General features: G+C 39.9%; 1 protein-coding gene across 2 annotated transcripts; it reads left to right on the top strand.

Annotated features, from left to right (window-relative positions):
- Positions 1 to 42,516: 42,516 nt before the first annotated feature.
- On the top strand, positions 42,517 to 137,076 carry BMP7 (bone morphogenetic protein 7). Of its 2 annotated transcripts, none has more exons than XM_060772060.2 (7): positions 42,517 to 43,344; positions 104,342 to 104,534; positions 113,241 to 113,389; positions 123,587 to 123,799; positions 126,165 to 126,241; positions 128,812 to 128,922; positions 131,142 to 137,076. In XM_060772060.2, exons 1-7 carry the CDS (start codon positions 42,885 to 42,887, stop codon positions 131,289 to 131,291), a joined length of 1,353 nt encoding a protein of 450 aa, XP_060628043.2. In that variant the 5' UTR covers positions 42,517 to 42,884; the 3' UTR covers positions 131,292 to 137,076. The 2 variants fall into 2 exon arrangements, with proteins under 2 accessions (XP_060628043.2, XP_060628044.2); XM_060772061.2 differs by having other exon boundaries at positions 42,519 to 43,344; positions 123,587 to 123,784.
- Positions 137,077 to 144,179: the final 7,103 nt, after the last annotated feature.

Genomic DNA, 144,179 nt, shown 5'->3' with positions numbered 1-144,179 from the left:
ATATATAAATCTCACTATCTTCATTTCCAACTGACCTCACAACCTCTGAGGATGCCTTCTGTAGATGAGGACAAAACATCAGGAGAGAATGTTTCCGGGACATGGCCATACATCCCGGAAAACTCACAGCAACCCAGTGAGTCTGACCATGGAAACCTTCGACAATACACTCAATTTAGATAAGAACAGGTCAAAAGAAACAGGTAAGTTGTTCTATAAAATATACAAAGCCATACTGTCAAACCCAACAATTGCTTGTAAGGTGGGAAGTTTGATAGCTGGTGAAACAAAACAAGTCATTTTTGTAAGTGCTGTATATTTTCTTAAAAAGTAATAGGAAGAGAACCATTGGGGTTGAGTTAAACCACAATTTGATGTTGTTACGTGCCTTTAACTTGGTTCTGACTTATGACAACGCTGCACTAACTCTTATCATGGGATTTTAAGGCAGTATTTACTCGGGGGGGGGGGGTTGTCTTTGCTTTCCTTTGAGGCTGAGAGAGTGTGACTTGCCCAGTGTTACCCAGTGAGATTCCATGCCTGAGTGGGGATTCAAAACCTGGTTTCCAGAGGCATAGTTCAATCCTGCACTATTGCAAATGACTATGCCATACAGTTGACATGTTTTTTACATTCCCTAGAATTAGGTTTCTGTCCCTAACACTGGCAGATCATCTTAGCATTGTGCTAGACTTCATGGCAAGTTACAGCAGAATTATGAGTTGTTGACTGATTTCCAGAAACATACAAAAGCAATTAATGGGAGTTGTAAGAGTGGCAATAATGAACCCCTTTAAGCTCGAAATGGCTCATCAATGCACGAGAAATTAATGACTTTATCATCTTGAAGTGTCACGCTTTGTGACTGGATTCTATGGTATTCTTTTATTTCCCCAAAGTAATCTCTATGAAGTTTTCACAAACAGGTTTCCAATTATGATTTTAAATCCCTAAAATACTTGTATATATTTTTGTAGATTTTTCTTTACTCTTCTTACCCCGCATTGCATATAGGTATGTTCCTGTTTACACAATATTCTCATTAGATCTTCAGGAGGAAAAAAAAGTGGAGGGTATTTAAACATATGATGTCTGTCTCTGAGAATGCGGCTCACTTAATCTGATAGTTCTAGCTCTTTGAAGCAGATATGGGAATACTAAACTCCAGACAAAAATTATGTTGATGACAGTTTCCAGCTGTAGGATGCTGTCTTTGGTCCAGTATGGGAACAAATTACCAGGTTGCCTCCTAGGTTTGATGTTGTGAGAAGTGATTCATTTGGTTCCCACAGCAGAACTTTCAGAGGGTCTTTCTAACTACTAAATTTCAGAGCAAGAGTGACTTTGGATCTTAGTAATGGACAATGCTCATAGGGATAGCCATAACAGAGCTGTGTAAAGAATGTCCTACTTTTGATATCTATCACTGTGTCTCTCTCCCCAACCACATGCTTACCCCCCTTTTTGGGAAACCATTTTGATATAGGCAGGGAAACATGACCTTTGAAGAGTAATTGATTTATTTATTTAGTTGTGTGTTCATGGCAGGGGATTGGACAGGGTAGCCATTGTTGTTCCCCCCTCCCCCCAAATTCTATGATCATATAGATCTAATTAGCTTACTAGCATGGTGTGAGCGCCTTGTAAGAAAGAAGAATCCTAGAGGTTGTAGTTTTAGAAGGTCTTGAGTTGTCTTTGCCAAAGAATGCTGGTGCCTCACTAAACTACAAATGCTAGGATTTCATGACATTGAGCTATGGCAGTAAAAGTGATATTAAACTTCATTAATTATGCCATATAGATACACTCTATGTCAGGATTCAGTACTTTGAATTTCATATGTCTTTCCTCCATCCTCCTCTGAACCTTCAGCCAAAATGTAGATACCTCAAGACATGCTCTTCACATAAAAACATGTGTCTTCAAGTCATTTCTGAGTTATGGCAATTGCAATGTGAACCTGTCATGAGGTTTTCTTGGCAATATTTGTTCAAAGCTTTTGCTTTCCTCTGAAGCTGAGAGAGTGTGACTTGCCCAAGATTACCCACTGGAATTCCATGGCTGAACAGAAAAGTGAACCCTGGTCTCCAGAGTCCCAGTCCAGTGCTCAAACCAGTACACCATATTAGCTAGCTGTAACAGAATACCATTTATAAAACAACCTTTTTGCGTTTTACCTTATATGTGCCAAAACCGATGCACTGGTTTCATTTACCAGATTGACATCTATTAATTTTTGAGTGAGCTAAATTTGATTTCCATTCATTTTTGAACTTAGCGTAGCGAACTTTGCAGTAGCTGAAAGTCATTTAAAATGTTTGTTGTACTTCCTTTGGAACATGTTCTATAATTATTAATGGCTTGAAGTAAGAGGGTGTATGGTATGTCTTGTTGCTTCCACATTATTAAGGAAGTGTATAATTTTGTAAATTTATAACATGGTCCTGGGGCATCTGGCAGTTTAGTTTTTATTTGCTTCCCTGTTAACCAAGTGCCTTGGGAATAAAACTCCTGTAGCCTATAAAGTTCTACCTCTTTGCAACTCACAAAGTGAGCAGACAGACTTATGAGGGTGGTAGAAAACAAAGGTGCCAGAAAACAGATATAAAGTGGGAAAGTAGGAAATCAAATTATTGAAACATTTGCCATAACAAAAGGGTTGTTTTGAAAAAAAAGGATTGCTACATTTTCTGAATTTTGTATACATGTGAGAAGAAAAACAGTCCAATAGACGATTGTAATTTATTTCTACAGCAAACCAGCTTTGCTTTCTACTGTCAGCCCTCTGTATTCACAAATTCTGTATCCACAGATCCAATCATCCACAGCTTAAAATGTTCCCCTCCACATGAAAAAAATTCCAAAATTCAAAACTTAATTACTCCATGTTATATAAGGGACACTATTTTACTAAGCCATTGTACATAATGGGGTGAGTATCCATGGATTTTGGTATCCACGAGGGGTCCTGGAACTAAATCCTAGCAGATACAAGAGTCCACTACAGGCAGTCTCCAAGTTATGAACAAGATAGGTTCTGTAGGCTGGTTCTTAAGTTGAATTTGTATGTAATTCAGAACAGGTACATTTTAAAGTGTAAGTTCATATTCTTTAATTTCCTGTTTACGCTTTGACATGAAAGAAAATGCAGCAGTTCACAAAGAAACCACAGAAAAGAGGAAATTTTTGAATTAATACATCAGGTTTTTTGGCCTTTGGGTAACTTCAGATCACACAGAAAATATTTATGCAAAATCCTTAAAGCCCCATTTCAGTGCTTCATATCAAACACCAGTGTTCCAAGGCTGCTTTGATACAGAGATTGACAAATGTAAGTCAGGACCTTAAGTAACATCAGCTAAAATTAAATTTCACATCATAAGAAGATGCTTTAACAGTTCTTTTATTTCAATGCATCACCAAGTATCAGTTACAATTAGGCATGACTACAGAAGTTAATAATTTCCTGCATACTCCTGTTGAAAGAAACAGTGATCATTACGATACACAGGCATACAACATACTGTCCACTATAAATGTGTGCACATGCACACGCTGGATCTCTATTGTATAATTAAATTTTCAAATCAGTACAGCAAGTTCATTATATCAAATAAATCACATAAATTTAAATTGTATATCCAGCTTGCTTTCTTTTGATATCTCCTGGTTTTCTTCTTCATTTGAATTGTTGGCAATTGTGCCTCCAATATAATGTATGTAGTCTTTAATAGTATAGAAACTTGCTTCTTTACCATTTCTAAATTGTTGAATTTTGTTCTCAGGAGTGAACTCTGGATAGCTGGGATGGAAGCATTTTATCCACAGCATGCAGATGTGAATAGTAGTTTTAAAAAAGAAAATCCTAATTTTATTTATTTGTGTCTCCATAGTTGTTGAAATAGTCAAACATAATGGGGTTCATATTTAAATTCCACTATTGAACTCTAAAAACTGAAAACAAAATGAATAAATTATAGATTGTGCATGCCAAAAAGCAAGTCCAGAATAGTCAGTAAAACGATCACAATTAGATATTTTCTAAATGTCAGTCATGTAAATAAATTACTTTCACCCAACAGTGCTATCTGCTTGTCTTATAACAAATGAAAAATTAGTCCTTCTGTGTACAGTTCTATCATCTTACTAATCTACTCTACTAATTATATAATTATTTTTAAAAGAGGTATTTACTGCTTCTAATCACATTTATTTATTTATTTATTTATTTGCTATACTTGTATACCGCCGTTTCTCAGCCTAGCCGGCGACTCAACGCGGTTTACAACAACTTATAACAAACAACAGTATACAGTTTAAAAGCATAAAAACATAATCCACAATACATATATCAATAAACAATCCAATTCATCTCTTGACATTAACTTTGCAATGTTGTTCACTCACATAGGAAGCTTTGTTCATAAGAAGTTTCTGTTTTTAAATTTGCCTAAAATTGTTTCACATTTCACAAAATATTTTGATTTTCATTATGGAATATTACACTGTCCAACACATACTTTTGGTAACCTGGACTGAAACCATTGCAAATTGATTGCAATGTAAATCATTTGATAGCATTGGTATACTTCCACTAACAAAATAGATGTCTTCCTAGACATTACTTCTTTTACAGAACATTTGATATCAGAGGTAGAAATAACATGGAAAAATCAGGGATACATTCTCGCACCACAAAAATGAACAGTTCAACAAGTTTCATCAAAGTCCACTTATGTGAAACCAGGTCAAGTAAGCTTTGCACATAAACTGGAGAAAGCAAGGGGAAAAAGGCTGATATAGAAAACTATATTCATTTCAGAACTTTCAGGGCCTCAGATAATGATGGCATCAATGTGACTTCTGCCCATTATTCTCTGCACATCTAGATACAGATTAAAGTTACTCAAATTTACTTAAGTCAGTCCCTTGTATCCTTGGGTATTTCACGGTGCAAAGACCCTAAAACGCTTGATTATACAGTAGAGTCTCACTTATCTGACATTTGCTTCTCCAACATTCTGTCTTATTCGACACTTTTAACCCCAACCCCCCCTTTCCTCCAGCATTTCCCCTTCAATTAAAGGAGTACTTCCCAACACTCTATCCATTCCCAATAAGTCAAAAAGGCAAGAGGAGGAGGAGGAGGGAGGAAAGGGAGAAACAAGGCAGTATCAGAAGTGGAAGTGTCCTCCCTCCTTCTCTCTGTGATTTCCATGCTCCTCATCTGCATTTGGGCACTTCCTGCTGGGCCACTCTAGACCCGAGGCATTGCCTTGCCTTAACCCTTGGAGACCCTGTTGTTAGTATTCTACGTGTCTGGTGCCTCATTGGAAGGGTAACAGTAGGAGACTCCGTATTATCGGACATGTTTGTTTATCCAACGTTCTGTCAGCCCATTTATGGCAGATAAGCAAGACTCTACTGTAGTTTATTTTAGCTTCATTAAACTTATCCTATTAAACATACTCTACACATTTCTCAGTTTAATGGAAATAAACAACTAGGACAAATATTTTGGCAAATATCCTTTAGTTTGTTACCTTTTAATAAAAGAACTCAAGTTCTCTTTCTACTGTCTTGGTTAGTAAACAGTGTTTCCTTGACACTCTCCACACCCTCAAATCTAAGCAAAACATTTACTTTTCCTATGTTCTTTGTACATTAGTCCTCTTACTGCTGTATGTGTAATCTCTTCTTTTCTCCATGCTCAGAAAAGGTCCAGATGATTGCAATTGATGTCATCATTATAAATCATATGCTATATTTGGACATACAGAAAAGCATGACCTATTCCTTTGTGGTTGTCAGTGGGAAATGTGAGTGACTGAGACGAATTGGCTACAAAAATTTGCTTCCAGATAGCATTTCAGTTTTTGAATTATTAAGTGTTCTGTCAGTGAAAATGCAATAAGTATGTGGTGACACAATACTGAAATACCGGCTGCTCACATTGCATGCCATAGTTTCAACACACTTTCATAAAGTATAACCTATTTCCAGGGTATAGGATTGCCAGTTTATGTTGGACACAATGGTTAAGGCAATTACCAGGAGCATTAAGTTGCTTCTTTTCTAAGATTTTGTAATATAATATAACAATGGAACATATAAGGAATAATACCATTTTTAGATGCAGAGAAGGTGTTAACTCTAAAGACAAAAGTACTGGTTTTTGTGTTGGATTATGAGCATGGGGAGATTAGGGCTCAAACCTTTAGCCATAGAAACCTACTGGGAGACCTTGGGCAAGTCATAATTTCTTCACCTCAGAGACAGAAGGTGTCACAACCAGACGAGTTTTGAAAAAAAGGAGAGAAGGGTACAGTTGGAAAGGTGAGAAGATACTTGGAGGAGATCACTCCAAGCATTTCCAAAATATCAGGAGCATTTGACCTTGACTTAGTTCCAAGGAGTCAAATTCTTAATTCATCTGTACACTTATTCTAACACCCCTCCATGTCGCTTTTGAACTTAGACACCTACACTACCTTAGTCAAGTTATTAAAAAGACTAATGATTCCATTTTGTTTAAATATTAATAAATGAATATGATCATAATGAGAAGTATCATATTTGCAACTTTTAATAAAGTATCATTTACAGTAACATTATCTTATCCATTTATAATCATAAATGTAATGTTACATTCTATTTAGCATTGTTTTCTTTATCACAATTTAATTCTTGTTCATTTCAGCACATGGATTCACTGTTTTCAAATATGTTTCAAATATAAGTATGGTGAACCATGCAAAATTGTAAGAAATAAATCCTATTACTCAGCTTTTCTTAAATTAAGCACAAATGTAAAAATGGTTTGCTGGCACCAGCCCTATATTATACATAAGGTATTCTGAGTGCTTAAGATGCTGGTTCTAAATACTTTTCATTGAAACAAACAAATGTTTCTTTTTGACAATAAGTATGAATCATTCGCACAACAGAAGGGAAAGTATCAGTTACTAAGTCTGTTAGGAATCCATCATCCTTCTTAGAGAGTCTCCAAATAAAATGTGCCACATCTGGCTTGAAAAATACCATTTGCAGATGTAGTCTTTTCACATCTAACCCAAAAAATGGAAGTGCCTCTTGAGATGTTAATGTTTGCAGTAAGTTATTAATGTGTTACAAATGATAATTTTAGTGGAAATAGCTGCTGTAACTCTTGTACAATTCAGTCTTAGGCAACATGTCTACTCGGACATGAGCACCACTGAATTCAGTCTTCCCAGATCAATATCCATAGTTTGAATCATAATGCTGGTAGAATGGTTATCTTTCCTAAAATACGTATGTCAAACCAATTCCTGAAATCATTCTAGTCCAAAAGTGGGTATTTTAAATGCTGAAGTCATATTAAAGACTAGTTGAAGACAACTTTCAGCATGATAAAACTTGCTCATTCTCTTTTTCACTCAGCCCTTGTGCTCCCCCAAAACTGGCTTGGGAGGATTTCTAGAAAGGATTTGTGGGGAATCATAAGATGAGGAGCCCCTGGCTGTACTTCCATTGAATAAATGGCTTTTTCATGTATAATGGCACTGTTGGAGCCGGATCATAAATAGTTTTCAGATACCTGTAGATAATTTTTTATCTTGATTTATTATGTAAAATAAATAAAAAACAAATTGTGCACTTGATGAGTTTTAATATTTTATATTCAGATCATAATAAGATTACAATCTATATTTTTGTTTATTTATTCACTTAATCGGTGATAGCTAGCTTGATATAGTGGTTGAAGCATTGGACTATGACTCTGGAGATCTTGGTTTGAATCTCTACTCAGCCATGAAAATTCACTGAGTGACCTTGGGAAAGTCTCACTTTCTCAGCCTCAGATTAAGGCAAAGAAAAACCCCATTTGAATTACTTTTGCCAAGAAACAAGGGAAAGTATAATATACAAAAGACTGATAGATCCAACTTACTATAAAAACCTAATATTATTAATAATTGATAGTATGTGTATTGTAAAGTGTTTTGACAAAGTTGACAACATTTATTTGAAACAGACAATTACATTAGTATAGGCATAGCAAACAATAAACAAACATAATTATTTTTAAATGGAACAGGTAATCCTTGTAATAGAGTTCTATATTGTTGTTTCTCTAAACTTTGGTAAAATATTTTACGATACCCTTTTGTGGTCCCATTGGTTCAGGACTAGCTACAGTGGCCCTCCAAATATTTTTGGACAGCATCTCCCATAATTGACAATGCTGGCTACAGCAGAAGGAGATAGTAGGCCAACAAAGTCTGGAGGACATCAGCTGCCCACCTCAGCATTACTTCATACCAAATTTTATACTTCACAGGTAGCAGGAAAGTGTTCTAGTACATTATCTTATCTTTTGATTTAGTTAGCATTGCAATAGGGGGGGGGGGGTCATGCACTCAGTCTAAGTTTGACAATCAATTAGATGTGAAAGATAAGAGAAATTATGGAAAATTTGATCTGCGTATAAATTTTTCCCAGCACTAAAATTTGCTGGGAAGCTGTTGAGCAGGTTCCTCTAACAGTGGTTCTCAACCTAGGGTCCCCAGATGCTTTTGGCCTACAATTCCCAGAAATCCTAACAGCTGGTAAACTGGCTGGGATTTCTGGGAGTTGTAGGCCAAAAACATCTGGGAACCCAAGGTTGAGAAGCACTGCCGGTATCATGTTGGCAAGAAAAAAATTGGGAGTGAAATTTATTTTAAGAAAAGAAAGGTTGGATTTCCTCCTGGGATGCTGCGACAATGCCAAAAATTGCTAGCATTATATTTACACAGAATAGTATTTGCTGATGCACAAGAAAATGGTCTGAAATACCCATATCTCCCAATGCAATGATGGACTCATCACTGGCATCTTATTAGTCACATACAGGCATGAATTTATTTTACATCTCCATGTTTTATTTTGCTTTTGACAGAAGTTTGTATTCCCTTACTCCCTTCTCAATGAATAAAACCTCCTGTGGACATTGTGAAGCAATCTGAAGACACACAAAACAAAGGTAAAACGCCAGATTTGGTAACTGATGAAAAATACAGATTTGACTCAATAATCTGACAAATACTTTAAAATGGTGCATTTCTAACATTAGGATGTGCTGATTGTAGGGGGATTAGAATGGGATAAAAGATGAATTGCATGTGTCCTATCTATGCCAATTTTCTTCTGAAATCGAGATTGGCCAGCAGAGGGCTCTGCTGGCACAACTGCTCTACCAGCTGAGATCAATTGGCAGAAGTATCATTGGAGCGAAGTGAGGAAGAAACATTAGTCATGTCACAGCAGAAGGCCAGGGAAACAATAATCATACTAGTATAAAGCTTAGCTGTAATAACAACAATAATAATAGTAACAACAATAATAATGGTAATAATAACAATACACCACCTTTTCAGCAGTGCAAACCTCAAAGGAGGTTACAAAACAAAAACCAAAACCAGATGTAGCTTTAAAATTCAACATACAATAACATTTTGGTAAAAGAATTAATAAAATTAAAGCCTTTAATAATAAACAACAAATAAACACTACTAAATACTCTGAAAAGTGTCCTTTTTCTGTCTGGAAAATTGGCTATCAAAGGCCTGCAAAGTCTCCATCTGCCAAAAAAGAAAAAAGAAAAAAAAAGATAGCCATACAGGTGCCAATGTACCCTCTCTTTCAAGGGAGTTTCAGAGGCTTGAAAAATCATCTGAGAAGACCTTCTCTTATAATCCCATAAGATGCCCTGTGACAATGTTGGGACAGACAGAAAGCTCTCCCACAGAAGATCTAAAAACAGAGGCCTCTGTGAGAGGAAAACAGATAAATTTGTATCTGAGATATACAAGGACTTTCAGGTTATAACCAGCACAGTTTTGGCCCCAAACAGTGGATCTGTTGCAATGAGAGATGTGTATTCCGTATAAAACTGTTCCAAGTCTTACTGAAACTCTGGATATCCTGAAGTTTTTAAATACGCTTTAAAGGCAATCCCACATACAACATGTTCCAAAAATCTAAATGACATGTAATGAAGGCATGGTTTATTGTGGCCAGATCTGACTTACCTCTGGTTGTCGTAATTTCCACCTACCCTAAACTGAGGGAATGCCTCTCTTTGAGATAGCAGCACATCTGCAGCTCAGTTGGATCTGTCCCAGCTGTTTTAGCTGAATAATTAACTTCTATAGACAAACAGTAAATGTGTTTTTTGTTCTGGAAGTCCATCATTCCTTATGGAAAAGTTAGAACACAAAACTTGGAACTGGATCTCAATAACTCTTCGGTCTGTTCCTCTGTTGTGGCTCAGTTTCCTCACCTTTGGATTGACGTTTTGGCCCTTTCAGCTATCTTCAAGATGTAGGCATATGCTCAAAGAAAACCTTCCTCCTCCCAGACATTTAGCCTGTTGTTACCAAAAATCACAGAAACATCTAAACATCCACCTCACATCAAATTGAGAATATTTTCCCCCTTGAAAATCATCCGAGAGGTTGTTCTAGCGGGGAATTTCAAGCAGTGTCTTCATCATAATTTGTGGGCACTGTGATGTAGACAAGAATCTTTATTCTTGTTATTTATTGTCAAGTCATCTTTGAATAGTCGTGTTCCTACAAATGAGTTATATATAATTGAATACCAAAGTCAGGATTGCCCATGACATCGTAATGTGTAGTTGTGAAAACTGAATGGTGAAGAAAGCTGATAGTAAGAGAAACAACCTCATTTGAAATGTGTTTAAGAAGAAGTCTGTGTATATTAGAGCCTGCAAAAAGAGACAAATGAATTGCTCTGAAAGCAATTCAAGTCTGAACTCTCCCTAGAACTCAAAATGACTAAGCTGAAACTGTAATACTTTGGGCATATCAGGAGAAGGCCTGACTCATTAGAAAAGCTAATGATACTTGGTAAGGCAGAGTACAATGGAAAAAGATGAAGATCGCATTGCAGATAGACTCAGTCAAAGAAACAACAGTCCTGAATCCTGTGCAGGTCTCCTGACTCTCATTTATAAGTCAATGCCAACTTAATGGTAGTTAACAATAACAAACAATGAACAAGATCCCTAGTCATCTACACTTCTATTGAGATATTGCAAACCAATGCCTCTGTAATGTGGTATTCTTATTTTCCTACTACCTTCTGCTTTACCAAGCATTTTTTTCTTTTTTATGTACATACTGTGGCTTTAATAGAAATCCCTATCAATGAAGACATAAGAGAGAAGAAGGCAGTCCTGTACTGCAAGTGTTTTAGGAAGTATATGAGGAAGAGCTCCATTCATTTGGCTGACAGGACAGTTATAATGGAAGTTTCTTGTGTTTTAGCATCTATGGTGATACATTGATTTATGGAACTGGAGCATAATTTCTGAATATAATTTTTCAGAGTGTTTTTCATTAAACAAAACATAAACAAGACTAGGAATTATTTCACAGTCTTTACTCTTGATTAATCTGTTATTATAATTTAAATGTTAATTTAAAAGGTTGAGATTCCTACACATAGTCAGCAATTCCAATGAGGCACTTTGTCTCCTGGATACAATAGAAACAAAATTATAAACCAGAAAGGCAAGAAGCAATTTCCCCATTTCCATTTAATGTGATTCAAGGTTATATTGCTATCTTTATGCCAAAAGAAATAATATTTTTTTTCCTTACTATGTGCATTCTGGCTGTTCAGTACTGTAATTTGAGTTTCCTTAAATGTGGTAGTGGAGGAGAATACTATGGATACCATGGACCACCAAACAATAAGTAAACGAGTCCTTAAGAAAATCAAGCCAGAATGCTTCCTAGAAACCATAATGACTAAGTAGAGGCTTTTGTACTTTGGACACATCATTAGTCAACATGATTTGCTTTAAAATAATATAATGCTTAGTAAACTGAAGGTAGTGTAAAAAGAGGAAGATGGCATTGCAGACAGACTGATTCATGGACTCAAGTTTCTAAGACCTGAGCAGGACTATTGATGACTTGTTGTTGTCGTGTCAGGAGCAACCGCTCCTGTTGTGAGAGAATTGGCTGTCTGCAAGGACGTTGCCCAGGGGACGCCTGGATTATTTTTGATGTTTTATCATCCTTGTGGGAGGCTTCTCTCATGTCCCCGCATGAGGAGCTGGAGCTAATAGAGGGAGCTCATCCGCCTCTCCCCGGATTCGAATCTGCGACCTGTTGGTCTTCAGTCCTGCCGGCACAGTGCTTTAACCCACTGTGCCACCGGGGGCTCCATTATTGATGACTGAGATCCATGGATGTCTCACTTTCATAGGATCACCATGAATTAAAGACAACATGGTGACTACACCAACAATATCATAAGAGAATACTATTGTTTGTATTGACAATTCTACAACACCATTGTAAATTGCTAAACCTCTCTCCAACCCACCTAGATATATCTCTACTTACTTCATCCTGAATGGGACAACTTTGTAAGATATTTTAAAGTTATCTACAAAGATCTGAAACATATTCAAGACTAAGTTTGCTAGATTAAAAACTGGAGAGGGCTCCTGTACCATTAATGGCCATGGTAGTCCATGCCTTGGACACATCTTTCTATGTGGGGCTGCCTTTGAAGAAAGATTGGAAGCTGCAACTGGTTCAGCGATCACTGGAGTGCTGTACAGGGAGTAGACAACTCCCATGTTGTGGCAGCTCCACTGGCTGCCAGTCTGCTTCAGGGCTAAGTACAAAGTGCTGGTCATTATCTATAAAGCCCTAAAAGGTTCAGGGCCAGACTATTTAAAAGACTGCATCTCCATATATAAACTAACATGAGTGCTGCGATCGTCTGAGGGGGCCCTTATCTCGATCCCACCCTTGTCTCAAGAGCAGCTGGTGGGAACGAGAGAGAGGGCCTTCTCCGTGATTGCCCCCATCTCTGGAACTCCCTCCCTAAAGAATCAAGAATGGCCTCTTCCTTCCTCTCCTTTAGAAAGCTATTTAAAACTCATCTATGCAATTTAACGTAGAGAGGAGGACTATATGCACTCTCACCTAGCTGCTAACATCTGCTCTGTTAACCTGCAGTTCACCATCCCCTCTTCCAACAATTTTAGCCCAATTTTAGAGCCTTTTAATGAAATTTTAAGGATTTAATATGTTTGCATTTATGTGTATTGTGTCACACATGGTTTTAAAAGTTGTTTTATAATGTATTCAGTTGTTTTTTATTTGTTTGTATATTATTGATGGTATTGAATGTTTGCCACTGTGTATTTGTTGTGAGCCTCCCTGAGTCCCTTTGGGAGATAGAACAGGTTATAAATAAAGCTTCATTCATTCATTCATTCATTCATGGTGGTATAGAAGAGAGAATTCAATCAGGTGTCACTTGTTGTAATTGTGAAATTCCCTCTCTTACACAACTGTTAAAGGTATAGTAACACCTTCCAGTCTTCACTCTATTTACCCCATGCAAGACTCTGAACACATCAAAATGGTTAACTATTGCCTCAGGTAGCCTTTCTCAGAAGTGCAACTTCATCTGACTAAAGAACCTTCCAGACTTGTACTGACTGTATTTATAAAAACTGGCAATTGAGCAAGGAAAGATATAGAAAGCTTCCTGTTGCACTGATGCTTGCTTAAACAACAAGAGACAGGTGCTTCTCCGAGGATTTCCCTCCCTTATGAGATTAGATCTGCCCCATCCCTCCTGATCTTCCGGAAAAAATTCAAATCCTGGCTGTGGGTTCAAGCGTTTGCAGAATATAATGAGTTACTAGTGAAGTTAAGGTTTTAATGGACTGCAATGGACTGATTTGGATGATGATATGAACTACTACTATTTTAATGTATATTTATGATCGTTTTTAATGTATGTTAATTGTATTTTATATTATGTTGCTATTATATTGTGTTGGCATTTGGAAGCCATCCTGAGTCCCTCTTTGGAGGTTGAGAAGGATGGGGTATAAATGTTCTAAATAAATAAATAAGATCTTTGTGAGAATGTATGGGTTCGGATGTTAATTTATACAGGCAGTCCCCCAGTTGCGAACAAGATAGGTTCTGTTGGTTTGTTCTTAAGTTGAATCAGTGTGTTAAGTCAGAGTAGGTACATTTTTAAGTGTATAACTCTGGCCAAAAATATTATCTTTGGCTAGCATAGGGAAGGGTTTGTTTTGCTGTCTGTGCCCCTGTTCAGAAGATTTCACTTCATTTTCTGTCTCTGTAATAATTGAATTTTGAAAAAAATTGGCTTGTTGTGGAAACAAGGATTGGTGAGAAAGCTTTAGTTGAGGCACCTTTCCGGCATGTTAACTCTTTCAGGAGTGAATTTCTCTTTTGAGGGAAATTCACTTCTTGTTGGGTCACCCCCATTCTTAATATGAGTCGTTTGTAAGTTGGATGTTTGTCACTCATGGACTGCCTGTATGTACATCGATGCCTGCTTTCTCTTCTATGTCATCTACCTAGCCCTACAATTGTTATTTTTCTTTATTTAAGGTTGTTGTTTAGATCTGCACTATGTATTTATTTTGTGTCAAAATCATTGCATAAATAAATTTGTATAAAACTGATAAAATAGAGGGAACACAAGCGGCTAAATGTTTTTAGACAACACTACTTCTGAGTCTGTTCAGGGATTTCCATGTTGCTCATTCTTGGTTTGCCTCCAGAGGATCTGTATTATAATATAATGTATGTGTGTATTCTCACCTATAAGTGCATTTCTGTCAACACTGATAGAGACATACTCTACACGCATGAATACAATATAGTAAAAATTCTTATCCAATGTATAATCAGATTATTCAAACATTCCCTCCAAAAATGTGACAGATGCTGTAAATAACAAGGGTGTATGCTAAAAATACACTTCTGACAGTATGTTTTGAATAATAAGTGTGATAGTAATTCTCAATCCTTAATTTTTTAAAAATATATATTTTTATTGATTCTATATAGCAAGTTTTACATTCAGGTAAAAAAAGACATAAGTATAAATAAACATTCAGAAAGAAGAAAAGTAGCCCAAAAGGGAAGAAAAGAAAGGAGGGAAGAAAAGAGAAAGAGAAAAAGAAAAAAAGGGGCTGCCTGAAGGAAAAAAAAAAAAAGAAAATCCATATTAAAAATATGTAGTTTGACTTCCATCTACTCCTTGGTGGTTGATTCCGTCTTCTTTGTATATTTATGTTCTAGGAATTTAACGCATCTTTATTCTAACTCTTCTACTTCCTCTTTCTTACAATACTTATCTTGCAAACTTATTTTTTTTATTTTCTACTCTCTCTTTCTTCCTTTAGATTATAAGCTCTATTTTTAATTTTCTAAAATAGTATTTGACTTAATTCTCAATCCTTAAACTAATTCCTCTCGTGTGCCTTCAAATTCTTTGTAATTTTGAGACATTTATTTTTGCAAGGTTAACACTATAATTCCGAAACCCTAAAAAAACACTTTAAAAAGAAAAAGCAGAGAAAATTAGTCCTTCAAACCATAGAACTGCTTCATCAATTCATTGTTTCAAAGAATCTTTGGAAAAGCTTTTGTCTAGATCTGTTTGTACAACGTTTCCCAGAAGAATGAAATGGTACATGCACATCAAATGCACATCAAATCCAAAGAAATTATACAGTGTGGATACATGCTTCTTTAGACCAATCTGAAAGAGCCTTATGTGAGGCCACACCACTTTTATTCTTCATTTTCAGAACAAAATTGTTTGACAATATTATATGCACAAGCATTTGAAGAACTCAACTGCCACAGGGATTGGGAAGAAGGTACTTTACACAGTATACTGATTACTTACTTGCCTGTGAAAATGGTGCCAAGTGATAACCTTTCTCCCAACCTTTCCAGATAGAAATCACTGAGATTAATGCTTTTCACATAGACCCTTTCCATTACCTTGAACATGAGTGCCCTTTTTCAAGGCTATCCCATGACGAAATCCCAGAGGATTGTTCATTAAACAGGACAATGATAATATACCCCATGATTTATAGTTATAGATTACTAGGCCACAGGGGTTGGTTTGATAGGCATTTATTGCTTATTTAACAGTTTAAGTATTTTAAAAAATCATTGTGGCACAGAAGGTGATGGATGTTGTTTCTACTAAAACAGTCCATTAAGATGATTCATTAACCTTGCAAATTGCTCTGTAGAGCTTCCTTGGTATAGGCAAAAGTCTGGGAAAGTGTGAGAGGCATGGTCATAGGAAATTCTTTATACCAGACTTTAACTGATAGAATTTAAAATCTGCTTTCCACTGACATGTGTGTTTGTGCTTTCAAGTTGACTAATGGTGACTCCATTAATTTTGTGGAGTTTTCTTAGGCAAGGAATACTCAGAGGTGATTTGCCTGTTCTTTATTCTCCAGTTTGACACCACTTTAAGCACTTCACTGCTATGGAATCATGGGAGTTGTGAACTTAAACTCCCTTATTCAATAACATTGAGCCATGGTAGTTTAAGAGGTGTCAAACCAGATTAATTCTAATGTGCAGATGTACTCCCTTTTTTTGATATGTTACTCAAGCAGGCTTACACAGGATACATCTACACTAAGGAATAATACAGTATGATACCACTTTTAACTGCCATGGCTCAATGCTATGGCATTATGGGAGCTGTAGTTTGGTGAGTCACCAGCAAATGAAAGACCTTATAAAACCACAGCTCTCAGAGTTCCATAGCAATGAAGCAACTGGCCTGATTTCTCAAACCACTAGTGTTGCACCAGTACATAGCTTTGCTTTTAGCTTTGAAAAGATATGTGTAAGACGTCTCAGTTCAAAGCAAGTGGAAATATGGTTCCCAAACAATACCACTTTAATTCGACCCGTAGCACTTACATCAATTCGATCTTTGATGCTGATGTGGAATAACTACTTTTTCTTTTACCAAACATCAGTTTCTTGTGGGGGGTTTTTTGGGAGTCAAATGAATTTGTGTTTTTAAACATGGGGGATAGGGCATTGCTAGCTCATCGGCTTCCTCCTTTTTCTGTTTTCTTTTCCTCAGATGCTCAGGCTGGATCTACATTACCATTTAATCCAATTTATTAATCTAGATTATCTCCTTTGAACTGGATTATATGAGTCTATTGCCATATAATCCAGTTCAAAGCAAATAATCTGGATTCAGAAACTGGATTATATGGCAGTGCAGACGAGGTCTCAGATTCTGGAGATAGCTGCTGTTTTTCATGCCAGTTGTAGGCAGATACACATGGCTACAGTAGGAGTCCAGTTCTTTCCCAGTTCAGTTTTTATTTACACTATTGGCTGAAGACAGAATATACAACTAAAAACTACCAGCTAGGGAGAAAAGGAGGAAGAGGGAGACTGGGCAGGAATAAAAAGACTTTTTTTAAAAAAAGGGCTTATTTATCAGAGGTCTTGCTAACTGAAGGATGCCTGCAGTCTTTTGCCTCACCTTTTATTGTGGGTTGAAGAGATGTTATAGTTCAGTTACTCATAGAAAAAAAGACTTTCCATGTTAAATTCTTAAAGTAAGTTTCAACGTCTCCAGATAGCTGGAGAAAAGCACTCCCAGTCAGACCAAACAATAGTGAGCTAAATGGGCTGATATAATGAACTGATATGGTGTAAAACAGCCCTTTGCGTTCCTGTTTACTCTATTGTGTTGCTGTACTGGTCTTACTGGTCAGAATAAGATCTTTATTTAATGTACAACTCTCACTGTCTGTCCACCAGATGCCAGTAGTCATGTATAAGAGCCAGACAATTGCTTGTCTGGTTTTTAGCATTTGTCTGGTTTTAGAGCTATTTTTAAAAGAGGAGTCTGGAATGTTTTAATTGGCTTTTAATTATCTGTTTAGTGTTTCTAAAGTGTTTTACCCATTGTCCATCAACTTTGGTGCTCTGGTGGGTCAAGAGGCCATAAATAAATGCCATAAATGTCATAAATCTCTATCTCTATCTATCGATATAATAAAGGTCAATGTTTGTATGTATGTTTGTATGTGTGTATGTGACAGTTTTCTCATTGGCTCCCACTTCCATAGGCAGTTACAACCTGCACGAGTGTCGGACCTGGACCAAACTTCGCACACTAACCCCCATGACCCACTTTATGTCCTGGTGCAGTTTGGGGGAGGATGGACCACAGATGATGGGATTTGCAGTACTTTCAATTGCTTCGGCTCCCACAAACCACTATGACCCCTCACCAATGATGGATCAGCACCAAACAAGGCACACAGACCCGCCATGACCCACTTTACATCCTGGTGCCACTTGGGGGAGGATGGACCATGGATTATGGGACTTGCAGTACCTTCACTAATTTCAAGAGATCGCTGCAACCCACAGCAATGTTTAATAAAGACCAAACTTGGCACACAACCCCCCCCCCCCCCCAATGACCCACCTCACTCACTGGTGAAGTTTGGGGGAGGATGGACTACAGATGATGGGATTTGCAGTGCCTTCACCTGATTCACTTTCCATAGAACACTGCGGCAACCACAATCACAGACCTGGACCAAACTTGGCACACAGACTCCCCATGACCTACTTTACATCCTGGTGTGGTTTAGGGACAGATGGACAACGAATGATGGGTCTTGCAGTACCTTCATTCACTTCCTGAGACTACTGCAACCCCCACCAATGACAGATGACGACTAAACTTGGTACACAGAGCCCCCATGACCCACTCTACATGCTGGTGTGGTTTGGAGGAGGCTGGACCATGGATGATGGGACTTGCAGTACCTTCACTCTCTTACTGAGACCACTGTGACCCTCACCAATGACTGTTCAAGACCAAACTTGGCACACAGAGCCCCCTTGACCCACTCTACATCCTGGTGCGGTTTGGAGGAGGATGGACCATGGATGATGGGGCTTGCAGCACCTTTACTAACATTCTGAGACCACTGCAACCCAAACAAATCACGGATCAGAACCAAACTTGACACAAAGAGCCCCCATGACCCAATTTATGTTCTGGTGCAGTTTGGGGGACTATGGACCATGGGTGATGGGATATGCAGTACCTTCACTAACTTCCAGAGACCATTGCAACCCACACCAATGGCTGATCAAGACCAAACTTGGCACACAGAGCCTCCATGACCAACTCTACATCCTGGGTGGTGTGGAGGAGGTGGACCATGGATAATGGGACTTGCAGTACCTTCACTCACTTCCTGAGGCCACTGCAACCACCACCAATGATGGATCAAGAGCAAGCTTGGCACATAAAGCCACCATGGACACACTACATCCTGTTGCAGTTTGGCGTTTCAACCATGGATGATAGGGCTTGAAGTCATCACTCACTTCCTGAGACCACTGAAACCCACACCAATGACTGATCAGTACCAAACTTGGCACCCAGAGCCCACATGACCCATTCTACATCTTGGTGCAATTTGTAGGAGGATGGACCATGGACGATGGTACTTGCATATGGGAGCTATAGTTCACCTGCACCCACTGAACCCAGTCAACATTGGATCTAGACTAAACTTGGAGCACAATGCCTTTCTCAAATAACCCAGGCACTGCCGGGTCCCCAAGCTAGTAAATAAATAAAAGAAATCTACAAAAAGAAAGAATCATAGCCTCAAAACAAGAAAATAAATCATAAAATAAAAATAAAGCCATTTAAATGCAAATAAAAAACATTAAAAATATTTAAAATCTGATACAATGAATAATGTTTATTGCCTTTCTAAACCAAAACAATGAAAGTAAACATGATCTTCCGGGGAGGCCCTGCTCTCGATCCCGCCTGCTTCACAAGCACGGCTGGCGGGGACGAGAGATAGGGCCTTCTCGGTGGTGGCTCCTCGGCTGTGGAACACCCTTCCCGTGGACATTAGACTGGCACCTTCCCTGATGATATTCCGCAGGAAATTAAAGACTTGATTGTTCAAGAAGGCGTTCGAATAAGAAGTGCAATGATTGGTAATGACTACAGGAACGGAACAATGGAAAATGATATTGGATTGTGGGTTGGACGATGAGACGACGCTGAATGGTTTTCGTAGTAATTATTATGTTTTTGTATAATGCTGGATTGTGAATTGTTTTTATATTGTGTCTTGAATTTTGCTGTTCCTATGTTGTACACCGCGGTGAGTCGCCCCCGGGCTGAGAACAGCGGTATATAAGTAAAGTAAATAAACAAACAAATAAATAAATAAATCTCCTTCGGGAAATAAGTTTCAGAGCTATGGGGTTCTTACAGCAAAAGACTTTGAATGAATGAATGAATTTTATTATACGGTCACAGGCCAGGAGTAAAAAGGCTTTATCTTATATATCCTTTGACCTAGCATCTCCTGAATTGATACACTAATATAGCTTATCAAGACCTGAGCAGGTTATTTAATGACCTGGGATGTATTTAATAAATTCAGCTTGATACCACTTTAATCATAGGAGTTGTAGTTTTACAAGGTCTTGCCAGTGCAGCATAAGATGTGACTTTGAATTGTGATTTTAGAATACCCAGATGTTCAAATGGAATGTGGGATGGGGGCTTTGGATATCCTGGTCTCATGCTTTTTTGGGCTTCATTTCTCCAAACCAGCACCTTGATCTGTGTCATGAAAGAGACTGAAAGACACCTAAATTGTTCCAAGGCCATTGCTGGTTGTTGATGTTTATTGAATTGTGTGGTAGGACTTGATTATAAATGGTGATTTGTTCCTATTTTAAAGAAATAAGTGTGTGCTGCTGAGTGCTCACAATCTACTGTATTCGTGTGCATGAAATCAATTAGACCTCCCACTATTTTAGTTAAGTCTGGCAGGCTCTTGCTTCAGGACTTTTGCTTTATCTCCCTACAAGAAGGGGAGCAGCAAAGAGAAACACAAATCATAAGCATCAAATATAGAAGATATATTGGATCAAGTTAATATAATCCATAATACCCAACAGGCAAGTGACTAAAGAGTTTCTTTATGTGTGTGGCTGACACCTCTTTTAAAAACAGATTAAAGGGAGGGAGGAGGGGGCAAAGTAAAGAAAACTATGACAGTCAAAAGGCCAACAAGCCCAATTTCTCATTTTGTACAGGATGAATTAAACATTCCAGTGAGCTTTTCTGGGTGGCTTTCAGAGAAGAAGGTAAGGTGTTTTTCAACGATTTTTTATCTGTCTGGAATTTCCAAGCCTTGAGGTCTTTGAAGCTGCAGCCAACAGACTGCCATCAGGTTAGTCAGCCATGTATCTGGAGGCCTCAGAAGTAAACAGCTGCCTTTCTGAGCCGACGTTTGAAGTAGCAGAGACAACATGTGGGATGGCTTAATGGTATAAAAAAGCTGAAAGACATGATACATTTGTTGGAACGCTTTGTCCTGAGAGGAAGACCCCAAATGCCTTGTAAAAGTGTGCAGCTGAGTGCCTGCAAGCCTTATATGCCTCCCCCCACTCAACTTTTTATCAAAGGGAGTAAGTTGAGGATGCATCACTAGTAGCCTAGGGTGCATCTACACCGCAGAATGAATTCAGTTTGGCCCCACTTAAACTGCCATATCTCAGTGCTCTGGAAATCTGCAATTTGTCATTTGTTGTGGCACAGTGTATGAAGCACTAGGAACAGAGATTGCAAGTGGCTTCCATTTCAGCGGGGTGCTCAACCTCCTTAGGTTTTAGTCTGAATTTAAAGGAATTCCCTTAGGTGCTGATCCTACTCTCTAAAAGAGGTCTAGCACCTTGGATAGATCTTTTAAAGTTTGGTTGAAAGTCTGGAGCGGATTCATTGCCTAATGAACTGTGTGATTTGGACTGTGATTTTAAGTAATTATTTAAGTGATATGTTTAATTATGTAATTTTGAAGTTTGTGTTGTTTATTTTTATATGTATTCAAGGCATTGAATTGTTCTTCTGCTGTGAGCTGCCCTGAGTCCCCTTCGGGGTGAGAAGGGCAGGATATAAATGTGACAAATAAATAAATAAAGTCATAGAAGCCGCTATTTCCCCCCGACTAGAGTATAATCTGATCCCTAAATTTTCCATCCAGTCACCTCATATTCCCTTTGCTTTCTTTTAAACTTTATTATGAAAGTCAGCCAACTACTCCCTGAGATAGGATTAATTAGATTCTCTTCTCATCTAACCTAGTATGTTGTGCCATGGAAGCATTTACTTATTAATTAAAATATTCCTACCCACCTTATAGCAGAAGGATCTTAGGCAGCTTACAAATATCATTAAAACAATAGGATAAACAACTTTTATTGTTGTTTCTGATTTATGACAACCCTAAAGTGAACATAGCACAGGTTTTCTGGGGTTTAGAATGTGTGACTCATCCAAGGTCACCCAGTGGGTTTCCATGGTGTCTGGTTTCCAGAGTCATAGTACAATGTTCAAACCAAAACAATAAACATACTCAAATAAACATAAACATAGGCCAAATATAAACAAAAAGGTTTTGTCAAACTATGTACATCAGTATTTGAGATGAATTAATGAGGCCCAAAGACCTTGATGAACAACCATGTTTTTGTCGAAGGCTTTCATGGCTGGAATCACTAAGTTCTTGTGGGTTTTTTCAGGCTATATGGCCATGTTCTAGAGGCATTTCTCCTGACATAGATGCAGGCGAAACGTCAGGAGAAATGCCTCTAGAACATGGCCATATAGCCCAAAAAAACCCACAAGAACTTAACCATGTTTTTACTGGAAATCTAAATGAAAATGAAGACTGTTAAAGCTCTTGCACGCAAATCTCATGCGCTTTGCTAAGGGGTTGTCCTATGTTGTCTAGAACCATGTTGCTTAGAGTTGTTGTCTATGGGGCTGTGGTGATCTGTGAGCCCTAACTGCTGGCCTTCCAGGAAATACAGTTGTAGCATGCCTCATACTTTAAGCATGCTAGTTTAGAAAATATATGTTACACTTACTGGTTACCATAAGTTTGGAAATGTTTTTATGGCCTACAACAGTGCTACATATACTATGTAAATCTGATGCAAAGGAATGAGTGAGGTCCCCTCTTCAGTGTTCCAGGAACTAGTACCATATTTGTGTCCATTGGCTGCGACAATCCTCATAGAATCATAGAGTTGGAAATGTTTACAAGGTCAATTCAGTCCAACTTCCTGCCATGCAGAAACACAGAATCAAAGCACCCCTGCCAGATGTCTATTCAGCCTCTCCAGAGAAAGCACTCTACCACTCTCTGAGGCAGCATATTCCACTGATGGACAGCTTTTACAACCAGGAAGATGTTCTTAAGTGGCATCCTTTAAACATGGCTTTCATCTTTCCCCTCAACCTTATCCTTTCCAAACTAATACCTAGCTCCCTAAGCTGCTTCTCAGAGGGCTTCATATTTTCCAGACCTTTGGTCATTTTGATCACTTTTCTCTTGTTCCCACTTATCCATATCTTTTTTGATTCATGGTGCCCAGAACTGGACACAGGATTCAGGGCAGGTCTGACCACAGCAGAACAGAGTGATACTATTAGAGTGGTCCCAGAAACTTGTGGTGTACTGGCAACCAATAACCCATGGACTGGGCTGAACACCTTCAATATTGGAACTCTCTTCAATCATGCAATTCTGCTGAATCGTCAGTTTGTGATTCCACAGTTCTCTCTCTGTGTACCCCTGTCACCTCCACCTTCCCACAATAGCACTGTTCTATAGTTTAATATTTTTCAATTTCAGCTGTGAAACCCCCTTCCCCCAAATATAACTGTAAACCATAAAATAAATGGAAAATGAACAGCTTGAGAAGGGAGAGTAGGAGAATCTCACCCTTTTGAGATCACAAAAGCAGGAAGGACCCATCGCACCAAGATAAGGGAACATTGTGGAACTGGGAGTTTTTTACATCAGTAGCTATGGACAGAATCATGGTAGGAGACAGCCCATTAGTAGGATGCAAAGAAGTCCTATGATAGCAATATAAAATCAATGCACCCAAAGAGGCCAAATTTCAGTCCAATGGAGTCTCCAACTAATAGAGGTTTTCAGACTCTTCTACCTGAAGTGCCATACCCTCAGATGGAAAGTAGAACAGGATTTCCATCACTTCTGGGAAGAGAAGATGATGGGGAAACAAAAGGTACTTGAGGTCAGGACCTAGTTATTTCTTAAATGGATCAAAGGGCTTGTCTAAGTCAATGGTGCATGTCATGGCAGTCCAAGAGAAATTGGAGGAAGTACTGGAACAACAATATGGTCTTCTTGTGTTTGAGAAGGTTTGCCTCCCCCCCCACCTTTTTTTTCTTCCCTACACACTGTTGGAAACTTTTACAAGCCTTCACTTGCAAACTCTCTTCTTTGAAATTGAAAAAAAAAAGAGAAGGCCTTGGAGCAAAATTCAAGCATGTCTTGTTATTTGTCAGATAAGCCAAGCTTCTATCTCTTATGCTCTTTCCCCCCTCTGACCCATTTTTTCCTCCCAGTTAGTCAGACCACCAAGGTGGCGTGAGGAGCAAGCAACTCTTTGTGAGTTTCTCCTTCACGTTCTGCTCTGCTTGGCCTTTTGAAAGGAGTCTCAATACAGGGCCTTGTTGATACCTCCGCTGGTGCCACTGTTGATACAGGGAATCATTAGGAACAGTTCAGTCTGAACAAAAGGGGTTTTGTTGCCTTTGTTCAATGTGCAATTTGATGTCTTAACTGGAAAAAATAATATTAATTGCCCAACAATATATATTTGCCTATGGAGTTCAGAAAGCCATTAAGGGAAAGAAAAGCTACAACTAACTGCTGAAAAGAGGGACAAATTATAACTGAGAGCTCCGTCATGTAGTTGAAACAACAATTAGTTTGTTTCATTACAAAAAAGCATGGAGAAAAGTCAACATTTTTTTCCTGCTGGCAACATTATAAATGATATTGGCTACATATTAGACTGGAGGGGAAAGGATGTGTTGTTGTTTGTTATTGTTGTTGTTGTTTCCTGCAGAATGGGGCATTTTAATCCTATGGTTATGTATTAAATCAGAATATGTACAGAATTAGATGTTCAGAATATAATGTAAGCATCTTGCAGCACTGCCACTTGAACACTTATAAGTAGTATTCCAAAGTTTCAGTTAATTGCCATGCAGTGTTCTTTATGTTAGTTTACACACACAAAATGTACAATCCCATTTTATTTTGCTACTGAGGTACTTTTTCAGGCAAGGAAATGTAACTCATTAGGATGAAAAAGTCTAATCCTTTTTTGGAAATGCTGAGGAATAGAAGTTACATAATTTTGGCTTTCAATAGGTTGAAAATTGAAATTTTCAGTGGACTTAGGAAACACAAGTGTACATTATATTTTCTGCTAACCCTAACTACAGCACTAAAGTTATTGGTAATTCTTCAATAATTCCTCAATATATTGGAATTTTCAGTGGGATATAGAGGCTCAATGTTTGTTGTGTACCTTCAAGTTGTTTCTAACTTATGGTGACCCTAAGGCAGCCCTATCATAGGGTGTTGTGGGGTAATGATTGTGTGAGGTGATTGAGGGCATGATTATATCACCTTGATATAGCCAATGTGGAACAGTGTTGTTAAAGGAAAATTGGGAAAATTCAGGTATAGAGGCACTATGAATCAATTTTCACTGGGAGGACAGAAAGAACAGAAAGAAAAATTTCATGGAAGGAGAAATTGGGTATCAATCATTATAAAACAGTTTCTGAAGAAAACAATAAATAACCTCCAATTGATTCATTTTAATTAGTAAATATTCCATGAAGCTTCTAAAAATCCCAAACAAAATGATTTAAAATACAACATATTGCATATGCAAAATAGTATAATTAACTAGTGAACAATAACTAGAAAATAAAGTCCTGTTGTTCAAGTCATCCTGTTAATAAAGTTTAATGATGATTTGTCTGCAAACTTCTAAATTATCACTTGACATTCTTACAAAAAAGTTACATTCAAAAGCCAAAATTAGTACATCTGCTTTTCTCTGTGCTGAATGCTTGCATGGTATCAACACACGTCAAATGTGAATTCTGTTTGTTGTTGTGTTCACATTAAGGTCACTATAAGTAAAAAATGAATTGAAGGCACAGAACAACAACAAACTCCATTGTTGAGTTGTTTGATTGCTGGACTACCACTTCAGGAAATCAGGGTTCAACTAGCATGGAAAACTACCTTGTGGCCTTTGAGAAGTTCCACTCACTCAGCTACAGAGACAGAAAATGAAAAATAACGCCTCTGATCAATTCTTACAATAGTAGGGGTGCTTTAGGGTAATCAGAAGTCAGAAATTGCTTGAAAGCACACAAGAGTATATTAGAGCAAAGCTAGGAAAGAACTGTGAGGAACAAACATGGAAATAATTTGGATAACTGGTTGTTCTTTGTGCTGAACTAAAGAACTGGAAATGTGAGAAAAAACATCAGTATCCAAAATTGTGAATATTTATGGTTTTCAGAAAAAGTAGAACACACTTGAAGGCCATGGGGATGAGCTCAGGATGGGAAAGAACAAAAATACTGCTGGGAAGTGAAGAAAAGCTCAAAGACGATTTTGGCTACTTGCTGTGCCTTCAAATCAACTTTATGTAGCAAAGGCAATGCAGAGCAATGATCTGCTAAGATTTGGAGCAGAATGTCTAAACCAGTTAACCTGCTTAGTGCATGGGAAAATGTTAGGATCATGCAGCATTTTCTGCAGGCCTTCAGATTGACCTCTTGAATGGCGCCCACATGGAATTGTTGGCTGTTTGGCCACGAGGCAGATATTTCCATGTTTCCATAGCTACAGGGAAAGATCTTGATCTTACCTTTAGTGCAAACAAGTGGAGGAAGTACTTAACTGTTCGGCCCCACAGCAACCATCCAGAGCACACTCCTTGTTCCTTACAGCTCTTCTTGTTGCTTTTCCCAAAACAAAATTAATTCTTCAGCCAATGTAGCAGGGCAGCAGGAATGAAAAAAATACAAGGGCAATTGCAAAGAGCCAGCAGATCCGAGTTCCTATGTAACAAATGGAACAGTTGGCTGTACAGTGGGTCCTTGGTATTCACTGGGTTTTGGTTCAAGGATCCCTTGTGGATACCAAAATCTGTGAATGCTCAGATCCCATAATAATCAATAGCATAGTAAAATGGTATAAGGGATGGGAAAATCAACGTTTGTTTGGGGGGGGGGAATCAAGCCATGGAATCAGTGAATAAAGAATCTGTGTGTATGAGGGGGGCAACTGTACTTCCTCATGTTCCTCCTGGTTGGGTATTAACAGTTTGGATTGCACCCACCAACAAAATAAGCGATACATTTACTGTTATTTGCTATCATGCTGGCTTTGACTTATGATGACCCCATGATTGAGAGATCCCTGTGAACCTTGGCTACCAAAAGCACAATTTTACAAATTGAGAGACATGGCCTTCTTGACTGAATCAGTTCATCCCACTTTACCAAGAATTATCATGTTTTCTAATAAGTCATGTTGGCTTATGACATATCGAACTATAGTAGTCTCAGTTTAGTAATCTTTGCTTCTAATGAGAGTTTAATCCTAATTTGCTATCAGATTTGGATCTTAACTCTTCTAATGAAAGTTAAATCCTAATTCACCCACAGATTCACTTTTTGGTTTGGTCCATGATAGTTATAGAATTATCTGCCAAATGAGTTGATTCTGTAAGTAGATGTCAAGAATAAACGGTCTCCACTAATTCTTTGTTTGCTGTGCTAGGTATGTTTCCCTCCTTTTGATGAGAATTAAAAGAAAAAGAACTCCTCAACCTTGAAATCTGTAGTGATCAATTCCATGGCCTCATTCAGAGTGATCAGCCACCATATTTTGTCATGTATCCGTATCCTATTCTCCCTGAAGTGTTTATTATCTATATACTGGTAACTGTTTTATGTGACAAAGAGTTCAGAATCTATTGTTTCAGTCTGGATAATTTAGCTAGACCTTGCCTTTGCCTGTGTGGCCTTGAGGAAGTTACCCTTTCTTAGTTTCAGTTCCCATTGGCATGGGGCAGATATGTGTCCTTCACTGTGCCGAGGATGCTCCTCATCATTGTACTTTTCAATATACACTTTTAAGTAATCTGTCTTTTTCTGTTTTGCATCAAAATGAAGTTCATCTTAGGACATGCTTCATCTACAAATCCAACTAAACCCTGTAGAGATATGGGGGAAAATATTTGCTGCCAATTAGTATTTCCATTTGTAGCAGGAGGATGACTCATAGAGATTTAGCATCTTTCCACTGGCTGTTTTTTTTTAACTACCTCGCAAGAAAAGTTTCAGTTATGATTGTCTTTTATCTTGACATGGAAACCTTCTTAGCTGACCTTGGGCAAGTCACACTCTCCCAGCCTCAGAGGAAGACAAGAACAAACCTAGCTCTGATCAAATCTTGTCAGGAAAACCCTTTTATAGATTCACCTTAGGGGTGCTATAAACTGGAAATGACTTGAAGGCACACAACATCAAAATTGTTCTTAGGTTGAAGAGCTGACTAAAGTAACTTTTGTCCATTGTTGGTTGACAACCTTGTGTACAGCACATTTTCTCACAGCATTGTGAACTGCAAGGTGATACCTTCCTGTGATAATTATCAGGGTTAGCCATAAACCTATTAACATACTTGTGTCGTTCCCACAGATCTTTTAGATGTTAGAGAAGATAGAAGAATCTTGAGCCACAGAGGTAATTTCCTAAACTAGGATGCTTCCAGGAACACCTTACTGTCTAATAACTCAAATGCAGCATTTATCCCAAGGACAAAAATGAAGCTTGAGTTTCATTTGGAAAAATTGAAGTAATCAAAAGAGTCAGGCCTCATATCCAAACAAAAAATGAGGATTGAAGAATTCCTTCCAATAACCAATTAGGGCTTTTAGTAGGGGCGTGCTTTGTTACCCCTCAAGTATATTCCAGATATCTTATAAGAGAAGTCAGATTTTCGTATGGTAACAGAGAAATGAGGAAGATGTGGAGCTAGTTTTTATGTTTGGAAACTGGAACTAAATGGGATTACACAAAAAATGTTTTAGGAATACTTGTAGTGATGGCTTCTACTTTGTACTTCAAAAATAACAGTTGGGAGACTTCATTAGGTTTCCACAAAAAATGAAATCAGAACTCTGATTTCTATTGATAGTAAGTTAAAAATCTATTGATTAAGTTAAAAATAAAGGTATATAATTTTCAACTTTTCAAAGATGAAAACAGAGATACGTGTGGCCAAGGAACACCATATTATGCTCAAAATGGCAAACATTCCTAATGAGACATAACAGTGAAGCCAGGAGGGATTTCAGCAGTTTGCTTTTGCCTAAGCTTATAAGGAAAGGCTAGATTCTGCTGTTTTCTCTCCCAATTACGATGAAAACTACTTCTGAACTTTGAATTCACTTTACATTGATAGGAATCAACTGAGGACAAAGGCAGAAAGTGAGAGGGAGAGAGATTAAAATCAGTTGAAAAAGTGGGACAAGGAATTAATGAGAGATGTGCCTGCTAAATTGAGACACTTTGAGGATATGAGTATGTGTGAGTTTTTATGTCAACAGAAAGATTTTTAGTGCAAAAGCAGATATCAACAGGCTTGCCTAAAGATTTTGCTTTTTAAAAAACAAAGACAAACCAAAATATATTGCCCTGGGTCCTAAGGAGAACTGCTGTACTGTCTGTGCTTTATTTATTTTAAGGATATATTTTTCCACTATGGGGTTGTCGTAAGTCAAAAGATAACATGAAGGCACATGATAATTTAACACACACAATGTAACTTAAATGTATTGTAGTATGTGTATCTTCATTTTTGCCACTTCACACCAATTTTTCCTGTCCTCTTTTGGGTGCCATTTTACATCACCTTCTGAACATTTGGCACTTAGAATCATAGAATCATAGAATTGGAAGAGATCACATGGGCCATCTAGTTCAAACCGACCTTTTCCTACATTTCACAAAACAAATGTTTATGTTAGCCATTGAAAGCAAGCTTTTTCTGGAAATCAAGTAAAGGAAACCAGGTTAGAAACTTCTGAACAATTTGTGACCTGCTTTGCAATTCTGTTTGCCCTACCCACCAAGTTTACCTAATCTCTAGGTCTCTTTGTTGCCTCTGGAGTTAATTTTGCATGCAGATGGCCCTAATGAGCACTTGGCATATTCTTACCCAATGTTCATGCAAGAGGAGGGCATGGAAGATGAGCAAATAATTACTTTACTAACACAAACCTTCCTTTTCCTAAAGGATTCAGCTTCACTTACTCTGGGTAGCAAGTGAAAAATGGCCCAGCCAATAGCTGAATAATAGATTTTTGAAAAGAAGCTGCAGACTTCACAGAGTCAAGGTATGAAGAAAACAAAACATGAGACTCTCAAAGACGCCAAAGCAAAAGTTGCTGATCTGGTCATATGCCCTGAGTGCCTCTCTACAGGGAAGAGGCACTGGGCTGGGTGTTTGTAATCTCTGGAAAGGATCTGAAACAACAGCTGCCAGCTCACAGGTTGCTTCATCCTGGAAGAGAGCAAGAGAGGGCCAAAAGAGAGGCAGAAAAACTGGTTTCCCTCTGTTTTTCTGGAGATGAGATCATGGGTTTGTAATATTCTCAGCAAACTGTTTTATTGCATGGAAGCTTATGACCTAGCATCATTTCCCACTTTAGTTTTAACAACAAAGAGGCATTGCTTGCTTTGAATTATACTTCCTTGAATTTTCCTGCTAATATAGCCAGTTGGCATAAAGCTGGGGGTGCTGGGAACTGTATCTAAAGAAATATTGTTTTTTTCATTAAGCTCTGATAATAAAGTGGTAAAGCTGTTTTGGGTCAAATATATGTTTTCTTGCCATTTCGAAAGTATCATGGTATAGATAAGAAGGAAGTTAAATAAACCAGTTTAGGTGTAAACAAAAATTATGGTCACAGATGCTGTAATAGTTAATGATTTTCCATGACTCAATGCAGTCTTAAACCAGAATGGGGGATTGTAGTCAAGACTACTAGGACATGGAGGAGGAGCTATGAAAGAAGTAGACAAGATCCTCAAGTGTAAAGATGGTTCAATGAAAACTAAAGTTAGGATTGTCCATGCCATTGTATTTCAGATTTGATGATGATGATGATGATGATGATGATGATGATGCTGATGCTGATGATGCTGATGATGATAAACTTCATTTGTATTCCCCCCTATCTCCCCGAAGGGACTCAGGGTGGATTCCAACATAACAATAACAAACATTCAATGCCTGCATAAAACACACAATACTAACATAAAATCCCAGAAAAAACCCACATATAAAAGAAAAATTAAAACCTAATATCAGTAAATTAAACCTGACATCAATAAATTTAACTACACATAATCACACAAAATGCTATAATAACATAAATCTAATCAAAACATCCACATTAGTATACAACAGCCAGCAAGGGTTTCTTTTTATGATTGTGAAATCTGCAAAGTGAAGAAAGCTGATAAGATGAAAGTCAGTTCATATGAAATGTTGCGCCTGAGGTGCGTTTCATGGATACGATAGTTTACCAAATTGTGAATGGGTTAAGAAAAAATCAAGCCTAAACTCTCCTTAGAAGCAAGGATGATGAGACTGAGATGGTCACACTTTGGACATATCATGAGAAGATATGACTCATTAGAAAAGATGAAAATATTTCTTAAAGTGGAAGGCAGTAGGAAGACGAAAACCACATTATAGGAAAGCCACAGCAGTTGATAACAGGATGAGTTCAAAATTTCTTTTTCATAGCGTTTCCATAAACAGAAGTCATTTTGGTGCCAATCACCAGCAACAACAAGCAATAAACACAGGTCTGGAGGAAAGAGAAACATCTTCATTCAGTATATACAGACCTTACAAGCATGGTTGCTACATTTCCCCTTGCTGCTGTTTCTATAACTTAACCTCAAACCAGGATGGGATCAAGCAATTTCCTTCAATTTTGGTAGGAACCTCACCTTTCCTCCCAAACTTGCATGACAATCTACGAATGGATCATTGTCTAAGCAGGACCATGCACTCACATTACAGACTCATCCTACACTGATATTCATGGGTGTGCCCCCACTCCATCACAAATTTTATTCTAATTTGGCACTACAGCTAATATTTCCATTCACTTTAAACATACTGTTCTCTGATCTCGTGCCTCTGGGTCTTTCCTTGTCCTCAGAGGTGAAGCAGGTAGGAAAACAAGTACAAATAATGTTGCCTTCATTTGGCCACTGGTCAGTCCGGCTCACACAGTCAACTGACAAGTTTTAGCTATCCAAGATTTCAAGCGGGGTTTCCCCAGACTAACTTGGAAATGCCAGGCACTGAACTGACTTGGAACTTTTTGCTTGAGAATACATTCTAGCACTGAGCTATGTCCTCTCCCTTACTTGGACTTATATTGAGAAATAAACAATTATCTCTCACTCTCTTTTGTTGGCCACATGTTGCTACATTAGCTACCTATAGTCACAAGATTTGACCTCTCAACTTGCAAGAAACATATTCTAGCACAAATCTTTAGCAATAATATTTCTGAGGCATGTGTCAGGACGCTCAACTCAAATACTCACATTCAGGGATGGAAAATGGGCTGTAAAATGTTGTGTAAAACTCACTTATTACTGTTTTGTGTATGGTGTAGATGCCTAAAATGTGGAGCTAATGGGTCGTGGAACAGGCCACCATGAGCCAAGATCAAACTAACAAAATCCTAGAGGCAAATTTGTGGATATGAATGTGTTTAAATTGAAATGGTATAGTTGCGGCTTCACCAGCCCTTGCAGTGCTTTTACACCCAGGTTTTGCACTCAACACAACCTTCCCATATATGTGATTCATTTCATTTTGGATTATTTACTTCATGAGTAGAGCACATGAATTGAGTGAAGTCCTTGTTAGGCTTAGCCTGTATAGTCAATGATAAGAAATGATAGTCCAACAACCCCTAGAACGGTGGTTCTCAACGTGTGTGTCCTCGGATGTTTTGGCCTTCAACTCCCAGAAAGCCTAACAACTGGTAAACTGACTGGGATTTCTGGGAGTTGTAGGCCAAAACACCTGGGACTCACAGTTCGAGAACCACTGCCCTAAAAAGTCACTCCGATCTACTTCAATGAGGTGAGAGAACATCTTCCCCATTCTCTACAGCTCCACTGATACTGGAGAGATGAGGACTCAAATTGGGATTTTTCCCCCACTCACACCACTGAGCTATTGTTTTACCCCCTGAGGCATAACATCCAGGTCAGCAGCACTGAGATTCCCTTTTACAACCTCTTCGGATGTGGAAAAAAACATGTCTGAGCACCCCAAGTTTGGTTCCTGTATAAACCAATTTTATTTTGGCAATTCACGTTATGTTTGTAATATCCTAGAACTAGCTAAGATGGCTCCTGTCAAGAAACACAGCTACTGTTTATAGGATCCAGATTCAACAGAGATCAAACAGGAAAGAGGATAGTTTGCATCAAAACAAAATTATAATTGTGTATAATGAATGCAACTTTGCTAAAGCACTTGAACATTTTGACTATAACTCTTGAAAAATAATAAAGAAAGCTCAATAGTAACTGATGAGAATCTGAAATGTTTCTTGAGTCTAGATATGACACATGATCAATGGGAGAGAAGGAGGAAGAGCACAAGGAAGAAGAGAGAGAGAAACTTGGGATATAACAAGAAGCAGGTTGGAGGCAAACCTAAGAATATGCAGGTTTGTTCTAGAGACTTTTTTTCTCTTTTGGATGAATCCATTGTATCATGTAGGTTTCCCCCACCAATTTACGGCTAAGGGTAATAACAGGGCCCTAACAAAAGCAAAAGCAGGAATAAAAAGCAAATATTTCAGTGGGAATGCCATCATTGGAAAAAGAAAACAGAGAACTACCAGATGAGAACCTGGATTGTGGCCACTAATTTGTCAGCACCCATAATCAGTAGAAAGTTGTTAGCAAATAAATCAGCATTCACCAAGACTGTTGACAAGACCTTTAATTGCATTGGGAGCGAAAGTTACGTTTGTACTCCTGTTTGATAGAGATCCAGAGCTTGGGAACTTATATTTTAAAGTAATATATTATTACACTGTTTAAATAAATAGCTAATTGCATGAGTTTCTTTTTTTTTTTGGGGGGGGGGGGATAACATAATAGCATAGAACTTCAACAATTAAATTCAAAATATTTTTGCAAAGTAACTAGAAAATAATGGTCATTACTAGGGTTACCTGGTGAAATTAGTGAAAAGGGCTCTTGTATATTTAATGGTTTTTTAGATGCAGGAAGTTCATTCTTAAAGAGACAGGAGCCCTGTGGCTTATTTCATCTAACCCTAATTATTTTACACAGAGAAAAACAGAGATTGATGTGGTTCTCATTAACTTTGTTGTGTTCTCCACTCCTCAAAGGCAATTTGTTTAAGGCTGCAACTGTTCATGTTACTTGTCACTTGTGAGCTCTGTTGAGATCTCATGTCTGCCAGCTTTTCAGTCAATTTTTAGCAAGAAGCTTGGCCAATGCACCTGCAAATCAAAAGTTTTGGGAACAAATTGGTATAAAAGTAGCTAAAGACAATAACAAGCAACATTTGAGGATAGAAAAATGAGGTCCACCCATGCTTCCAATAATCCACTTTCATAACAAGCTTGTTATGCCGGATGAATTCTTGAGCTTCTGCCACCTGTGACCTGATTTGAATAGTAGTTTAAAACCTGAAGACTCATGAAAACTTGCAGTCAGAGATACAATGTTTTCAAATACATGCTAAATGTTTGTCAGAAAAATATAGGCTACATCTAATTAATTCAAATGAGAGGCATTCAGGAAGAACAAATACATAGTATGACGGTAAAATCCCCTTATATAAAAAGCAGCCCTGCGTAAACACAATTAGGATCAGACTGTTAAAGCCATTTCGGTCTGAAAAGTTAATCAGTAAACAGGCTGAGTTTGTTTGTTTGGAAGTTCCACTGTGTTCTGTATAGCTTATCCCTGTCCAAATGTGCATAGTATTCCAGCTTAAAGGCTGCGTCACAGATTACAAAATTCCAATGAAAACACTTGGTTTTGTCAATAACATGTAATATTCTGAGGCTGGAAACCCTGAGATAAAGACCTACAAAGATGGAGAACCTATCCTCTAAGGCAGTCAAATTGATCTTACAGTGAAGAAGTTCTGTTGTTGTGTACCTTCAAGTGGTTTCCAATGTATGGCAACCTTAACTCAAACCTATCATTGCTTTCGCCACTATTATATACCCTCTACTCAAAGTTGCAATTTTCCCTTACAGTTTGGGAAAATAATGGACTCTGTGAAGAGGGTAGCCAGAACCTGGTAATGTTTGGTAGGATAGCCTGCTTTTCTAGAATATGTTGCTGCTCAAAGTTCTTAGAGGAATAATTAAACACTATCTCTTTAGGTCAGGGGTAGCAAACTTTTATTCTCTTAAGAACTGAGTTTGGGAGTGACAGCATGCAAGAAAGAAAACAATGATGTAGATCAGTGGTTCTCAACCTGGGTCCCCAGATGTTTGTGGCCTTCAACTCCCAGAAATCCTAACAGCTGGTAAACTGGCTGGGATTTCTGGGAGTTGTAGGCCAAAAACATCTGGGGACCCCAGGTTGAGAACCACTGGTGTAGATGGAGCCATACCGGAACAGGTCTGGTCATTCCTTCTTTCTCTCCCATCTGCGCAAAACACCACCTTTTATTTACTTCTGTGTCACTCAGATATCACCTTCTCTCCTCCTCTTTGCTCAACAAACTTCAGGCTCTAAAACAGACACATCCTTGGATTTCTTGGGAATATTGGTTCAGATGGTGTTTGCTTTGCCTTCCTCGAGGTTGAGAGTGTATGAACAGGATAAGTCCCAAGAGACTGGAGGAAGGAAAAAATAGGCTAAACCGGTCTCTTTTCCCCCCTCTGTGTTCCTGTTCATGAGTGTGCAATAAAAAATTCTGGCAGCTACTGTTTACCTTGTTGGTTGCAAGCAGGCACAGGAACTACAGCTAGTGCAGAATCCCATTCATTCTCAGCTCAAGCTTTATTGCACTGTTTACTACAACCAATCTGTTGCAACCCAACATTGAAAATCTATGTCTCTTCAGATGCCCTTGAACGTATTCCCAAACTTCCCAGCAAACCAGAACAATAGAAGAGAAGGGGGAGGCTGGATGGGCATAAAAAGATTTTAAGAAAAGTGGTTCCTTTCTCAGAAGCTTTGTAAACTGAGGTATGTGCATTGTGACAGTTTCTAAAGCCCAACTCACAATAGATCCTCTCTCTGTGAGGCAAGATTACAGAAATACAGCATACAGTTATATACATGGAGTGTCAGTTTTGTCTATACCAGAATTCAAGGCAAGATACAACAAGCAGATGTGGGTGGGGAGGATCAAGAACTGTTAAGATCATGCTGTGACATAAACTAACAATGTTGGTATCAAGCTATTTCACTATCTTGATTAATTTAAATTACTCCCTATCAAACCACAAGCTGGCTCAGCTTCAGCATTTCCATGTCACCCTTTATTTTCCACCAGGGAGGAAAATGATTTTTCAGCAATGATATGTTTATTATTGCTGAAGAAATCTTCTTACTGAGTTTTATGGTTCTTAGCTGTTAGTTGAATCAGGCCTATTTGGGAGGAGAGAAATCTGTGATTTGGTTGCAATACTTAGTGATTCTCATCCTGTGGGTCCCCAGATGTTTTGGCCTTCAACTCCCAGAAATTCTTACAGCTGGTAAACTGGCTGGGATTTTTGGGAGTTGTAGGCCAAAACACTTGGGGACCTACGGATTGAGAACCACTATGTGAGTTATCCCTCATTATCCCTGATACCTTTTCAATTTTCATCATGACTTTCTGAGCAGAGCTTGGAAAAGTTACCTTTTTTGGACTACGTGAATTGTATGCTGGCAGGAAATATTTTGGGAATCAGAGTCCCAAAAATAATGTTTTCAAGCTCTAGTCTTGGGCAAGTGAAGCTTTTTCTATAGGGTTGTTGATATATTTATCATGATCTTACTAGAACTTGCTGTAAGGTTGTTTCTGCTCAGCTCCTTTATTCAGAGTCACAGTTATTCAAATGTTTCAAAACAAATACTAATGGCTCAAGAAAAACTAAAGTTGGGGTGAGGAAGTTTAAAAGGAATTGTTGGGCATTTTCATTTGGGAGGAGGAGGAGGAAGAGATGAAGGAGAAGGGGGCAGGTTTTATCTGAGACCTTAACAGGAGAACAGCTCCTCATTCTTTCTTTACAATGGGAGTGAGACGGTATTGGGGTATTTGGTACTTCCAGGAGTTGCATCACTCCTTGCAAATGAAAGAGAAATACCTGAAGGTTACTTTTTAATATAGGCATGTTTTTGTTTTTGTTTTTTGTGAAATAATGTGTGCATGGATGGGTGTGGCGTACCTTGTTTTAGAGAATTACAGCCTTCAGCTAATGGGTTTTTAGGGTTTTGTTTTTTTTAAGAAAATGACTTCTTGTTTGGATATAATTTTATTTCATAAATAGCCTTTAGTGCTGGAAAAATGTCTGCATAATTCCTTCCTCTAACAGATACCAGGGCTCAGGTTTTTCTTCTCCTGAATCTTTGCAGAGCAACCAGCAGGATGGAGCTCCACAGTGTAATGATCTGGCTCTTGAAAAAATGTTTGGTGACAGATTGTAGAGGAGCCAGTGCTGGCTCCCTCAGAAGAGAAGGCTGTGAGGAGACATTATAGCTATGTGTAAATATGTGTGGAGAAGTCATAGGGAGGAGGGAGCAAGCTTGTTTTCTACTGCCCTGGAGACTAGGATGCGGAGCAATGGCTTCAAACTACAGGAAAGGAGATTCCACCTGAACATGAAGAACTTCCTGACTGTGAGAGCTGTTCAGCAGTGCAACTGTCTACCCCGGAGTGTGGTGTAGACTCCTTCTTTGGAGGCTTTTAAACAAAAGTTGGATGGTCATCTGTCGGGTGCTTTGAATGTGATTTTCCTGCTTCTTGGCTGGGGGTTGGACTGGATGGCCCACGAGATCTCTTCCAACTCTATGATTCTTGGCCACAGTGAGGCACCCACTTCAGGCAGTAGATATTGGAAAACAATAGAAGCCATCTCCATCACTTCTTTCACCCTTCTTATTTCCTAATAGGATGTCCAGTATGCAGATTCCCCTCCCCTACCTGCAAAAATCCAGTGCCTTTTATAACTGGCAAGTTACCAGCCTTTCTTGGCAAAGAAGACCAAAGACCTTGTAAAACTACAACTCCTGTGGCTCAAAGCTATGGGTTCCTAGGCATTATACTTTGGTTAGACACCAGTATTCTGTCAGGGAAAGCTTGTAAAATTAAAACTCCCATGAATCCATGGCATGGAGTCATGGCAGTTACAATGGTGTCAAGCTGCATTAGTTCTACAGTGTAGATGCACCCCCAAAACTCTGGAGAGCAGAGTTTGAATCTCTACTCAGCCATAGAAACTCACTGGGTGACCTTGAGATGAAGGTTCATACAACCCCCCCTCTCTAAAAAAAAAAATCAGCTTTCAAAGCCCAGCAACAAGTTGAGGGTGGACAACAAATCCAAAGAAAATGAGCAGAGCTAGTGACCAGGAAATAGGAACCCACAAAATAGAAGAGTTCTGATGGGTAGAAAGGATTTTTAGGGTTGTAGGTTTTTTGGGCTGTATGGCCATGTTCTAGAAGCATTCTCTCCTGATGTCTCTCCTGATGTTTCACCTGCATCTATGGCAGGCATTGTCAGAGGTTGTGAGGATGCCTGCAAAATGTGAGATGCAGGCAAAACGTCAGGAGAGAATGCTTCTGGCCATGAAAGCCTTTGACAGTAAATTTCCAGGGTCTCGAATTCTGGTCTCCAAACAGGCTTTTTTTGGAGGGGGGTCTCTAAAATGTAAAACTAATGTAGTTTGGCATCACTTTAACTGCAATGGCTCAATGCCATGGAATCATGGGTGTGATCTTCAGTCTTCTCTGCCAAACAGTGCTGGTACCTCACCAAACTACAACCCTAAAGAGCATTGAGTTCTGGCAGTTAGAGTGGTATCAAACTGCAGGAATTCCACAATGTAAATGTGCTCTTTGACAAGTAAAGACGTGTCTATCCATTCTGACCATCAAGTGTCCATCTTCCCCCATGTACTGGATATTAAAAAATCACCATCCTAGGGGAGGCATGAGCAAACTTGGGCTCTCCAGGTGTTTTGGGGTTGGTCTCTCACAATTCCTAACCACCCTGGGTCCTTTCCTTTCCCTCCTCAGTTGCTTAAAGGCCTGAGGCTGTTAGGAATGGTGGGAGAGAAGGCTGAGAGGGGATATGATAGCCATGTATAAATATGTGAGAGGAAGCCACAGGGAGGAGGGAGCAAGCTTGTTTTCTGCTTCCCTGGAGACTAGGACGCAGTGGAGGAATGGCTTCAAACTACAAGAGAGGAGATTCCATCTGAACATGAGGAAGAACTTCCTGACTGTGAGAGCCGTTCAGCAGTGGAACTCTCTGCCCCGGAGTGTGGTGGAGGCTCCTTCTTTGGAAGCTTTTAAACAGAGGCTGGATGGCCACCTGTCAGGGGTGATTTGAATACAATATTCCTGCTTCTTGGCAGGGGGTTGGACTGGATGGCCCATGAGGTCTCTTCCAACTCTTTGATTCTATGAGTTCAACTCCAAAACATCTGGAGGGCCCAAGTTTGCCCATGCCTGTCCTAGAGGAACACCATTGAGGCAGATCTCCAGACCTTTGAGGCAAGAGCTTCTGTCTCTTCTCTCCCCCCCCCCCCCTTTGGATTTTCTAAGGATACTTTTGGAGATCAGAAAAGAAAGACAGAGGAGAAGAGGAGGAGGAGGTGGAAACCTCCTTTGCCAGGGAATGTCGAAGCTGTCTGAATTCTTTCCACTCCAGGAACGAGTCAAGGGGTCCTCCTCCTTTGGGTTTCCTTTAGACACGTTGGGAAACCGAAATTAGTAACAACAGGAGCAGCAAAAGACTGTCCTCTTCCAGGAGTGTGTTGGGCCATCCTCCTTTGAATCCTCTTCCCGCCAGGAAGGAGTGGAGGGGTCGTGGGAGATTTCCCAGGCAAGAACTTGTGTGTGTGTGTGTCCATCTCCTTTTGGATTCCCTTGGAGACGTTTGGAAAACGAGGAGGAAAAGCAACAAAAAGAACAGGAGCAATCCTTCCCCTGCTACGAACAAGTTGGTGATCCCCCAATCTCCCAGGCAAGAACTTGTGCGTAACTCTTTGGGTTTCCTTGGGACGTTTCTGGAGACCAAAGAGAATAATAATACCACAATAATAGGAGGAGGAGGAAGAGGAGGAGGAGGAAGAGGAAGAAGAAAAGGAGGACGAGGGGGAAGAGAAGGAAGAAGAGGAGGAGGAGGAACAGCCACCACCTCTTTTTTCAGGGCTGTGTTGAGACTGTTTGAACTCTGTGTTGTCAAAGGCCTTCATGCCCAGAATCACTGGGTTGCTGTGAGTTTTCTGGGTAGTATGGCCACGTTCCAGAAGCATTCTCTTCTGAAGTTTTGCCCACATCTATGGCAGGCATCCTCAAAGTTTGTGAGGTATATTGGAAACTAAGCAAGTGAGGTTTATATATCTGTGGAAGGTGGGAGAAAGAACTCTTGTCTGTTGGAGGCAAGTGTGAATGTTGCAATTAATCACCTTGATTAGCATTGCAAAGTCTGGCAACTTCAAGGCCTGGCTGGTTCCTGCCTGGGGGAATCTTAGCAGGCTCTGTTACTGAGTATTCTTTTTTTACTATCCTAACTTTAGAGTTTTTGTTAATACTGGTAACCAGATTTTGTTCATTTTCATGGCTTCCTCCTTTCTGTTGAAATTGTCCATGTGCTTGTGGATTTCAGTGGCTTCCCTGTGTAGTCTGACATGGTGTTTGTTAGAGTGGTCCAGCATTTCCATGTTCTCAAATGATATGCTGTGTCCAGGTTGGTTCATCAAGTGCTCTGCTATGGCTGACTTCTCTGGTTGAGTTAGCCTGCAGTGCATTTCATGTTCCTTGATTCCTGTTTGGGCAATGCTGCCTTTGGTGGTCTCTATGTAGCATTCTGAACTCCACCAATGATGGAATTGAACCAAACTTGGCACACAGAACTCTTATGACCAAAATAAAATATTGAAAGGGTTTGGTGGGCATTGACCTTGAATTTTGGACTCAAACGGTGATGGATCTGGACCAAACTTGGCACGAATACTCAATATGACCAAACGTGAAAACTGGTGGAGTCTGGGGGAGATAGAGCTTGACATTTAGGAGTTGTAGTTGCTGGGATTTATAGCTCACCTACAATCAAAGAGCATTCTGAACCCCACCAACGATAGAATCATAGAATCATAGAGTTGGAAGAGACCTCATGGGACATCCAATCCAGCCCACTGCCAAGAAGCAGGAAAATTCCATTCAAAGCACCCCCGACAGATGGCCATCCAGCCTCTGTATAAAAACCTCCAAAGAAGGAGACTTCACCACATTCCGGGGCAGAGAGTTCCACTGCAGCAGAAAACAAGCTTGTTCCCTCCTCCTCTCACATATTTATACATGGCTATCATGTCTCCTCTCAGCCTTCTCTTCTTCAGGCTAAACATGCCCAGATCTTTTAGCTCCTCCTCCTCATAGGGCTTGTTCTCCAGACCCTTGATCGTTTTAGTCCTCCTCCTCCTCTGGACACATTGCAGCTTGTCAACATCCCCCTTCAATGGTGGCGCCCAGAACTAGACACAGTATCCCACACAAAACCCCCATGACCAACAGAAAATATTGTGTTTTCTGCTGGTCTTTGGGGACCCCCCTGACAGACTCCTCGCGACCCCCCCCCCCCCCCAGGTTGAGAAACGCTTCTCTAGTGCGACAAGGTCCTTTGTGGGCCTGCAGATAGTTTGTATGTTGTGTTTCTTCATCAGATTCCCTATGCAGTCAGTGGTTCCCTTGATGTAGGGCAAGCAGGCATGTGGGGGGGGGGGGGAGGGGGGGGGGGCTTGAGGGGCTTCAATCCCCCCCCCCCCCAAATTCTCATGGTGGTTCGCGAAAAGGCCTTACTGGTGCATTATTTAAACTGTTATGTTTATCCATATCATGATCTGATCACCATACTCAATATATCCCATATGCATGGGGGTATTGGGGTAACGATACAAAAGGTTTGCTAGGCTAGACCCACTTTCACTCAGACTCAGCCCCCCAAATCGAAATCCTGGCTACGGGCATGAGGGCAGGCATCCTCAGAGGTAGTGAGGTGGGGTGTAAGTTGTGTTTCTTCATCAGCTTCCCTATGCAGTCAGTGGTTCCCTTGATGTAGGGCAGGCATCCTCCAACTGCGGCCTTCCAACTGTTTGGGGCTCCAACTTGTTCAATTGTCAGGAATTCTGGGAGTGGAAGGGCCAAACAGCTGGAGGGCCGCAGTTTGAGAAAGCCTGATGTAGGGTAAGAGGATCCCGCCTTGCCCTTCTTGTTTGAATTCTTCTCCGTGGAGGAATCGCGGAACATCCCCAGATCTCCGCGGCGAGAGTTTGTGTGTGTTGTGCGTGTTTGTGTCTCCTCCTCCTCCTCCCTTTCCTTCGGAGTTCCTTGGGACACTTTTGGAGAGAGAGAGAGAGAAAAGGAGAAGGAGAGGGACCCGCCTGGCTCCGCCCTTGTCCCGCCTCGCCTGCTTTGGCGGAGAGCGGCGTCCTCCTCCTCCTGCTGCTGCTCTCCTTCCTCCTCTCCTCTCGCTCTGCACCGGCTCCAGAGCCCTTCTTCGGACTCACTCGGCGGCATCCTTCCTCTCCGAGGGACTGACTCCCTCTCGCCTCCTCCGTTGCTCTGGATGGCTCCCGCGGACTGAGCCCGCTCCTCCTCCGGATCATGCGCGACCGGGGCGAGTGAATCCTTTGGCGGCGGCGGAGGCGGCGGGCGCTGCTCCTCGGATCCGCGGCTCCTTCGGCTCCCGTCCGCGCCCGGCAGGGTGGGCTTTCGGCGGGGCTCCGGCGATGCTGCTGGGGCTGCTGGTGCTGTGGGCGGCCCTGGAGCTGCGCGCCTCCTCCTCCTCTTCCTCGCTGGCCGACTTCACCTTGGAGCACGAGGTCCACTCCAGCTTCATCCACCGGCGGCTGCGGAGCCAGGAGCGACGCGAGATGCAGCGGGAGATCCTCTCCATCCTGGGCCTGCCCCACCGGCCCCGGCCCCACCTGCACGGCAAGCACAACGCCGCCCCGCTCTTCATGCTGGACCTCTACAACGCCATGGCCGGCGGAGGCGGCGGCGGCGGAGGGGCCGAGGAGGAGGCGGCGCTGGGCATGGGGGGCGAAGCGGGCGCCGAGGCCGCCGGGCTGGAGGGCTACTCCTACCCCTACAAGCCCCTCTTCAGCACCCAGGCACCCCCCCTGGCCAGCCTCCAGGACAGCAACTTCCTCACCGAGGCAGACATGGTCATGAGCTTCGTCAACATGGGTGAGTGCGTGGCTCCCCTCCTCCGCTCAGGCTGATACCCCACTCGTGGCTCATTGCGCTTCTCTGTATGCCAGGGGGCATCCACTCACTACACTGTAGAGCAGGCACAGGCAAACTTCGTCCCTCCCTCCAGGTGTTTTGGATTTCAACTCCAAATGGTGGGAGTTGAAGTCCAAAACACCTGGAGAGAGGGCTGAAGTTTGCCCATGCCTGGTCTACCGGCTGTTAGGAATTGTGGGAGTCGAAGTCCAAAACACCTGGAGGGAGGGCTGAAGTTTGCCCATGCCTGGTCTACCGGCTGTTAGGAATTGTGGGAGTTGAACTTCAAAATGCCAGGAGGGAAGGTCGAAGTTTGCCCATGCCTGTCCTCGAGGAACACAGTTGAGGCAGATCTCCAAATCTCCGAGGCAAGAGCTTCTGTTTCTCCTCTTCCCCCTTTGGATTTCCTTAGGAGACTTTTGGAGACCGGAGAAGAAAGACTGAAGAGAAGAAGGAGAAAGCCTCCTTTGCTAGGGATGTCAAAGCTGTTTGAATTCTTTCTCCGCCTGCTGTAGAGTGAATAGGCTGAAGGCCTCCTTCTCTGCCAAAGAGTGCAGGTGCCTCACCAGATCCCAAAACTCAAAAGCATAGTTTGACACCACTTGTATTTTAATGTGGCACTGGAACTATTTCACAGAGGAAGTTAAAGACCACAGCTTCCCTGGTTCCCAAGTATTCCGCCATGGCACTTCAGATGCACCTTCCATGCAAAGTTAGAAGGATCTGGATGCCCTTGCCAATACCTGATTCTATGATAGCATCATAGAAGCATAGAATCATTGAGTTGGAAGAGATCTTCTGGGCCATCTAGTCCAACCTCATTCTGCCAAGAAGCAGGAAAATCACATTCAAAGCACCCCCGACAGATGGGCATTCAGCCTCTGCTTAAAAGGCTCTGAAGAAGGAGCCTCCACCACACTCCGGGGCAGAGAGTTCCACTGCTGAACAGCTCCCACAGTTAGGAAGTTCTTCCTAATGTTCAGGTGGAATCTCCTTTCATGTACTTTGAAGTCAATGTTCTGCATCCTAGTCTCCAGGGCAGCAGAAAACAAGCCTCTTCCCTCCTCCCTATGACTTCCCCGCACATATTTATATGTGGCCCTCATCATGTTTCCTCATCCTTCTCTTCTGCAGACTAAACATGCCCAACTCTTTAAAGCCGCTCCTCATAGGGCTTGTTCTTCATACCCTTGATAATTTTAGTCACCCTCCTCTGGACATATTCCAGCTTGTCAACATCTCCAATCAATGCTTCTGGAACATGGTCATACAGCCCAGAAAACCTACCGCAACCCAGAAGTTAAAGACCATGTAAAAGTATAGCTTTGCATGCTCTCATGATAGTTAGGTGCACCTTCCATGCAAAGTTAGAAGGATCTGGATGCCAGTGCCAGTTCTGATGCTTGTCACCCTTAGGTGCCCATTATTCTAGTAATTCTCACTGGGGTGGAAATCTGCCATGGACTCTTAGTAGGCAGTATTACCTATGCATTCTGATGGTGGCTAGCAGTCCTTTTCAAAGTTCTTATTTCATGTCAAAACAATTGCATAAATAGATAAGTTTAAAATTGATAAAATAAAGGGATAACAAGCTGCTAAATAGATTTAGACCAAAAATGGGCAACAGCAACTGCATTGTCTGTAGCTTTAAACAGTTCTTCCTCTGTGCATGAGGCAATGCATAATGGACAAGTATACAGATACTGAGTTGTTTGTTCTGCTCTACAGTTACACAAGGTGGAGGATTATTTTAAGGTAGTGGATCTCAACCTGAGTCCCCAGGTGTTTTTGCCAACAACTCCCAGAAATCCTAATTTACCAGTGTTAGGATTTCTGGGAGTTGAAGGCCAAAACATCTGGGGACTCACAGGTTGAGATCCACTGTTTGTTCTAAGCAGTGCCATTTTGCTAGGTTGTCTTTTAATCTGCCAATTCACTTCTGAGTCTGTTCAAGGACTTTCAAATTGCTCATTCTTGGTTTGCCTCTGGAGGAAGACCCTCGTAGGGGACCATCTAGTTGGAATTGCCTGATTTTGCTGCCCACAGAGATATTCTTGCTGTTGCTGGAGAAACATGATGAGGAGTGGTGGTTCTCGTGAAACAGTTCCTTGATTTAAGTTTACTAGGAGGAGGCTGGTAGCCATACAGTGGGTGGCTCTCATAGTGTGAAACCTTATTTCTCTCACAATTGGCAGCAACTTCCCATCACACATAGGGGAGGGGGGGATGCCAGCTAGCTTGCTTATTTATTTATTTATTTATTTATTTATCATGTCAGGGGCAACCAGACCATCTACAAGCTAACATAGAGTCTATCAACAGGTGTAGATTAAAGATATCTTGTGATTATTCTATGAATGCCCCCAATGCAATGCTGCTCTGGGGCACTGTAGAACATTAAAATGGTCCAGAAGAATAGGATTTGCCGGAGGATGATTTGCTTTGGAACCTGGAGCTGAATCTGCTTCAGCTTTGCTTTTTGTACTGGTGGTTACCAATCGACCTGATGGCACGAATTATGTGATTGCTGTATTATGCCTCTGCTTCTGTGCTATTGCTTGAGCTCCACCACTTCACCAAGAAGTAGTATACAGTGCTTTAAAAACAACCACCAGATTTAAAACACTTTTGGGAGTCTCTCCTTGTGGGTGTGGCACAACCTGGTGCAGAAAGGTTTGATGCAAATCTCTTCAAATGATATCTCTCCCCTTTCTAAAATTGTTTTACTTTTTGAACTCACCTATCCTGCTACCAATCACTTAGATAGTAGAATAATTGCCCAGGTTCATAGTACACTCATTTGTGTGCTGTATGTTGGTGTTTTGCTCAAATATCTGTGGATCTAGATCCTTATCGAGACTGGATGGAGATACAACTTTTCTCTATACTGTGGAAATCTCCATTAAAATCAAATAGTGAATCTTCCTAGTGGTGATGGGACAAGTCAAGGGGGAAGGGGGAGGGGGAGTGTTGCCTTTGTAAATCTAATGTGAACCATTCAGGGATGTTCTGGGATAACTCAGCCTGTCCATATGATCTCGGATGGTTTTCCCTGGTTCTGGGTCTTGTCCTTTTCAGTATCTTTGTGTCTTCCCTTGTGAGTATCCCATATTCCCCATAATTGAGTATTTTCTTCAGTGTGAGAATAATTAATTTAGCAACAACTCAGTCAAATTAAGCCTATATAATGAAGCCCCCGGTGGTGCAGTGGGTTAAAGCACTGAGCTGCTGAGTTTGTTGATCAAAAGGTTGCAGGTTCGAATCCGGGGAGTGGCGTGAGCTTCCGCTGTCAGCCCCAGCTTCTGCCAACCTAGCAGTTCGAAAACATGCAAATGTGAGTAGATCAATAGGTGCTGCTCTGGCAGGAAGGTAATGGCACTCCATGCAGCCATGCTGGCCACAAGACCTTGGAGGTGTCTACGGACAATGCCGGCTCTTCAGCTTAGAAATAGAGATGGGCACCACACCTCAGAGTTGGACACGGCTGGACTTCATGTCAGGGGAAAACCTTTACCTTTACCTAAGTATATAACTTTCCTTAGGAGCAGTTACTGGACAGCCACCTTCAATACTTTTCAAGAGCCAATGGTCTTCACCGCAACTGTCCCTAACCTGTCTTCAGGACCCTGTAGAAGAGACATTAATATGCTCAGTTTAAAGCTTTCAGTTCTGCGTATGCTAATGCCAAAATCTGTGCTGTTTTCTTTGGCATATCAACACACAGGAGTAGGATGTATCATAAGTTGCCTTGTTAAAAAAACCAAAACAAAGCAGTTAAACTTCAGCAACTTCGGACCATTGGGGACCATATTTGTAGTGAGCATCATATGTGCTTGAACCCTTCTTCAGTGGTTAGGAATTACAAGACGTGGACAATTTATTATTTTTCTGCAAGTGATAAAACCTAGATTGTGTGTTGATTATCAAATGATTACAGTTGGAAATGGTGACTCAAAACCAGCAGGCGTCTTCTAAAAAGTTCAATGTGTGCAAAAATAGCACATTTCTTAGAGAGAGGAGTATATTGACTGATTTCATCGAGAAGAGAGTCTTACACATACAGTGAAAGTGACAGAACACCAGCTCTGTCTCAAGAGTTTTTAAGCATGAGAGAAAGTTCTGTTTGCAGCTGTGGTGATGAGCCATGCGGTATTGTTTATCATAACTTTAATGAATCCAAATTAGTGTGATCGTATGGAAATGCCCAGGACTTGTTCAGATATGTTTGTTATGTGATGAAACTGTTTCTCATCCCAATCCATTTCATTCTCTCTGTACTGCCCTATGAATAAGAATGCCTCAATGTGCATCTTTGTTGTAGCAGTTATATGCCTTAAGTATATTCCAATCTGTCATGACTCCCCATGTAAGTTTTTTTTTGGGGGGGGGGCAAGATTTGTTCAGATGAGGTTTATTCAGTTTCTATGAATGAATGGTCATTTGAACCCTGGTTTCTCTGGGAAAAGACTCCTATAGTGAAGAAATTGTGTTTGGACTTCCCATTTTTCTTCTCCCTGTGTGTTTGGTACAAAACTAGTTCAAACCTGGCTATGGGAATGGCAATAGCCTGCAGCCTACGGCATGTAACTCATGAAGTGGCTTAGAAATCCTTTGAATAATTGCAATGTTGATGCAGCAGGTGGTGAAAGGCATCCTAGTTGGTTCCAAAGGCGTTTTAGCTGGATCAGTGGGGAAGCTCCCTAATAAGTAGGTTGTGGGATTGTGTTCTTAATGACCCCCAAAAGGCCCTCCGAATAAATCCTCATTTGCTGCCCTTTTCTAATGAGCTGAGTCTGGGTTGCCAGTTTGTGCTCTCTTGGTGAGCACATGTGGATGGGTTTATGCAAATGAGATGGAACTTGTCACTTTTCAGCTTGCGGTTGGCTGAGCTTTTTTAATGGGATGCCGTCTTCCAGTGGGGATTGCTCTTTGTTTGCTATGGGTCGGCATAAACTTGGCTGCATGCGAGGAGAACACTCTCAGGGGCAAACATTCTATTTTAAATATATAATTATAGGTGCTAGTTTTTCTGTATCTGTTTTTAGCCTGCATCACGTGTGCTGCTGAAAACCACCATATGTACAGATTGGGTGTCTGTGAATCCAGGCCAAATCCGAACAGAAGTTCAGGGAAAGAAAAAGTGAGAGCTTGAAAACCAGTCCCCTTTCCCCCAGTGTAATTCGGTCTAAACCAGAAGGGTTTCTTAAGGAGCCTGAAGAGACACACCCTTTGAATATGAAGTGGTACAAATGATAGCCTGACTCATGTTCACTACTGCAATATGAACTGGGTGTCACGAGTGTCCTAATGGGGAGCAAGGAATGTTAATTACCCAAATGGTGGTTTTGGACGGCTCGAAGGGATAGTTGCTAAACTGTGGAAAGGTTTAAGGACAAAAGTCCATCACGTCTATAAGACAATTTAAAAACTGGTATTAGATGAGGACTTGTATGCATTGATGTGTGGTTGAGGGACAAGAGGACAGGTGTGGGGTAATATTCTTCCAAAACTCCATATTGAACCCAGAATTGGCACAAAGATTATTGGCACAAAGATGTGTGTACAGGCGTTCTGGTTAGCTATTATATAGGCATAACAGCTTGCCACTCTAGATGTGACATGATCTATGCATCAGACGGGTTTGTAGACTAATCCTTCAATTTCCTTTATGAGATGGAAAGTGTCATTGGTGGCATGTGCACTGGTCTCGCATTTCGATGAGGCTAAATTTTACACCAGGAAAAGTGCATCCTACAACTTCTTTTTACTACTCTACAATTCCTCCACAACATTTCTAAAGCCCCTAGATAATCTAAATTTATATTATGGAGAGTGAAAATCAAGCTGCAATAAAATTGCTGGAAAATAGAGGATTGCTTTTTTCCTGTTTAAAAAATTACCCTCCCCAAGGAACAATACATACACACCTGAGTTTGGATTCCATGCCTCCTTTTCTCCTTTACTTCACAAGGATCATTGCAGGTGTTCATTGTAAAAAAAATTCCCATAAAGTCTTTTCACTCCTAAAACAGTGGAATCAGAACAATATTGCCTCTCAGAACCTTCTCTTGAAAAGATTCTGATACAGAGAGTCCTGGTAGTTGCAGAAAGAAAAATGTTAAATCTTGAAATAAAATACCAAGATAGTACGTAATACTATTACAAAGAATTTGCCCACCCATTCCCACCTGTGTGCATTGGCTGGGATCCCGTTAGTGACATGCATACACTTAAGTGCACTTTATGCTTGGGTATGTCTCGTGTGTGTGTGGTTTTGGGGGAGGCTGATATTCTCTTTCTCCCTCTGTAATGACCAGCCTCCCAGGAATCATCATTGTGTTATGGTGTCCTAAAACCAGAGACAGATGGATGATATCATTTGTTAAGATCAGGGCACAAGGTGCTCTCAGTTGATGTCTAGCTATTGGATTTAAACAGGTGTGTTTCAGATTCTTTTCCTGTTTTCCATCAGCCATGAGATGGCCACTCAGGGGCTGTTGCAGAAAAACCTTGAGTCCTGTGGGTAGTGAGTGGGGAACTATATCCAAGATCCATCTGCAAATCTCTTATGCTGTTCTGGGCATTGTCAGATCTTAGCCATTAACCCTTCGTGAAACAAAAATGAAGCAACATCCATTCGTTGACAGCACCTTTGCTAAACACTAGTCTGGATAAAAATGTCTTTGCCTACCAGAAACAGGACAGGAAAGCACCCCTTCTCTGAGCCTTTCTTAGTAGTGAGTTCCACAGTCTAGTAGCAAACACTGAAAAGGCCATTTCTTGAATCCATGCTGATCATGCCTCCTGATGTGGCAGGACTAAGACAGGTCTGGACAGGTCTCTAAAATATCTGTCCTCCAGGGGTTTTGTAGGCCATAACCAGTTTTTTGATCTGCCCTGGAAACAAACTGGAAATGGATTGAGATCATGTTCAATACAGTACTATTGCAGCCTCTTCTCAGATGTTTTCTACTCAATATGGGAAGGTGGTGATGGTTTCTAAAGGCTTGAAGAAAGCTCAGAACAGTAGCAGAAGTAATAAAACCCAATCTACACTCTTAAAGCTCTATCCAAAACATTGTTTGTGTTAATTGCCATCAAGTTGGTTTGACTTATGGGGACACCACAAATAAGAGACCTCCAAGACACCTTGTCATTAAAGTAATGGCTCAGGTCCTACAGACTCAGGTCTGTGGATTCTTAGAGTCAATCCACCTATGATGCAGTCTTCCTACTCCTTCAGTAAGCTTTACATTGTAGTCTTTTCTAATCGCCTCATGCTGTGAGCAAGTACAATGCCACAGGTTGGTATTTTTTTTTACTTCTGAGGGGATTTTCAGTCCTAATAGGATACATTTATTGGCTGTGTTTATTGTCAATTAAATCCTAGGGTGTTTGATAGCTAATATAGAGAGGATTGCAGCCTTTGAGATGGTTCACATATATATGTTTCCAGCTTGGTGACTGCTGCATCAAGTGGTGAGGATTTGTATGAGTAAGCAATCACAGAATTAGTAACAAAACCCCGCAACAATTTGCGGGGTTTAGGAGCACAGGAGCCTTGTGAAAGTGAAAAATGCTTTTTTAAAACCTGAGAGAACAAATCTCTAGGTCCTCCAGCATAACTCTGCCACTGGTTTACCATAGAATTATACTGGAGCACCTAGAGATTTGTAGAGAGAACATTTTCATCAGGTCTGTGAATAATCAAACCTGCCAATGTAGAGGGCTGACTGTAGAATGCTCTCATCTTAGTAAATACATTGCTCTTGCAAAGAGACTTATCTGCATCAAAAGGAGAGCAATCAATACAAGCATGTGTGCTCATTTTCATTTGTTAAATGGAATATTTTAATATTGCGTATTCCTTTGCTAACATACTGGCTAGATACCCAATGACACTATTAATATGATTACAGAGAGTTCTTATGGATTACTCTTAAGATGGTTGCAAATTGCTATTGCATCTGGTAACAGTCATGAATGCTGTTACCAATCCCCTTCTTTGCAGGGGGTTGGACTGAATAGCCCACAAGGTCTCTTCCAACTCTATGATTACGTATGGCCAGTGTATTCAATGATTTGGTCAGATTTTTGCTGGTCTGAACATATTTGGACTCTAGGAAGAGTTGTGTGTTTGAATCTTCCACCTGACTGAAAAGAGTTCCTTGAATATAGAAAAATAATATGTTGGAGACGTTTCTCCTGATGTGCTTTTGAAGTGCAGGAAGGTTTTTTTTTTCCATGGGAGAGTATTCAAACCTCCCCCCTCCTTGGCTTCTCTCAGGAAAAGCTATTACATTTGATTGTATGCTTTAAGAAATCATGCTTCTATTGTACTTGCCTGCTGTTAGCATGGGCAGTCATTAGTAAGTTGATAGGCAAGATCCAATAGTTTTAACATAGACAGGTGGAACTATTAGCAACAAGGCACTTCTGAGAGTTTTGTCTGTATGGTTTTGTTCCCTTGTCAACAGTGCATGCCAGGACGAGTTTAAGAAACGACATAGATCCATAATAGCTTTCTTCATCCTTGTGCACACCTTTCATCCCATTATAGCCGCCGTTCTTTCATCTTCGTGGCACAAAGGCTGGCTTGTTTATAGACTTCTTAATGAATTAGACTGGTTGCTAGCCAGCCTCTATAGTCAAGTACAGCACCTGCTTTTGGACATATGGATTTCAATTGATGGTGAAAATGGGAAGATCTATTGTGGGGCAAATGTTCCTCCTCTCATCTTTAAAAATGAAGGCTTTCTATAGTGAACTTTTAAAATTACAGCCTGTATTAAATTGTGTGCTTTGGATCTGTAAGAGATACCCTTGTGGGCATTGTGTTTCACAGGTCGGATTTTGTTACATAAGTCAAACAAATGCAGCAAGGAAGTGTTATTAGCGCTAGAAAATGCACTGCAGTGAGGAAGTGTCATTGTGCCAAGAAGGACGTTTGTTGTGGCATATTTGTTTGCTTTTAAAAAAAACTGAATTAACAAACTACAGAAAATAATTAAAAATGCAAACCTCAAGAATTGCAACAGATGAGTAAAAATTAATTGATTGGAAGGCAGTTTTCTGCCAGGTGTTGTTCTCCCTTTTATCTGCGTGGCTGTTGGGAACAAGCGAATGAGGTTTTTTTTCAGGGAGGTGCTAGTTGGGTGTGTTCTGAAGGAATGGGGGGAAAGATCTAAAAGATTTTGCATTTGAAACAAATGATCCTTTATGAAAAGGAACAGAGTAGCATTGTAAGTTGCAAGAATGCAATGAAGGGCAAAGAACAAGTGCATGATACTTTAAATAAAGTTTCACGCTTATGCAGAAACATGTGAAGGGAGACTTTCTGAGGACATGAAGAACTCTGCACCAAACCTTGGACCCTTTCACACCAGACAGCTATACCACTATGATTCCACTTTACCTGCCATAGGAACCCCCCATGGAATTCTGGTACTTGTAGTTTAGGGAGGTATATTTAGAAATCTTAGCCAGAGAATGCTAACTGACTATAAGGATTCAGTAGGATGTTGCCGTGGCAGTTAAAGTGAAATCATAGTGGTCTAGTTATCTAGTGTGAAAGGGCTCCAAGGCTAGCTGCAGAAGAGAAACATGAATGCTTCCTTCCTAGGCAGCCTTTAAGTAAGCACAACATGTATGTACTTCCTTATAATGAGGAAGGCCATATCAAGTACTTAGTCACACTGCGAGCCTCTGCTGTTTTTCTTTTGTCAGTTCAACTATCATTACTTCCTCCAAAGAATCCTGGGAATTTAATTTAATCAAGGTGCCAGGTCTTCACCGTTGAGAGATCCTGTCCTCTCACAACACAAAACAGGTCCCAGCATGTGCAGTTCTTCTGCCATCATATGGGAAAAGAAAACAATCAAATGTAGTACATATTGCTTTCTCATGTTGAGTTTATCAAGATGGTTGTGACTCTATTGCTTGGCTGATAGGGAAAAGGGGCACCAATAGCAATGTACAGGGTGTATGAATTCATAGGTTTGCCATACGTTAACAAAAGACTTGAACTCAAACACACACGCATGCACACATTTTCTCTTCTACCGAGTCAGTGCCAATAGAGTGCTTTGCATAAGCCTGTAAACTTTAAAGGGGGGGGGGGAATAAATGTAGTAGGTTGCCTCTAAATGGCCAGCAGTCTGTGGCTTGGAGCCCTGGTGGCGCAGTGGGTTAAACCGCTAAGCTGCCGAGCTTGTTGAGAGAAAGGTTGCAGGTTCGAAGCCAGGGAACGGTGTGAGTTTCCGCTGTCAGCCTTGGCTTCTGCTAACCTAGCAGTTCAAAAACATGCAAATGTGAGTAGATCAATAGGTACCATTCCGGTGGGATGGTAATGGTACTCCATGTAGTCATGCCAGCCACATGACCTTGGAGGTGTCTATGGACAACACCGGCTCTTCAGCTTAGAAATGGAGATGAGCCCCAATCCCCAGAGTCGGACACGACTGGACTTAATGTTAGGGAAAACCTTTACCTTTACCTACCATGGCTTGTACCAAAGTGTTTAAGTTTCCAGCGGGTTCTTGAAGTGAAGGAAACAGGGGGAGAGTTAGTGATATGGAACTGAAGACAAGATATGGGTAGTCTGGGAGGTTGCTTGGATATAAGAAACATATTTTATTATTTTGCTCCAAGGTGAGAGGAACATAGGTAGACAGATAGTTGGGGAAAGAAATATGTTCTAGGTAGGACTTGAATGTTTTCTGGAAGGAGGGTACATTTACTGGACAAATACCATAGTTTCACTGAAAGACCACTAAAATACCTAGAGAGGATATCTTTTGTTAGATGTGGATAAATGAAACCACGGATCCCAAAATGCGGGTTATACTGGACTCATTACAGTTTTTAGTTCCTGTTAATCTCTGGATGCTTGGAAATGTGTTTCATTGTTGGTCCTTTTCTATTACTTTCTGTTACTTTTTGAGGGGAAAATAAAATTAGGATCAGTAAGAGTGTCATATAACTTGCAAAATGCCTGCCAAAATGCTTCCAAAAATGTCATTTTATAAAAGGTTGAACACTACTAGTGATTAAATGTGTATGTCCTGTTATGCTACTGCACATTACATCAGTAACATGTGGTAGTCCTGTAACACTATTGTGGTTTTGTAACATTCCTGTTACTCACAAACCAATAACTAGTTACAGGTAATTGCAACAACTGGTCTCTCACCTAAATGGTTTGCCTGCCAATCTGGAATTCTTTTCTGTAAACAAAATGGTAGCAGAGTTACAATCTGTTCTTTGCTTCAGATAACAAGAAGTTTTGGGCAGTCTTCTGAATTGCGGCTAGTCAGATGTCTTTAGGCATTTTACAGGGAAGGTATGAGTGCATTAACCTTCCCAATGAATGTTCCCAAAAGAGATGGATGAAAATTTTAGAAAATATCCAAAAATGCAGTACAGCCAAGCTCTTCACCTCTATAGGACTTTTTATGGCCCTATCTACATTACCATATCATCTAGCTCCTGAATCCACATTATCTGTGGCACTGTAGACTCATATAATTCAATTCAAAGGAGATAATCTGGATTCAGAAACTGAATGATATGACAGTGTAGATCTAGTCTAGATCATCCAGCACAATTCTATAATCAGCTTCTGCTGGAAGGTAAACATGGAATTGCATTGCAGGACTTCGAGATTCCTAGAGATAACATTTTAAATAGAATTGGTAAATAATCAAATCCACAAAAGTCAAAACTGCAAATGTGGTGCGACAGCTATATTAACACCTTTCCAGATTGTAATTTTAGTAACCTAAAATCCATGTATTATATGTTACTGAGTTTGACATCAAGCTATAATGACGAAAATACTTAGAATTTTAATTTGTTACATGTTCCTTGAACTGTAAGGAACTCATTTGGATTTGTTATTTTTGAAAAGCAGGCAAACCCCTTCCCCAAATAAAAACAGAAGAAACCATCGACATTCGTTTTTCTTAAAACAATCTCCACTGGTTCTTCATAGTGTCAAAGACACATTGCATGCTCATCCTCATAAAGAACTTGGAACAGGAAACCAGGACCAGAATTTGTAATGAACTGAGTGAAGTTATATGAAGTGAAAAGTGAAGTTAAATGACATTTTTTCTCTTACATAATTTTAGAACATGCTTTTGGGGCAGTAAATATAGAAACACCTTGTCTTAAACATTTCCATCATTGTAAAAGACAATATTCTCTTACCTGTTTTTGAAACCATCATCAGAAAAAGCTTTCTGAAAGAAAGAAAAAGTGAAAAAAAAATCTGACTTTTTTGCTCTCTCCCCCCCCCCCCCCCAGACTAGGGGACGGCTGGAGCAAGTAGAGTAGAACTTAGTGGATCTTGAGAATAATAGATTAATATAATGTGTTAATTTATTGATCTGGTTCTTTTTAAACAACGGGAGTGAACAACTTTGCATTTTGCTTTTAATTTAACAAAGCCCATACTCATAATTTCTTGGCATAACATGTAATGAGTTTTGACTCAAAATGTCCTTATTTTCCTGGCCTTATCTTCAGTGTGTAATTGGAGATTGTAGATAAGTAGTTGTTTATATCCTGGGAACATTTTGCAGTGAAAGGAGCTCTGGATTTGCAACTTTGGGAGATTTTGCAGGGAACAGGAGCTCTGCTGCATAGATTGGGAAGGGTTTTCCTGGATGTGGACTTCTGGTGTTCACATCCTTAAAATGTTTTCATGAAAAATGTAGCCTAGTTTGAGGTCTTCCCATTTTTTTAATTTTACAAGTCACTGTTTATGAAACCCATTAGTGATTTCTTACTACTAATGTTAACAACAGTTTGGAGCTCAGTTGTCATTCAGGAAACCAATTATTTTTGGATAAATTTCCAAACTCTTGGTGGATAAGTAGGATATGGAAGACTTGGCAGAGAGGAGACATCATAGTATTTCTCCTACTCCTCACCTGTCATTGATTTCCTGCCAAGGATAAATTGTTGCTAAACCACATTAAGTCTGTGATGTAATAGCTCTTAAAGTGCAGACCTGCTCATTGTGTCTTTATGAAACACTGAATTCGTAACACAGTTGAACATGAAGACACCTCACACTTCCAGAAACACTGTTGACCCTCTGTATTTGCGTCATTAACTTTTACAGATTTGATTAAAATGTTCTTTGGAGAAATCTCTAGGTCTTCCAGTGCGACTCTATGGTTAACTCCTGCTAGGTGCTGATCATTGTTCTGTAGGATCTAGAGTTTCCTAGAGAAAACACTTCCTTAGGCATTTGTAGGTCCTCTGGTGAAAGGTGACCACAGAGTCATAGAATCCTTGAGTTTGAAGAGACCTCGTGGGCCATCCAGTCCAACCCCCTGCCAAGAAGCAGGAAAATTTGAATGGAATTTCAAGCTCTCCTTACAGTGAGGAAGTTGTTCCTAAAGTTCAGGTGGAATCACCTTTCCTGTAGTTTGAAGCCAAGAAGTCATGATGGAAGACCTAGAGATTTCTGGAGAGGTGTTCTCCTGGCTATAAAAAAATAGCAGTTAAAAAAATAGTTTTCCAATTTCTGTGGAGGTTTTGCATCCTGAACCCCAGTGAATATGGAAGGCTAACTGTATACATTTTTTCATACGTGACACTTTGCCTTACCTCTAAATGACCTGTGTGGTTCTCTGGTCCCACTCTTGTTGCATCCTCACAACACATTTGTTGTTATATGGGAAATGCATATAATGCACTCATTTGCTAAATCACTGGAGCACACTTATATAATCTTGTGGGCTTAAATTCTGTCTGGTGTATACTGAAGTCTGAATTCATTATTTAGAGTAGGTTTTCCAGAGTTAGTTGCATGAAAACTCCCAACTGGATTGGCTGACAAAGCTAATAAGAAAGGATGCTTGGAGTTGCGGTTTGACAAGATAGGGATAGCTATAGGGTTGCCAACTCTGTTTTATGTGCTTTTATGTTGTTTCTCACTTATGGCAACCCTAAGGTGAATATAACACAGGGTTTTGTAGTCAAGATTTCTTTGGAGGGAATGTATTTTTGTCTTCTTCTGAGGCTGGAAGAGTATGACTTGTCTAAGGACACCCAGTGGATTTCCATGGCCAAGCGAGGATTTAAACCTTATTCTCCGGAGTTGCAGTTCTACATTCAAACTACTACACCACACTGGTTGATGCTATTTATTCAAACTTGGGTCATTAATTAGACTCTGGGATAACATGTAGGTCAAGAATAGTGCTCCACAGTCACCTATGTACCCACCGCCAGGACACCGCACTTGAAGGACAGTCTTACTCAGACAATGAGGGATCGCCTAAGTAAGTAAGCATTATTTATTTATTTAGCAGTTTTGTATATCGGTCTTCTCACCTCCGTTCGAGGGACTCAGGCCGGTTTCCAACATCAATATTACAGACAGTCATTAAAACATCATATTCTAAATCACACTAAAACATTAAAATAGCAAAATACACTCATATAATTACAGTGGTCAGTCGTCATCAAAAATCATTATTCATCGTCATCCATTCATATCACAGGATCATGGCTCATTCGTCAAATGCCAATCCCCAAAGCCAGTTAGACTCAAGGCACTAGAGAAGATATTTATGCTTACACTATATTAATCAATGGAGCCTGTTCCTGCACTGAGCCATTTCCCTAATTTCAGTGACTGTGCATTTTTTGATGACAACAAGGTAGGGTTATTTGGATATTTCTCTACCTGATTGTCTCTCCATCTGCTCTTAAATGGCCATAATGGGGGCAGATAGGACAACCACAAGCTGGGTTTGTGAGCTGGGTGAGGGAGAAGAGATTTTGTAGTTCTGTATAGCAGAACATTGCATCTTCCTTCTCCAAGATCTGTTTAATGCTGAAGATCATCGGAGCCTTGCAACCCTAGTGTCATGCAGTGTAAGAGTGATCTACAGTACTGCTTCTTAAACTGTGGGTCCTGACCTCAAGTGGGGTCCTGTTATCTTAATGATGGGGTCACAAAAATTTGAGAAGGGATTTTTGAGAAGGGAAAGTCTTATCCAGTGAAGTCAACATGCTCTCCAGCTGAACAAACCTATGGTCCTATCATTAATACAAGCCTTTTCAAAGTCAAATTACAGTTGGCAAAAGGTTGTGGGTGCTATTTGAGGATGGTGACTGGTATATTAGTGGGATGCTAGCCCCTTCTATGGTTTTAATCAGAAATTTGAAGGTGCTAGCCAAGGTGATGTACTTTCTGCCCAAAATTAGTTTAATAACTTTAATGTTCACAGCAAACCACAGAATAGATTCACCGCTCCATAGACATGGAAGCCACTGGTTATCCTCTATGCATGTGTGTATGGGCACAACAGAGCTTGGTTAATCATCCCAGGTCTGCCTATCAATGGTAGCATGCCCTTTTTTGGTGCTCGATGCCCAGTTCAGCCTTTAGCCTGAAAAAAAAAAGATTCATCACCCCAGCAGTATAGGATTCTGTGGGATGTTTGGGATCCCTTCTTGGATTTCAGTTCTGGAATTATTTATCTTTTAGGCATCTATCTGGTGTTTCTGCAACAGAACCGGAAGTATTCGCTTGTAACATTTTAGAAATAAATATATGTAAATTACAGCCCCCTAACTAAAATCCTTGAATGCTCACGTTCCATTATGTACAATGGCATAGTAAAATGGTGCCCCTTATGTAAAATAGCAAAATCAAGGTTTGCTTTTTAATGTGTGTGTGTGTGTGTATTTTTAAGCTGTGGCCAGTAAAATCCATGGATGGCAAACTCTGTGGATAGAGAGGGCCCACCTTACAGCTTCCCATCGGAGCCTGCTTGCATCAAGCAATTTTATTGTTTTGTTTGAGCAAATTCAGATCCATATGGATTGAAAATGGCCCAAAATGGAAACAAGTCCACACTCCCCCATGATCCCCCCCTCCCTGATCCAGGTAGCTCTGCAATTAACATGGTCTTAAACTGAATGAGGCTTCTATAAAAAGGCGAGCTGGGGATGCCCTCCCACCTGCTCATGCTCTTTACTGAAATTACTTGCTGGCAAGATCAGGTCTGTTTTGCTTTTGTTTTTCGCCTTATTTTTTCCCCCTCTGGGGCTCCATCCAAGTGAAAAATGTGTCAATTCTGCTTGCCTCATTGACTACTCTCAAATTGTGGTTAGCTGTTTGACAAACTAGGAAAAGAGAGAGGGGAAAAATAGCAAAAATTAGTCATTCCTGGAAAGAGTGTGCAAGAGTAGCTTTGAGTTCATGTAAACGAAGATGCTGTGGAGTTTTAGTTTACTTCATACCATCTGGTTTTGTGTGTGTGTCATTCCCTGCATCATACCTCTTTCTATCATCTACTTCTCCCCTAAACAAGTGTTTGGAATTGGAGGGAAAAATTCTAAATCTTGCCCCTTTTGATATTAGGCCTTTAGCACTCTAGGGCATTAGAATCTCTGTTCTCTCATATTGAAAAAGAAAAGTAGTCCGGGTAGGGGAGAGTGGTCCTTTGGGAGTTAGTTACAGTACTTTGTGAAGTGAATGCAGTGAAGGGGGGAAGGGGTCGGCATTTGCAGCTGTAACCTGGCTTGTGTTAAAAATTGGAAAGGCTGCTTTGCATTCCATCTCGCTACAGGCCTTCCTTGGTGTACAGCCAAAGGTTAATATAGATGTCGCAAAGTTTCTTTCGTCCCCCCCCCCCTTCCTCTTCCCCGCTTTCTGTAACTCACCCCCTACTTTGGAGAGCTTCAGATAGAAGTGTAAGAGTGCAGCTGTGTTTGGAGTAACCCTTTCCTAATCACACTTCTTAAACGCCATTTCCCTGCTTGTATAAATCAAAAACATTTTTTCGAGGGATATTTGACCTACATTTGAACTTATTTGATCTTTGTGCATTTCCCACTTGAGGCAAAGCAGATTAAATCTTGGCCCTGAATTAGCCTGTCCAGGACCACATGATGTGGTCCATACATCAGGATAAATAGATCCCCTTTCAAGTCTCTCTCTGCTGGTTTTCAAAAATGTGTACATTGGATCAATATATACTATGCCTTTTAAAATCTGTATTGAATTTGGGGAGATTTCTAATCTCCTCAGAGCCCCCTTATAAAAATATTTTAAGCTATATCAAGATTTTTAATCCACCCAGAGCCTCAAGAGAAAATAATTTCAGCGTTAAAAAGAGATATTTTTGTAATAACATTCACAGCGTTCACATGTACAATATTTTTTAGTTTTATTAAAATGAAAGCCTAAAACGTTTAGCTATAAAAGTAAAACTACCCTATGTTCTTATCAGATTAGGACTACAATTTCCAGAAAGATGTGCCAGTGGACATACTAGCTGGAAGGTTTCAGCAATTGACGTTTTTCCAGCTTCACTGATAGCCAGTGTCATAGCTTGAGTGTTGGAATACAACTCTGGAGACCAGAGTTTGATTCCCCAGTTGGCCTTGGAAACCCATTGGGTGCCCATGGGCAGGTGACACTCTCTCTGCACCCAGAACCCCATGATGCATTTGCCATGAGTCAGAAATGACTTGAAAGCATGCAATAACAACAGCTGTTTTCACTGCTTATCACTTATTCCATATTTGTTCAGTTAAAAAGAAGCACTAGAATCCTATTTCATCTTTTGCTTAATGTAACTTTATGCAAAGTAGCAGAGACACTGAACAACTCTGGTTTTCATAGAATCATAGAGTTGGAAGAGACCTCATGGATCATCCAGTCCAACCCTCTGCCAAGAAACAGGAAAATTGCATTCAAAGCACCCCTGGCAGTTAGCTATCCAGCCTGTGTTTAAAAGCCTCCAAAGAAGGAGCTGCAAAACTGTATATCAAAAGAGTATCCAATGTTCATTGTGAAAGTTAGTGTGTGATGCACATCAGTGTAAAATGTGCAATGGGCGCTTTACTAGGTCTGCTACATTGTAACATAGTAGCTCTCAACTGGAAACAGGTGTTGCAAAACTGTCAATTTCTAAGTCTAATTCTCACATATATAAGATGCAACTATGAGACAAGATTCTCGTCAACTTTTGTTGGAAAATTTTAATGCTTCAAAACCTCTGGAAAAAAGAGAGTTCTAGGTTGGGACAGCCAGCAGGCATGAATTCAACATGCCCAGCTCCATCCTTGGTGCCTATATCTAACTTATGGCTGCCAAACTGAAAACTGGACAGGGTTCCTGTACCTTTGATGGTTGTGTAGAAGAGGGAACATCAACTGGTGTTTCTAGTCAGGCAACAAGCTACAACTGTTGAAATTTCCTCTTCTATACAACCATTAAAAGTAAAGTCTCCAGTTTTCACTTTTGCAACCTTGCATAATATGTAGACAAGATGGTAGTGATTTGAACAAGCTATAAGAATTTCAGGCTGGCCAGATCTTACTTCTTTGTTTTGCACCTCCTCCAATCCCTTAGTCTATATGCCAGTGGCCATACTGGCTGAGAAGTTTGGATAGTAGTGCAAAAACTGTGTTTTCTTAAAGTTCTTATCATGACCATAGGAGTGTAAGATGTGCTTATTATATATGAAACTATTCACATGTAATGAATCCAAAGTCCAGGTGTTGTGAAGTTTTTCAACAAAGTTGAACAAAGTTGCTGAGTGAAAAAGCAAAAAGGGGAGGGAAGGAGAGATATATTTGGGAGGGAGGGATTGGCATGACATTAGTTTGGTTTTGATATATTTTCCCCTTTCTTCTGCTTTCCATTCAGGAAGTTTTACAAGCAGAATATAGTTGAAGCTACTTAAAACATCATTTAAGTGGTTGGTGGCAAATGAAGTGAATTCAGAATTAAAAGCCCATTGATATATTCTTTTGCTTGATGCTGGTAAGCGATTGGGGTGTTATTGCTGCGTAATTCCAAGAGGAGAGATAAAGAGTGCAACTCAACAGGACCATTCCACAGACAGAACATGCAGCTCCCCATGCACCTTCTACCCCTTCTCTGGAATCTGGTAATGTCTCTACAGCCCCTAGAAAAGCTTTTTTAGCAGGGTAGAGAGCTAGTTGGGAGAACCTATTATACTAGTGTACACCCAAAAATAACAAGTTTAATTTAGGCCATCAAACACATTCTCTATTGTTTATGCCAGAGCTTGGAAAGTTTTTTTTATTTACAATTCCCAGTGGCCTTACTGGAAAATTCTGGGGGTTGTAGTCTAAAATATAACATTTCCAAGCATTGAACATTGCTTTCAAATCGGAGCAAATATTACACTAAAGTTAGCTACTTTTTATTTCTCCTACTACTACTTTTCTTCTTGTTCTCCTCTTCCTCATATACAATATGAACTGATTAACTGTGAAGTACACATTCCTGAACTTGCCATGGAACAGGAAACCATGGATAATAGCAAATTCTGTTAAAATGAATAACTTCTGTGGAAGTTGACATGGTGCCCCCCTAGAGTACCTAGATCATTCCTAGATAAATATCCTCTCTGGAGATTTGCTAAGTCCTCCAGGATGATTTTATGGTAACTCCTAGAGAATAATATTTTGTTAGTGGGTACATGAGACTGGGAGTGCCAGTCCTTTGGGTGGGTGGGTCATAATTTGTGAACATTTGCAATACACATCCATAATCATTAGGAGTTCCAAACAGAAAACTAATGAGAGCTCCCTTACCTTTAATGGTTGTGTGAGAGAAGGAGTTTCAGGAGGTGTTGCTTGTTACCTGGTTGCCTAATGGAACAACCCATGCTGAAATTCTCACTTCTGTGTAATCATTCAAAGTAAAGGGCTGCCATCAGTTTGGCAACCTAATGTCCATGTAGAGTTCAGTTCCAGAGATGAGCCACAGTCAGTAAAGAGTCCAGGAGAATAAAGGCACCAATAAATTTATTTCAGTTTGAAAGTCAAATCCCAGTTTAGCAAAGGCAAGAAAGACAGGGCCAAAAGCAAGCATAATTAGCTTAAAAGGTCTTGTTAGGAAGAACTAAGACCTAGAAGAGGTTTGTCAACTTTTCCAAGTTGGAGAAAAAGCCAAACAAAACTGGGGAAAACACCCAGTGTTTTTGTCATGATGCCTGGGGTGTCCCCACCCATATAATGGTACCTCTATAATGGGAATGGAGGTTTTCCAACTCTATAATGCTGCCTTGTAGTGGAACGGGAAGTTTTTAGCAAAGGTGATAGGAATTGCAATAGTGTAGTGAAGGATGTGGCATAACTTTATTTTCTGATACATTGTGACATGCTGCTTATTTATTATAACATGATAGAAAAATTCACAACTCTTTTTTGAGGTTACCCAAAACAAATCTTGAAGTTCCAGGAATACTTGTTTTGAACTCCACATGCTATGCTAAAAATGGGGCACCTGTCGCCTGCTAGCTTTTCTGCCTTCATAGTCATTAGCTGAATGACTGAAGGGAAAGAATGAGCAGGACACCAGCTATATATGTTTATGTCAAAAATGAAAACATTCTAGTGGTGGAAATTTAGCATGATCAGGCTGAAAAGTTATAGCTCATCCTTTTTTCCCTCCTGCTTTCCTGCTCTTTGGTAAACAGGGATATATTTTTGTTTCTTTCTTTCTTAGTTTCTTTTTTTATTGAGGTCTAATTTTACTTAGGATTTAAATACGAAATCTCAAATGGGCATTTTGCAATCAACACATTTAAAAATCTTAAGCTTTTAAAAGAAATAATTATTTGCAGTGTGCACACAGCAATAGTTTGCTATTTTTTTTTTACTGCTTTCAGGACTCTGAAAAGTTACTTTGTCAATATTACAATTGTTGTAATAACTGGCTGGGAAATTATATAAGACTTGCATTCAAAAAAGTGAGAAACAGCATGGTGTAGTGGTTTGGGTCAACAACTCTGCAGGCTAGGGTTTGAATCTCTGCTCAGCATTAGAAACCCAGTGGGTGATCTTAGACAAGTCACACTCTCTCAGGCTCAGAGGAAGCAAGAGAAAAGCAAACTCACTCTGAACAAATCTTACCAAGGAAAAGGTGATAGGTGTGTCTTAAGTCCCCATAATTGGGAAATTACTTAAAGGGAAACAACAAGTCCCACAAACTAATTTGCAAATGTAAGTGTGTTGTACTATATAGTTGTGTATTTTTCCACTGGCTGCCCAGGGAGTTCTGGAAGGTGCAGTCCAAAAAGTGTATTTTCAAAGCTCTGGGTAGAAATAGTGGGGGAAAAAAAACAGGCCATTTTCATTATCAGTTAACATTTAAATTGTATTACTATTGCCACCAGTAATGCCATGCATACCCTTTCAATTACAGGTGTCTAAGACTTCCCAGCACTCTAGCAGTGATGAACCACAGACATTACTTGAGTTTTTGTAATCTCTTCTTGCAGATCATTCTTCCAAAACAAGTTAAAATGGGTGAAATGGGGGGTGGGTTGGGGGGGGGGAATCAAGATTTATGCAGATGAGGTTTGCTATTATTTTTCACCAAGGTTGTAAAAGTGTGACTTGCCAAAGGTCACCCTCCTGGGTGTCCATGACTCAAAATGGATTTCAACCATGTTGTGCTGTGTGAGTAGCTGGAGAGTAATGCACCCACGATAATCTTACTACAAAAGGTTAGGAAGTAACAATTATGAGAAATACAGGCTACATTGTTAGAAATGGGGGTGATGAAACCAAAGGTAATGGCTTGTCCTGATTTGTTTGGCATTGCTTTGAATGTGTGGAGTGATGGAAAAGTATATTCACCTATTTATCTGGATTTTCCAAGAAGAGATATTAAGGAATAACCCTGAGAGTTAACTAGTGTTTCATCGTAAAGCCAGTTAAGTTTTGTGTGTTTTGCATAAAACTGTATGTTCCCTTTGGACTAGTTCTTTTAAAAGTTTGTGTAGCCCCTCCACTCAGTGTCTTAGAGGAAAAGTGACTGCTTGTGACATGTTAATGAGGTGTTAATAGCTCTAAGAGAGGTGTGAATGGTTGCTGAAATGGTTCTAATAGCAGTTGCTTATACTACAGAGAGGAGAAAAGAAGAACAAAGGGGAGAGATCAGAAAAATTAGATGCCATTATCAAGAAGGTTCTGATATACAGAGCAAATGACATATGAGGGAGAAGGGAATCTATTACAGAGGAAAAAGTAATGTTCCTCCACTGTATGCCTTCATGTTGTTTCTGACTTATGGCAAATTTAAGACAAATATTCATCATGGGGCTTTGAGGGGCTTGTTGTTGTTGTTTATTGTTCAGTTGCTTCCGACTCTTTGTGACCTCATGGACCAGCCCACAATAGAGCTTCCAGTCAGCCGTCACCACCCCAAGCTCCTTCAGAGTCAAGCCAGTCACTTTAAGGATACCATCCATCCATCTTGCCCTTTGTTGACCCCTCTTCCTTTTTCCTTCCATTTTCCCCAGCATCATTGCCTTTGAGGGGCTGAGAGAGTGTAACTCAAGGTCACCCAATGGGTTTCCATTGGCCAAGCAGAGAATCAAATTCTGGTTGGTGGTCCAGTGCTTAAACCACTCCTCTACACTCATTATGATAATAAAGGTTCTCTTTTGAGGAACATTGGAGAGAAAAGAGGAAATCTGAAAGGTACATTTGGGACTTGGAATATATTGGGACAAATACAATGTTTCCACTTTTCAGATTTTCTGAGGAAGAAGGCTACCGGAGGATTTGGTTTAAATCCAGGGAATAATTTAAATAAACTCCTGTGCAACCTCAGAGCAACTGTGTTAGGTCAGTTCAAAGGACAACATTATTCACAAGAAAAAATGCAGATCCTGAATATATTTGGCTGTTAAATCATTGACAGTTCACCTTTGAAGTCTTCTCATTCTTTGCATTTTCCTTTTCCTTCCCAGAAGCCAAGAGAAGCTGGTAATTCTTTTGCACTTGGAACTTTGTTTTAGCTACCCTTTATGGCAGTTCTCTCATTGGCCAGTGCAGAACAGATATGGAAAGAAACTAAACAAATGTTGAAAAATAGTTAAAAACTACTGTGAATCATGTACTGACAAGAATCTTAATAGTTTAGGGCTCATTATGTTTTTTGTTTTTTTTTTTTGTGTGTGCAGGAGACACCATTTCCGTGCAAAAATCCCAGCATTTTTACACTGGAAATATATATATATTTTTGCACAGAAATATAGTATTATGTGCAGAAAAAATTGTTTCCAGTGCAAGATACAGGGTGAGGAAATCCTCCTCCTTACATTATATAATGATGTTAAAGTCAGAGTAAAGTTAATTAATGCACATTATAACTTCACACACTTTTCTGTATCACGTAGAATTGGTGTTATATATCAGTCCACCAAGAACAAAATTACAGTATTATATTAAAAGCAAATTTTATTTTGAAGTAAACAAATGATGTTTGGCAAAATGTTGTTCTTAAGAGGAGTTCTAAATGTGCATTTCCATGCATTTCTACTCAGAAGTAAGTCCTATTGTGTTCATTGCAGTTTATTATATGAGAGTATGGGAGCTATGATCATGTTTTGCATTGTAATTAGGCAGCCTTGTGTAACCATGGATAATTCTTGACCACAATCCATAAAGTTGAATCTGCTTGACTTTGCTAACTTATTTGGAAACAGAAGCTGTAAGAGCAGAAAACTGCACCAAGGTTTGAGAAGTATTAAAGGTTGTTATTGTTTAATTGTTTGGTTACTTCCAACTCTTCGTGAGCTCATGGACCAGCCCACGCCAGAGCTCCCTGTCGGCTGTGGCCACCCCCAGCTTCTTTAAGGTCAAGCCACTCACATCAAGGATACCATCTTCCTTTTTCCTTCCATTTTCCCCAGCATCATTATCTTCTACAAGCTTTCCTGTCTTCTCATGATGTGGCCAAAGTACTTCATCTTTGCCTCTAATATCCTTTCCTCCAGTGAGCAGCCAGACATTATTTCCTGGAGTATGGACTGGTTTGATCTTCTTGTGGTCCGAGGCACTTTCAGAATTTTCCAACACCATAGTTCAAAAGTGTCTATCTTCCTTTGTTAAGTTCTCACATCCATAGGCTACAGTGGGGAAAACCATTGCTTTAACTATGTGGATCTTCATTGCGAAGAGATGTTAAAGGTAGATTTGTAAAACGTGGCCAAAACAAAAAGCCTGTTCTGAAACCCATAAAGGCAAGAAAACCATCGGTCTCCAGATAGTGCTCCCATCACTTTTACCATTGCCCTGGATGCCAGGTCTCATAGACACTGGAGTCCCAACAAAATTTAGAATCGGGCACAGGTTCCCTGGCCCTGTCTTATGTTCTCACTATGCCACAATGTTTGTTTAAGGAATATTAATCATTTTCTCTTTATATGGGTACACAATTTGTCTTTAGAAGCAGTGGGCACCAAGTAGTTCTGTCAAGGCTTGTTAGCAGTTGCAAGGGTGAAGTGGACACTTTATACCAGTTTGAGGAGATACATTCCAGGACCGCCAAGAGAGACCTGATTGGACTGCTTTGTATTTTGCTCTTATTTCTTGTTCAGCTGTTATTCAAACAGGCACATATGGACTACCTTGGCTTTTATATAAAATAAATTCATCCAGTTTGGGGCATATTTGAGAGTAAAAGCAGAGAGGTAGGGAGTGAAAGTGGCTGGAAAGATTATTTTTTTTAAAAAAAAGTTGCTTATAACTATTAAAGCCTAGTCAGGGGCCGCTGACAGATTTCTTTTTAAATGGGACACTGCTATGCTTTAGTTTAATACATTCTGGCAGTGTCACCGGGGTTAAGGCTAATACAGAGATGTGTGGATCCTGTCATGTTATTGTCGGGAGGAATGTGGGGATTAGGTTTAAGAGGGGCGGTGGGTGAGTGCTGCAGCTGTGTACACTTATTATTAAGGGGTGGAAAAGAGAGAAAGAGAACAGATTTAAGCCCCTCTGCTAGAGTCAATATATTAAATTGCAAGAGCCTTTGTTTTTAATTAGTCGAAATAAAATATGCTGTTAGAACTGTTATGGCTTCTCTCCTTGAACCACAGTGAGGAAATGCTAATATTTATACAGAAACTGTTAATTTGTGGTTAAAATGATAGCATGTTTAGTTTTTACACAGCTCAGCAGTTCTAATGCACGGAATGCCCAAGAGTGGCCCAGATGATGGATTGAAATCAGCTGAGCGAGGGAAGGAGGAAGTTTTCCTTAACAGCGGTCAGGTGGAAATAGTTTAGCCAGCAGTCCATGGGGTTTGGCAAGAATGGTATCCCTCCCTGAGCTTCAGAAGCCTTCAGTCACACACTTGACTTCTTTCAATCAGGTTCATTTAGGATCGGCTTAATTGCACCCATTTGAGTAGCTCCGGAAACAAACAGAGGCCCGCTGCTTCAGAGTCACTTTACACAAAAAAGAGTTGAAAACGCTTTCTTTTTCAGAGGCAGTGGATGGTGGATGGCCTGGCTAGAGCCTGGAAGTGTGACTTTGTGTGACTACAACCCCCAGTCACAATGTTATCTGGGAGACTATGGAAATTGCAGTCTAAACACTAACATTTGTAATCCTGGGAGGGGGGAGGGTTGGATACCATTACTGTTCCAGTCCACTAAAGCATATTTTTATGCTGTGCTGCTTATATTTTTTCTCTAAACTTGTCAAAAGTTAGCTAAATGCCTATTTGAAAGGAAGAGGAAATGAATTTGACTTGTTATTGTGTTGGGCTCAGTCTTTTTTTTGGCTCACTTTGAATTTTATTGTTAAGGGGAGGAGAGTGGTTGGCTTTTTTTGACTATTACATCTGAACCTTCAGTGTTGAATTGCAGCTTGAATTAGAATGTTGTCTAGAAAGATTTCACTAAATCATGTGTGATGGTTTCATATGGATCTCATGAGAAATGAAACATCAAATTGTTTTTTAGAATTTTCTGACACTGCTGGTTATCTTCCATCACATCATCAAGGATAATATAAGAGCCCTGCTAGATCAACCTGGTGGCTACTATGTCCAAGGCTACGTGCGCATAGTGGCTAACCAGTAACTTCATCTCACATTTTTTAGGAAATGAAATACAGAGGCATACTGTCCCTGATTCTGATACTGTCTTTAATATATGGCTACACTGGCTAGTACAAATTCATAGCCCTAAGATTATCTAGTACTGGGTACTATTAGAATAATAGTTAGGACTGTCACTATAATAGTTAGGACTAAACTGGTGATGTGCAGCCTTCACTATGGGAGGTATTGTGCCTTTGCTAAGTCTTGGGAAGCTATGGCAGAAAAGGGTAGTTGCATTTGTGTGTTAGCTTTGTAAACTTCTGATCAGTGTGGGAACTGGAATATTGAATTTGATAGATGTCTAAGCCAGTACTGCCGTTGTCTTGAGATACATAGTTGTGCGTGTTCATTTTCCTTGGCCTCGTGGACAAAAGTCTATAAACATTCTAAATAAATAAGAGTTCTCATTGGATAAGTATTTGATCAGCTTATATCTATAAGTATATGGAGAATTCACTATCCCAGTGTGTATTTTAGGAATCAGGGACACTGGTTTCATTTGTCCAGAACATGCATGTTGCTCCTTCTGTGTGTGCCCTAAGATGGTCTAGCAGTTTTCTCTAACTTTGGCCCTCCAGAAGTCCTAGCCAGCTTGGCCATCTGTCAGGAATTCTGGGAGATAAAGCCCAAAACACCTGGAGGTCCAAAGGCTGGGAACCACTGTTCTAGAAAGTTCTAGAAACCACTGTTCTAGAAAGATGGATTTGCTCACAAGGAAAATCCTAAAAGTCTTTTGTTTTCTTAAAATAAACAGTTGAAGTCATGACCAAGTCATGTTACCCCTCTATTCTGCCTAGGTCAGACCACACCTGGAATACTGTGTCCAATTCTGGGTGCCGAAATTGAAGTTGACAAGCTGGAATGTCTTCAGAGGAGGGCAACTAAAAGGGATCAAGGGTCTGGGGAACAAGCTCTATGAGGAGCATCTTACAGAGCAGGGCATGTTTAGCCTGCAGAAGAGGAGGCTGAGAGGAGACATGACGGCGATGCATAAATATGTCAGGGCAAGTGATAGGAAGGAGGGAGCAAGCTTGTTTTCTGCTGCCCTGGAGACTAGGATGCAAAACAATGGCTTCAAACTACAGGAAAGAAGATTCCATATGAACATTAGGAAAAACTTTCTAACTGTGAGAGCTGTTCAGCAGTGGAATTCTCTGCCCCTGGGTGCGGTGAAGGCTCCTTCTTTGGAGGCTTTTAAACAGATGCTAGATGTCTATCTGTCGGGGGTGTTTTGAATGCAATTTTCCTGCTTCTTGGCAGAGGGTTGAACTGGATGGCTCATAAGGTCCTTTCCAACTCAATAATTCTATGATTCTATGAAATAAAAAGGTTTTAGTTTGCCAATAAAACGATGCAAGGACAGAGTTCCAGAGTCTAGGGATAGCCACTAAAAAGGTACAGTGTATTTGGGAGTTCTGTGACAGGGTTGGTGAGATATTTGGTGCAGTATTTTGCAGTTAGTAGATGTTGGTGTGCTTTTGGGTGATTTTATGTGTTATTGCACTGAATAAATAAATAAATTGGGGGGTTGGTAAACCTTTGGAGGGTTGGGGGAGTGGGTCCATAGTCTCAAATGTGGGGTCCAGGAATTGCCTAGCTTTTAAAACTTTATTCCTGAGACAGAACAAGACTTGATGTATACAAAGGAAGCACAGTACTTTGTACGTTTAGCTATGATCCTCCCTAACACTTCCCCTTTTTGAAGACCTCACTGTGCATAACAAACCAGCATGCTAGGCAAAAGGCTAGGAACATTTTGTATCTCTCCATAATTTAAAAATAATACTAACAAAGGAGATAATAATATAAGGAATGTTCTGCTGTGGGGCTTCCTCCCAGCAAAAACTTCTGGTGTTATAATCGTATGGGGTTTTCTTAATATGTAAGTCGGCTCTGAGTGTACCCAGCTCCAAAACTACAAGTTCCAATGTAATTGCCTTATTGTTTAAGAATCAAGATGTTTATAATCTTGTTCCTGTGCAAACATGCTGAATGTGTGTTAATGTGTTTCAAAACCAGACCCCCTCAGCAAAAATCTCTGCTTTTCATTAATTGACATCAGTAGCACATGGTACAGTATTTCAAAGTGCCGGCCAAATCTGAACTGTGTTTCTAATTTCCTTACTTTCCTGTGTTTGGAATGCCAATGTTAATTTGTTCCCATGGAAGAGTGAGTGCTGCCAACCATCGTTTTATGTAAATGGCTTTGCAGTGCAGGGCTGCCAGCGTTAAATGATCCTTGGGGGAGATCCCTTGGCTAGCAAGTGGGCAGATTCTGTACTTAATCCTGGGAGTACAAAATAAGGATTGGCGGCTGTACAGAATTAATACAGCCTTTCTCTCAGGAAAAAAAATGTTAAAGTATGTGTCCCGCTTGAATATAACACTTAAACCAAATTATTCAATTAGGCCATTAAGCTAAATTCAATTGGAAGAACATTTTAAACTGAAACAAAGGCACTGGATTTTGCATGCCTTCATGGGGCTAAATGCTGAGTATTTTAATTTAGATTTCTTGTGAATTAAGGACACTGATAGAAAATTGAAAGAAAACTACTGACCAAAAAATCTAGGACATTTCTCTGAAATCATGTTCGATGTTCATAGTTTATAGTTATACATTTCCATATCTGTACTGGCTGGTTCTCTTTAAAGCTATACTAAAAATATTTTTTTTCTGGTGCTTCATAATGTTAGCTGGTTGCAGTGTGATTTTTTTTTCCTGTGATGCTAGTATTTGGGTGTGCTAGTGTCTAAATTCTCTCCTGAATTTTGAGGAAATAACTTCAAATTTTATTTTTTTATTGTGTCAGAAGTGAGTTTGAGGGTACAGTTAAAATGCATTTCAAAACACAAAGTAAAAAAAAACCCCTTTTAATTAAGCTAAATGTCCTTTGACCAGATGCTGGCCACTTGGAGTGCCTCTGGTGTCACTGTGAGAAGGTCCTACATTGTGTAATTGGCAGGGCTCAGGTTGCAATGTAGAAGGTGGTCTGTGGTTTGCTCTTCTCTGAACTTGCATGTTGTGGACTTCACTTTGTAGCCCCAATTCTTAAGGTTAGCTCTGCATTTTGTGGTGTCAGTGCGCAGTCTGTTCAGTGCCTTCCATATCGTCCACTCTTCTGTGTGCCCAGGAGGGAGTTTCTCATCCGGTCTCAGCCACTGATTGAGGTTCTGGGTTGTAGCCTGCCACTTCGGGACTCTCACTTGCTGAGGTGTTCCTGTGAGTATCTCTGTAGATCTTAGGAAGCTGTTTCTTGATTTAAGGTGTTGGCATGCTGACTGATATCTGAACAGAGGATGGGCCAAAGATGTCAATGCCTTGGTCCTTTCATTGCTGGTTGCTACTTGCTGGTGGATGTGCTCATCTTTGCCTGTCCCTCCCAACACAATTATATATACATCTCTTTTTAGAATCATGATAGTGAATTTGGTCAGTTGCTCCCTGAGTAATTTTTCCTCTTGACTTTTCCTGACTTCCTGCTATCCTTTTTATTGCACATAATTTGCAAATTATAACTGTTGTTGCTTTTTTTCCATTGTGGTCATGCTAACTATCAGTGCTTTGTAAGTTCTGTCTCAGAGGGCATAACAATATTATGTGTTTAGTGACCATTCCCTCTCCCCTGCAAGCAAGTCGAAACGTGATTGCAGCAAAGTCAGAAAGATGGCTACAAAAATGCCAACATGTGACTGTCTAGCCTGGACCTTTTGTGATCCTAGGATTGATGGGAGTTATATTCCAGCATCTGGAAGACTAGATATTCCTCACCCTTGTCATGGAGTTCCCTCATGTAAGCAAGCAGGCATCTGCAGTGACAGCTCATGGAATATTTGATTGATAGCTAACTCAATAGTGGCTTGGAAAATTGCAAATTGAAGTTTAGGAAAACAATGCCTGGGGCATTTTTTTTTACTAATAGATTGGCTACAGTCATCTTCTGAGGCTTGAAAGTATGTAAACATTTTACATGTTTTAAAAGATTAGAAAAATGGTAAAAACATGTTTCTCAAATGTAGAGAAACCCTGATTTGAAGGATTCTGGACTGATGAGAATCTTAACTTTCAGGACATGATTCTGTACAGAATTTGTATTTAGTTGTTTTGCATTTCCTGCACAGGGAGCAACATCTTCTGCTCAGAAATAGAAATATGCTCAGAAAACAATGCTGTTTTCTGCACAAAATGAAAAAAAGGTGTGAACTGTGCAGACAATGAATCCTGAATAGTGAATAGTCTATGAGAACCAAGGAGTTTTCCAGTACTGATTATGGCATGAGGAAAGTTGCTAAAATAATTCATTACTTCCTTTGAGAGGAAAATGAATGAAAAATTACATCCTTAGCTGCTTGTGGGAATGCTTCTGTTGGATATTAGTTGGCTCACAAAAAAGCAAAGAGGAAACCTTTGACTATAGAATATCCCCCGGGGATTCTTAAGAGGGAATCTTCAACAACCCCACCAAAGTAAGTATTCATTTTACTAGGCTTAGATCTAGTCCTCCCCTCAGGGGAACAGAAAATGATATTTTGCCTTCTTTTGTGTGACAGCTCTTTGCGTCCTTGAAGAGGGCTATCAAATCCTACCTATATTGTGGTTTTGTATTGTCTTGCTTAATGTGTACCCTGCTTCCTCCCCCCCTCTCCAAAAAAGCTAGGGCAGCTTTCCATAGTTATAAATATTGCCTTTTCATAGCACTTACCTTCCAACTTGTATATATGTATTTGTGTGCTTTCAACACATCACACAGTCCTAAATGCTTGGGAAGTGTTCAAGTTGTGATTTTGTGATATGAAATCCATCATATATATCTCGTTTCCTGTGTTATATTGTGTTTTTCTGTCAGAATAATAATAATAATAATAATAATAATAATAATAATAATTTTATTTTTTCTTGTGGCTCAAGGCGGGTTACAACATAGCTAAAAACACATAATCATCATAAACATAATATAGACATATTAAAATGTATTTCTACAAATACATATATACATATATATTGTGCTTGGCTTCCAAGAAGAGAGATTTGATGCCTTTAGAATATTTTGACAATTTCTTTCTTGCATACTGATAGCTTTTTCTGCTCTTTTTCTAAACTTCCTTCAATTTATATTTTCTTAAGCTCGTAACTGAACAAAGTACTTCAGTTGATGTCTATGCATACTAACTTTATACGATTAGTGTTTGTGACTTAGAAATTTTTGGTGCTGTTAATGCAGCCTAAAATTGCATTACCTGGAAATAAATATCCTCACTATAGTTGTGAAATTGATTTTGACTCAGGGTATTAATCAGTGGCACGTTACTTTTGGAAGAAATAAATACATTATGCTCTCCTAGAGTAAGTTTTAGTCAACCTAATAGCCCAGTCCTATTCATTTTTTAAAGTAGGTCATAAAGAATGTATTGGATCAGATCTAAGAGCCACCTAGCCTTGCATTTCTCTCTCTCTTGTGACTGAACTGATGCCTGTGGGAAGCCCGTTAGGACAATTGCCCTCTTCAGTTGTTATTCTCTAGTGACTGGTATTTACTCTTTCTAAAATTATTTCAACTCCGACAGAAGCATGCAAATATCAGTAATAAGATAATTCCTGCCTTTAGGCCTAACAGTCTAAAAAGACATAACACAAAGGAAAAGGGATGGGCAAGGGAAGCAAGCTCAAGCACCAATTTTGAAAATTACAGTTTTTATCATAACCAGCTGTCTAATGAGAAAAGGTTGCCTGATGGAATGGCTGCCATTATACAAGTGGCTTTCTTAGGAGAGAGTGATGGAATAACTCCTTTCAACGTTTGCTCTGATGGAATGGCTGCCAGCCCTCTGCCCACCATCTATGGTTGTCAGAGTGATAACTGGAGATAACTACTGTATCTTTGATGGTTGCGTAGAAAAGTTAACAGTTGTATAGAAGAGTTTTCACTTAGGTAACCCTACTCTCATCATAAAAGTTGCATAAATCACACATAAACACATAAGCAGAGGCCTATTTATTCCGCATAGTGGCCATCCATAGAAAGCCCAGCAGCAAGACATGAGTCCTCCATCGTGCGAACTTTAGTACTTGATACATAGAGGCATACTGTCTCTAATAACAGCAGTGATGTATGGCCCTCCTGACTACTGCTAAACATTTGACAATTTGGTTCTCCAAAAATCTGTCTTCTCTCCTTTAAATTAAATATAAACTGGTGGCCAGTGGAACTCATTGCGTAGTAACTTGGATTTAGATGACAACTGTGTGACCGTTGAAAATTGCTGCCAGGGTAGTCTGATGGTTGGATGTTGGAGACCAGGACTTGAATCCCTGATTGGTCATGGAAACCCATATTGCGACCTCATGTAAGTCATACTTTTGCAGCTTCAGGGGAAAGTAACGGTAGCAAATGTCCTGTGAATAACTCTTGCCAAGAAAGCCCTGTGAGAGGTTCGTCTCGGGGTCACTATGTTGGGAATAGCTTGAAGGCACACAAAAACTGTAAATTGCCAAGCGTTGCCATTATGAGCTCTGATTTGGAAAAAAGGATCTTTAGAAAGAAATTTACTCATACACCTTTCAGGAAAATCAATATGACAACACTTGTTGGGTTCATTATCAGTTTCAGTTTTGGATGAACTCTCTTTGAGAAATTCCAAGAGAAATCTTTGATTCAAGACATCACTCTCCTTTTTTGCTTGGAACACAGCATGACATAAACAATAGGTCCCCTCATGCCGCTTTCTTTCTACTTCTCTCGGGAAGGCACTTCAGGTACAGGCTGGCTTAGGTTTCACACAGCTAATGACACCAAATGGTTTTGAATCTCCTGTTTTATTGGAACAGGTGTAGTGTCTGCCATCTGTGCCAATGCCCTTCGTAGGCCAGCAAACAGAGGACTGTTTTGGTTCAATGGATTTAAAAGTCTCCTGAGAGCAAAGCAATGAAAGAATGCAGAAAGCGCCTGGCGCAGGAAAGGCACTTTAGGTAATGAGCTTTGTCACTCAAGGCTTCTAGTAAATTGCCTTCAAATATTTCCAAACTATTTTGTGAGGAGGGCAAGGGGCAGGGAGGGGAGAGAAAAAGAAGAAAAGAAAATGCATCCAGAAAGTATTCCATTTCTATTGTACATATATTGGTTTTCCTTTTAATCTTCACATAGCAGGTTTTAGTGAGGCATTGTTCTTTTCCTTTTTTCTCAGAACGTATTCTATGGAATATATTTTGAATACCCCAAGGGCATAGTTACTGTCTGATCTTGGGAGCTAAGCAACATCACCCTGGTTGGTGCATGGATATGAGATTGTTAGGAAATCCGAGGAGAACTGGCAAAACCCTATGAAATTCACGAGGTTGCCATAAGGTGATATGTGACTAGGTTACTTACTTAGGCAATCTTTCATTGTTCAAGTAAGATAGTCTTCCAAGATTAGTGTACTGGCAGTGGGTCCGTAGGTGACTGTGGAGCCCTATTCTTGATCTGCATCTTCTCCCACAGTGAGGGCATTGGTTTCCAGGTGGAAGGTGGTCCCGGTCGGGGTTGGTTTGATGCGCCTTCCACATATTTCTCTCTTTCGCCCTCCATTTGTGCCTCTTAAAATTCTACAGCACTGCTGGTCACAGCTGACCTCTAGCTGGAGTGCTCAAGGGCCAGGGCTCCCCAGTTCTCAGTGTCTATGCCAGAGTTTTGAGGGTTGGCTTTGAGCCCACCTTTAAATCTCTTTTCCTGCCCACCAACATTTCATTTTCTGTTCTTGAGTTTGGAGTAGAGCAACTGCTTTGGGAGATGGTGGTCAAGCAGACAACGTGGCCAGTCCAGCGGAGGTTGATGTTGGAGGACCATCGCTTCAATGCTGGTGGTCTTTGCTTCTTCCAGCACGCTGACGTTTGTCCGCTTGTCTTCCCAGGAGATTTGCAGGATTTTCCGGAGGCAGCGCTGATGGAAACGTTCCAGGAGCTGCATGTGACGTCTGTAGACAGTCCACGTCTCACAGGCATAGAGCAGGGTTGGGAGGACAATAGCTTTATAAACAAGCACCTTGGTATCCCTACGGATGTCCCAGTCCTCAAACATTCTCTAATGGTCAACATTTTCTAATGTTACACCATTAAGCTGTATCTCTGGCATTGGAGAGGGATTGGCTGGTGACTGCTGGAACAGCACTTTGGTTTTCTCAATGTTCAATGACAGGCCGAGCTTCTCGTATGCTTCTGTGAAGGTGTTTAGAGTGGCTTGTAGGTCTTCTTCTGAATGCGCACAGATTACATTGTCATCAGCATATTGGAGTTCAATAACATGTTGTTGTAACCTTGTGACAAGGACCTGAAGGCACATACACACACATATCCCATAGAATGTAGTATTGTGATAGAATATGTATGTGTTTTCAAGAAAGTATAGAAAACAGCACATCGTATGGCAATGTCATTTAGTTGTTTAAAAATTGGGAGAGACAAAAGACAGATTATTCAGAGCTTGAGGGAGAGGTGATTTTGTAATTCTGCAAACGAGTGTACCTCTAAAACTACTGTTACCACCTTCTACCAGGTCGCACCTGGCACAGCTGCTCCACTGCATCTGGAAAATTCTCAATAGTTAAAATGCCCAAGGGTTGGGATTTTGTCCCCCTACCTCAAGTTCTTTGTACAGTTTCAGTATGAGAAACAGAGCTAGTTTTTTCATATGGAAAATCCTCTTAGTTTTATTGTTGCAGGAAACTCTTTAAACTCTTTAAACACTGTTCACTTCTTTTTTCCCCATGGCATGCCTTTAATTGAAATACTTTAATGCAAAAACAGTCCTCAAATAGATAGTACTTTATATATACACACACATAAGTGCTTATTAGAAGGTCTTAATGTCGCCTCTAACTGCTCAGTTTCCTTTTGCTTTGTCCTCATGGAAGTTATTTTACCCAGCCAAATATCCAATGTTAAAAAAAATGCAAAAGGAACTTCTACCCCTCTTTTTAAACATATAATTTATAAACTGCCCTTTTGCCTTTACATGTGTATTTGAGAAACATTTAAAAAGTTGTAGCTCAAATGGGCTTATAAAGGGAAATACCAATGTTCAAATAGCTTGGACCCAAGCCATTTAGGGTTTCATAGATCATCACCAGCATTTTGAATTGTAATGTATTCACTATAATCCAACCCAAAATAGGTAAATGCTGAACATGCCTCTACCATATGCCACTGTTTTGTAAACCATGTCTCCCTGCCCCAAATGTGGTCCTTTTAGCTCAGTGTTGGGGTCATGAAAAAATTGACAACGGTGACTATTTTAAACATTTACACAAATCTGTTAGCAAAATGTGCAGTGTTTACAAAGGACTATGTAGGAAATACTTCAGCTGTACTTTACAAAAAGAAAAGTAAATGTGTTTATCAAGCCTGGAAAATGTGGTTTTATTATCAGTAAATGTGATTTTATATACCTATACATCTAGATTTGTGTAAATAAAAATCTTGGGCAGAAAGGAGTAATAGTGACACAAGCTTAATATGCTCTTTCATATGCCGCAAAGATGCATTATTTGCATTACATCACCAATATTTAGAACCAAGAGAACAAGTCTAAGGATATCTGTTTGGATCCAACCTAGAAATATTTAAAAGACAACCACAGTTTTTAAAGAGTCTAAAAATGAAACAAGACTATTAGAACTTTAAATAAGAATTACCATTAAGTCTCTACTTAAGTTGGCCTGATGCAGAAGAGGTACTCCTCTACCTTTAATAATTGTGGAGAAGGAGGAATGTATGCACTCATGTAAGAGAAAAGGACAAGGGTCCATCCAGTTGGGTGTAATTCTCATTCTTGATCTGAAGATTATGCATTTTCAGAAATTGGTATATTGACATCAGATTGTTATGACTACTTGGCATTGGAAACAAAGTCAGGTGCTTAGTTCTCTTTTTTTTATGTAGGAGCAACTTGAGAAACTGCAAGTCACTTCTGGTGTGAGATAATTGGCGGTCTTCAAGGACGCTGCCTGGGGGACACCCGGATGTTTTACCATCCTTGTGGGAGGCTCCTCTCATGTCCCTGCATGGAGAGCTGGAGCTGACAGAGAGAGCTCAGCCGCTCTTTCCGGATTTGAACTGCTGACCTCCGTCGGTCAGCAGTCCCATTGCGCCACCGGGCACTACCTTAGTTCTTTCATATCTACTAGTGTCTGTCTGTCTCTTCTCCATCTCTACTATCTTCTCCATCTCTACTATTTTTGTGCTCTACCTGTTTAGATAAAGCAACTATGTTTCGGTGTGCTGGGTTTTAGTAGATTCTGTCCATAAATGTCTGACAAAATGAAATAGTATGTTGGTGTTCTATTTCTTGAAGTTGAACCTCAACCAGAGCATTTTTCCAGCTGATGTAGAACCTGGTAGTTGAGAAGACATGTTGTTTCATTAAAGCTGGGGCTGCAGCCAGGAGAGATATGTGTTTAAAATTAATTCTGACTATTGCTTTTAAAAAGAAGCATATTAAAAAGAATAGTCCTCTGTGGATTTCACTCTTGCACACTTTTTCTCATTTTGTTAAACCGTAAGGCAGCGTGGAACTATAAACTGTATGCCAGAGGGATTTTTGTGTGTTTGTATATATATTTTGTCCATCACATTTCTGACCCCAGTGTGGCCCTATAAATGTTTGCTTTATGTTCCTCCTTTTTTATTATTAGTTTTAAAAAATGTAACCAAAGAGTGGCTGGGTTATTTTAAAAGAGGAAAATGTAACTTTAGTTCCATGAACTGTTAAGTACATTGAGTAATAAATGTTCATTTGGGACATGGAAAATTTAAGTTAGTCGTGGTTAGTTGTTTCCTTTTGGAGGAAACTATAAATTCACCCACTTGTATTTTAACAACTTTACCACAGGGCCTCCTAATTACTCTCATATACATGTAATAAGCTGCAGAATATTTTAGAATTTAGTCTCATTTTGTGACTCGAGTACAAGATGAAAATTTGTTTTGCCAGTCATTCTTAAACATTGTGGTTATTATAAATTTTGGTTTGCTAGTTTTGGGACCACCAAAGTTCTTATTTCATAACTTTAAGAATATGAAAAGGCCGAAAGCCTATGTAGTTCAGCATCTTTTTCCTTAGGAAGTTCACAAGCATCCTGTGTCAACAACAGAACTCTACCAGTCGTGATCTCCAGCAACTAGCTTTGAGAGGCAACCATCTTGATGACTGAAGATAATATCATGACTATTCGCTATCAAAAATCCTTACCTCTAGAAATTTCTCTTATCTCCTTTTCATAGAATCATAGAGTTGGAAGAGACCAGAAAGGACATCTCATTCCAACTGCATTCTGCCATGCAGGGATGTACCACTAAAGCACTCCTGTCAGATACCCATCCATACTCTATTTAAAAACTTCTAGAGAAAGAGACTTCACCACAATCCAAGGCAACATATTCCAATGTCATGCAGGTCTTAACTTTCAATACTTTTAAAACCATCTAAGTTTGTGGCTGTTCTCAACAAGTTTTGTGGTTCTAAATGTAATCGCTTAACAATGTGCTGTGAATGGATGCCAATTTCCCCTCTTTCCAGAATATTCCAGGATTCAACCTTATTGGTTCTAGTATTGGGTGTGTAAGAAAGAAAAAAATGTTTTTGTTGATACCAGTCTGGTGTACTGGTTTTAGCATTTGGTTAGAACTCTGGGAGACCAGGGTTTGAATCCCTACTTTACCAGACTTTGTGTGAATACTGGATTATTGTAGGTTTTTCAGGCTGTATGGCCATGTTCTAGAAGTATTCTCTCCTGACATTTCACCTGCATCTATGGCAGGCATCCTCAGAGGTTGTGAGGTTGTGTGTGAATATGCATATCTGATGATAATTGTGACGTCTACTAAAATGAAGCCTATTGAAAGGAAGAAATGAAGATTCTCTGGGCTAAGAATATGATTGTGTCACATTGAAGGATCTAGAAAATGCCTGTTGTTGTTCATTCATTCAGTCGTCTCCGACTCTTCGTGACCTCATGGACCAGCCCACGCCAGAGCTCCCTGTCGGCCGTCACCACCCCCAGCTCCTTCAAGGTCAGTCCAGTCACTTCAAGGATGCCATCCATCCATCTTGCCCTTGGTCGGCCCCTCTTCCTTTTACCTTCTACTTTCCCCAGCATAATTGTCTTCTCCAGGCTTTGCTGTCTCCTCATGATGTGGCCAAAGTACTTCAACTTTGTGTCTAGTATCCTTCCCTCCAATGAGCAGTCGGGCTTTATTTTCTGGAGGATGGACTGGTTGGATCTTCTCGCGGTCCAAGGCACTCTCAGAACTTTCCTCCAACACCACAGTTCAAAAGCATCGATCTTTCTTTTCTCGGCCTTCCCTAAGGTCCAGCTCTCACATCCATAGGTTACTACAGGGAATACCATGGCTTTGACTAGGCGGATCTTTGTTGCCAGTGTGATGTCTCTACTCTTTACTATTTTCTTTACTATTTTATCGAGACTGGACATTGCTCTCCTCCCAAGTAGTAGAGAAAATGCCTAGCGAGGCCATATTTTGTTGGACGTGGAAAAATAAAACCATGATTACTGGTTCTGTGGATGCAAGGCTCATACTTTGCTGTTAATATAAGGGCCCATACTGTATTGTCAATATGAGGGTATGAAGTCTGAAATGTGACAGTATTTGTTTTAATTTTCTGTTTAGCTTTTCTTCAACTTTTTCTTTTAGGAAGTGACCTTGTTTCTGCCTAAAGTTCATATCACCAATTGCACAAAGCTCTATTTCCTACTGCACATTTTGTTTTCGTACTGCACAAAATGTGTCCAGCTGTATATTGCACTAATGCCTGTGCATTCCCTTCCTGCTTCTCATGAGGGATTTAATTAAAAGTGTTGATCGTCATGATTATTCAAAGAAGATGCAGCCACCCACCACCAGTGTCTGATGTCACCCATGCCTTCCAGGAGTTTCTACTAGTTCGTTCTGTTGAGCATATGGAATCCCAATCTGTTCACCAGGATGGAAGGTTTTATGACAGTAATGGAGAGAGGGAAGAAGGTTAGAGAGATATCTTATTACAGTTGATGGGATCTTTACCATAGGAGGCTCATGGAGCTTTGCCAGTCATAAGAGGCAATAAATTTTGCTGCTGACTCCATCATGGATCTTTTGAACATGCCTCAGCAAAGGTCTTTGGAAACCTGTAAGTTCACTAAGCTGTTTGGCAAACATCACTCCAGCTCATCAGAAGAGCAACCTAGCCATAAGCAGGCATTTGGTTTATTATGTTTCATGTGATGACCTACTTGCTTTCCGCTTATTTAATAAAGCATCCTTAATAAGAATTTGGCAATTAGTATAAATAAGGTTTGTACTCTCACATTATGATTAAGAAACCCTTGTGCTGTTTCTTTATTTCTTCTTTTACTTAACAGTGTAAAACACTGAATTGGAAAAATTACTTTTTTTGGACTACAGTTATTAGACTAAGATTATGGGATCTGTAGTCCAAAAAAAAAAAAAAAGAAAAGAAAAAAAGAAAAAAAGAAGCAGTATTATCCACTCTTCTCCATATGCAAATGTGTGACATTGGCTTTGACCTGCTCTTCTTCTGCTCTCATTTTCTGGCTCATAGCGACTCATGTATCATTCTGTAGTTTATAATAAAATCTCAGCATATGTTAACCAGGGATTTTAATCTGCTTTCCTGTAAATGATGATTAGCAAAAACCTTTCCCCGTCTTCCTTGTCACCAAAAACCCTTTTCCTTCAGCTCCCTTGCCATTAAAGCCTTTTCCCCCTCAACTCTCTTGCCCTCAAAAGCCTTTTTTCTTTGCCTTCCTCACTGCCTAGATCCTTTCCCCCTTGTCTTGCTTGCTTCCAAAACTCTTTTCCCCTTCCACCGCTCAGGAGGTATTTTGATTGTGCTTTTCCTGCATGGCAGAAAGGAGTTGGACTGGATGTCCCCTTGGGTTGCTCTTATCATGGTGGTGGTGATGATGATGATGATTACTATTATTATTACTACATAGCCTGGATTCCATCTGCTGGAGTGCTTTGATTGTTCTTTTCCTGCATGGCAGAAGGGGGTTGGACTGGATGGCCTCTGGGCTCTTCCACTAAGATACTGTTAAGTTTATGTTGGTCAAAAGTTTTCCCATGCCTGATATATATATACATAAACATTGCTTCAAAAAGGGCTCAGTGGCTGAAAAAGTTTGAGAACCCCTGCTAGAGACCAGGGCCTGCAGCAATAGATTCAAATTGCAGAAAAGGAGATTCCACCTAAACATTAGGAAGCACTCCCTGATGGTAAGAGTTGCTCAGTAGTGGAATGTGGTGCCTCGGAGTGTGGCAGTGCCTCCTTCTATGGAGGTTTTTAAACAGAGACTGGCTATCAATTGGGAGGGCTCTGATTTTGTATTCCTGCATTACAGGAGAGGGTTATGCTGAATGGCCCTTGTGGCCTCTTCCAATCCTGTGAGTCAAACTGTAAGAAGGAGAGATTCTACCTAATATTAGAAGAATTATGCATGTGAGGTCCATTGAACATTGTTGTGTACTATGCATTTGCTACAAGGTTTCACATGGCATCACATTGTGCATCAATGCACAGTGCACATCTGGTTGCACAACTTTCCTATTCTGTATTGAGATAACACAGAACAAATGAGGAGTGCTTCTCTGAATATAAAGTTATGCACGTCTCTTTGATGCAGGAGCTTGGCCATTATCATTAGTTGCTTTTTTCAATATTTATGTTGTGTCCCCTGCTACTCAGTTTTTCTAATTTGTATGTTATCAGGTTGTTGTTTATTTTAAAGACTTAAAACATAAACATGACTGGGAGTAAAAAATTGAGTTGTGTGCCTTCAAGTCATTTCCAACTGCTAGTGGCCCAAAGGCAAACACATCAGTTCTTGGCAACATTTGTTCAGAGGGGTTTTGTCTTTGCCTTCCTTTGAAGATGGCAGAGTGTGACTTGCCCAAGTGCAGCACCACACTGATGGTATTATGTATTACACAAGTAATCCAATACGTTACTTTTTGTGGCAAAGGAGGTAGTAATAACCTTTCTCCCCCATGTTAATGTTGACATTGTGTGTATGTACCATAAACAATATTTACCTTTTACTACTAAAAGGCTGTTTTTTCAGAGGTCATGTGCAGAGTTTACACTTTATAAGGATTTTAATAACAATAACCATTAATTAATATGAAGTGCTGTTTGTTTAATTTCAGTACATTGCAATTTGTTTAAAACTTCTAACATCCAATGCCATGAGCCATGATCCCAGGAGGTTTCTAGGAATTCAGATATTATTTATTTATGTATTTATTTATTTGCGGTATTTGTATACTGCGCTTATCAACCCTGAAGGAGACTCAGGGCGGTTCATAGTGTTGGCAACTATTTAAGGCCTTTGATTAAAAAACCCCCAGCATAGAACATCAAAATTGACCCTCCCCTGATAAAACATTAAACATTATTGAACACATCACATAAAATAACAGCACATATCACACAAAGACATATCTGTTGTCAGTAAACAGTCCTGGGTCATTGCACTTTCAACTTTCACTTTCACTATAAATGTTCCTATGATGGGCCGAACGCTTGGTTCCACAGCCAGGTCTTTAGCTGTCTCCTAAAGGTCAGAAGGGAGGGGGCCAACCTGATCTTACTCAGGAGAGAGTCCCACAGCTGTGGGACCACCACTAAGAAGGCCCTGTCCCTCATTCCCACCAGCCGCACTTGTGAGGCCAGTGGGGCCGAAAGCAGGACCTTCCCGGAAGATCTTAATCTACGAACTGGTCCATAGAGGGAGTTACATTCAGACAGGTAAATTGGACCAGAGCCGCTTGAGGCTTTATAAGCTAAAGCCAGCACTTTGGATCATGCTTGGTAGCTAATAGGCAGCCAGTGGAGTTGCTGGTTGTATGCTCCTTGTGAGATGCCCCAGTTAACAACATGGCTGCAACGCATTGGATTATTTGCAGCTTCCGAAAAGTCTTCAAAGGCAACCCCATGTAGAGCACGGGATGTAACAAGAGCATGGACTACCATGGCCAAGTTGGACTTACCAAGGTATGGGCGCAGTTGACACACAAGTCTTAGTTGTGCGAACACCTGCCTGGTCACCACTGATACTTGGGGTCCCAGGCTCAGCGATGAGACCAGGAAGACCCCCAAACTGCGAACCTGCACCTTTACAAAAAGTCTTGTCTGAAACACTTGTGGCCTGGAATCTACTGAGTCAACAAAATATGTCCTCTCCAAATGTTTTGGATGTCAGCTTCTATCATTGCCAAGTCACATACAACTGTCATGGTTAGGGATAATGGGACATGTAATTCAGCATATCTAGAGGATGCCACATTGATCATAGGCTGCATTCCAGGAAATTAAATGGAATTTTAAAAAAAATGAACAAACCAACACAAGTATGTACAGTTTCAGAAGTTGAGAGTGAAAAGCTACAAAAATTATATTAAGAAACTTTTGGCAAGATAAAGGGTTCTGTTTTTTCCAAGACAGCTTATCGAATCAGCATCAGTTTGGAAAAGAGTGCATTCCACTGATAGTAATAAGCCATTAGACGATTCCATCGCCTAATCTCTTTCCTTTAAGTGTCGCCAGTTGATGGATGTCCGTTTTGTATATGCTTGTGCTTTTGAAGGACTTTTATTCTGAACTCAAGATGTGGATCTTACGGTATTAAGGGAAACAGAACAATCCTTTATTTAGCTGCACCTGCACCCTAATGCCTAATGAGTTTAGTTTGATGGAATCCAGACCTCAGGAAGGATTATAAATTCTCATTTGATTTCATTTACTTCTGAAATGCCTTAAACCAGCTGTACCAGTCTGGAATCCAGTTGGCCCTTCAAGACTGCTCTTTGCAAAGGCTTGCGAGTCTCTTGCGTTTATAACTTTAACTCACTAATATGCACATAATAATAAAGAACAGAGGGCAGGGCTTTTTTTTTTTTTTTTGGAACGGCTGGGGGAGAAATCTATTGGAAAGATAAATTAAACATGCATGGATGTGAAAGCTATCACCTTACAAGCAAATTCCTCTGCAAGCATTTCAAGAAAAATAAGAATGCACATTGGGTTTCTTCCATTAAGCATTCTTTTAAAAAGTGGACAAATATGAAATTGAAATTGTTTTTGAGCCTCTCTCCTAGTTTTGTAATTATCCATCTGTAAAAAGAATACAAAGCACAAGGGACTCCCTTGGCAATGCTGAGGTTTTTGATCATTGAAGCTGTTACTTTTGCTTTGACAGCTAATTGAATTACAGATGCCTCCCATTGTCATGTTTAATTTTTAATCCACTATGCATACTTACTTATTTATCATGTCAGAAGTGAATAAATATTTATCTGGATGTAAACAGTGTTGGTCTTTATGGGGATTAATGTGCACATACGCTATAAAGCTAGTGTGGTTTCACACAATTTTAGCTGTTATGGTTCAATGCTATGGAATCATGGATGTTGTAGTTTTACAGGTCTTAAATCTTCTCTACCAAAGAGTGCTGGTGCCTCACCAAACTACAAATCCCAGGATTCCATAGCATTGAGCCATGGCAAATTGAGTTATGTCAGCCTGTATTTCTGCAGGGTAGATGCCGCCTACGCAGAACCCAACATACTTCTGTTACAAAGAGCTGAAATATTTGTTACACTGAAACCTAGCATCAGATATCATAGTTGTAAATAGGATACCCCCAAACTACGAAAATGTGTATTTTGTTTTGTTGAATGTCAGTAAAAATGTATGGATATGAATGTGTCTATTTGTATGGGTATTTTTTTAATCCTCACCTTGACTACCTGCTGGAAGTCGTGATGACGCTTCCCTAACTTTGATTGGGAGGCAGCAATCACAACGGAGAAGTCATTACAAAGAAAAGCCTACTCCCCAGCCTATCATCTTGACGTGATCAGGTAATACGGGGAATGTTTAGTGTAGTTCGGTTTTCTCCATGATATTTTAAAACATTATGGAGAGTGCTTAATGTAGTTATGTGATTATTTATTTATTTTATTTACTATATATACCACCCCTCTCAGCCCGAAGGCAACTCAAGGCAGTTTACAGTCGGCAGTCAATGCCCCCAAACAACATAAAATACAGTTAAAAACATTACATATAATATAAACCATATAAAAGTAATAAAACAATAAAAGCCATAAAACACAAGTCCTCAGCGTCTCATCACTAAAATCATTTTTTCATCACATCGTCCAATCGTTCCGTGGATCTCAATTAGTCTATTACACTGCATCTGCAAATGCCTGCTCAAACAGCCAGGTTTTGACTCTCTTTCAAAATGTTAGGAGGGCCGATCTAATATCCCTAGGGAGGGCATTCCATAGCCGAGGGGCCACCGCTGAAAAGGCCCTGTCTCTCGTTCCTGCCAATCGCATTTGTGAAAGGGGCGGGACTGTGAGCAGGGCCTCTCCAGATGATCTTAAGCACCTAGATGGTTCATAGGGAGATATGCGTTAGGACAGGTAAACTGGGCCGGAACCATTTAGGGCTTTAAATGCTAAAGCCATCACTTTGAATTGTGCCTGGTAGCAAACTGGTAGCCAGTGGAGCTGGTACTATAGAGGAGTTGTGCGGCATTAGAAAGGTTGAGAACCACTGGGCTAGAGCCATTAATCATCCACTCTTCTCCATATGCAGATGTTTACTATGCAAAAGTGACATTGGCTTACACCTGCTCTTCTTCTGCCCTCATTTTATGGCTCATAGTGACTCATGTATTATTCTGTAGTTTATGATAAAATTTCAACATATGTTAACCAGGGATTTTAATCTACTTCCACCTTTTCTGTCCTTCCTTCTTAGATTGTACCATAGTATCATGAACCAGTGTAGTGTATTGATTTCAGATTTTTTTTTTTGGGATTTTGGATTACTTCTGTTTACATATACAGTAGAGTCTCACTTATCCAACATAAACGGGATAGCAGAACGTTGGATAAGTGAAAATGTTGGATAATAAGGAGGGATTAAGGAAATGCCTATTAAACATCAAATTATGTTATGATTACATCATCATTTTATAAATTAAGTACCAAAATATTATATTTTACAACAAATTAACAGAAAAGGCAGTTCAATACACTATAATGTTATGTATTTACTGTATGTAAATTACTGTATTTACGAATTTAGCACCAAAACAGACAAGGGTTATTTCTTTTTCCCACACTGGACTGCATTGGATATTGCAGAACGTTGGATAAGCAAAGGTTGGATAAGTGAGATTCTACTGTACATATAATGAGATCTCTTGGAGATGGCACCCCCAGGACTAAACATGAGTTTTATTGAATGAAACAAAGTTGGTGTACATGGGAACATCAGGAAAAAAGATCAGCCTCTTAGCCACCCATGTGGACATTTTCAGATTTTGGAGTATTTCCAATTCAGAATGATCAGGATGAATCTAATTTATGTTCAAACTTTCACTATAAATGTTAGAGTCTAGTTGGTGTCCTGTGGCTGCTATATTGAAATCTCTCACAGCTTGATGACTCCCAGTCCATCCCAGCATCTCCTTGCATGGATGAAGAAGGATGGTGACTACAGTAGTGTTAGAAATAAGTAGCTGCAGGGTGTCAATTGTGAGCAAATACTGATCAGTATCAGATCTCAGTATCAGTATCAGGCTGAGCCTGCCTTATCCAGAATTCCAAATTTGAAATATTCCAAAATCAGAAATTGTTCGCACGGGTGGCCATGATAGTGATACATGTGCTTTCTGGTGCTTCAGTGTACACAAACTTTGCTTCATGCACCAAAATTCTGAAAAATATCATATATAAAATTATTTTCAGGCTAAGTGTGTGAAAGATAAATGAATTTTGTGTTCAGACTTGGGTCCATCTCCAAGATTTCATTGTGTACATATATGCAATACAGACCTTCCAAATTTTAGGAAAAAAAGCCTTAACATGCTTTTGATGCCAAGCATTTCAGATAGGTGATGCTCAAACTGTACCATGTACCCGAGCATTCGTTTTTACTATTGCCTGTACAAATGTCATCTAGAGTGGAGACATGTGAAACTGGGATGCAGTTTCACATGTCTGCAGTACCCTTCCTATCTTTCTTGCGCTTTCCCTGAGCAGCATAGCCGAATGTGGTGTTTCCCACTTCTCTCAATCCCATCACTTCCTGTTGCTGCACTGGGTAATTCAGCATGATTCTTCTGTTGAATTTTTGGTCATCCATGTTTTGCAGGTACAATTCTTTGATGGGATGGAGGAATATGGAATGGCACTTTAGAATAGTTTCCTGGAGTTTGATTCCATTGGAGCAGAACCATTCAACCGTTTGACAGAGATAATTGAACCCGTCTTCCTTTCAACTGGCTTCTTCATTGCTTTCACAATAGTACCATTGTTCATGGCTTCATGGCACACATATTGACATTAAAGTGTTTAATCATGTATTACAGTATTCTCCCCCCCCCCCCCCCAGCATCTGTGTATGATAAGAAATGGTTTGTATTAAGAGGATTTGTTGACAAAGTAATGGCTAATGCTTATACATGAGCAGATGGAAAATCCCCCCCCCCCCAATTCTGTTTAGCAGAAGGAGAGGGGAGGGATTGTCCATTCTTCCCATTCTGGCAACATATGTGATATGCCCCATTGGCATTAGGACTGTCTTTTATTTTATTTATTTATATACGAAAACATCTGGCTCCCTGCTCTGTTCTAGGATAAATGGTTTGATTTGCAACACCATTCCAGGGATGAAAGCTTAAAACAGAGGTGAGTCTCACACTGCTGTCCAGATGTTGCTATACTTCCTCTCACAGCATCCCTATCCAGCATAGCCAGTGGAGGGGAATGCTGGGACCCACAATCTAGCAATATTTAGAGGTCCTGATGATTTTCATTTCTGGCTTAAAGGATGCATTGGCCTATTTGAGGGAAGAATAACAATCCTAATAACAATCCGAAGACTGCCTTTTCTAGATGTCCTAGTCATCCGCAAACCAGATCAACAATTGGGTCACACCGTTTACAGAAAACCCACACACACAGATAGATATCTACATAAAAACTCCAACCATCACCCAAGTCAAAAAAGAAGCACCACTAAAGCCTTGGCAGACCGTGCAAAAAGAATCTGCGAACCCCACCTCCTCCAAGATGAACTGAACCACCTCAACTGGGCTCTACAGGCCAATGGATACTCCACCTCAGACATCAGAAGAGCTGCAAGACCAAGAACAAGCCACAAGAGTAAAAATGAAGATCCACCCAGAGGAAAAGTGTTCCTGCCATACATCAAGGGAACCACTGATCGCATAGGGAAGCTGATGAGGAAACACAACATACAAACAATCTACAAACCCACCAAGAAAATCCAACAAATGCTACGTTCAGCAAAGGACAAGAGGGATCCTCTCACCTCTGCAGGAGTCTACCGTATACCATGCAGCTGTGGACAAGTCTACATAGGGACCACCAAACGCAGCGCCCAAACAAGAATCCAGGAACATGAAAGGCACTGCAGACTACTCCAACCAGAGAAATCAGCCATAGCAGAGCACCTGATGAACCAACCTGGACACAGCATTTTATTTGAGAACACAAAAATGCTGGACCACTCTCACAACCACCATGTCAGACTGCACAGAGAAGCCATTGAAATCCACAAACATGTGGACAATTTCAACAGAAAGGAAGAAACCATGAAAATGAACAAAGTCTGGCTACCAGTATTAAAAAATTCTAAAATTAAAACAGCAGAGAGAAAAACAGGCAGGGACATCTAATCACCTTTCAAGAAGAGTTTGCTCCAGGCACAGTCAGCCCATTGTATGCTAATCAAGGTGGTCAGTTGAAAAGATTCACACCTAGCCCAACTTACAAAAGCCTTTTGTCTCACCCTGGTCAGTCCACAGATATATAAACCCCTTTTTTCCCAGCTCCAGCAGACCTCACCCTCTGAGGAAGCTTGCCATAGATGCAGGCGAAACGTCAGGAGAAATGCCTCTAGAACATGGCCATATAGCCCGAAAAAACCCACAAGAACTGAATCCTAATAACAATGGCCCTAAGGTTGTTCTTCCTTTTTCACCTGTGAAGGCAAACTGATGCCCTCCAAGTGGACTGGCTGTGTTGGATGGTGGTGATGAAAGCTGTCCAATGTTAGACAGCTGCATTTAGAGGGTATTCAGTTAAGAAAGGCTAAAATTGTTGCAGCCTCATGGAGCTCTATTAGAGGAATAATGCTTCTTTAAGATAGGAATGATACCTGGAGAAGTGATATAAATCTTACTTGGTGCATTGCAGTAATCTTTGGAGTTATACCTTTACAGTTCCTATTCTTAATTCACTGTCTGTATTCAAATGATTACTTATTCATATTCCTCAAATATGAAGGATCAGAGATTCTAGTACATTATTTTTTTTAGTTAGCATCAAGAGATGGCAGTCAAAGTGTTTTTTTTTTCCATGTCAGCAGTTACTTCAGAAACAGCAAGTCGCTTCTGGTGTGAGAGAATTGGCCATCTGCAAGGACCTTGCCCAGATATTTTACCATCCTGTGGGAAGCTTTTCTCATGTCCTTGCATGGGAAGCTGGAACTGACAGACAGGAGCTCACCCTGCTCCCTGGATTTGAACCACCAACCTTTCGGTCAGCAGTCCTGCTGGAACAAGGGTTTAACCCATTGCACCACTGGGGGCTCCAGTCAAAGTGGTGCCAGACTGCATTAATTCTAAATGTAGATGTACCTGATGAGAGAGGGAGGCTAGCGCATAGTTGTTCTGTGAGTTTCATTGCTCTATTGGATCTTATAGAAGGTTAGGTGCTCCTATCATAGAAGTTTCAAGTCCTTGAACGTCATCCCCATTCCATGAATGCAGACTGGAATCAAATTGGTAACCATTCAGTGAAATCATGTGAGTGAGCAACACGTAGTTCTGTACCAGATCTTCCCCTATATGAGGGATGGCTGATAACGTTTGTGGAACCACATAATTCTGTACTGTGAAACTATAAGCAGAGTTGCAGCAAGAACATCTTCTGCATACCCTGACAATCTTAGAATGGCAATAACAATCCTTTAGGTACCTCATGTATGCAAAGTGGGAACATGAACTGTTGAAGTGAATCAGTTCTCTGATTTTACTGGAGGCTAGAAAATTGTGGGTTTTTCCCCTAGTCCAAATTTGTACTTGTCTTAATTATTTTTTTAAAGCAACAAAAATCATTTTCTTTCTGTTCAGTACATCCCAAATTAATCCAGTTGAGCAAGGGAGCTAATGACCATACATTTCGACAGCGTCATGCAAATACAGTTTTAATAGTATTAAACAAACTGTTTCTCATTGGTTGCATACTGTGGAGCTTTTTGCTGGACTCTGCATCCAGAATCCCTATTTATGGAACTTTTTTAAATTTGAAAAAGCTACTGTTTCAGCTTTGTAGTATAAACATATAAATCTCTTTAGGCAAGAGTACCGAGATATATGAAAGCTAACTTATAGAACCTTATGAAGATAAATTCTTGTCCATTGTAATTTGTGTTCATGTATGTGACTATCCTTGTAACTTAGGTCAAGTGACAAGGACAATGCTTTATAGTGTTACTTGTCATGGGAGAGTCAGATTTAGAGTTTTGGATGGGCAGAAACAGAGTTGAACACATTACTCGTTTGTACTGCAAACTTCAGAACTCTTTAGGAGACTGGAAGAAGTTGTATCCAAAAAGGTAGAATTCCAAAGCTCTGGTAAGGGATGCTTGCGGTTCTGACCAGTTTTGGGGTGCTTGTTGGAGTGGCCCTACTTCATTTTGCTACTGTTCCTTCATTTGCCCAGTTATAATGAACCCAATATGAAGAATTCCCAGAAGACAAACAGAGGAATCTTCATCCAGCTTATGGAGCAAGAACCAACAGTACAGAGAGGTAGCAACAGAACCACGAGAATTTGGCAGTTGGCTCTAAGGCAGTGGTTCTCAACCTGTGGGTCCCCAGGTGTTTTGGCCTACAACTTCCAGAAATCCCAACCAATTTACCAGCTGTTAGGATTTCTGGGAGTTGAAGACCAAAATATTTGGGAACTCACAGGTTGAGAACCACTGCTCTAAGACCATCTTAGGTTAATGAGCTTTTGACTTGGCCACGGTAGTCCACGCTCTTGTCACATCCCACCTAGACTACTGCAACGCTCTCTACGTGGGGCTGCCCCTGAAGACGGACCGGAAGCTGCAATTAGTCCAACGCGCGGCAGCCATGATTCTAACAGGAGCGGAGCGCAGGGAGCACACAACCCCCCTGTTGCACCAGCTCCACTAGCTGCCGATTTGCTACCGGGCCCAATTCAAGGTGTTGGTATTGGCCTACAAAGCCCTAAACGGTTCCGGCTCAAGATACCTATCTGACCGCATCTCGGCCTATGAACCCACCAGGACTTTGAGATCTTCCGGGGAGGCCCTGCTCTCGATCCCGCCAGCCTCTCAAGCACGGTTGGCGGGGACGAGAGATAGGGCCTTCTCGGTGGTGGCTCCTCGGCTCTGGAACGCCCTTCCTGTAGACGTTAGGCTGGCACCATCTCTCATGACATTCCGTAGAAAGTTGAAGACCTGGATGTTTGTGCAGGAGTTTGAGTAATTCAGTGCAACTTGGTAATTTGAAACATAGGAACGGAACAATGGACGACGAATTTGGATCACGCTTGGATGATGAGGCGATCAGGGATGGGATTTGTGATAACTGTCTATTGTTGATTGCTTATTAGCTATTAATGGAAATGTGTAATTTAACTGTCATTGTATATTAATTATTGCTGTTTTTATTGTCTTGCTGTTTGGAAACCGCTGTGAGTCGCCCTCGGGCTTGAGATACAGCGGTATACAAGAGTAGTAAATAAATAAATAAATAATAAATTTGTTTAGACTGTGGATTTCCAGTTAACAACAACAACATTATTATTATTTTGGTACCCCGCCTCCATCTCCCCGAAGGGACTCAGGACGGCCAAGCCCAAATTTCAACACGGTTAAAATATAACAACAAAATTAATCAATACATTTCAAACAATATAACCTTAAATAGTCTGAATAGTGCATTGTACTGAGTTTGGGCCAGCAACTGGTGCAAATCACTTGCCAAAGGATAGGATTGATGGATAAAGTGCTAAAGGAAAATGAACATGATTTTTTTACCTAGAATGGTAATATAAGGAGAGCGCTATGTCTCTAAAGGGGACAATGGTAATGTGTAAGACCTGATTATGGATCAAATTTGGAGCCAGAATTATTTGGGAAACTTTCTAGTCGAAGACACAGTGGAACATCCACCTGTTTAGTTTTTTCAGGAAGGTGGACAAGGTGGGTGCCAGTCTAATCTCCTTGGGGAGTGAATTCCAGAGCCGGGGGACAATACAAGAGTCCTTCATGAATATACAGGTATACAAACAGAAGGGTAGCCGACTGCACCCATAGAAAAAGATACCAACTCTGGATGTGTAGCTAAGCAGACACAGTCTAGCTCCCTTTCCCATGCTTGTAGAAAGTGGCTGGAGGGGCGGGGGGGGGGGGGGAATGGAACTACTTCCACTGAGTTCTTTAGTCAAGTGTGATGGTGATATATGCAGTGTATATATGGCTTTGTGTGTATGCACATGGATTTGGGCATGCAGGTAAGAAATTGCTTGTGTTGTCTTCTGGAATCTACTTTCTCTCCACTTATCTTTTGGTCTCAGGAATTCAAGATCTTTACTCAAGAGGGAGATTAAAGCTCTTTACAAATCCCACATGGCCTTTTTTTTGGGGGGGGGGGAGGAGGGAAGGAAATGAGTTAGAGGGATTTAGCACAATCCGGTTGGTGTGCTTTTCCTCTCTTCCTGTCTCTTTCTTCTTGCTCTATTACTTTGTCCATTGAAAAATCAAATTCATCTTCAAATAAACCCCACCCCATCCATGACATCTTTCTCTCCGGGGGTAATGGGATGAGAGAGGCCCACAGTTTATTATTTGTTTAGTTTTTGAGAATTACCATACCCTTTGTTTCCTGCAAATCTTGTTCAAGGCAGCTAAAAAAGAAAATCCTCCAAAATCCCAGCAAAAGCATATTTGAAATCTACCCAAAATCTATAAGAAAAGCAGTGTGGACAAATTTCCTAAAGACAAATTCCCATGTCCATATGGGACTAATATTCTTATTAGGACAATCAAAAAAGGTACAATGATCTGTGCCAGCTCTGAAAACCTTTGGGTCCCTTTTCAATCAAATCAGTCAGTAATTGGTCAGAGAGAGATAAGAAAATTAACATAGTCAAGAAATAAACATCCCTGAAAACAAAGAGAGCACTAACCTTATATATGGATCCACTTAAATCTAAATAATAGCAAAACTGAAGGTCTGCTGAGAAAGAAGTTTTGTTGTTCACCAGTGGACTGCCATCAAAGAGACAATGAAACAAATCTCCTGAGAGAGCAAATTCCAAAACGTGTAAGTCTGTGAAGACCACTGAAAAGAGATATCTTATGTTCCTACCAACACCCCTGTTATATACCTTGGAAGTTGCTAGTCTTGTTACTAAAATATACGATAGTAATTTAAGACTAGCAAATTTTATTTGGCATAAATACTCATGGGCCTCAGCCTAGATCACCATGTACAGTGGAAGCATTAACATCATTTGTCTTTTTTGGATTAGATTTGCAGTGTCTATGGTCTATAATGGGCATCCAATTCTTCATGTCCATCATTTATCAAGTACCCATTCCTAAGTGGAATGATTTGGGTTTTGGCTTGGTAAGCAGCAGTCATGAGAATGATACTGGCGCATGGTTCCCACATGTCATGTGGCTGCTCATGCATAAAAAGGAAAACGTTTGTTTGCAATTCCTGTTGGAGCTGCATTGTTGGCATAAGAAGTAAGAAACATCTCCAAGTACTAGAGAGTGCAGTCAGACTGGTTAGGTCATGACATCTCAATACAGTATCCTACTATTAAGTAATTTAAAGTAGGCCTGATGATATTGATGGCTGGCATAAATATTGGAAGAGACATCTTGACCTGTTGAACATTGGAATCTGATCCCATTTCAGTTGTAATCAAATCTGAAGTACTTTGAGATATGGATCTGGAAACAAAGGGTGTGCCCAAACTTTGGCAAAAAACAGGCTTCTACAGTCTTGGTTGGGATTTCCTGGAAGTTGGTTTTTAATCCACCTGGACCTCTCCAGAATGTGGTCATAATTTTGAAGTAGAGAAGATGGGCAAAAACAGCACAAAATATTAAGAATTGTAGACTCTCTAGTATATGTTTGCGATCTGATAGAAAAAGCACCAAGTGAAAGACCATTTCAGTAGTCATCCTCCACACAATGGCCATTTGTTGTGAGCGCTGAAATTGTTTGAGAAGTCTATGCCCTTGATTCCTATCAATATGGTGCTATTGTTTTAGGTCAGTGGGGCACATGGTGGGTTTAAAATGGAACTCAGGCACAAAAAATGACCCTGTGAACAGGCTTCCAAGGGGAAAACCCTATCAGCATGGCTGTTCGAGGTTTAACTAATCAAACAAGAAGGTCAAGTGGCGGATTTGTCGATGTTGTATGTGTAGCTTCCCGGGGTTAATTGTTAATCGGTAGCACAGGAAGTGTAAGTGGGATCAATGGATACAAGCTAAGCCAAACAAACACACACAGGGTGTAAGGCTGGCATTTCTGCTCTGAATAGGTGATTAATTATTGGGTTATTTACAAAGGATTTGGTCCCAATAATCTTTTTTTCTCCCTTCTGAGCTTCCAGATCTAAGGTCAAAATGGATATGGCAAAGAAAATGAATAAAGCACTTAACTCATTCTGCAAACATATTTTGGACCATACTTCACCAAGCAGATTCAATAGTTTTAAGTAATAAAGCCAGTTCTTACTTAATACTAAAACCATATGCAAACATAGGCATACACCATGTTTAATTGTGACTCAACTGCACATAGAATTGATGGACTTAGTAGCTATGCTGCTAGGTAAGTCCTTCACGCTTGGCCCGCTGCACAAAGCTCTAAGAAACAGCTCCTCTTCTCTAGTACTCAGGGCACAGAGGAGGAATCAGTTCTCTCTCTCTCTTTTCTCCTGATTTGTGGAATTTGATACTTTTTATTTGAATGGCAAACACATTGTCCTGTATTCTGTTAGTGATACATGCAAACATAAGTATCCTTTAGTCTTCTGTATGCATGTTTTGCTCATTGCCTTAGGTTACAAAGTTGAAGGGATGGGTCCTAACACCATCTGTAAGAAGTCATAGATCAAGTCTATATGCATACTGCCTGATTGGAGAATTGTGGCAATTGTAGTTCAAACAATGTTTCCAAGCTCTGGGTTCTAGAGTACTAGGTTCTTGATTACAAACAGATATATTCTACTGGAACAGGAGGAAGAACAAACATAGTGCTGAATTGACTATTAAATACTTTGGGAGATGAAAACTATATGTTGGGATGGGAAACTGTTGGTGGTAATTGGCAATCCATGGAACCATGGAAGGCTACTTCCAATATGCCCCCATCCACTAAGGGGTGAGGGGTCCCTTGTAGCATATTTATTCCCCCACCCCCACCCCCACCCCTAGTCATTAAAATATAGAGCTCTTTTTCTGCAATACGTCAAATGGAAATCCTTTAATTGGATCAGCATAGTTATCTGACTATTTTTTGTTGTTATTAAAGGACACACAGCGGGTTACACTGCTGAGGTGCTGAACTTGCTGATCAAAAGGTGGGCGGTTCAAATCTGGAAAGTGGGATGAGCATCCGCTGTTAGCCCCAGCTTCCGCCAACCTAGCAGTTTGAAAACATGCAAATGTGATTTGATCAATAGGTACTGCTTTGATAATGGTGCTCCGTGCAGTCATGCTGGCCACATGACCTTGGAGGCATCTACAGACAACCCCCTCTCTTCGGCTTAGAAATGAAGGCGAGCACCACCAACCCCTCCCCCCCTCCCAGAGTCTGACATGATTAGACTTAATGTCAAGGGGAACATTTACCTTTACCTAAAAGACACACACATAGGTTAAAATTTTCATCCCACCAGCCACATGCATCCCCTGGCCATTTTTGTGAATTCTTATTTGTATCATGTAATAGGTCATTGCAACTAAAACAAGTGCAATATATATATTAGTAGATTTTAATCAATGTGTGCAAAATTTGCACTTTTTGTGTGTGTAGGAAACAGAATTGTTAATTTAGAAAATAGAATTTTCTGCATGCAAAATAGTATTTTAATGTAGAAACGTGAATTCATTTGCACAAAATGATGTTTTCTTTGCAGAAAATATTGTTGCAGATTTATTCTGCGTAAAATTCATATATGGTTGATTACATTACATAAAACTACATTTTCTGACCTCGTTGATTCAGTTCATATGAAACCTTAAAAGCTAAACAGTTTGTCAAGTGCTAAAGTTGGGATTTAATGTGGGCAGAAGAGTGATTTGTTACAGATTCGCTGGGGTTATCAAACAGAATGTGTGATTGCGTACATTGTGTCGCTTCCCCCCACTTGTCAAAATGCCAGAACAGACCAGTATGAATTCAGGACAATTCAAACCTTCGTATTGTGTTTAATGCCCCCAATTGAACTGTTGGTGTTGGTGGAGCATATTTTTCTGAAACATTTAATTATACTATGCAATGTACATTGGTTGCCTAACAGCTGCTGATTGCACGCCAGTGTTTGCCATAAATTAGTTCTGAAAGGGCTTATTACTTTTGGGTCAGTAAATACATCCAAGGAGCAAGAGAAAAGTGGGGAAGAGGCTGAGATAGAAAGACCTTGGGAGACTCTTTTATTTAGTGGCACATCCAAATGTATTCTGTCCTGCAGCTAAAGATCTTGGAAGGTTAAGCTCTGCCTCAAACACTTTTGGCTTTTTCTATCCACATGGATTTGCACATAGTCCATTCCTTCCTGTGCTACTACTTCAAGCTTTCCATATCCACTTACATTTTCATTATTGTTGGATTAGTAGGATCTGACCCCAACTATGCCTCTGTGTGCCTTTTTATTGTGTTTATTGGAAGTAAACGGATTTGTTGGAGAGTCTTCTTTGGAAAATTGAAAGTGGATTGGCTAACGTAATTGCAGGCCCTTTTCACACAGGATTCCTGTGATGATGGTGATGTTGTTATATTAAAATTTTTGAATCCAGTTCTACATCACAAAATGTCAGTGTGTTGTATATATGAAACCAATATAAATAGATTATAACAATATAAAATGATAAAAATAATTTAAATACACGGAAAAATAAACTAACAATATTAAACATGTTAAGAAGTCACAAGATAAAAAGGTTAAAATAGATTAGTTTAATGTCTTGAGCAACAAAGGTTTTGGTACACAACCATGTTTTTATTTGGTGCCGCAGTGTAACCAACAGCAATGACACCAGGCAGGCCCCTAATAGGAAGTTGTTTGATAACTGGAGCGCTAAAGCTTAAAAGGCCCTCTCCCGCATACTGTCAGAGTATTTCAATCTCACCAGTGGGCACAGAGACATCTCCTACCCAGAAGACCTCAATTCTTGGGCAGGCATATAGTTTACTATGGTATCCCTTCTGTGGATACCAAAATAAATGGACACTCATGGCACACTATATATTAAGGCTTAGTAAAATGCCGACCCTTATATAAAATGGTAAAATCAAGATTTGCCTTTTGGGAATTCTTTGGTGGAAATATTTTCAAGCTGTGGATGGTTGAATCCATGGATGCAAAATCAATGGCTATGGAGAAGCCATCAGATATAGGAAGAAATGCTTCTTCAAATATCAACATTTCAATTTAATAGTATAAGATAAGCATTAATAAAAAGAATCTTCTTACAAGCTTCAACCAGTTTTAGGGGCTGGACCAGGCTTGCACAACCTGTGCCCTTCCAGGCATTTTGGTCTTCAGCTCCCAGAATTCCTGGCCATTGGAACTGCTGGGTGGATCAATCCATTCCCTTTTATTTCCTTTCTGATTTTTTTTTAAAATACACATATACTGGATTTTTTTAAAAAAAATGCCCAGTAAGACCCCTAAGCATTGGATCCTATCCTGGGAGAAAAGCATGATATAAATTTCATACATACATGCATCCATACATGCACCTAAATGTAATAAGCAACAGGGTTACCCCTCCTTGCATTATTTTAAAGTATTTATGGTTCTGTGCCCTTCTTACATCAAAATGTGGCAATTAGAGCAAAATTTGTATGATAAAAGGGACCTTTTCAGCATTACATTATGTCTGCCATTTTGGGTGATCAGAGGTGATGCGATGTCATTCCTGGTCACTCAGCAAAGCCCTTTACATTTGCAGATTTGATTAAAATGTATTCTTTAGGTCTTCCAATGTGACTCTATAGTCCATTTCCGCTGGAAATTGGCCATAGAGCCATGTTGAAAGACCTAGAGATTCTGACAGAAAACACCTCTCTAGGAATTTCTAGGTCCTCCAGTGTGATTCTGTGCTTAAATTCCAGTTTTTCCAGTTTTGCAGTGATCCTAGTGAATGTTAAATGCTGACTGTAATTTTAATTGTTTTAAGAATTTGTGGTGGGCTTATGTGGAGCTTTTGTGAGATTCTGTACATTTTGGAAAGGTCAGATTGGTCTAGCAAGTTGAAAAGCCACATGAGATTGTCTCCAAGGGCTGTTTGCAGCCTATTAGACACTCTGTTCCCATCTCTGAATGGTAGATAGTGTCATTATTTTAACATGTTTCAAATAATTCATTGTCTATGTGCCCTGATATATCAAAGGTTGAATTGCCAGGGTAAAAACTAGGGAAAATGGTAATGTAGAAGAGAGAATTTTAGGAGCTGGTGTTTCTAAGACAACCAGCAAATTAATTCTTCTATACACTCATCAAAAGGCATTTAAAAGAATTCAGGGGCTATGTTCTACCCTAAAACCCCTCTGTGAGCCACATAGGTTTTTAAAAAATGTAATTGAATTATTTTAATTGTTTTTGAAAATAAAAACCTGACTTGATTTTATGGGTTTTGAATAATTATTTGCCAGGAATTATGTTGATGCAACAGTTTTAAGAGCAAAGGGGACATGATTGGTTCCTTCTAATAGGGGAAAACTGTTGCCCTCCTAAATTTTTCCAGATGAAGGCAAGGGCATGGGATCCCATGAGTTTGGGGGCTTTGGGGGTCACATGTGCCCCATGATTTGCACACCCTTTCTGGACTAGAAAGGTGAATGTTATAGTCTAACCTTATGCAAGACAAGCTTCTTGTGTCAACTTACGTGTGGGGCATTGTTTTAACCAGAAATAATTGAGAGGAAACTATTTGAATAAATATGTGCTTGCACAGTACACAGCCCATTTAATCTTCAAAGGGTTTCATAATGAATTATCCCAGCCCATATTGTAAAGTGGTATTGCTGGTACAGCAGATGAGAAGAAGTTTTCTCATGGGTATAAGTGTTAAATCCAAGTCTGGATCCCGGATTTTCTTTGAGGAATAAGGGCTGAGCCACCTTGAAGAGCATGGGTTAGGGGCACATCAGGATGTTACAAGAACCATAGCGTCTTTCTTCATAACTCTATTTGCATGGATCAGGTTCATGCAATTACAGTTGTTGCATCATTCTGCTGAATGACTAGCTTGTTTGAGAATGTTTTGATGCCACATGTTAGGGTTGCATCCATATAAAGCATATACATAACAAAAGTCCTTCTGGATTAGATCCAAGACTGGTTTCCCACAAAGGCCAAGAAGATTATCTCAGGAATCTAGAAATTATACATGAACACAATTTCACACTCTCCTTTTTATACCATCGAGATCTATATCCTTCTCAATTTGTCTAATGAATTCCCCTTTAAAGCTGTGTAAATTGGTAACCATCAGTACACCTTCTTAAACATGGCTCTACCCAGCATGGAACTTAGAAAAATTACTAAGCATTTCTGCCACCATGACCAGGACAAACTGGAAGCTGTAATGCTACACAAACATTTCTAAGCTCTTTTCCAAAGTTACTATCAGCCTTGGCCTTGCATGGACCAAATCTCAAGCTTTCCTCATAATCATGCATTAAATTTGGGGATTTATGCTTGCCATTATGTGAATCCCATGTTATGGAGGCAGTGAATCCATGCCAGGTTTCAAGCCAAGTTTTACAGGAGTCTTCCAAGATTCTGAATCCTGTCTCACATAGTTCCAGCACTTTGGAGAGCTGCTATAAAACTAACCAAAAGCTGGAGTGAAGCTACCAGCTATCAGCAGCTTACCACCTGCAAACTTAAAGCAAAGCATAAGGCATGGCTAGTGATAATTCAGTCATTAGGTGTAGAGTCTTTTACAAGGCATAATAATAATAATAATAATAATAATAATAATAATAATAATATCTATTTATGTCTCCATTTTGTTACTAAGTACAGCCCCAACAAGATGTCATGGCAGCAGCTTTTGAAAACGCCCACAATAGCCAAATCATAGGTAAAATAGCATTTTCCAGAACCCTGGCAGCTAATGTGTTCACTCCATGAAGCAGGACTTTTTCTATAGAAGTACTTCACTTATACAACTCTGTCTCATGGGAAATCAGCCTGACCCCATCTTCCAGCTGCTCTAGTGAGCAGCTGGAAGTTCAACTGGATTATTCTACTGGCATTTGGTCTTTACAACTGATTTACATTTTTTAAAATTGTTTTAAAGTGCGTTGTCAAAAGTATTCATGGTCAGAATCACTGGGTTGCTGTAAGTTTTTTGGGCTGTATGGCCATGTTCCAGAAGCATTCTCTCCTGATATTTCGTCTGCATCTATGTCTGGCAGGCATGTAGCCGGGGGGGGGGGGGGGGGGGCTCGGGGGGCTTCAGCCCCCCCCCCCCCGAAATTTTCATGGTGGTTCGCAAAAAGGCCTTATTGGTGCATTATTTAAACTGTTATGTTTATTCATATCATGATCTGATCACCATACTCAATATATCCCATATGCATGGGGGTATTGGGCTAATGATACAAAAGGTTTGCTAGGCTAGACCCTCTTTCACTCAGACTCAGCCCCCCCCCCGAAACTCAGCCCCCCCGAAACCGCCCCTGAAAAAAAATCAGCCCCCCCCCCCGAAACGAAATCCTGGCTACGGGCCTGATGTCTGGCATCCTCAGAGGTTGTGAGGACCTCACATCCTCTGAGGATGCCTGCCATAGATGCAGATGAAACAGTATATAGCCAATTTGAGATGAGTCAGGAGTATTACTAAGTTCTCTAGTGTGCCTTTCAAGTTTATTACAACACATTCATGACTTGGGTCCTACAGGACCATTGGGAATGACATACAGAATGAGTCACAGGAGTCATGCAGCTAGCTAAAACAGTTTTGTCAAATGACAAGTTGTTTTGGTAATTACTACTGATTTTCTTACATCAGAACCTTGTCCTGCCTACCATAGATGAGTGTCGTTTTTGTGTGTCATCAAAGCTTTGTGTGAAAAAGAAAGTGGACAGCATAAGATCATTGAAATCCCAAGTAATTCTTACTCTTACATGTTTGGAATGAATAATGGACTGCGTGAAACTGACATCATGAAATGCAGTCTAGCCAATATGTAAGGAAATACATCCTTGGAGGTTTTGGTTTTTAAACAGAATCTGGGTGATCATCTGTCAGGATTGTTTTGATTGTGTATTCATGCATGGCAGGGTATTGTACTAGATGTCCCTTGTTGTCTATTCCAACTTTATGATTCTATGACATATGGTGACCCTGTGAATATATGACCTCCAAGTGTTCTTGTTCTCCTCAGTCATGTTGAAGCCCTACAAGCTTAGGTCTTTGTCTTTCATGACTTATTCTTTCCCTACTGCCTTTCATTTTCAAAAACACATTTCTTCAATGGCAGTAGGTCATGACCCCTGGTAGAAGTTTTCTCCTACTCCCCTATAGTCTTTCCTTGCCCCGTGTGGCCTGTGTCTTCTAATGGAGGGATTATAGTTCTGCCATAGAGTGCTTTGCAGATGTACAGCTCAAAGGCATGGTTGCCAATATGTTGATTTTCATTTGGCAGTGGAGCATGACAGAGAGTTCTACCACCAACGCAGCCACCATCGGGAGTTCCGGTTCGACCTCTCCAGAATCCCTGAGGGTGAAGCGGTGACTGCTGCTGAGTTTCGGATTTACAAGGACTACATCAGAGAACGCTTTGATAATGAAACATTCCAGATCAGTGTCTACCAGGTTCTCCAAGAACACCCGGGAAGGTGAGTAACTGATGCAAATACACTTGTCTCAACAATGATGAAAAACTAAGAGCAACCCTTTCTAATCCCTTTAGAACCATGTTCAGCTGCTTGGATTGGCCACTTATTTGTTCATATTGATTTGGCATCCATGATGAGACTCCGCAAGCCAAATTTTTGTGTCTCCCATTGACTTACATCGGGAAACCAAAATGGGAATAATCTATTGTTGTTTTACATAAATGCATAATATCTGGAAACATTGTAGCTCTATTCTCAGCAGGGAAACCTTTGCTTTGATTTACATAAAAAACCAAAATGAAATGTCATTAAGTTGAATGTTCAGTCGTGTTCGTTCATTCTGCTTTCTTCACTCCTGTAGCTCTGATATGTGCCCACTACTTATGACATAAAAAGCTAACATTGACTCATATCTGTATCATCTACTTCATTGCATATGAGTAACTAAGTAATGTCTCTTAACCTGATTTTCACCCAAACTTACTTTACCAGGCATCAGCTGCACTGAAAAATGGAGTTATGTTCAGGTGGTTATCAGGGTGCAGGAGAATGACATTTCCACCCTTTCTGCCAGCCAGTAAGACTGCAACAGTGAATTGCAACAGGGATCCTGCTTCTGATTGTTGTAGCCTTGCTGGCTGGCTGGAGTGGGATAGGGGAAGTATTCCTTTGTATTTTGTTTCTCAGCTGAATACTTCTTCATCTCTCAGTGCAGCTGCTGCAACTATCTCCTTCAAAACTGTCCAAGGTTCAGAATTCAAGTACAGCTGGACTGAAAACTAAGACCAGAAATAACCATCCACCCACCTGTCCATCCAGTTGTCCATCAGGTACATCTATTACTTTATTCATGCTACATTTTCCCCACAAAGCTAGTTTACAAAATAGAATTCTAAATAGGAACTTCTATGGTTAAAACATACAAGAAGGCATTATTGAAATAGTATTAAGCTAACACAAAAGTAAAATAATTTGAAATAAAAATAGCATAACATACTAAAAAAGTCATTTTCCTCAAAAGCAATTGGTTCCTCAATGTCAGCCAAAATACAGTGTTCAACTGCATATGAAAGTCTGGGGAAGAGGTTGGATATTAGAAAGACAGACAGATAGGAAAGACAGCCCAGAAAACTCACAGCAACCCAGATAGGAAAGAGGAAGGCAGTCTAACCATCCTAGGAAGAAAATTCTGGAGTCTGAGAGTAACTGCAGAGAAGAACCTTTTTCACATTTCCACTATTTATTTATTTGTCGTGTCAGGACAACCAGTCAAATTATATTACATTTCTAACAGAACAAAGCAAACAAACAGACAAAATACAAAATTTGTGAGTTTGGTAGTTGATTAAATGTCCTTTGACCAGTATCTGGCCACTTGGAGTGCTTCTGGTGTTGCTGCAAGAAGGTCCTCCATTGTGCATGTGGCTGGGCTCAGGTTGCATTGCAGCAGGTGGTCAGTGGTTTGCTCCTCTCCGCACTCGCATGTCGAGGATTCCACTTTGTAGCCCCATTTCTGAAGGTTGCCTCTGCATTTCGTGGTGCCAGAGCGCAGTCTGTTCAGCGCCTTTCAAGTCGCCCAGTCCTCTGTGTGCCCAGGGGGGAGTCTCTTATTTGGTATCAGCCATTGGTTGAGGTTCTGGGTTTGAGCCTGCCACTTTTGGACTCTCGCTTGCTGAGGTGTTCCAGCTAGTGTCTCTGTAGATCTTAGAAAACTATTTCTAGATTTAAGTCGTTGACGTGCTGACCGATACCCAAACAGGGGATGAGCTGGAGATGTCTCTGCCTTGGTCCTTTCACTGTTTGCTGCTACATTTCCACTAAATTTGGGAGTAACTGGTGGGCCTGAGAGAAGCGCAACCCTTGAAGAAGTGGTGAAAGGCTCATCAGAGAGGTTCATATGAGAAGAAACAGCCATTCAGATAGCCAGAATTTGAGCTGAATAGGGCTTTATAGGTCATAGCATGTGCTTTGAATTGTACCTGGAAACAGACCAGCAGCCAATGGAGTCATTCCAACAAGGGAGTGATGTGCTGCCTGTAACCATCCCCAATTAACAATCCAGCTGCAGCTCTTGGAATCTGATGAAGTTTTCAGACAGTCTTCAAAAGAAGCCCCAAGTTGAGTATGATATAATAATCCAAACAGGATGTAATTAAGGCATGTGTCACCATGGCCAGGTCAGACATCTGTAGGAATGGTTTCAGCTGATCCACAAGCTTTAAGTGCCCCTCACCACCTGAAAAACCTGAGTATCCTAGTTCAGGACTTGAACAGGTTCATACCCATATTCTGAACCTGTGTTTTCAGAGAAATACTTCTGTCTTGCCTGCATGAAGATTCAATTTATTTGCTATGATTCAAAAGTGCAGGTAAGGTTTTGGAGGCTTAGCAAAAATTCACCTCTTGTCCTTCCTTTTTGTTGTAATTTCCTTATGTGTTTTTTTTTTTGTGTGACACTACATTACATCAGTTCAGTCCCAGTTCCTTCTAGCTAGACCAATCCACTCTGTATTGGCTTTGAAGGGAATTGGGTCACGTTAGATAAACTAAAGTTGATTTGGATCTAATGCAGTCAACTCATTATTTGAACTGACCTGATTCCATTTGACATTTTGGATTTGTTCAAAGAGCTTGTACAACCCAAATCAGTTTGACTAAATCAAATCACTGGTGGCCAGAACAGTTGTTTTAGGCTTATTTTTAAATGCATGTATAGGGTGACATCACTGGTCTGCAAGAGGAAAGTGTTTTTTTTTTAAAAAAAACTTACTGTATTTTTATGTCATGTGATATGACAACTGTGTTTGAGATACTTCGCCTGAGAAGTCTGCTAGGAACAATGGAGAATTGACAGAATCAAATTCACTAATGCAGTGCCAGTTGATAGAGTAGGTGGCCAGAATTGAGCTTATTTATTTATTTATTTAAAACATTTTTATCCCGTCATTCTCAACCCCTGAGGGGGGGGGGGGTCTCAGGGCGGCTTACAACTGGCAACAATGTGATGCCACAACATACAAAAACAGCAACCACACAATTACATACTGAGTAAAAACATTAGGTTAAAATCTATCTAAACATTATTATCAACCGTATAGCCATTTCCAAGTCCTTTTCAGCAACTAAAGACCCAATTTAATTTAAAGCCTGTCTGTAGTCAATTCTCATACCATTACCTGTGCTGTCATGCTTGCTGCCCAAATACCTGGTCCCAGAACCATGATTTAAGCTTCTTCCTAAATGAGAGGAGGGGTGAAGCCGACCTAATTTAGCTGGGGAGTGAGTTCCACAGGCAGTGGGCCACCACCAAGAAGGCTCTGTTCCTCGTCCCCACCAGATGTGTTTGTGAGGATGGTGGGATCGAGAGCTGGGCCTCCCTGGACGATCTTAGACTCTGGGGAGGAAGATAGAGGAAGATACGTTTGGACAGGTAACCTGGGCTGGAACTGTATAGGGCTTTATAGGCCAATACCAGCACTTTGAATTGTGCTTGGAAGTGGACTGGCAGCCAGTGAAGCTGACACAACAAGCTAAGAACACGAGGAGCAACAGAAAGTTGCATTACTGTGTCACTGCCTCAGGTGTGAAACTCAATTCAACTGTAATAGAGCTACTGTATTGTAGGAAACTCATAAGGTGTGATAGTGATAGTGAAAGGAGAAAGGGAGGAGAGAAAGAGAACATAGCACCTTTAGGACTGTACTTTTTGGTTTTTTTTTGTATGAACTTTTTTGGATATATACCCACTTCTATGGATGCAATAAAGAGTTTTTTCACTAGGCTGTATCTTGCAATGAAGTGGGTTTATATTGATGAAAGCTCATGCAACCTTTCCCATTACTGGGCTGGGCTTGTTGATTTCAAAACAAGATGAAATATCTTATTTTCTCCTTGGTTTAATGATATAAGTGGCACAACTTATTGACTGGTGTTCTCTTTAATTTGATGTTGTGTTGTGCCTTCAGCCTTATGGCACTGGATTAATCATAAACCAAGCCCATTTAGTTTACTTAGAATGGGGAAAATAGGAAAGAGGAAATGGAACAAGTGAGCAGTTTAACTGGGAAGGTGTTTGGTGTTCATAGAGTCTCCTCTTCTAACCTTGGGGGCTGGAACAGGGAGTGTTAATCCGTTACTGCTGTAGAGTAAATCATTGGACACCAGGATAGGAAAGTTCCGAATGTGTGTAGGAAAGGCAACTCTCTTTGATCTCCCATGCTTTGGAGGGATTTCCCCTTCAGGCTGACTGTTTTCACAGGACTGTAACTAAACTACAGGAAAACAAACTCATCCCACAATTTTCCAGCCCTGACTCATGGTGTGCAATGGGATGTGTCATGGGTTCATTTCAGCTTGGGATTTTCTTTTAAAAGGCTGGTTTCTTCTGAGTACGATTCATAAAATAATAAAAACAGTAGCTTTAATGAATTGTGGTTTGTGGGTGAACAAAGATGGTTGACTCAAGTGGCGGAGTAAGTCCTTCACCTATGGAAATTCCACATCAGATGCCAATATGCAGGTCTGATAGCCGCATTTTCACATCCCTGTTTCCTGTGGGAACTGCTTAGTTTCAGTTTGGTTATCACTTGAAAGGCTTACAGAAGAGTTTCAGCAGCAGAACCCCATCTGACATGCTGTGTGGTCTTCTTGATGCAAACCAGTTGAAAGGCCCCCAGAGCATTGTCTGTTTCCGGGATAGCTCTTGCCAAGGCTGGATGAAGGTAGTTGAGGCCTTGATGGGGTTCTGAAAAAGAAGGTACTTGTATGCATGTGGACCTCTTTCTGGGTCCTATAGGGCCAATTGATATATTGAAATGCAGTTGCTCTCTCTCTCTCTCTCAGCATTCACACATTAACAACAACACAATTTGTTGTCAAACTTGACAGGATGTGATCGCAGGACTCTTCTGCCTAATGTATTGCAATCTATAGATGCAAATGTTAAAGCCCTAAAAAGAAAAATACAAAATAAAAGCAAGTTTGTAGGTTCTTTTACATTCTATTATGACCTATTAGCCCAATGGGCAAAGTCTGTGTCTTGTACAGCACCTGGTTTTCTCTTAGGTATTTCGTAAATGACAACAAAAATGGCAGTAGTAATATTTACATTGATGGTTAGGGCTGTTGATGAGAGAATGTCTTGGAGGTCTCTTGTTCATAAAGTTGCCATAGGTTGGGGCTGCAGCAGCAGCAACAACATTTAGATAAATGTATCAACAGCCAGATACTGTCTCATGACCACACAGATGGTCTTATCTTGGCCATTGCTGGAGCCAAACCAAAGTAGCTGGATATGGAAACATCGATGCAAAGTATTCACAAGATCCTCTGAAAATGCCAGCTACAGATGCAGACGAAATGTAAGGAGAAAATACTGCTGGAACATGGCTATACAGCCCAGAAACCACACAACACTCCACTGATTCCTGCAATGAAAGCCTTCAACAATACATGCTTATAAGGTATTTGGCAAGACGTTGTGTGCAAGTTAGAAAAACAGGCCTATAAATCAAGTTGGCATGTTTGCATATTCAAACACAACACTTAGATATTGTGGTTGCACAAACAACCACAATATCTAAGTTTATACATGTTTGGTACACATGTGCTATAAAAGCAACATCATTTACATGAAACGTTTTGTTCACCTTCTTGAGTGAGACAGCCAAGACCTTTAATAGCAATAGTCTGTGGTAGTCTGCGGTAGTGTAGCAAGATGTTGCATCATTATCCTGTTTTTTTTTCCTATTTGCACAAATGAAAGGCTCAAACCACCATGACTTGTATTCTCCTGCATTCATCCCCAATTACTTATCCTTTCAAATTTACTCATGTCCAGTGCTAAAAAGCAAGGTTCTACCATTGCAGGAACAGAGATTCCACCTAACCATTAACTTTCTAAAAGAGCTATATAGCAGTGTTCCTGCATGGCAGGGGGTTGGACTGGATGGGTTTATAGTATTTTCCAATTCTATGATTTGAAAAACAAATCTTATTTTTACTCTTTTACTACTGTAAGATAGAAATTATACAACAAGTCTCACATGAGCAAAAACCTGCTTTCCATTTGTTTATCACTCATGGCAGTGGGAGGAACAAAGTGGGAATAATGGGACTCCATGTATCAGCATGTAGTTTTGTTGTTGTTTTTTCGTTCAATCATTTCTGACTCTTTGTGACCTCATGGACCAGCCCATGCCAGAGTTCCCTGTTGGCCATTGTCACCCCCCAGCTCCTTCAAAGTCAAGCCATTCACTTCAAGGATACTATCCATCCATTTTGCCCTTGGTCTGCCCCTCTCCCTTTTTCCTTCAATTTTCCCCAACATCATTATCTTCACCAAGCCTTCCTGTCTTCTCATTATGTGGCCAAAGTACTTCATCTTTGCCTCTAACATCCTTCCCTCCAGAGAGCAGTTGGGCTTTATTTCCTGGAGTATGGACTGGTTTGATCTTTTTGCGGTCCAAGGCACTCTCAGAATTTTCCTCCATCACCGCAGTTCAAAAGCGTCTATCTTCCTTTGCTCAGTCTTCCTTATGGTCCAGCTCTTGCATCCATAAGTTACTATGGGGAATGCCATTGCTTTAACTAAGCATGTAGTTTAGTCTTCATAAATTTGGTATTCCAGGTAAATGTAAATATTATATTGCTAAAATTAGAATGCAATAATGAATTTTTATTTAAAAATGTAAAGCAGTAAAAACAAATCTTAGCTGTTTTAAAAGAACTGGAATCCCAAACATATTATGATACAGAAACATGGAGTGATTTACTCTTATAAATACTGATGCAATAAAAATATTAACCCAACCAAAGACAACTTAGAAAATGATCTCAAAGAGATAAAACACTCATAAAGATATTCTAAAGCAACATTCAGTCTTTGATACCTATATTTTGGAGTCCATGAATGCCAAATTTCCACTTAAACCACAGTTTAATTTCCGCAGGGGAAATTTGACCTTCATGGAATCTACAATACAGGGTGATACTGTTTTAGGAATTTTTAATGGGCTTTAAAAATCTTCTTGATGTATTTTGCTAATTGGTCTTTCTCCATGTGTTCCACAGGCAGCTTCATTATTTATGTTGCCTTTCTTGTTCTTCTCTGGAAAAAAAGTCTGCACCAAATGTTAAAACATTTGGTTTGTATTATGTTAAAATCTTTATTGTATCACTTCTTGTAAGAAAAAATCACCATACATTTTTGTACTACAATAGGTGTTTGTGTTCTGGATTCCATTTTTGTGATTGTTGTATAATTATTTGTTAAGATATATTTCTATTGCAATGTCTTGTGGCTAATTCAAATAAAGGCTCCATCCCTCTTTGCTGGGGCAGATGTTCTTGTTGTTGCTGTCCATTCGTTCAGTCATTTCCGACTCATTGTGACCTCCTGGACCAGCCCATGTCAGAGCTCCCTGTCGGCCGTCACCACCCCCAGCTCCTTCAGAGTCAAGCCAGTCACTTCAAGGATGCCATCCATCCATCTTGCCCTTGATCAGCCCCTCTTCCTTTTTTCTTCCATTTTCCCCTAAGCTTTCCTTTCTTCTCATGATGTGGCCAAAGTACTTCATCTTTGCCTCTACTATCCTTCCCTCCAATGAGCAGTTGGGCTTTATTTCCTGAAGTATGGACTGGTTGGATCTTCTTGGGGTCCAAGGAATTCTCAGAACTTTCCTCTAACACCACAGTTCAAAAGCATCTATCTTCCTTCGCTCGGCCTTCCCTATGGTCCAGCTCTCACATCCGTAGGTGACTATGAGGAATACCATTGCTTTAACTATGCGGATCTTCGTTGCTAGTGTGATGTCTCTACTCTTCACTATTTTATCGAGACTGGTCATTGCTCTCCTCCCAAGAAGTAAGCGTCTTCTGATTTCCTGGCTTCAGTCTGCAGTAATCTTTGCACCTAGAAATACAAAGTCTGGAATTGAACCAAACTTGGCACACAGAACTTCCATGACCAACAGAAAATACTGGAAGGGTTTGGTGGGCATTGACCTTGAGTTTTGGAGTTGTAGTTCACCTACATCCAGAGAGCACTGGGGACTCAAATAATGATGGATCTAGACCAAACTTGGCATGAATATTCAGTATGCCCAAATGTGAACACTGGTGGAGTTTGGGGAAAACAGACCTTGACATTTGGGAATTGTAGTTGCGTGGATTTTTAGTTCACCTACAATGAAAGAGCATTCTGAAACCCACCAATGATTAAATTGGGCCAAACTTCCCACACAGTACCTCCATGACCAACAGAAAATACTGTGTTTTCTGATGGTCTTTGGTGACCCGTCTGACACTTTCTTGTGACCCCCTCTCCGGGGTCCCAACCCCCAGGTTGAGAAATGCTGCCTTAGAATAAGGGTGGGAAGAGTGTGTCCCACTGAGATATTGTTGAACTCCATGTCCCATGTGGCTTCTTTTCCAAACAAAGCATTAGATTTATATCTGTTATACGTTTAAAACTTACTATTTTTTATTGTTTTGTAAACAGTCTAGTTATTATTATTATTATTTTTAAAAAAACCTAATGTGGGTAAAATATGTACATGTCTATGTATGTATGTATTTATAACAATGACATCTCTTCTAGCTGTGTTCCAAGTCCCCTGATGCTTAATATTTGGATTTACCTTTTGTAAGTTACATTTTTCTGGTGATGGTTTTGCTAATATACCCCCCCCCTTTTTTTTTTTCTAGGGATTCAGATTTATTCCTACTTGATACTCGAACCATTTGGGCAGCAGAAGAAGGATGGCTAGTGTTCGATATTACTGCAACGAGTAATCACTGGGTGGTAAATCCACATCACAATCTTGGTTTGCAGATATCAGTGGAAAGCATAGATGGTAAGTTTCAAAAAACAACTCAGTTGGCTCATCAATCTCTGTTTCCATTTCACCACTGATCCTGTCACTGGCCGTGATGTTTTTACACTTAACCTTTGATATCCACTTGGCAGAGCTTGGAAAGTTAATTAAATAATAATAATTGGCTACCATTATTGTCCCACCCCAAAGTGGCTAAATTACTTTTATATATATTTCTTCAATTGTAAGATGTCATCAATTGTAAGATGCACCCTAATTTCAGTACCGCCACCAACAAAAATATGTAACATCCACCTGCGATTCTAAGATGCACCCACTTTTAGAGATGTGTATATAGGAAAAAAAGTGTGACTTAGAATGGAAGAAATACAGCGATTTGTTGCAGTTCTTATGTGCAAGCAAGTCAGTTTCAGGGCATAGTATGTAAATGAGAGACCTAGAAGAGAACTGCTGAGGTTTTGCAAATTAAAGACTGTTGAGTTATTGAGTTAATCACTATTATAGAACCTGGGTTGTTTTAGGTTTTTCAGGCTGTATGGCCATGTTCTAGAAGCATTCTCTCCTGACGTTTCACGTGCATCTGTAGCAGGCAATATTCAGAGGTTGTGAGTTCTGTTGGAAACTAAGAAAATTGGTTATAGAACCATTATAGAACCGTTCTCCCAGTTTTCAGAAATGATTACAACCATTCCATTTATGGTGCTTTAATAAAAAATATAAATGCTAGAAACTCCTACATGATCTCCTCTCATCCATGTCATAGTGACCTCAGTATTCACGATGGAGAGCAAGATGGTACAGCATGAACCCGTGCTTGAACAATGTCACGTACCAGTGACTTTTTAAAATTGAGGCTGTAAAACAAACTGACACCCATCAAGTAGTCACTTAATATGGGTAAATGTGGTCCATCAATAAGGCACAGATATCTATAATAAAATGCTACAAAAATGGTAACAGCAGAAACAAACAATGCAAAAACAATTTTTAGTTCACACTACCATGTTAAAGTGGTTCTAGAGTGTTGATGTTCTCATACAAACTTAACTATATATATGTTCCTCATATTGTTATAACATTGCTACTAACATTGTATCAGCGGTATGAATGGGCCATTGGGTGTTACCAATCTATCTTCAAGGACAATTCTTACATTACAGTAATGTAAGCCGGACATGAGTAGGATCCAACTATGAAAGCTGACCTTTCAGTTAAATGATGTAGTTGGAGAATCTGATAAGTTTAACAGTGCAGTGATAGATTCAGGAGTATTCCAAAACTGCAAATCTAGTCCTATAAGAAAGGGTGAGGACACATCACATAAAGGCTGAATGTTTCCTCTAGATACACCGCTCTCCCAAACTAATTATATGTCCATTTTACTGGGATTTTGCTCAGCTTCATCCATCCCCCAGCTTCAGAACTGTATGACTTACTGGTGGAGATCGGAATGGATGCCATGTAAAAGGTTTCCAAACTTAGGAATTCGTTTCCCTTCTCCAGTCCTCAAGGCAAGGGGGAGAAATGGTGAGAGCACCAACTTGAAAAAAAATGTTCTATTTGAATGGCAGTCCTTGCAATTGTGGTTGTCACTCTATCAGGCTTAGTTAAACTGGCAGGAGCAGCATCTTGTGATGTTGCTCTTGCGACATCATCTGATCTGGACTCATGTGACATCCAAGGGAATGTCTCTAGATGTCAGGTTTTGGTCCTGAAATTTAAGGACCAAAATGGTCCTGGGGTAGTCTGACCTGACATTCCTAGTCATGTGTTACCTTGTTTTCATTTCAGTCCAAATCTCTAGATCCATTTGCAATGTTTTGACAGCATTTAAAGCAGAAATTGTTAATGGTGTCTCTGCCTGTCTGTCTGGGAGCTTCCTGTCTGTTATCCAAGATGTAATATTCCAATTTTTGAGGAGGGGGAATATTGTAAGGACCAGAACCAGGGGACAGAGGTGGGCAAAGTGTACCTTCCACTCTTTTTTTTTTTTGCAATACTTGACACTTCTTGAAAATGTGGGAGATGAATTGCCCTTCCTGGTATTTTCTAAGAGTGGTGATTTACTTTTTTAAGTAGTTACCGGGGCCTATTTCAATGTTTTAACATTTTTGTATAATAGTTTTTAAAAACACTGTTTAAGACTGTGTTTAGGAGAAATGCCTCTAGAACATGGCCATATAGCCCGAAAAAACCCACAAGAACTGACTGTTTAAGACTCCTAGCCATGTCTGAGATATAGGTGTGTACAATATGCATACATCTGTAACTATATATCTGCATGTGTATGTACCTTCAAGTTGCCAATTGACCTAATGTGATCCCATGAATTTCATGTTGTTGTTGTTGTTCATTCATTCAGTCGTCTCCGACTCTTCGTGACCTCATGGACCAGCCCACGCCAGAGCTCCCTGTCGGCCGTCACCACCCCCAGGTCAGTCCAGTCACTTCAAGGATGCCATCCATCCATCTTGCCCTTGGTCGGCCCCTCTTCCTTTTTCCTTCCACTTTCCCCAGCATAATTGTCTTCTCTAGGCTTTCCTGTCTCCTCATGATGTGGCCAAAGTACTTCAGCTTTGTCTCTAGTATCCTTCCCTCCAGTGAGCAGTTGGGCTTTATTTCCTGGAGGATGGACTGGTTGGATCTTCTCGCAGTCAAAGGCACTCTCAGAACTTTCCTCCAACACCACAGCTCAAAAGCATCGATCTTCCTTCGCTCAGCCTTCGCTAAGGTCCAGCTCTCACATCCGTAGGTTACTACAGGGAATACCATGGCTTTGATTAGGCGGATCTTTGTTGCCAGTCTGATGTCTCTACTCTTTACTATTTTATCGAGATTGGACATTGCTCTCCTCCCAAGAAGTAAGCGTCTTCTGATTTCCTGGCCACAGTCTGCATCTGCAGTAATCTTTGCACCTAGAAATACAAAGTCTGTCACGGCCTCCACGATTTCTCCCTCTATTTTCCAGTTGTCAATCATTCTTGTTGCCATAATCTTGGTTTTTTTGACGTTTAGCTGCAACCCGGCTTTTGCGCTTTCTTCTTTCACCTTGATTAGAAGGCTCCTCAGCTCCTCCTTGCTTTCGGCCATCAGAGTGGTGTCATCTGTATATCTGAGGTTGTTAATGTTTCTTCCAGCAATTTTCACCCCAGCTTTGCATTCCTCAAGCCCCGCACATCCTCGCATGATGTGTTCTGCATCCAAGTTAAAAAGGTTGGGTGAGAGTATGCAGCCTTGCCGTATGCCTTTCCCAATCTTGAACCAGTCTGTTGTTCTGTGGTCAGTTCTTACTGTTGCTACTTGGTTCTTGTACAGATTCCTCAGGAGAGAGACAAGGTGGCTTGGGATGCCCATCCCACCAAGAACTTGCCACAATTTATTATGATCCACACAGTCAAAGGCTTTAGAATAGTCAATGAAGCAGAAGTAGATGTTTTACTGAAACTCCCTGCTTTTTTCCATTATCCAGCGGATATTGGCAATCTGGTCTCTCGTTCCTCTGCCTTTTCTAAACCCAGCTTGAACATCTGGCAACTCTCGCTCCATGTATTGCTGGAGTCTTCCTTGCAGGATCTTGAGCATTACCTTACTGGCATAAGAAATAAGGGCCACTGTACGGAAGTTTGAGCAGTCTTTCACATTTCCCTTTTTTGGTATGGGGATATAAGTTGATTTTTTCCAGTCTGATGGCCATTCTTGTGTTTTCCATATTTGCTGGCATATGAATTTCATAGGGTTTTCTTAGTCAAGGAATACTCAGAGATGGTCTTGCCAGTTCCTTTCTCTAAAATATCACCTATAGTATCTGGAATTCATTGTCATTTTCCCATCCAAGGGCTAACTAGGACTAACCCTGCTTGGCTATATGATTTGGTACCTTTAAGGTATTTGTGTATATGGATTTTGCCAGAACATGCAAAGTTTCAGGAGCAGAAAATTGGCTTCTGGATGTATTAAAGTTTTGGCCACCCAGACTGTATCATAATAGATTATAGACAGGAAGCAGTGGTATATATTGTGTTTTCATTTATTCTGGTGTCCAACTACTTTGCCTCATGGAGACCCATGTCCCGCTAGACAGCCTTGGTTAGAATGTTTTTTGAAATTAAGCCAAGGACATTTGTTTGTATATATCAGCCATCCCTGTTCCTTTGTGTTAATGCCAACTAGATCCATCAAGGATAGCAAAGAAAAGAAAAACTTTAAAGGCTCTTTGTTTACTCTTAGAAAGTTTGGATAAAGCGTAGCAATGCAAGTGAGGCTGAAGTAATTCATTTGCCTCCGGCACTCTGACATCTTCTAAGCCGGCTAATGCGTTCCTCTCTGAGGAAATATATTGAAGCTACAGTTGACTTTGTAGAATTTACTTATTTTCTTGCACATGCCTTCACATCCTGTTTGTTTCATTACACAGGAAAGGAAATCTCTGTTTCATCCTTTCAGTCTTAACTCAACTACCTAAGCTTTTCAGGAGATACTATTGACTTTAATGGGATTTACTCCCAATGAGCCACGCCTTGAAGGCATCAGTTTCTATCTTATCTTGGAGACTAAGCAGGGTTGGCCTTGGTTAGTAGTTGGATGAGGAATTGGCAGTGACACCAGGTGCTGATGTTCATGCGATTGCCATAAATCAGCACATGACTTGAAGGCATGTATACATACACACATACAGACATATACACACCCTTACCCGAATTGTTGCCTTCAAAGGCAAAATAATTCAAGGAAGATAATTTATTATAGTGATGCCCTTTTCCAATCTGAATTAAGAACATTTGTGTAATCAATACGCACCACATGCAAGATTGATTTACTAGAATAATTTTCTTTTAAAAGGCTTTTTAGCTTGGCATCAAAGTGTAGGGGATACAGATGTACTTGTAGCAATGGAATGGGGATATTTAACTGGTGAATGCTGTCCTTTCTTATTGATGTTCTTTTAAATTCAATTTGGTTTCAGTATAACTCATTTAACTGCATTTTAATATAGTATTTTTATCTGTTTTTAATCTTGTTGTGAACAAGTTTCATCTATGGGGAAAAGCCAGCGATAAATTAGATAAAGAAATAAACACATCTCTCCAGGGCTGTATATCTCACCATTTGGCTGTCCAGGTGTTTTGGACTTCAGCATCCCTGAGCATTGGTAATATAGGCTAGCTCTTCAAGGAACTGAAATCCACAACATCTGGAAGACCACATATTCAGAAGTTCAGCTCCTGCTTTTGAGGGAGGGGATTTCTTATATGATTCTTCACTAATTATCTTTTGTGTTTGTGAAGAAAATAGCAATTTTCCTTCTGTTCTGGGAAAGCTTTTGAAAAAAACAAATGAAAAGCAGATTCACAATATGGGAAAGAAATATTTCCTGCCAGAAGGAAATGATCAGAGACATATTCTGTGCAAAATTCACACATAATTAGATTGCATTGGAAAAACAGCGGTTTTTTGCCTAGAAAAAAATCTGTTTCTTGCACAGAAAAATAATACTTCTGCATACAAATACTATTTTCTGGGCAGAAATGCTGATTTTCATTCAAAACAACCAGGTGTAAATTTGATCTGCAATGATAATAGTCATTCTAGGATTTTTCTCATGTTATGTGTGTGAGTGGGGACTCATGTCACTAGCCTGTGCTAGCTCTCCTTCAGTTGATTCTTGGACTTCACTTTGGATTTGGCAAACCTGGGGCCCTGTCACACTAGGCAATCACAGCACTATGGGGAACCCCTCCCCCCCCTCCCAGCACCAACTGCTGCTCTGGGCCAGAGTGAAGAGAGAAGGGGCCAGGAGGACAGTTCCATCTTGTCTCCTGTGCTGTGCTAAGAATATAATATATTGTATATTCGTATAATATTTATAATATTATAAAGTAATACAATATTATACTACTATTAGTACAATATTATTTATTTTATATTGCATGTAATATTACTAATAATATTACAATATAATGGTATAGTACAATATAGTAATATATAATATTGATACTGTGCTATGCTAATAATATTGCGCTATGCTAATGTTGTACTATGCTAATTATATATATATATATATATATATATATATATATATATATATATATCTTGTAAGCCTCTCTGAGTCCCCTTCAGGGTGAGAAGAGGGGCATATAAATGCCGTAAATAATAATAATAATAATAATAATAATAATAATAATTCCACTTTAAGCGGTATGACTACATCCTCTGGAATCCTGTGGCTTGTAGTTTGATGAGGCACTGGAGCTGTCTTGCTGAACATTCTTAATAGTCTCCCTAAACTGCAGAAGCATAGTAGTATAACTATGGAAGCTGAAAAGGACCATGGTATAATACCAGAATTCCAATTAGCTAGAAGCTTTGAACTAGAGGTCATGCTCTCTGTATTGTATTGTTATGCTCTAACATGCAGATTAGGAAGCTTGTTAAGAAATATCTGAAGTGCAAGTCCTGGAACTTCTCAGCCACTGTGATGGAGAATTCTGGGATTTGTAATCCAAACTCTGTCCTATGGGGAAGGTTTGTGTATTCCCAAATTCAGTTTGGCTGTCGAATATGAAAGACTGCATTGGCTACCCTTCAGTGCAAGCAATCAGGGACTGCCTCGGCCTTTTATTTAAGACAAGGCATTTTTATTTTCGACTAATAACCTTCCAATGAGAATTTAGTGTTCCGCTGGGCTTGGTTTTATGGCTCCTTTTTACAGGATCACATCAATTTATAGGTTAGTGAACTCACAGAAACCCTATTTAAAATAAACGCAGAGAAATCTAATATTGAGGTTGACCTGGCATGATGTAACTTTTAGCGGAAGTATTTGCTCCAGCTAGTTTCATGCTGAGATGTGAAAATGAAGTTTGTTATGCAGAGCCACTTCTTGAAAGAAACATTTTATTAATCACAGATTGAGGTCTTGAATGATAACACTGGTCAACAAATTTTTGGGAATGTTTTGTTTTCTCCACAATTTTGGGTGAATACAGTAGATTTTAACATGCTGAACACAACTATGTATTTATTATGTCAGCATCACATATAGTTTTCCAGAAAAAGACAAATTATTATTATTATTATTATTATTATTATTATTATTATTATTATACCCCTTAACATTAAAACATTAGCAGACATTATAAAATATGCAAATTTGCAAACATTACAACAGAATTAAATATAAACAGTATTAAAAATTCACAGTTGAAATCCATTAAAACATATTCAAAGTTGAAAACCACAATCTAAGCGATGTTGTATGTCTATGGCAGCATACACTATGACAGTAATGGTGTTGTCAGGAAACAAAACTAAAAATGTTTTGCCGCAGATTTTCATTTGTAATCACTCTCCGATGCTTCCTGGATGTGAGTTCAATAATAGTCACCCAACATAGATGGATTCCACTTGCCCTGATACTGATTCTCCATCTTGGCAATGTCCCAATGAAACCTTTGACCATGTTCATTACTCACAGCATCCAGGTTGTCTGGAAAGAAGTCCAAGTGGGAATGAAGAAAATGTATCTTCAGTGATGTTGCACTTTATTGATTTTTTTACCTGAAGCAGACTTTCAACCTGTTGGACATATTCTGGTGCTTTATAGCTCCCTAGAAAGTTACAAACAACATTATTGAAGGCTGTCCACAAAACATGTTCTGCACCCTGTAGAAGACCATCAAAGTGGTTGTCCTTCACCACATCTCTAATTTGTGGGCTAATGAAGACACTTTTTTTTGCATTACTTATGTGGGGAAACATCTGCTGAAAATAAATTAAGGCTTCACTTTATTCATTGCCTTAACAAAATTTTTCATTAACCCAAGTCTGATGTGTAAAGGTAGAAGAAATATCTTCTTTGGATCAACCAGTGGGTCATGTACAACATTCTTCTGCCCTGGAACCAATTTTTTGGGGGATGCCAGTCTTTTCCAATAATGCATATATAATTCTGATATATTCCATCCTTGCAGCCTTGATTAAGCAGCTCTGCCTGGCTCTTCAGTAAACCCAAATCTCTGACCAGCTTGCTCAGATCTGCCTGAGATATTAAATGAGGATGGCAAAATGTCAGGATCAACATCAGCTTCCATCTACATTTGATCATCACCATCGCCTACCTCCGCATACTCTAGTGTCCATGCTTCTAGCATGCCCGAGCAGGTTTCTACATGATCAGAAATGTATTTTTATGGCATTTTAACTGAGTCTCTGTTACATTTTACATAATGTTGATTATGGCTGTCAAAGATATGAGCAATCTAAAAAATCATGCAAATTACTGTCGAGAAAGAAAATGTTTCATAATTTTGCAATAATTGTAAAACAAAATTGGCCGTTTCTCAAAAACCTTATGAGGTGTGACAATTTTGAAGTTATTTATGTGATCAGCATCAAAAAAATCTATTTGGTACACCAAAATTGTAAAGGAAAAAAAATAGCCTTTGTATTATTATTATTATTATTATTATTATTAAACTTTATTTGTACCCCGCTAGCATCTCCCGAAGGATTCGATGCGGCTTACACAGGCCAAGGCCTCAACACACAACACAACAATACAATCTAAGCAAATCAAACAATTAAAAACAGAATAAAACAAAATAAACAACAAGCACAATACACTAAACACAATAAAACTGGGCCGGGCCAGAGCAATGGGTACAAGATTAAAAGTGCTGATGTGACAGGGGGTGTATATAGGGCTTCCAGGGCAAGTGCGATGTGTGATGTGCAGCAATCATTGGTTCTGATAAAGTGCTTATGGGACTTGGTAGTGGAGATTTCCTAAGCTGGGAAGGCGCATCGGAAAAGCCAGGTCTTCAAGTTCTTTCTGAAGACAGCCAATGTAGGGGCCTGTCTAAGGTCTTTGGGGAGGGTGTTCCAGAGTCGGGGGGCCACCACGGAAAAGGCCCTGTCCCGCATCCCCACCAAGCGTGCTTGCGATGCTGGTGGGATCACAAGCAGGGCCTCTCCAGATGACTGAAGTGAACGTGTGGGTTCGTAGATGGAAATGCGGTCCTGCAGGTAGGCTGGTCCCAAACTGTTCAGGGCTTTGTAGGTAAGCACCTGCACCTTGAATTGGGCTCGGAAAATAAATGGCAGCCAGTGGAGCTCCTTGAACAGGAGGGTTGACCTCTCTCTGTAAGGGGCCCCAGTTAGCACCCTGGCTGCTGATCGTTGGACCAGTTGGAGCTTCCGAGCCGTCTTCAAGGGCAGCCCCACGTCGAGCGCATTGCAGTAGTCCAATCTGGAGGTGACCAAGGCATGGACCACTCCGGCCAGATCCGCCTTCGCGAGGTACGGTCGCAGTTGGCGCACGAGTCTCAGTTGTGCGAAAGCCCTCCCAGACACCGCCGACGCCTGAGCCTCAAGCGTAAGCGTTGAATCCAAGAGGACTCCCAATCTGTGGACCTGTGACTTCAGGGGGAGTGTAACCCCGTCCAGCACAGGTTGCCACCCTATACCCCGGTCAGGTTTACGATCGACCAGAAGGACCTCTGTCTTGTCAGGATTGATCTTCAGCTTGTTCCTCCTCATCCAGATAGACACAGCGGCCAGGCACTCGTCCAGCACCCGAGAGGCCTCCTTGGAATTGAAGGCATCTGCTCCTAATGTTCAGTTTTGCTGAGATGGTCCCAATTAATCCTGTGTTGTCCCATTAGCTCAATTGCTTTTAAAATGCCCCAGTTTTCTTTCCTCCTGCTTTCTACTTCAGTTTATTTCAGGCTGGATTTACATTGCCCTTTATCCCAGGATCTGATCCCAGATTACCTGGAAGGATAGACTCGCATAATTGAGTTTAAAGCAGATAATCTGGGATCAGATCCTGGGATGTAGGGCAGTGAAGATACAACCTCAGTTGCTGCAAACTGAGTTTAATGTGCAGGGTTTTGTTTTACTTTGTTAATTCAGGAGGTAAAAGAGGGCAAACTCCTGCCCTTCCCAGTAGGCTCAGGCAAAAGCAAACTGCTGCAGCCTCTTCTAGCTTATGTGCATTCTTCCTCACTAATAACTTTTGTTATCTTGACTATACCCTCATATTGCTTGGCCACAAGTATTTCAGTTTTCATATGTGTAGTGTTGGCTATGTTGGAACTTTGGCACATGGGTTGTAAGTCTGTCTGTATGGTTTTTACTATACTAATATAAACGGAAGGCATAAAAACAATTCCTCATCATAAGCAAACATAACACGGTTCCCCCTCCTATCCTTAGGACAAAGCATCAACCCCACGTTAGCTGGTCTTATTGGGAGACATGGTCCACAAAACAAGCAGCCATTCACAGTGGCCTTCTTCAAAGCCACCGAGGTGCATTTCCGAAGTATTCGTTCTGCAGGAGGCAAACAGCGCAACCAGAACCGATCGAAGACACCAAAGAACCAAGAAGCTTTTCGGGTGTCAAATCTTGGAGGTATGCAAGCAGTAGGTGTGTGCTTTCCATAAAATTAATGGTGGGAAATTGTGTTAACAATGAAGATGCAGCCTTTGATTTTATTCCTAATCTCAAACTGTATTCATGGTGGTTATGCCTTTTGAAACAGGAATGTCTTCTTCAATACGAACCTACTTAAATACTGAGATCTTTGAGAGAGGTACTTCCAAGTGTTGTGTGGCTAGTCCTCATAAGGGCAAAGTTTTTTTTAAACATAATGTTCACTGTTACTGTTTGTCACCTCCTTTAGACATCACAATAGCTGGGGGAGTATGCAACGAGATCTTGTAGCACCTTTGAGACTGAGAGAAACAGATTGGTAGCATAAACTTTTGTAGATTGAGAATTACTGTATCTCGACACCACCTTAACTGCAATGGCTCAATAAAATAGAATCATAGGAATTGCGATTTTACAAGATCTTTTAGCCTTCTCTGCCAAATAGGGTTGGTGCTTCACTAATCTACAACTCCCAAGACTCCACCGCATTGAGACATGGCAGTTAAAGTGGTGTCAAACTGAATTAATTCTGCAGTGTGGATGCACCCATGATCTGCTTCATAGAATGCAAGTAACTGGATCTTTTCTACCAGTGATACTGTGTTGTGAGCTATCCCTCCTGTGATGCAAAATGTTTGAAGATAATTTAGGCCTTATCTACACTGCTATATAAAGTCCAGATTATCTCTTTTGAACTGGATCATATGGCAGTGTAGACTCATAATCCAGTTCAAAGCAGATAATGTAGATTATCTGCTTTGATAATCTGGATTATATGGCAGTAAGGATCCAGCCATAGTGGTGCGTAGACATTAAAGTCTCAATGACTTTACAAAAAGTAAAAGAAAAGAAGAATTTTTTGGAGAAAAGAAGAATTTATTTGTTGATGTGCATCAAAATAGTTGCATGTATTTGGAGACATCTGTTGAGGGCTTTGCTAGGAGCACTACAATGATGAGTATCTGCACTTCAAAATTTCCTACTACGCCATTTATTTAAGAGCCAACTATATACAAAGATTTTGCTGTAATCTATTAAACCTATTTTCTTCTGAAATTCTTTGGTGCACTTTATTATCCATGGCATGTTTCCAATATGATTCCTAGTTCCTCTTCCTTTCCTGGACCTGGTTTGGATGTCTAGAATGTGTTGCGCCATATATGATAAAGCTTTTTGTGATAGAGTTTGAGCATCCTTTTCTTTGCATGGGAAGCAAACAAGCAAAAAAGTGTCCCCCTTTCTTGTGGATTAGAATGTATTGAGTGAAAACACACTAAGTACAAAAATGAAAAAGCTTCTTAAACTATCCATAAAATTAAGCCTGATTAAAAACAAAGATATTAAAGTATTGACTAAACAAAACACAGACTGCGCCTTGCAGCATAGCTCTGCGAGGCTCAGTCTCCTTAAGCAGAGCAGGCTTCAACCTCCACCCCCAAACCGCCATTGGAGGGTGGAAGTTGAAACTCTGGGAAGGGAATTCCAGAGCCTGAGAGCAGCCACATAGAAGATTGTCTCCTCTGTTCTCACCAGATGTACCCTTGAGGCTGATGGGAGAGAGAAAGGATACTTCACAGTGGATTTCAAATCATGGGCAAGTTGATATGGGAGAATGTGGTCAGATAACCTGGATTTGAGCTGTATAGGGTTTTAAGGTCATAAACTGCACTTTGAATTGCACCTGGAAATGAAACAACACCCAGTGGAGCTGTTTAAGATGAATAAAATGTTGAAGGCAAGGTGTTCACATAGTTACTACCTCAAAAACTTCTCTAAAAACTTTATGAGATGAAGATCTTTATGCAAAATTATGCACAGTATAAGATCAGTATAATCCCTGGTCTTGGTTTCCATTTCATGGTTCATTTTATACAAATGAGTGTACTACACTTGCTCAACACTGTGCATAACTAGTGGAAACAGTAATTTTCTAAGGTTTTGATATTCTTGATATTTTCATCTGTGTTTGTTTTCTCTGCTGGCCAAACCAAAGAAGTTTCTTATGATTTATGCGGTTCTTACACTTAATAGCTCTGTGACTGTATTGGTAGCAGAAACATATTTTTTTTAAGTTCATTGTTTCATTACATTCTCAGTAAACTCTTATTTTGACATGTCAAATATGATAATTTTATGCCAAAGTTATATATTATGAACCTTGTGCTCCAAAAGAAAATGGCTTAGTCTGTTAACCTTGTCATTTCACTTCAAAAATGTCTGTATTTACAAACAAAATAAATACATCTCAATTGTTTTTCATGGCTTCAACATTGTTTGAAACGGTTCTTTTCTATGAACAACTTGAACTAACATGCTGGTTTGGTGCTTTTCTCCTCCTTGTCCCACCCTTCATACTCAGAAAACACCAGCAGTGACCAGAGACAAGCTTGCAAGAAGCATGAGCTCTATGTCAGTTTCAGGGATCTTGGCTGGCAGGTAACTTTATTCTTGGGGTTGGAATTAGCCTCTCTGTTATCATGCCTTCTCCTCCTCCTCCTCCGTCCTGTCTAGAAATCAGGAAGGGATATATTTTTTCATAAGTGGATTTTCATGCACGTGGAATAGAATTGAGCAGTTTGGAGATATCTATATTCAGCATATGGCTGTTACAGGATTTTGTATGTAAGGCACCTACAGAGTGACTCATGCACAACAAAATTGATGCAGAACAGAACCGATGCACTTCGGGGCATGGGCAAGGTGTGCCGACGGACATTAGTAGAGCCAAATATGCATCAGGGCCCTAAGTATGCTTAAAGTTATGCAAGATGGACCACAATATAGAATCACAGCTATGTTGTTTTTATTAATATCATCATCACCTTCCTCTCCCCATGGGCTGAGGCAGAGAACAGCAGCAAATTCAACAGATCATCCAAGTTAATTAAGCATATGGATATTAAACAATTAAAGCATACTTTAAAATCTCTTGATTAATCATCCGCTGCCAAGGAGCAGATATATTGTGGCATAAATCAACTCCCCAGCCAGCATTTTATTTATTTATTGTGTCAGAAACAAATTGAGGGTACAGTTATAATGTATTTTAAAAAACCACAAACAAAGTTAAAAAATTGGCATTATACTAAATACCCTTTGACCAGTAGCTGGCCACTTGGAGTGCCTCTGGTGTCGCTGTAGGAAGGTCCTCCATTGTGCATCTGGCAGGGCTCAGACCGCATTATAATGAGTGGTCTGTTGTTTGCTGTTCTCCACTCTCACATGTCATGGACTCCACTTTGTAGTCCCATTTCTTAATGTTAGCTCTACATCTCGTGATGCCAAAGCACAGTCTGTTCAGCACCTTCCAAGTTGCCCAGTCTTCTGTGTGCCTGGAGGAAGTTTCTCATATGGTATCAGCCACTGATTAAGGTTCCGGGTTTTATCCTACCACTTTTGGACTCTTGCTTGCTGAGGTGTTCCTGCCTGTCAGCATGATCAATAGCTATTGGCAAACCCACCCTGCATGGATTTGATCCCGGTATCAAAACCTTTGAGCAACAGTTTGAGAAAAATGTTCATATAAAAGTCAAAACAGTTCTTCTTGTACAGTAACAATAATCTTTCACATTAGCTCTTTGTTTCTGTAAGAAAGCATATCTACTTGATAAATCTGGCAGGTGATTCCACCATCTGGGGTCAGACAGAGAAAATATCCTCTGGGCAACATTGTCCATCTAGTTTTTGGCTGACGGGAGTAAACATTCCCCAGAGGACCTTAATGACTGAGTTTGTGTGTGTTTGTGTGAGAGAGACTTGAATGTTTATTTTTCTTAAATTAATTTTTGACCTGAACAATCTAATTCACAATCAAAAGTAGTATGTGTGCAAAAAAATAAACATAAAAAGAGGAAGAAAGAAAAGTAAAAGGCATTTAATTAATACTCAGTAGGTCTCTGACTGCCATTTCTCAAGCCTGACCGTAATGAAGAAAGAAAAGATTTTTTTCTTTACAAATTTAAATAAATAATCCTACTAAAATTATTACAGAGATTATTAAACCTTTCTCAAGCAATAAAAGCTTTATGGACTTTTGATTCTTCCCATATTTTCCAACCTGAGATCTGTCTTGCCTTTGGATTTTATCTCCTGGCTTGCCCTTTAGTCCAGATTTTTGCCTAGTTTCTTAGCCTGGCCTCCTAATGTGCCCATTGGTCCTAATTTGGCTTCAGTCCTGGCTTCTCCTTGTTCCTTGGCTCCTGTACACTTTCATACTCCGTAATTATACCTCTATGATTCCACTTGGACTGCCATGGCAATACCCTAGTGAATCTTGGGATTTGCAATGCACGAAGGGATATTTGGAATTCTGAGATAGAGAGCTATAGTGCCTGAGCAAACTGGAAATCTTTGGATTCCATAGAATGTATCAATGACATTGGAGCCCCTGGTGGCACAGTGGGTTAAACCCCTGTACCAGCAGGACTGAAGACCGACAGGTCGCAGGTTCGAATCCAAGGAGATCATGAATGAGCTCCTTCATCAGCTCTTCATGCGGGGACATGAGAAAAGCCTCCCACAAGGGTGGTAACACATCAAAACATCTGGGTGTCCTTGCAGACAGCCAATTCTCTCACACCAGAAGCGACTTGCAGTTTCTCAATTCGATCCTGACACAACAACAACAAAAAAAATCAATGGCATTTAAAATGGAATCATGGCACTACAATTGGGTGGTGTCTAAGGGTCCCTGGTTTGTCTTTAAATGTTGACTTGCTCCAGTCCTATCTTGAAATTCACATATTTCTGCCTTACTTCTCAGCTCTGCCTCCTGGTTTGTCCTTTGATCCTGACTTGCTCTTTAGTCCCGACTTCTGTCTTTGTCTCATCCTTGCTATTAAGCTCTGTGTCCAGAAATTAGGATGAATCAGTTTTCTCCAAAATTTTGAAATTTCACCTTTTAGTCAATATTTTCCATACTGACCTGCTTGAAAAAATATCAGAGTAAAGATTTCCGATACCTGTTTCATGAAATCCTCTCTCTTGCTTTGTCTGATCTAAATCAGGACTGGATCATTGCCCCAGAAGGCTATGCTGCATACTACTGCGAAGGGGAATGTGCCTTTCCGTTAAACTCTTACATGAATGCAACAAACCATGCTATTGTGCAAACGCTGGTAAGCCACTTTTAACATCCTTTCCAGCTCTTAAGCTTGAATCTGTTCAGTGTTAATTGAATTTTTAAAGGTCACACATGCACACAAAAGATTCCCAAGAAAACTGGAAAGTATTATGAATAATTACATTTGCTAGTTGTTAATTGAGAGAGAACTTTAAAGGGAGGCAAGTGCCAGGGATTGAATTGTCTCCTGGCAGAACCTCTGACAGCCCCATCCCTTAGCACGCCTCTTCTATTTTTTTTAATTCCCTAAAAATCCTCACCACATCATAGGAAATATAGAGAGGGCAATTCACCATGCCCCTCAGAACCTCTTTTTTTTTGGGGGGGGGGGGGGAGCCTTAGGAGGTGTGGATTGCCACAGAATGAGGACTCAAGCCACATGCATCCCGTGGGCTGCATTGCTCATTTCTCTTCTGAAAGAAGAGGAACATATGATATTGATAGATGCTTCAAGTGCTTAATCAGTCAAAATGACTGCAAATAAGAAAACTGACTGGCAACGAGGAAGCTAAGTAATTTGGAGAACAAAACATATGAGGAAAGGTTGAAGGAGCTTGGCTGGTGAAGAAGGAGCTGGGTTTCAGCTTGGTGAAGAAAAGACCAAGGATGATTTGCTTGTTCACATTAAATAGCTCAGAAATTGTCACAGAGAGGAGGGAATGTTCTCTGTTGCTGCAGATGTTAAGACCAGGTCTAAAGGTCTGACATTACAAGAGAGTAGATTTCTATTGAACTTTAGAAGACATTTCTGGACAGTTTAGCAATGGATCCAATTATCTAGAGAAGTGAGCTGGACATCTTCATGGGGAGCTGGGAATAGTTTAGTTGCAATGAGCAGAGACTAGATGGCCCTTAAGGCCCCTTCCAACTATGAGTCAATGATAATGTTAATTTAGTTTTGAAAACTAACTCATTGCTTTTTTATTTGAAACAGGAACACAGATAGATACTGTATTGTCGAAGGCTTTCATGGCTGGAATCACTGGGTTTTTCAGGCTATGTGGCCATGTTCTAGAAGCATTCTCTCCTGGCATTTCGCCTGCACCTATGGCAGGAATCCTCAGAGGTTGTGAGGTCAGGAGAGAATGCTTCCAGAACATGGCCATATAGGCTGAAAAACCTTCAAAAACCTAAAAAATAGATACTTCGTTTTAAAAGCAATATCAATGCTTTAGATTGCTAACTTGTGGTACAAAAGGGAGACTGGAATCCTGCATGGACCAGCATAGTGTAGTAGTTCCGCATGGAGAACTATGCTACGCTGAGCTATTTCCACCTTAAGGACCTACCTTTGAGCCTCTGAAGCCTTGTGTCATGGCCATTTGATGCCTTCTAGAGAGTAAATGTAGGAGGTGATCAAGAAAGCACCTGGCTGTGTCCCTGTGCAATATGTAAATCTTCCACTGATCTCTATAAAGACCTCCTATGGTATTGGCTGCTATGTAATCATTTTGCATCTGGCTACAGAGACATAGCCAGACATATCTTTGATTCTTCTCACTCTCCACCAGGTTCAGAATTTGTGTCTGGAGACTTGGCTTTGATCATTTGTAGAGGAAGGAAGGGAATACAGCTTCCATAGTGATCAAAAATTTATGCAGACATAAGCTTGAATTACATCTGCATAGGCCACTAACAGGACTCCTAAAGATCTGTTGTACATGTGGGGATGGGTATCTACCTCATACCTAATACAGCTTCACGCAGAAGCTTGAGCCACCACTTGAACCATATTGTATCTTTTCCGCACCATTAACTGCAGGCGGTTTGAATCTGGGGAGTGGGGTGAGCTCCTGTTTGTCAACCCCAGCTTCTCATGTGGGGGCATGAGAGAAGCCTCACACAGGATGGTAACACATCTGGGCGTCCCCTGGGCAGCATCCTTGCAAATGGCCAATTCTCTCACGTTTAGTTTCTCAAGTCATTCCTAACATGGAAAAAAGTCATAGTGCAACAGGAGTTAGATTATAATTGCCATGTTGACTTCGAAAAGAATTCAAGAAATTAGTCATTTGTAAATCCCCATATTTGTAACCCACACCACTCATTCATTAAAATCTACGAGGGTCGGTTGGGAAAAAAGTACTTAAGAACTTCCCTTTGTCAACATCCACTCAAGTAGTTTGCAAATGTGTGTTAGGTATTAAAGCTTTCCCTGAGGGGAGGAAAACGCCTATAAACTTTCTGATGTCTTGTAACTGATTTGTTCCACAGGTCCACTTTATAAACCCCAATACTGTGCCGAAACCTTGCTGTGCCCCAACACAGCTCCATGCCATCTCAGTCCTCTACTTTGATGACAGCTCCAATGTCATTTTGAAAAAATACCGAAACATGGTGGTACGAGCTTGTGGCTGTCATTAAACATCCCACAATGGAGTGACAACACGTGAGTTGCAAAACAGGCAGGGTTATACTGTTATACTCTTGATGGTGAAGAAGAAGAGAACCTTCTCTGAAAACAAGCCACAATTCTTAGGAAGAACATTTCTGACGGGGCCATAGAGTCAAGGAAGAATTCCAAATGGAAGTGGCATTCTGCAGCGAGTTTGGCTTTTGAATGAACATCATTCTGTAAAACTAATGCACAATGAGAAAAAAAAAAAAAGGACCAAGGACCTGTTTTGCAAAACAGGTCTGTACTTCTTGTAGGGTAAACAAAACCTGTCTGAAAGTGTTTTTGTCAAGGGGAACAAACTTCTTTAAAAACAAAAACAAAAAGCCATCTCTGTGGTGAGAAAAGTGCGTATGAGTGTTTGAGTGTGTACACATGTGCATAGATTATATAAAATTACTTTTAGAGACATGAATTGTTTGAATTTAAATGTGTGAATGATGTTGCCTGCAAGAAACAGAGATTCTGTTAAGATTGCTAGGGATATGTGAATACTGACCTTTAAAAAATGATATCTCCACCTTCCCCATGGTGCTCCTCATTTGGCATACTTCTCTTCCAAAGCAGCTCTGCAGTTGGTGCAAAGCACATCTCAGTCACTGAGCCTGGTGCCTTCAGCTAACTATTGTCTTCCCCATTTGAAAGCACAGACAGCATTATAAATCCAAAAATCACAGTGGCACATAACATACACATTTTACTTACCTGTTTCAATCCAAAACACACTGGTAGCATCACAAACTGTAAATGTACGTATGGTTTTCTTATAGTTAGTGCAATTGATTTAACTGCATATAAGGTTTCACAGTTTAAGCCACATTTCTGAATACTGCAGGCTTTCAGTAGAACAGGATGAGATCACACAGTTTCTTTTGACAGTAACATTTGAAAATTAATTCCCTGTTTTCCAACAATTATGCACAATGGTAAGCATGCAGTTCTAACTGGAATAAGAAAATATTTTTACCACCCAGCGAATTTCCCCCATTCACAAGCTAAAGTTTCCAAGCTTTCCAAGCAAAGGGGTACTTTGAATGCAATTTTCCTGCTTCTTGGCAGGGGGTTGGACTGGATGGCCCACAAGGTCTCTTCCAGTTCTGTCATTCTATGATTCCCGTTAGCAATAATCACACCTTGGATTCACATCATTAGCTGCAATACTGCCATTGCACAAAGAAAATGCAAAACTAAACCATACATTTATCTCTCCGAAGCTGGAAAGCAGTGTATGATAGCATTCTACAGAGGACTACACTGAGCAAAGAGTAAAATATTTTACTAATGCATATGAAGAAGTGAATAACATCTTCTTTAAAGGTTCTGACAAGACAGAACAGAGAGGAATCGGAGCACCAAAGATCGATGGTACATTCACGATGTTGGGGAGGAATAATACATTCAAACGAATCAAGTGCCCTGAAGATGGTAAAATTGGGCAAGCACTGATGAGTCTAAGTTACTTAGAAGCTATAGCAGATAACAAAGTGAACATGAGTCAATAAGTTGGGTATTAAAGCCAATATCGTTTCAGTTTGGTTCAACAAGGAAAACTCTTTTCAAAATTGGAGACATATTAGTGCTGATGTGGTGCTGAACATGGCTATATCTCTACATTTTGAGCACTCTATTTTTTATTCAAAACTGGGCACAAAAGTTTCAAAAGGAAAGCTACACAAATAATGGTTTATAAATCGTGAAAAGAAATGGGCTTATGTCTTTCCAGTACTACTGGTTGAATATTTCTTATCAGGAATTCCAAAATCTGAAATCCAAAATTATCCACATCGTGCCTGAGATGGTGACACCTTTGTTTTCTGATAGTTCAGACTACAGAAATGCTGTTTCATGTATTAAATTATTTTAAAATACTGTATAAAATTACCTTCAGACTATGTGTATAAGGTATATATGAAACATAAATGAATTTGTGTTTAGGCCTGGATCTCATCTTAAAGATTTCTCATTATGCACATATATTCAAATACAGATATTCCAAATCTCGGAGGAAAAGATCCCAAGTCCAAAATATATCTGGTCCTAAGCAGTTTGGATAAGGGATTCTCAATTTGTATTAGGAAAAGACATGAACATGAAACAGCAAGGATTGTATGCCATTATCTAAACTTTTGGTGAGGCAATTGTTTATACTGTGTATTGTCTGGTTGTCCCGTGTCATAAAGATTGTAGATCTGGAAGAAATTGTAGAAAAGGGCAAGCAATGTGATCAACAAAGAGGACAACATGTCTTACTAGGAAAATTAGTTCACTGAAGACTTTTCCCTCTTACTGTGGTTCCCAACCTTTGGGCCTTCGGGTGTTTTGGACTTCAACTCCCAGAAGTCCCAGGCAGCTTACCAGCTGTTAGAACTGTTGGAGCTGAAATCCAAAGCACCTGGAGGCCCAAAGGTTGGGAACCACTGCTAGCACATGGAGAAGGAAGTGCTACAATTTGACACACTTCTTTGTGTGATGGAGAGAGAAAAGTGTATATCTTTTAACAATACTAATACTGGAATGAGATAATCCAGTGAAGCTGATTTGCTGTAGCTTTTGGAGATAGTACTGAATATTTGTCTTCACAGAACACATGCTTCATTTATGGGAATTATTTCCAGAACAGAGAATGTTTTTCACTGCGTGCCTTTTTGAAAGGATAAAGCTTAGAGTGAATTGATTAATAAAGGGCTACTCATAAGTATAACTCAATACTTATATTCCATGCAGATACTGGTGACGTCTTTTTGAACAAAGCAAATGAACAACATTAGAGATCTGATTGGTTAGTGTTATGGGAAAGAAGTGCCTTCATAGCTATGAAATCTTTTTGTTCAAATCCAGAAATATGAAAGTTAGTAGAAAAGTGCTAATGCATTGTTAGCTATTAATTAATTAGTTATTAATAGATTGAAAAATCTAATTCAGTGCCTTTGTTAGGAAGGGAGGAGAACTAATAAGTTCATGTTAAATTGCCATTGAGGTATAAGTTAAAAGTCCTATAAAGCCATTGCAGGAACAAAGGCTTTTGTTCTTATTCCTTCTGTGTTCCTATCTTGGACTTTAGAAAGAAGTAAACAGTTAAATGATTTTTTGGAAAAACCTATTTTTCATCTACCCATCAAAATGCCTTCTCTTGCTTTCATTTCCCTCCCTTTCTTATAAATGTATCCCAGCAAAAGTCTTGGGGTAAGATCTCCAAAATTCAGTTTCCTGGGACAAAAAAAGGACATTCTGTGCACTGCCTAATGTAACACATAGGAAGTCCGCTTGAGCCCAAAGAAAATCAACCCGTGTTCTAGGCTGCCACTACTGTATGTTGACTTAATTTTTTAAAACTTTGAATGCTTTAGCCACCAGATTGTATTTTTGTGTGGGGTTGGTAAGCAAAAATAAAATCTGGTGGCTAAGGCATTAGAATGCACCAGTCTGAAGAAACTAATAAAAAGCAAGGAACAGTTTTCAAAAATCCACAAGAGCTGGGCTTTTGGTAAAATAATAAACTGGGTTTTGTTACATTTGTTGGGTCTTTAACATGGTCTCCTATTTGACAAATTAATGACTTAAGGTTGAAGTTCTAAATTAAGTTTTAAAATTAATTGAATTAACTTACCCATTTACATTAGAAAATGTATAGTTTAATGGGTAACTTTACTGACTTTAATTAGCCCTTAGATATCAATGATATATTTGAATTTTATTTTCAGTAGTTGGGGCAGGGTTTCAGTGCTTTACACAGCTGTTCGTTCTTACTTATGACCTGAAAACAAATTATTTTGAGGTAATTTTAGACTATAGAATGAATTAAGCAAGACCAGTGATGAAGAGTTGTTCCAGTTTATAAGACAGAACAGTGGAAGAGAATAGTGGTGTCTCCAAAAAAATCTCCAGGGGAGCTTCTTGGCCAAGTCAGTTTTCACACTTTCCCTCCCTATAGGCCAATGTACTACCCCACATCAACTGTTTTATTTAGCAGCCAGAAATAGCAATAAAAGTGACATATTTTAAAACTGCAGTCCTTGGAATTCAATAGTTTGTGTGCAACTAGAAGGCAGCTGTGTATACACAAATATACACAACATTTGCAGAGCTGATTTGCATTATTCCATAGTTCCTTTTGGAACAAACTTAGTGGCTCAGAGATTCTGAGGAGCTATAAAATACTGCTTGAACCATTGTCTTCCATGTGAAAAGAAACCTTCTTTCACAACAGGAGACCTATAGCATGGGCCCAAATAACCATGTTTTACTTTGGATTGGTAAATATGCAAATAGGATGGGTGCAGAGGAACATGCTGATGTCAAATGAACCATAAAGGTGCCTTAAGAAAGACTTCCCTTTTCATAATGCTGTTCCTAGTGGACTAGAAAACATCATACCCAGGTGAAAGGTTCTGGCAGCTACCAAGGTGGGCCACCATAGCAGTTTTGGTTCCCAGCTTCTTTGTTGAAAGAATCAATAGGTGGGCAACACAGATGTTTCCCTTGGCTCAAGTAAGTAGGAGGTGGGATTTAGTTGCTTCTGCCAGTTTTTTTAGGGTTTTCCTCATAATATAATGATTGTGCGGAAGAGGGAATTCCAGCAGACATAAGAAGCAATACTTGCTGAAACCCCCACTGCTGCACAACTGGCACACATGTTTAAAGTATGAGTGCCCTCTCCAGTTGTTTTTTTGAAACCCCAGTCTTTCCACTTAACACAGTGGTTTTCAACCTGTGGGTCTCCAGATGTTTTGGTCTTCAACTCCCAGAAATCCTAACAGCTGGTAAAGTGATTGGGATTTCAGGAAGTTGTAAGCCAAAACACCCGAGGACCCACAGATTGAGAACCACTGCCTTAACAGCATGACCATGGAGACTGGGTCCAAATGGATGATGAATAGAATGGAAGGGCCTTCAAAGATATGTTATGAAGGGCTGCCCAACGTAAGGAACTGGTAGCCTATGATGTTTTCTTTGAAATTGTGTCTCCTTGGCTTGAGTAGGTAAGATGAGGATCATGAGGAGGCAGAACTTCAAAAGTGTACCTTTCTTTGGACCATATTTCCCAGAGGTTCTGGGTGTTGCGCCTGAAAACAGCAAATGTTTCAAGTTCTGAGAGATGAGTAGTCATCTGGTACATAATTTAAAATATGCTCAGTGTATCATTTTATACTTCTAGGGGTTCAGTGAGCCTTGTTCAGGGAACTTGGTATCTTCTTGCAAAGCTAATGCAATACATTAAAATCACCTTCTAAGTGTGTATGTATATAATATTTGGGTGAGCCTTAGTGCCTTGTGTTCCGGTCCATACTAGTGAATGTTCTGTATATGGTAGGCCACACTTCATAAACTGTTCCACTGTATTCACTAACCTTTTTAGCGATTCTTGGGGAATGTTGTTTTATGGGTTTGTTTCTCCTATTTTTCCCATGTCCCACACTAAATAAATGGCAGGCCTCCTGCAAATCTCTGTGTAAGCTCCACTGTTTGTACATGTTTGTGTAAATAGTTTTCACAAAAAGCAGAACAAATTTTATTTATTTCAGCCTCTATATTTCCTCTTTTCTCAAACAGATTCAGGAAGAAAAACTATTCATCTCTCCTTTGAACACATGTTTTTTTCTTATTTAATAAAGTATTTATTAACAACTGTTGGTAAAAAAATAAAGGAATATACGTTTTGGGTCTTTATTCCCCTTTAGATCAGTTGTTTTTAGATGGTTGTTTGTATAAATTAACCAAATAAATGATTGTGGTTTTACATGGTTTTAAAAAATACTCTCATTTTGTATCTTTGTTTTATTTAAATCTCACCTTTCTCCCAGCACAGGATCCAAGGTGGCTTACAACAATTTATAGCATGAAGACAGACAGAATCCTCCTCTCTGAACATATTAGGACTTGGAAATACTTGTATAGGGAAATACATTCTTTCTTTTTCTAGTTTCTTTGCATCCTAGTCCACTCCTCCACATGCACTGGGGTTAGAAATGCAAGAATTCAACAAAAGTGGAAAAAAACCTCTTTTTTAATCTGAAAGAACTCCTCTAGAAAGCTCTAGGTCCTCCATTACACTGTCGATTATAGAGTTGTGCTGAGGACTCTAGAGATTCCCTGAGAGACAATTTCAATGAAATCAGCAAATAATCAAATCTGCGAACATGAAGAGTCTAGATTAAAAATAGCCAATTAAAATTACCAACAAAATGTCTTCCTATAAAGGAAGGTGTTGATCCACTTAGGGAAAGCAATTAATGTGGAAGTAAGCCAGACTTCCTTTCAGAGGATGTTCCTGAGCTCAGCTTTGGTCAGAAAAAAAAAACAACCATCCTCTCTTCTTCCAAGTAGAACATATCTCAGGCATTGAAAGATACTGAAAAGGATGTCAAGACCTGGGCAAACACGTGAGATTAATTCTTGTCTCCTTGTTTGGGAAGAAAAAGCACGGTATAAATAAACATAATAATATAATTATAATAATAATAAATTAATTTCATTCCTATCTCATCCAACAATTAGAGTTCTTCCCATCTAGTCATCGTCATCCCCCCTCCCCCAACCCAGAGTTTTGAATTTATAACATGGATTACGTGGTAGTGGGGAGCTGGTTTTAAACTATGGAAGAAGGAATCCTTGGATGCAGAATCCATGGTTAAGGATGGCTGACAGTACACATAGTTGAGTGTGGGATCATTGACCAAGAGAAATTAAATAAAGTCATTACATTGACAGTTCTCCTATTGACACTGCCCAGTCACAAAATTGCTTATTACAGAAATATGGTGGCACTCGATAAAAACCAAGAAATGTGTGTAATGTTGCCTGTTGAGTTACGACAACCCATTGAGGGCCTCTATTCAATCTTTAGTCATTACAAGACGAGAACCACTTAATGAATTGGAGTTACCTAGGTGTTGACTCAGCATTCATCATTTGACTCAATGGGTCTGTTCTAGTTGAGACTAGAATAAACCGATTGTGGGTATTCCTAGTACTATGTACTCCTAGCAATCCATTATCTTGAGCAGTTGGATACCTGTACCCGTTGGAGCTTACAAAGAGATGTGATGATTCTAAGAAGAAGAGAAACAAGTATTCATGCAGATATATTGGAGTCAGGACTCATAGGCTTGGAACCCTGGGACTGTTTTGATTTTCTGGTGAAATGACATTATTTGCCATTAATATAGGAATAAAACTTTATTTATACCCCACCACTATCTCCCCAATGGGGACTCGGGGCAGCTAACATGAGGCCAAGCCCAAACAATTACAACAAATCAAAATAAAATACATAAAGCAATTAATAACAACAAGTGAAATAAAAACAAAACAACTTAATACAAAATGAAATACAAAAAAATGAAATAAATAAACAAAAATGAACACAGCGGACTGGGCCGTTACAGAGGGTAGAATAAAATGTAAAATATAAAAAACCCTGGGTGAGATGGATAAGTAGGGTAGTGTGCCTGGTAGGGGATTTCAGATGGGGACAAACAATTGGTGAATATCACTAAGGATGTGATAAAGCACATCAACGGGCATAATGTGCTGAGCTGATCATGGTATGGGGATTTTATTCATTCCTCAAAGGCAAGTGATAAAGTGTGCTCATGAAAAGTTTCAGTGCTCCTATTTTCAAGGATTGTCTCCCACTCCCTACCTCAGCTCAGTCATCTAGAGTCCCTGATCTTTTATGTCACAACTTGGGTCATTCTAGGAAGGAGGCCCACTCCATTAGCCCAATGACGGTAGTTATGTGCCTGGAGTCATTTCTGACTTAATGGCAATCCTAAAATGAACATATGAGGTTTTCTTGGCAGGATTTCTCTGGGCAAGTTTCCTTTGCCTTCTTCTGAGGCTGAGAGATTGAGAGTGACTTGCGAAAGGTGCCCCTAAATTGGCATCCAACCCCCAGGTGCCTAGGTTTCATGAAAGGTCTCTGTCACTTTCCTCTTTGAAACTCACTATCTCATCCAATCCTCTAGAATACATCATGGTACAGTGATCCACCAATTTTTCTCCTTCCTTCCCCCCTTAGACTCCTAATGCATTTTCTTCCAAGCTTCCAGATTCAGTTTCATAGCTGTCAACATTTGCAGCAACTACATAAATCTGAATGTAGGGATTTGGGGGAGAAATGTGAATTCATTGCTGGCAGCCCTGCAAAGATGCCCAGTTGATTATAGCACAGCTGTCAGCAGCTGTTTCAAAGAAGTAGGAGGTAAATTAATTCTGTTTACTGCTGACATAGCTCAGAGATTTAGTCATTCCAGTAAAATTACAGAGGCACAAGAAAGGGAGAGGCAGGGTGGTGGGAGGAAGAAACTCGAAAGAAACCCCAGCCAAGAGGTCTGTACCTTTCCCCACTTTAAGTAGATATCTTTTTTGGAGAAACTGACAAGATCAAGGCCTTCCTCCTATACTACAAATGAGGTTTAAAAAGCACATTTGGGGGTGTGTCCATCCTTTTCTGAACCCTTTATTTGCAGCTTTATTTTTACTCACTTGTTGCAGACTTCAAATACTTCTTACTTTCAGGTGGGCATTTCAGATCTCAGAAATAGCTTTGGGAACTGCACAATTCATACTGAGATACTACTTCTTATTTAGCTCTTATTTGTGTGTTAGTTACAGTAGTATCCCACCTTTCCTTCAAAGAGTTCAAAGTACAGGGTTGTCTTCTTTATCGGCATCCTCACAACAGTCCCATGAGATAGATTAGAACTCAATGCCTGAAACTGGTACAATGTTAATGACTGATTGTCATGGCCAAATGGGGATTTCAAACCAGATCTAGTAGGTCTCTTTCATGCTACACCACTATAGCACTATGATGCCACATTATTAATAATAAACTAATAATAATAAACTTTATTTATACCCCGTCACCATCTCCCCAAGGGGACTCGGGGCGGCTTACATGAGGCCAAGCCTGACAATACAATACATCAGTATAAACCAACACAGCAATAAAATAAAACAAAAATACAAAACATACAAAAATATAAATAACATATCAGCAATAAAACACAACATTTAAAAAACACAAGAAGAAACTGCTATGACAGCATCCTATGAAATTTTGGGATTTGTAACACGAGACAGCCTTCTGAAGAAGATACCCCCACCAAAACAAATACTTGACATTTATTTAATATTTAGATACATGGAATTATCTCTTCAGCATCCCTCCAAATCCCAAGATTCCACAAGATGGAACCACAGCAGTTAAAAGGGCGTGACACTACTATGAATGTGAAATAAGAATATAGAAACTGCAATAAAACTGACTTAGTGCACTTCCAGACAGCACTAAATCATGGGTTTTAAACAGGGGCAAAAAATCCTGTGACTTCAGAAGAGATACACATACACACCTGTTGGTCCCAGGATTTCTTCCTCTGCCGTCCAGACTTGATGCTTTATTGTGAGATTTAAAAGCTCCAAGATGGCCACCATGGGACTTCCACCAGAAACTTTGGCGTTTTTTTAAAAAACCTCAAGACGCGGATATGCGGAGAATCACTGCAGCAAATCACTGCAAAAGTTTTGTTCTTTGTCCTGCCCAGAAAAACTGTGCCCTCCAGATGTTTCATGAAGTTTATGGCACACAAACAAAGTTCTTGCCTTCTACTCAAGTGTCACCTTCTTTTTAGGAATTGACCAATCAGGAACAAACATCTAAAACCTGGGAACAAACCCAGCTAAAACAATCCCGTGATTTCCAATTACAGGAACATACAGACATGCGAAGATCCACATATTCAGCTCAAAACTGTGATATTCCCGCACCTGGAAATCTCACATTTTTTGCCTTTTGTAGCAATTGCTTCCACATTCACAGGGAATTGCATCTTGCCATCCTCATGTTTGCTGTGGAAGCTCCTGGGATAAAGGTACTGTCTGGACAGGTCCGGGGAGCCCATCTGGGCCAGATTAGACCCATAGACTAGATTAGTGTTCTGTCTGTGTGATAAATGGAGTTGAATTTACTAATCAATCATTTTCCAGGTAAGGGCCAATGTCATATCCTTCAACATTTCACAGATGCAAAGTAGGCCATGTGTACCCAAGCAACATCAGATTGGTAAATTTAGCAAACATCATTAATGAAAATGACTGCACAAACTAGGATATGCTGGATTATTTGAGTACGAAGTACATTTATACTTTGAACTCTGCACCAATGAGAAGAAGCAATAAACAAAGGGGGAAGTGGGAAAAGGAAAGACAAACTGGAACATTTTTAAAGCAACTGAAAAAATGGGATGACCAATGATTAATCGGGACTGTCCTTACCAAATCTAGATCCTTCTACTCTTCATCTCTTACATCTGTAGTTTAGCACCTAAGGCAGAAAGGGTACGGAAGAGCAACAAAAAAAATCAGCTGGTGAACTTTTCCATTGCTCAATGAAGGGTGACAGCAATAAACAAAGCTACTCTAAAGCAATCTTTGGGAGTACCTTTGCGTCACATAGCAGTATTCTGAGTTTAAAAGAACAGGAGGGAAGAACTTAAGATTCTTTTAGTCATGGTGATGGTTGGAGAGGGAATTTGGTTAGATTTGTCTACTGCCAGATCCTTCACCCACTAACTAATCTTTCTGGCTCTGCTCTGAACTTTGGCCTTTCTAACGGAGAGAGACAATTCACTATTGGTGGTTTTCTCCCAACGTAATCTGCTACTGATGTGTCAAGTTCTTTGGATGACTTCACATAAACTATGTGAAAGTGGAAAGATGCCGGGTCTGGAATGAGTTACCAAGGGTCAAAGCTCAGCTATGTTGTCTCCTTCTCTTGCAACTGAAATCATTCCCTTCCCCTCTCCAAGGTTTGGGTGTGTCATTTATTATCAACACCCAAACCCCATCCTAAACACATATCACATAGGAAGTGCCTTCCGTTCAAATCGTCATTTTATTTGTTTAAATAATGACATACAGATAATTACTGAAAGTTCATTAGAAAATCCATTTTAACTATTTTAAAATTTCCATACCACCTTTCCATACCATAAAGGCATGTAAGGAATTCAGAATTAGTTGGGACCACACCCAATTGCACTATTAACATGATTTTTGTTCCTGGGTTATAAATGTGATTTCCTAATTGGTTTATTAACTGCAAAAACTTTTGCCTTGAAAAGTTAAAAATTGCATATTTTTATTAAGGAAAATTACAAACTTTAGGGTTTCAGGTAACAGAAGAATAAAAAACAAAAATGAAGTTTCTGGAATATAACAACTACTATCAAAGTAAGTACCACACACCTAAACAGGAAATAACATTTTCAAGACGAGAACAGATTTTTTTTTCAAAATTTGTTACTTAGTATTATCAAACTGAAATGAGTGGGACAATTATCAATGACTCTCCTAAGTCAGGTTGATTCCAAAGGGTCTCCTCAAAGAATGATGAAACCTGGATCTAATCCAATATTTTTGTTATTTATTCATTCAGCTGCTTCCAACTCTTCGTGACCTCATGGACCAGCCTAAGCCAGAGCTCACTATCAGCCATCACTACCCCCAGCTCCTTCAAGGTCAAGCCAGTCACTTCAAAGATACATTCCAATATAAAGATCATACCATATATGCAGTGTATTGAGGCAAATTGTACATCTCCAGATGAGAAATGGGAAAGTGGCCTATTAATGCTACAAAATTATGAACCTCCAGAAAGGTCCAGCTCTCTGTCCCATCACTGTCACATGTGCAATTGGTGGGGATGAGAGAGAGGGCCTTCTCAGTGATTGGCCCTCGGCTACGGAACTCCCTTCCTGGTGAGATTAATTGGCCCCTCCCTCCTATCCTTCAAAAGGATGGTAACAAACTTGTTTGTAGGACCAAGCTTTTGGGACAGTGCAATAAGGAAGTGATAGGAAACCTTACCATGCCAACTAGATTCGATGCGGATGATTGAGACAGTTTTAAACAAGTGTATTTTAATGTTTAGACAAATATCTTTAATGTTTATGAATCCATATAATTTATTTATGTTTGGCATTTGTATGTTGTGCTCTGCCCTGAATCCCCTTCGGGATGAGAAGGGCAGAATATAAATGTCATAAATAAATAAATAAATAAATAAATAAATAAATAAAATTAAAATGCTACAATGTCACTTTAACTGTTGCAGCAGAGACTTAGGAAATATTTGGACTTGCAGTTTAGAAAGGGGTATTTAAAAAACTCAGTGGATGTGACCGAACTACAACTTCTAGGATTCCATAGAAGCTAATTATTGAATGCAATCCTAACTGGTCACGATGGTCAAGGGCGAGCTAAACTGATGTGGTACCTGTTGAAGCTCTCTTGAAACAAAGCCCTTCCTTGCCATAAGAGTTTTGGAAATTTCTTTAGGATTACTCTTGTCTTGGCCAAAATTTATGCTGGAATTTTGACAAGAGGAAGTTTGGATCTGGTTTAACTCACCTGCCCTCTCACCTCCCCCTTTAACTGCTCCTTTTTTATTCTTTAGCTGGCCTCTGATCTCTGAAATCACCTGCCAGAATGAGTTGGCATGTGCTTGTAATTTCTGTTGTCAGCAGAGGCTTATGCTTACAGTTTCAGTCTTTCATAGATGATGCATCTTCAAGCAAGTCTTGCACTGAGTGGCTGGTATCCTTTTGGTCAAAATCATATCCGGCTAATTGAAACAGAAATGGAGTTAGCTTATTTAATTGGTTGTTTGTGGCTGACATTTATCATCTCTCAAACAATAAGGGTACCCAAAGTGCAAAAGCACACGTAAAACATTAAAGACAATGTAACCACTATGGTTTGGTTTCAGAACAGACCAGAATATAATCAATAGAGGAGAATGGTTTGTTGAAAATAATCAATATGCACTCCAGCTGCTGGAAATACAACAA

Source organism: Anolis sagrei, chromosome 4, assembly GCF_037176765.1.
Source record: "Anolis sagrei isolate rAnoSag1 chromosome 4, rAnoSag1.mat, whole genome shotgun sequence".
Taxonomy (NCBI): domain Eukaryota; kingdom Metazoa; phylum Chordata; class Lepidosauria; order Squamata; family Dactyloidae; genus Anolis; species Anolis sagrei.
The sequence above is the reverse complement of the archived record's forward strand: the minus strand, read 5'-3'. Positions and strand labels throughout refer to the sequence as shown.

What these genes read in the sequence shown, in the direction of transcription:
- BMP7 (XM_060772060.2), top strand. Translation starts at nt 42,885, where the DNA reads ATGCTGCTGGGGCTGCTGGTGCTGTGGGCGGCCCTGGAGCTGCGCGCC. An exon ending in CATGAGCTTCGTCAACATGG is followed by an intron (nt 43,345 to 104,341) that starts GTGAGTGCGTGG and finishes TTCATTTGGCAG; the next exon opens with TGGAGCATGACAGAGAGTTC. An exon ending in TGGAGGTATGCAAGCAGTAG is followed by an intron (nt 123,800 to 126,164) that starts GTGTGTGCTTTC and finishes CTTCATACTCAG; the next exon opens with AAAACACCAGCAGTGACCAG.